The sequence below is a fragment of the Silene latifolia genome, chromosome 7 (assembly GCF_048544455.1).
Source record: "Silene latifolia isolate original U9 population chromosome 7, ASM4854445v1, whole genome shotgun sequence".
Classification (NCBI taxonomy): Eukaryota; Viridiplantae; Streptophyta; class Magnoliopsida; order Caryophyllales; family Caryophyllaceae; genus Silene; species Silene latifolia.
The window spans coordinates 80,975,463-81,119,641 of record NC_133532.1 but is presented as its reverse complement, the minus strand read 5'-3'; the positions used below and the strand labels follow the sequence as shown (position 1 = coordinate 81,119,641).

General features: G+C 38.4%; 1 non-coding gene across 1 annotated transcript; it reads left to right on the top strand.

Annotated features, from left to right (window-relative positions):
- Nucleotides 1–21,037: 21,037 nt before the first annotated feature.
- On the top strand, nt 21,038–21,144 carry LOC141593323 (small nucleolar RNA R71). Its single transcript, XR_012521415.1, has one exon. It is a non-coding gene; the product is annotated as a small nucleolar RNA R71 (small nucleolar RNA).
- Nucleotides 21,145–144,179: the final 123,035 nt, after the last annotated feature.

Here is a 144,179-nt window from a genome sequence, read left to right as displayed (position 1 = left end):
GGTCTGTGACTATTGGAAGAACAAGCTGAAGAATGATGATGGCCCGTTGATTAGGTGGGTTGTACCGTGGTGGCATCTCAAGTCTGTCACTGGAGTGTCTTCTTTGGATCCCACTAGGTCCGTGCGCATTCCGGGATTGGAGTTCATGGTATGCATCTTTCCGGAAAGATTGATGAGGCAAGTTGGGCTGAAGCAGACTATCCCGAGGCTTGATACCGTTCCGCAGACTGCTGTGGCGCTTACCACCGAGAGCCGAAGGGAGTGGGCTATCAAATGGGCCCAAAGGAACATGTGGTTCTTGAGCTTCTCCGCCAATGCTTTGTGGGTGTCGGATTCCTATCTGAGGTGGAGAAAGGCTGCGACTTCGGAAGAGCGCGAGAGACTGAGGAAACGCGAGCCTGTCGACTACAAGGTGCGCGAGGGAGAGAAAGAGAAGGAGAAGCATCTGACAGAAGGAGAAGAAGAAGCTGGATTTCAGGTCGTTCATCCTTCGAAGAAATCAAAGACTACTCCTGTTGCGGAAATGGTGGTTAGCAAGAATGGAAGAGTCAGGCCTCGAGAAAGACCGTTGGTGATTAGGTCTGAAGTGGTGCAAGAGCGCCCGGCTCGAGGTCGTGACAAGAAATATGACAAGAATGACAAGGGCAAGGGGAAGATGGAGGAATAGCCCGAGTCCTTATTTTATTATTTGATTATTATTATTATTGTTGTAATAAAAGGAGGGATTTTTAGAATCCTAGCCTATTCTATTTTTATTATGTATCGTACTATTATTATTAGAAAATGAAAGGAATAAAAAAGGTTGAATGGTTAAGAAACCGCTGTGATTTTCTTTTATTATTCTTGTCGAATTTCAAATGCAATGCAAATGTCCTTCTATTTACATTTTAGGTATAATGGGTTGAATCCTGTGAAGGATTGCCTACGTATTCACTTAAAAAAAAGCGAAATCAAACCCTTGCGCGTAGTTCGAGTAAATGTAAAAGAATAATTGTTCGAAGCAAGAGCTTGTAATGAACATAGAAGATAAGCATGAGCTTTTGCTTGTTCTCAAGGTGCGGATTTAGTTTATTTGATGATATGAGGATGACAATTTTGTCGGAATGCAAGAGCATAGTGACACTTAGCTTATTTTAGCTTGGCCAGGGGCCGTTTATTTAGTGCCACAAGAGCGACACATGGGTTTACGCGAGGCGCGTTTTTTGTCCTAATCTAGGCATAGTATCGTTTCAGTTGGACAAGGTTTGTGGGGTTCGAAAACTCATTCCCATCTAGGTCTGTGATTCTAACCGCACCCCCTGGAAGTATGGATTTGACTAGGTATGGTCCGGCCCAATTAGGTTTGAATTTTCCCCTTGGGTCGACGGGTAAAAGAGCTCTAACCGATTTGAGTACTAAGTCTCCTTCTTTGATGTTTCTTGGCCTAACTCTTTTGTTGAAAGCTCGTTTGATACGTGCTTGATATGTTTGGACATTATGTAAGGCGCGTAGCCTACGTTCATCCAGGAGGATGAGTTCTTCATATCTATCTCTCTTCCAATCGGCTTCAGGGATTTGGCTTTCGAGTAGAATACGCAAGGATGGTATTTCTAGCTCGACTGGTTGTACGACCTCCATGCCGTAGGTCAAATAGAAAGGAGTAGCCCGGTGGGCGTCCTAATCGATGTACGATATCCCCATAAAGCAAAGGGTATCTTGCTTGGCCAATCTCTATAGTTGTCAGTCATTTTCTTGAGAATTGTGACAACGTTCTTGTTTGCCGCCTCTACCGCGCCGTTAGTATGTGGTCTATAGGGCGAAGAGTGGTGATGCTTAATCTTGTATTTGGCTAGCAATTGCTCGGTTTCGGCTTGGAAGTGTGACCCGTTATCGCTGATGATCTCATGTGGGCAACCATATCGACAGATGATGTTGTTTTGTATGAATTTTGCCACATTTTTAGCCGTAAGAGCAGTGTAGGAAGCCGCTTCTACCCACTTGGTGAAGTAGTCAATTGCTACTAGAATGAAACAGTGACCTCCCGTTAAATTTGGGGTTATCTTCCGATTATGTCAATTCCCCATGCAGAGAATGGCCAAGGAGATGTCATTGTGTATAGCAACGAAGGAGGGACGTGTTGTACATTCCCGAAGATTTGGCAGTTCTGGCAATGTCTCACGTATTTGATGCAATCGGATTCCATGGTAGTCCAATAATACCCTAAGCGTGTGATTTTCTTTGCCATCATGGGCCCGCTCATGTGAGCACCGCATTCTCCGTCGTGGACTTCTTCCATCACCTTTCGTGCCTGTGAATGATCAAGGCAACGTAGGACTACACCGAGAGGTGTTCTTTTGTATAATTCTCCTTGCATCAGGATGTATTGGGAAGCTAATAGGCGTATAGCACGTTGTCCCCTTTTGTCCATATCCGGTGGATAGGTACCATTGAGCTTGAAATTCAGGATTGCTTGGAACCAGGGTTCCTGTGCGATTTCTTCTTCATCGGTGATTTGATGGACATAAGCCGGTTCTGATCGTCGTTCAATACACAAAGGCATTTCTACCATGTGGTCTGGCATATTTATCAAAGATGCAAGTTTCGCAAGAGCGTCTGCAAATTGATTTTCCTCTCGAGGTAGGTGTAGGTAGGTTACGTGGTCAAAGAATTGAGCCACTTGGTCTATCCTAGCTTGATAGGGTGCGAGGCTTTCGCTTCGGATTTTCCAGGATCCTGTAACTTGATTGATGATCAGTGATGAATCCCCATGTACTCGGAGGTTTTTGATGCCTAAGCTTACTGCCGCTTGCAGTCCAATGAGGCAAGCTTCATACTCTGCAGCGTTGTTTGTCACCTCGAAGTCGAGTTTGATAGCGATTGGTGTATGCTCACCTTCAGGAGAAATGAGCAACACTCCTATTCCGAATCCTCTTAAATTTGATGCTCCATCAAAGTATAGGTCCCAAGAGTCTACGTCTGTTTGAAGTATATCCTCGTCGGGAAATGACCAAGTGTCTATGGTTTGTGCGTCGTTGATAGGATTTTCTGCGAAGAATCGGCGACGGCAGCGCGACCTTTTATGACTTTTAGTGGCACATATTTGAGGTCGAATTCGAGAGCATCGAGTCCACCTTGCAAGACGTCCGTTGAGGACGGGTTTCTCAAGAGGTATTTGATGGATCCATTTTGGAATATATCTTGACGGAGTAGCTAAGCATGTAGTGACGTAGCTTCTTCGTTGCCCACACAAGAGCGAGGCATGTCTTTTCGAGTTGCGAGTATTTGCACTCATATTCAAAGAATTTCTTACTTAGGTAGTAAATAGCTCTTTCTTCACTTCCTACAGTTTGAGCCAAAGATAGCACCCATGGCGTTTCGATTCGTGAGATATAAACCAAGAGGTTGATCTCGTTGTGGCGGCATGAGCACCGGTGGTTTAGCCAATATCTCCTTGATTCGGTCAAACGCCTTTTGACAGTCATCATCCCACATGGTGTGGTCTGTTTTCTTGAGTTTCTTGAAGATAGGCTCGCAAATCATGGTAAGTTTCGATAGGAATCGACTTATATATTGTACCTTTCCCAGGAATCCTCTGACTTCTTTTTCTGTTTGAGGTTGTGGCATTTCGATCAGAGCTTTGATTTTTTAGGGATCTATTTCTATACTGCGTTGGCTGACGACATATCCCAGGAGTTTTCCGGATGTTACCCCGAATGTGCATTTCTGAGGATTGAGTCTCATGTTGTACTTTCGTAGCCTCGCGAAGAACTTGCGAAGGTTTGCAATGTGTCCCTCTCTTTCCTTGGATTTGACGATCATGTCATCTACATATACCTCAACTTCTTTGTGCATCTTGTCATGTAGGAGTGTAGTTGCGGTGCGTTGGTATGTAGCTCCGGCGTTGGTCAATCCGAATGGCATTACTGTATAGCAATATGTTCCCCATTGGGTGACGAATGCGGTCTTGTGCATATCTTCTATGGCCATCTTGATTTGGTTATAACCCGCATATCCATCCATGAAGGATAGAAATGCGTGGTCGCGATTGTCCACCAATATGTCAATGTGAGGTAGAGGGAAGTCGTCTTTTGGACTCGCTTTGTTTAAGTCCCTGAAGTCAACACAAACACGGATTCTCCCATCCTTTTTGGGCACAGGTACTATGTTGGCTACCCAGTCAGAGTACTCGGAAACTTTAATGAACCCGGCTTTGAATTGCTTATCAACTTCTTCTTTAATCTTTAGAGCCCATTCCGTTCTCATTCGTCAAGCTTCATTTCACGGGTTTGAAACCCGGCTTAATCGGAATCCTATGTTCGGCGATATCCCCTGTCGATCCTCGGCATGTCTTTGTAGGACCAAGCGAAAACGTCTTTGAATTCATTTAGGAGGTCTATGAAATCGGCCCTTTCGGTAGAGCTCAAGGTAGTCCCTATCCTAAGTTCTTTGGGTTCGAATTCGGTTCCTACGTTGATGGGTTCGGTATCCTCTATTACTGGTCCCCCTTCCCCTTCCTGTAATATTTCTTTGGCTACGTAGGGAGGTATTTCGGTCAAGTCTGGGTCTTGGTCATCCTCAGTATCATCGTAAACAGAATTGCACTCGAAAGAACACAGAGAGTAAGCAGAACCTGATTTATTCATATTAAGATTTGAGTAAAGTTGAAACAAAGAAGCCAACTGATCCATGGTTAGTGGCGGCAAAGGAACAGTAATTGGGGCATTCCCCGAACTACCGTGACTACTCGAGGCTAAGCTAGGAGAAACGAAGGGAGTGGGGATGACAACAGGAGTAGACTCTCTAATGACTTCTCTAGACTCCGACTCCGACTCCGACTCAAACTCGTCGTCTTCTGGTTCTCCTTTGAACATCTCTCCTTCTCCAGTAGTGAGCTTGAAGAGGATTCCTTGGTTGTTGGTCCATTTGATAGATTTTCTCCATCCTTTCTGCTGCTTTGTGTCGATTTCTGTGATCAACGCGGTGGGGTTGAAGCGATCGTCCTGAAGTATCATAGTAATGATCTCATCTCGCGCGCCCTAATGAATCGGTCTTCTCCAAATAATAGGCTAACAACTTGTTCGTCAAAGCAAGGTGCTTGGCGGGTTTTGACGGTAGGAACCGTTTCGGGAGGAATGACGTAGCAATCGTGAAAGATCTCGATTCCGGCTAACTTCCTCTCAAGATAATGCCAAGGTTCGGGAAATCCATGGAAGAGTTCTGAACTTCCTTCTTGAACGAAGTATCCATTTAGAGTGGGGAGATATGGTCTCATTTGGACTCCCACGTGCTTGCGATTTTGGACTTGAGCGAGCATTTCGAGAACTTCTTCAGTTGTGGGTTTGTATCCTAGTCCAAGTGGTATCCTTGTCGAGTTGCCTTTCTTGTATGGTGCGAAGGTGTTCTTCCGAATTGGGTTTAAAGGCATTCCAGGGAAGTATCCCTGGGATTTGAGTATGTGGTTGACCACCAAGTTGGAGTAGGGATTATAGTATAAGGGTGCCAATTCACTTTCTATGACATTCACACTTTGGAAGCCCCCAAGTTCGTATATGGGATCCGCAAGGACTTGATTGTTTGATTGCTTCTCGATTATTGCCTTGATGGGTGACGAAGTGATCGTCACAACTTTGCCATTTAGTGGGATCTTGATCTTTTGATGAAGGGTGGATGTTACCGCTTTGGAAGCGTGAATCCAAGGCCTTCCCAAAAGTATATTGAATGAAGCTTCGATATCCACTATTTGGAAGTTAACTTTTCGTTCGATTGGTCCCGTGGCTATGGTTAGGCTAGGAAGTCCAACTACTTTTCGTCGTGTACCGTCATATGCACGTACACCTTGATTGGTGGGAGTCCAATCCGACTCCTTCATGCCTAGTTTGTATGCCGTTTTGAGGGGTATGACGTTGACTGCGGAGCCATCATCTACCAAAGTCATTGGCACGTTCTTATTTAGACAAATGACATTGATGTATAGAGCAAGGTTGTGACTAGCGCCAAAAGGTGGCAAGTCTTCATCTGAGAAAGTAATAGGATTACTTAGCCTCGGTGATTCTTGGAAGACCAAGTTGACTACATCTTCGGGAGTAGAGTTATGCGCTACATTTAATTTGGCCAAAGCTTGCAGTAAAGCTTGGCGATGCGGAAATGAGCTTGCCACTAGTTGCCAGACTGAAAGATCAGCCTTGGTTTTCTGTAATTGCTTGAGAAAATGATCGGTGGGGTCGTCTTCGTTGTCATTTGGTGTGACGACATTGGTTGGACCATTTTGAGTAGTGCTTTGATATGGGCGACCCGAACGAGTTAGGTGATCCACATCTTGGTCTTCACCATTTTGGACTATTTCCTTGACTAAGGAGTTTTCAATGAGGTATTCGTCTTCATCGTCATCGGCCCAAACCCCATTGATTGCAGCTAGTTCCTTCATTCTCATGATATCACTTTCTAGTTGTATGATTTGGTCGACTAGTTTATCAGCCACGGCGACTACTTCTTGCATAGTGGCATTTTGAGAGAAGATCAATGGTACGCGTTCTTTAGGCATTGCATTGGGGTTGCGTAAGGCCGTTACCATGTTTTCTAGTTCCCACACTTGTCTATCTACACTCCTTGCCCATGCGATGAAGTCGGAAATGGTAGGGGAGATGGTAGAGTAGAGCCTTTCTTTCTCAATTGCATGAATTTCGTTTTCGGTGGGAGAAATGAGATGTGAGCAATCTAAGGTAGATTCGTCACTTGTAATCACTAGAACTCCAAGAGGATTCTGAGTGTTGTTGGGCTTACCTCCTGGTGGAATTGGAAGTCGACCATCTTCGATCATATCTTGAAGCACGTGTTTCAACTTGTAGCATTTTTTTGTGTCGTGCCCTTTGCCCCTATGGTATTCAAAGAGGAGTTTTCATCCCGAATTTGGACTTCTTTTCAGGTTCGGGAGTAGGTCCAATGGGTTGGAGTTTACCTTGCTTCATTAGCCTTTTTAGAGCGTTGGAGTACGTATCCCCAAGGTTTGTGAACTTCCTTGGTGGGCTAGTTTTCTTGGATGGCTCGAGAAGGTTAACTTCGTCGGTCTTGCTAGTAGAGCCGTATGAACGACTCGTGGACCCTTGATATCCTCGACCTACCGTTTTGGACAAGAGTCCTTTACGGATGTCATCTTCAATTCGTGTCCCTAGTACAGTTAAGTCCTTGAAGGTCTTGATGTTTTGATATCTCAAATGGTTGGCATATATGGGTTTGAGATTATCCACGAACTTTTCCACGAGGGTGGCCTCATCCGGGCGTTCAACTAGTTGAGTACTAGTCTTCCTCCACCTACTTAGGAAGTCGGTGAATCCTTCTTTGTCATTTTGGGTAAGAACCTCTAGGGTACGCATGTTGATAAGGTTGAAGTCGTATCACCTTAATCAAAGTAAACCTAAACTACTACTAACAAAATAGCTAGCGGTAAGTCAGGGTCGAATCCACAGGGAGGCGGTGATTATCTAGTTTGTTTATATTTAATTCCGTCTTAAGGTAACCAATTTTGGGGGTTTGATTGTTTGTATGCTAATCAACTAATTGCAAGTAAATAAAAGATGAATAACAATAATATAAAAAGGTCTAGGGATCGGGTTCACTAGGTCGTCGTCAAAGGGTAGAATTTAATTCATTGATTGAGCAATGTATATTGTTGAAAGTCATATGATCGGTCGATTCAATATTTCTTTTAGATCTAATTTAACATGCGGTCGCTATCATTAAATTATCTCTATTCAATTATCGTGGCCTATACTAGTCTTAACCCGGTCGGTGATAATCCTAGTTTATACAAGACTAATTAATCAATTCTGATCAGTAATTAACTAATTGGAAGTAATACGATACTCAAACAACAATTAAGAGCAATTTAACAATCAATTCATAATAATCCCTTTTCTAACAACCTAGATCCCCTTTCACCCTAGATAAGAGATTTAGCTACGCATAATAGAAAGAAGAACAACAATAACATTAATAAGAAACATGATTGCAAGCATAAAAGATGAACAATGAAATAAATGACTAATAATAAAGGAAAGATTAAGAACAATACCGTAAATAGCTAGATCCGGAAGTAAGAACAATAAATAAACTAAACTAAGTATTTTAGAGAGTTTTCTAAGGTAGCTATATTAAACCTACTGAAAATAAAGCATAAAATAACCTAGGGTACGAGTTTTGGTATTTATAGCAATACATAACCGACTTAAGGAAAGTTGCGGGAATTATAAAACTGGAAGGTTCCTCGATCGAGTCAAGAGTGACTCGATCGAGGCACCAAAGTTCATGAACACCCAACTCTCGACATTGAGAAATTTAGTTGATTAGGTTGGTTCCTCGATCGAGTCGCGAGTGACTCGATCGATCATGAAGTTCCTCGATCGAGCCAAGGTTGACTCGATCGAGGCACCAATTTCCTGCTTCGCGCACTGAACTTCAAACGGCCGCCATTTCTTCGTTACTTGTCAGAAACAAGCGATTTTCGCGGCGTTGGAAAGCTAAGAGGAAATGCTTTCACCTCCAATTAGAATCACTTGAAAATCCATTGTAGAACTCGAGATATGGCTCTTCAAAGTAGGCACTTGTAATAAGAAGCTCTTTTCTTCGTGTTTTCTTCTTAACCTCTCTTCCTTCATTCTTATGGATTCTCGTGCCATGCTTCGTGTATCCCTTCATGCTCACGCCGCGATGCCCAATTCATTCCTTTGCTCCTCAAATGCATCATTCCTGCATTAAACATCAAAAGGCGGAAGTATCAACATTCTAACATAAAAGGCATGTAAATGATATAAACTAGCACGAAAACCGTATCAAAAGTAATTAAGGGGAGGCATAAATATGTATATAATTATGACTCATCAAACTCCCCCAAACCATCTTTTTGCTTGTCCTCAAGCAAAGCAACACACAATATAAAAGGCAATCATACAAATGGCAAATAAACAACTCAGAGCTAATGTTTAATGCACATACAAATCCCAAGCTATCCATATTTGTAACAAAGCAATGACTAAAGTGTACCAATAAAACAAATTCAAAGGTACGGGAAATAGAAAACATAGCTCAAGTCTCAAGTCACCATACTATAGACAAATGCCAAATACCTTTCGATCTTGCAAGACAAATTAGTTGGATTCTCGCGGATGTCACTCATGCACTCATAAGTATATAGGGTGAGTTATATGTGAAGATAGAAAGAAGTAGAAACACTCACTCAACTTATGAAACATGCATGCAATCTAATGTGATAGAGATTTCCCCAACTAATATGCAATCATCATATGTAGACAAAATTACATGTATCAAGGACAATAAGGGTGGCAAATGGGTTAAAGGGATAGAAATGGTTTGTGCCTAAGCACGTTATGTATATGTGGAGCTAAGACGGTAGTCGCAGCGCTAACCCAAACCAAAAACCAAATCTTTGATAATAAATGAACCCAACTTAGAGAAATGATCTCAACTTTACAACATATGAGAGCTAATAAATTACTCTCCAGTTATGCATTAGACTCTAACAACCATCCTTTTGATCCTTGACAAAACCAAATGAAGCAATCTCTTTTCTTCTTCTCTTTCAATTCTCTTTTTTTCGATTTTTCTGTCTTTTTTTCTTTTTTTTTTCTTTTTTTTTTTTCGCTTCATATTTTTCTTTTCCAACACAAGGATACAACACAATTGCTAAAAGTATTTTGCTATACCCACAGGACAACAATAAGTCCCAAGCCAACCATAATAGCAAAATAATTATGATAAACAAGCAACTGCGACTGTCCCGAAAAGGTAGGCAAATTCTGGATTGTAGCTCATAAGATGTAATTAATATTTGCTACAAGGGTTCAAACGGGGCTAACAAAAGGTAATGTAAGGATTATTTGAACGATAAGAATCGCCTATCCACATGTACTTAATCAAATGAAAGCAATAAAAGTATCAAGAAATCAATGTCACACTTATGCAGTTTGATATTACACATTCCACAAGGAGTAACCACACTCAAGCCTAATTGACAATGAGACCAGTTTATTGATGTTCCTGGCTTAGGAAGCTCTATAGACCTCAGAATTTAAGTAGTTTACCAACGTAATTGTGTCAAATCTAATCAATATAAGGCATGTCAATATGGTTAAGACTTGAATTATGAGCTTTGTTTTCATGGCTAACGAGTCAAAACAATGTACATGGACAACTATTTGGGATTCAAATGCAAAAACAATGCAATTTAACATCATTGTTATTCAATTCACCAAGACTCGACCTAAAACAAAGGAAAAACATGTTTTTGTATTTTATAAATTTTTTAATTTTTATGGATTTTTTATATAAATGCACACAACATAAATAAAAAGCACACAACATAAATAAAGACTCCTCCCCCAAACCTAAATGTCACAGTGTCCTCATTGTGACGCCTACAGCATAGCAATCACACAAAAATCCAGCAACCTAAAGGACACAACTAACAAAAAGAATGGGAAATAACTAGATAATACAATAAAAGAAGGTACAAGGGAAGAGAATACCGGGTAAGAGCTTATGATTCCCCCAAACCAGCTGCAAAACAGGGGTAAATAATCATCCTCGCAAATGCTATCATCGTCTGGCTATGAATAAACCCAAAACGTGGTGACTCGATCGAACCCCATGACACTCGATCGAGGCACCTGTTGCCGTCCTCTTACTTTCTTTATATATCAATTACCCGCAATTGGGAACAATCAAAACAGCTCAAAGCTCTTAAGAGTCGATCATAAATCTGCGCATGTGCTACACAAAAGCATAAGTAGCACCAAGATATAACAAGAGCATATAAAATCAATGTTAAAGACCGTCTCAGCATATCAAATATTTGATGACAATTATAGCAAAACCGCATCAAATTGTTAGTCCAACCAAAAGAGTATGAAGTATGAAAGCACAAAGTAGAGGTCATACGAGGTAATTTATCACTCACTACACCAGTAATCCTCATGAAATTATCGTCAACAATTACCTCTTGGTCAGGAGGTCTACCACTCTTAATATAAGAATCGGTGGCAAAAGAATATACTACCTTTACCAGGCTAGGAGTATTCATTGACTCATATGCCTTCTCATTCCCTTTGTTTATAAGCTCTATCCCATATACTTCAGCCTCTAAAGCATCCAACTCGGCTTTCCAAATGGGAGATTCACCTGCACATGTCTCAAAAGATATCAAAGCATCTAAAGGGTCCATAGTAGGGGGCCCTTGTGCAGAGTATTCATTAATATCATCTTCAACATCAGAAACATCAAAATATGCATTCTGCACAGGTGTAATAAAATGAACCTCACTAGACTCAAAATTAGAATCATATTCAACAACTGAAGGGGATGTATCCAAAGAAAGAGTCAACATATCGTCACATGAGTCCCATTTAACCTCAATATCTTTGAATCGTGCATCCTCACTCTCCTGATCCCAAGACTCATCATAAAAGGGGTAATCTAAGGGGTCTGTCAAGTCTTCCTCATGTGACTCACTGTCTGTAAAATAGTCATAGAGGGGTTCTTGATTGTCGTCAAAGAAGGGGTTATCAACTGAGCATATGGTCTCATCCTCTATGTTTCCCTCAATATCCTTTTCATTCTTTAAAACGGTGTCTATGGTCTCACTCACACCCTCATCCATGTATGGCTGAAATGAAAAAGTAGGTTTAATACATTCAATAGCAAGCCATTCAAAGAAAGAAAGGACATCTTCAATATTCTTACCACCAAAATCTCCCATACCTATGGAATCAATGTAGGCTTGGGTTTGTCTGTTCATACCTTTTATGATGGTAAGGCACATAGTAAGCCGTGGAATTTTAGCCTCGTAATTATGGGAACGAATCCAATCATTCCATCTAAGCATGTAATCATGGAAGTTCTCATCTTTATCCTGTAGAAACTCGATGGAAAACATTAGAACGGTCTCAAGGAACTGATGTTCCCTGAGACAAAAGACAAACTAAACAAAAACAAACAGAAAATTTGTTGCCTCCCCGGCAACGGCGCCAAATTTGATAAGGTTGAAGTCGTATCACCTTAATCAAAGTAAACCTAAACTACTACTAACAAAATAGCTAGCGGTAAGTCAGGGTCGAATCCACAGGGAGGCGGTGATTATCTAGTTTGTTTATATTTAATTCCGTCTTAAGGTAACCAATTTTGGGGGTTTGATTGTTTGTATGCTAATCAACTAATTGCAAGTAAATAAAAGATGAATAACAATAATATAAAAAGGTCTAGGGATCGGGTTCACTAGGTCGTCGTCAAAGGGTAGAATTTAATTCATTGATTGAGCAATGTATATTGTTGAAAGTCATATGATTGGTCGATTCAATATTTCTTTTAGATCTAATTTAACATGCGGTCGCTATCATTAAATTATCTCTATTCAATTATCGTGGCCTATACTAGTCTTAACCCGGTCGGTGATAATCCTAGTTTATACAAGACTAATTAATCAATTCTGATCAGTAATTAACTAATTGGAAGTAATACGATACTCAAACAACAATTAAGAGCAATTTAACAATCAATTCATAATAATCCCTTTTCTAACAACCTAGATCCCCTTTCACCCTAGATAAGAGATTTAGCTACGCATAATAGAAAGAAGAACAACAATAACATTAATAAGAAACATGATTGCAAGCATAAAAGATGAACAATGAAATAAATGACTAATAATAAAGGAAAGATTAAGAACAATATCGTAAATAGCTAGATCCGGAAGTAAGAACAATAAATAAACTAAACTAAGTATTTTAGAGAGTTTTCTAAGGTAGCTATATTAAACCTACTGAAAATAAAGCATAAAATAACCTAGGGTACGAGTTTTGGTATTTATAGCAATACATAACCGACTTAAGGAAAGTTGCGGGAATTATAAAACTGGAAGGTTCCTCGATCGAGTCGAGAGTGACTCGATCGAGGCACCAAAGTTCATGAACACCCAACTCTCGACATTGAGAAATTTAGTTGATTAGGTTGGTTCCTCGATCGAGTCGCGAGTGACTCGATCGAGCATGAAGTTCCTCGATCGAGCCAAGGTTGACTCGATCGAGGCACCAATTTCCTGCTTCGCGCACTGAACTTCAAACGGCCGCCATTTCTTCGTTACTTGTCAGAAACAAGCGATTTTCGCGGCGTTGGAAAGATAAGAGGAAAAGCTTTCACCTCCAATTAGAATCATTTGAAAATCCATTGTAGAACTCGAGATATGGCTCTTCAAAGTAGGCACTTGTAATAAGAAGCTCTTTTCTTCGTGTTTTCTTCTTAACCTCTCTTCCTTCATTCTTATGGATTCTCGTGCCATGCTTCGTGTATCCCTTCATGCTCACGCCGTGATGCCCATTTCATTCCTTTGCTCCTCAAATGCATCATTCCTGCATTAAACATCAAAAGGCGGAAGTATCAACATTCTAACATAAAAGGCATGTAAATGATATAAACTAGCACGAAAACCGTATCAAAAGTAATTAAGGGGAGGCATAAATATGTATATAATTATGACTCATCACATGTTGACTTGGATCTCGGCATTATCCGCGTATTGTTTTGAGAACTCGATTGCGGCGTCTTCCCAAGTAGCGACCTTTTTGTGATCTAAAGTGTAGAACCATTGCTTTGGGATGGTGTCAAGAGATGAAGGAAAGATCCTTAAGAACATCTCGGGTTTGATGCCTTTGATAGACATGTAGTCTTTGAAGGCGTGGATGTGGTTCAAAGGGTTCTCATGTCCTTTAAACTTAGGGATATCCGTCATGCTAAAGTTAGTGGGCAATTTGGAATTGACGGCTTCATACTTGCGATTGTTTTCCCTATAAATGTCATCCCCCTTAAGGTACATCAATTGCTCCTCTAGGTATTGGAGTCTCTTCTCAGCTGCGGTTGTCCCTAGGACAGGATTCTCATCTTTAGACTCGTCATCGGAAAATTGTAGTACTTCACCTTTAAGGGGGGGCAACCTTCCTTCTACATCAAAGATTCGGCCTTCGATAAGTTCAAGGCGGTCATAGGTTTGTTCTTGAGTGATTTGCATTTGGGTTATCGCGGCTAGGATTCGATCATTACTTTCTTGAATTTGCTGGAGGTTCGTTTCATCACTTGACCCGGGCATCTTGGAAACTGGATAAGAGATCGGCGACGAATCAAAACACGATCGACCATTCTATCACACTTGCTAAAAGAGGAAAAGTTTTGACTCGTGAAGTGGGTGTGTGCCACTTGTGTTGAGTGAGTTTTGAAGAAAGACAAGGTCTTTGAAAATGTGTGTCCTAGTCAACTGTAGTGTAGTTGTAGGAGTGGACTCGAAGTGAGGTTTTGAAATGGGCTTGTGGCCCGAATTTTGACGCGACAAACGGACAGAGTCTTGACCGGATTTTGCGCTAATTAAAGGCCTATTTTTTCGAAATTCTTGTTTGGAAAGGAGGATTTTGATTTTTTTGAAAATTCGTCATAGTTTTGTTTAAAAGTGGTGATCACGTAAGGTTTACATATTTATACAAGCATTATAACGGGATGCTGAGTGCATTTAAAAGGGTTTTGGTTTAAAGGGTGGGTTGCCATACCGAACCATCAAACCCGAAGTCTGTGGAGAGGCTCGTGCCAAACAAGAGTAAGGCCGATTCCTAGTCCATTTCCTCAAGTAGTGAAGGCCCTTGATACAAACAAGAGTAAGCATCATGGTATGGATGACGTCAATCGCTATCCATCCTTAGGCCCAAATAAGAATTAGGACCGTTTAGACGGGACGATTGGTCAAATGGGTTGGGTTGGGCCTAGGAAGGCCGAATAAACGATCTTAGGAAGACCGAGTTATGAAAACCGACAATTGTCTTGTACAAACTTATTCCCTAACCTTGTTCAAGTTTCACCCTTGCTACACGTAAGTGTATTTTCCCCAGCGGAGTCGCCAAACTGTGGACAGCGGGCCGCCCACGGGGGCGCTGGGTGAAGGTCGAAAAACAAGCGTTTGCATTTTGTAAGGAGTCGCCACCAATTTTTCTGGGAAATTGGAACCGTTCGAATACCTCATGTCATGTCAAGACATAAAGTAGTGACATGAACACTAAGCAATCGTTACCCTTAGCATTCTATGTCTAGAATGACTCTCGTGGATGCCAATGAACACGGGTGCTCACGGAGATCTGGAGTAAGGGGTGAGGGTACGTATTAGGAAGCTCTTTTGATCGAACACCTAATCCCGCCCGCCTCGATAGCGGCCTCTACTAATGATTAGGGAAGTTATTCGTACTCGATATATCGTCGGTTATATGCATGCAATGCAACATCCAAGTTTTAATCCTAACATGTGAAGATTAGACTAAGTCGGTGAAACATGTAATTTAATCATACAATGAATGTCGAAGTAGGATTTAGGCTTATTTACATGCGAAAACATACAAACAATAAAAGAGGAGCAATAATTATAAATTACAATAATGAAAATTACATTAATTACAACAGAATAGGCGATTTATGTCGAAAATACCTTTAAAACGGATAATTTGAGAAAAAGGATAAAAGAAAGAAAGAAATAAATCAGTGTGATAATACGAATAATATTTAAGTATACGTAGACTAAATAACTAAGTCAAGGCAAAAACGAAGTTGGGGGTGATTTAACTCGGCCGAGAACAAAGCAAGCTGCGTCCTTTGGAATAGGCGCAGCAGACACTGCGTCTGTTCCGGGGCTCAATTCTGGCTGTGAAGCCGTAATTGCAAGCCGTTAATGTTAATTGGTGATTTAATGATTGATTAAATTATTTACTCGGATGAAAGTGATTAATAGGTTATTTAACATATGAATGGGTCATAAAAACGGTAAAACATGAATAAGACGGAATAATTACATGAACGAATGATTTAAACTAATTAAACAAATTATTTAGGTTAAATACGATGGATGAACTAATGATGAATATATGACAAAAGACAGGTTAGAATGTATCAATTACGAATTCCAGAGATTCAATATGAATGAATCGAACCTCCAAAACCCGGGTTTGAATTGAATGACGAAAACCCGCAAATATGAGATTACTTGGGATTTAAGTCGGATTTATGGTAAATTAAGACATATTAACGATGATGAATTATATACATGTGATTATTAAACTATCATGTGAGAGAATTAAAGACAAACATATGAAAACAAATAAGAAAGACGGAATTTACAGAGGACGAAGAAGAAGAAAAGAAGCAGGAACTGCGGCAGCCTCACGAAGAGGCGCAGCAGGAACTACGCTCCTTCGAAGAGGCGCAGCAGTTGCTGCGTCTTTTCTCGACTGTCAGTCTTCTGAAAATCCGTAAAAAAAGGGGTTTTAAACAAAGGGTTTTAGAAATCGGTTATAATGAGGTACTTTCGACATAAACCTTACATGAGTGATACGATAAAGATAAAATACAATAAATAAATAAGGATTATACACCCTCAGACTTACATGTTTGACGAAACGAGAAGGACTAAGATATCGATTAGTGATGCTCGACGCGAATGCAAGGAAAGTGCCCTCGTAAGAGGAAAACGATTAAAACAAATTGATTAATTAAATTGATTATTGTGTAGTTGGTCAAATTGGTCGGTCATGCAACGGAGAGGCTGGTACCCGGAAGGATCCGAGCTTACGTGGTCGGAAGTCCAAGCACGTAGGCGCCAATTAGTAAGAACAAAGTCTAGAATGCAAAGGGAGAAGAGAAGGGCGGACACTCGCGTGAGAAATATGAGGAACGAGAGCTCCTATTTATACTAATCACGTGAAGGAATAGGGTTTCGGAGACTCTTTGGAAGTGAATCTCGGAAAGATATAAAAAAAGATACGTAAATCATGCAAAGAAGGGCCTGGGAAGAGGCGCAGCAGCCTCGCGTCCCTTGGAAGAGGCGCGGCGCTCTGCGTCTGCATTCCCGGGAGGTTTCCTCCTGCTGAAGAAAGATTTCCGTGTTTGAGTTATGGTAGGACGGAAAAAATTCGATTATCTTATGAATATTACGGGATATTATTTGCCAAAAGATAAAATTTATGAAATATGGAATAGAAATATCCGGAACATTCCAGAATATTCCGACTCGGGATTTAACTTGATTATCGAGAAAATGGAGACGGTTTTTGACCCGGACTCGAATGTACTCTAATTACTGCCAAAACGACCGTATCAGGACGTAGATGACAACTAAGAGGTTGACGTTAATATTTGAGCAAACACTTGACGATAATCTTACGAACTGTCACAAATCGTTCCGCGAATCAAACATGCGGCCCAATCATCACCGGGTGGTTTGCGGGAGGTGCAGAAACGAGGTGTCTACAGGTCATACTTTCCATAATTCTTAAAATAACGTGGTTCATCACTAAGACCCAAAATTTCACCCAATTCTCTAAAGGAAATGCGTCTACTAACATTAGCTAGACGAAACTCGAGATTCTCCCTATTCTCAACTTTGGTGACTTGCAAAGAACTCAAAAATTCCAAGGTAAGGGAGGGGTATGTCAACTCTTTTGATTCAAACAACTTCTCTAACCCCATGGCTTTGAAAAAGGCTCTAGTTTGCTCAAGGACACCCAACTTTCCCAAGGTGTCTTCACAAATAAATTTGGTGGATTGAATTGATTTCCTAGCAAACTTGGCAAAAGTATCTCTATGGGTTTTGGAAATAAAAGTTACCTCCGGATATTGCAAAAGTTGATCGATTTCCGGAGTAGAAGATGTTGTTGCTCCCATAGAAGGTTGTTGTTGTTGTTGCATTTCCAAGTTTGGTGTTGCTACCACCATAGCCAATGCTTTCTTTGCTTGAAGAGCCTTTTGCCTTTGTGAAAGTGCCTTTGGTGCCTTTGTTGCCTTTGTTGCTCCCTTAATCCTTGCCATTGATGAATTAACCAAGAAAAGAATGAAAAATCTTCAATTTGTAGTGTACCCAAATCGATTTAAAGGTGAAAGGTTTTGCCTTTATGAATTCAAAAATCGACTCAAAGGTTGAAGATTTTGTGCTTGGTTTTGATTTTTATTGAAGAAGGAGTGATTGATTTGTTGTTAGAAGGATGATTTGATTTGTTTTTGGTGAATGTAGTTGAGGGACTTTTTTTTTGTGATGGAGAGGATGAGGTTTTTGATGTTGTGGGTAGTGTTTATGAATGAATGAATGAATGAAGGAGGGTGGGAGGGATTTTATAAAGACCGAAAATTTTGAACTGCAGGGGCAATCCGTGCGGATTCTGCCCAATACGGGCGGATTCTGCACTTTCTGGGTTTGATAAAACTCGCCTAAAGACGGGCGGATTCAGAAGAAGACGCTCGGATTTTCTTGATACGGGACGGGCGGATTTGCCTGAAGACGGACGGATTTGAGTCCAGGAAATTTTTCTTGTTTTCCTTAGCAGAGAAGACGGGCGTCTTCTATCCAAGACGGACGGATTTTCAGAGACGGGCGGATTGCTGTTCAGGACGCCCGGATTCTCTTACAGTCAAAAATATTTCAAAATTGCATCTCATAGGGACGTGCGTCTTCAACCCAGTACGCTCGGATTGCTGGAAAACGGGCGGATTCTCTTGAATCCGCTCGGATTGTACCCTTTTGTACCCGAATTTAGTTCCATCCGTGTACAATGCATTTCCCTTACCATTCTTCTATTCTTTCTTTATGTCTCGTGTTCGTCATTGTGGGGGCACTACTAGGCATGGATAGCCAAGGCAATTGCCATCCCCACACTAAGCTAGAGCACTACACATCAATTGAAATTATTAGTCCCTCCCTCACTTCTCTCAAACATGACAATTATCTTGATGAAAGTAAATAAAAATCCAAAGATGACAAAAAATGCAATACAAGAATTGAAATGTAAGTTAGGGAGTTAGAAATATTTACAAGTGGTGGTTTAGGGAGGACTCCACCAAACTCTCATTCTTGATGAGATGTCAAGGGGGCATGTCCAAGGTGTTGTTGATGTTGCTCAACACCTTGAAAAAGTAATCGAAAGCTTGTTCATTATCATGGTAGAGGTCTTCAATAGACCTTGGCCCTTGTTATCGGTCTTGATCGATGGCATTACCAATGTAGGGATTAAAAATCCCTTCAAATTCGTTGTCCCAAAGACCACAAACTTCATTAAGTTGATCATTGAAAATCTCTTGATTAGATGGAGACAACTCTCCCAATTTCTTCTCTTGGCCAATGAGGCCATCCTCTTCTTCCTTGATTGATTTTGATGAGCTTTGCAAGCTCTCCTTGTCACAATTCACTTGCTCTTTGAATGGAGCATCTTCAATTTTCTTCTTCCATTGGAGTTCCGATTTCTTCCTCTTATCCTTTCGGCTATAATGATCAATCATGAAACATGGTTCATGCAAACGAGGAGCTCTCATAGTCTTGTCAAGATTAAAAGTTATGCTTTCATCTCCCACTTCTAGAGTGAGCTCACCATGTTTCACATCAATCACCGCACCCGCGGTGTGTAGGAAAGGTCTTCCTAGAATGATTGGAATGTTGGAATCTTCCTCCATATCGACAATGACAAAGTCCACCGGGATGAAAAACTTCCCAATTCGCACGGGGACATCTTCCCATATCCCTAATGGTGTCTTCGTCGATCTATCGGCCATTTGGAGTGTGATATTGGTGCATTTAAGCTCTCCCATCCCCAACCTTTTACTCACCGAGTACGGCATGACACTCACACTAGCCCCTAGATCACATAAGGCTTTGTTGATCGTTGTGTCGCCAATGGTACACGGTATTGAGAAGCTTCCCGGATCCTTTAATTTTGGAGGTGAACTACCTTGAAGTATTGCACTACTCACCTTAGTGAAGGCGATAGTCTCAAGTTTCCGGATCGACTTCTTCTTTGTGAGGATATCTTTCATGTATTTCGCATAAGCCGGCACGTGATTGATTAATTCCGTGAAAGGAATTGAGACTTTCAAATTCTTCACAATTTCCATGAACTTTCCAAGTTGGTCATCAAATTTAGGTTTGGCTTGACGACTTGGAAAAGGGAGTCTAATCACAATGGGCTCCTTCTCCTTGACCTTGTCTTCATTTTTCTTTGAACTTTCTACTTTTGATGATTCTCCATCTTTGGAGCTTTGCACAATTTCTTCCTTTTCACTAGCTTCCACAACTTCATCCTCAACTTGCTTCCTTGGTGCTTCATACCTTGTACCACTTCTCAAGTGAATGGCACTAACCGTTTCATGTCTAGGGGGATTACTTTGAGGTGGTAATTGCCCCTTTTGTCTTTGTGAGCTTGAAGATGCTAGTTGAGTCAATTATGTTTCCAACATCTTGGTGTGAGCTAGGATGTTGTTGATGGTGGTTTTCTTTGCTTGTCTATCTTTTTCCATTTGAGTGAAAAATTCTTGTTGATTCTTTTGCATTTGGAGGACCGCTTTTTGGACATCAAAACCTTGGTCATTTTGGTGATTGTATGGATTTTGATTTTGGTAACCTTGGTTTTGATTGAAAAAGGGTCTTTGATTTTGGTTTCTCATGGGTGGTGGAGTGTATGTTGTTTGAGGGTTTTGAACATTTTGGCTTTTGTATGAGAGATTTGGATGGAATTTGGTGTTTTCATTGTAATAGTTGGAATAAGGGGTACCACTCTTGTATGCTTGGAAATCATTCACTTGTTCATTTGTTCCCCTACATTCACCTTGGTCATGTCCCAAAGTTCCACAATTCTCACATATCCCACTTGGGATTGATGAGGATGCCGTCATGGCATTAACATGATGATTTGATGATTTTGAGTTTTCTTCAAGTCTAGCCATAGCTTGTTCAAACTTCAAGTTGATTGTGTCAATGTGAGCACTAAGTTGAGCACCCAATTGAGTAACGAAGTCCACTTCATGCTTTCCTCCTCTAGTAGCCTTGCGAGGTCTACTATATTGTGAGTTATGGACCGCCATTTCCTCAATATTGTTCCATGTTTGATTGTCATCAACTTCGGTGAACATTCCATTTGATCCCATATTGAGAATGTTCCTTGAATCCTCATATAAACCGTTCCAAAATTGTTGTACCAAAAACCATTCGCTAAGTCCATGGTGAGGACATGAGCGACAAATTCCCTTAAACCGCTCCCAAGCTTCATACAAAGATTCTTCATCCCTTTGCTTAAAACCCGTAATTTGATCTCTTAGCATGTTAGTCTTTTTCGGTGGGTAGAATTTTTTGTAGAAAGCTAGAGCCAACTCCGAGGGTGGCCTTGTCAAGGCCCTTTAACCATTGCTTCGCGGTGCCGATTAAAGAAAAAGGAAATAAGACCCATCTAATTTGGTCTTGAGTCACACCCGTTTGAGAGATTGCATCACAATAGTCGCAAAAGGTTTCCATATGAGAATGAGGGTCTTCACTAGGCATCCCCCCAAATTGGCTCCTTTCAACAAATTGAATGAAGGCGGACTTGGCAATAAAATTTCCGGTTAGATGTTGCGGTGTAGGAGTACCATTTGGTAGATTCTCCTCGGTGGGTACGGAGTGTGACGAGAATTTAGGCATTGTAGGTGGATTTTGTGGGGTATTGTGTAATGGGTTCTCCTCTCCTTCTATTGCGAAAGGATTGATGAACTCACTAGTGGGTTGAACAATCTCACTAATACCTCTCAAATTCCTCCTAGCAAGTCTCCTATTGTGCGTCAAGGTTCTTTCGATTTCACGGTCAAAAGGTAACAAATCACCTTGTGACCTTCTAGACATGCAAAATATCAAACAACTCAAAAACAATTAGAACAAACCTTGAGGAGTTTTACTTCCCCAAGGCGAAGAAAGACACAACTAATAACAATAAAAAGGAAATCTAAATCAAACAAACAGCGTCCCCGGCAACGGAGCCATTTTTGATCGGTCCGTTTCGTGTTCACAATTAAAGGTGTGGTCGTTGGGTCACGTCCGAATAAAAACACAATTTATAGCTTCACAAACAACTCTACAATTAGTAAAGAGGCAAGTAAAGGTCGGATCCCAAGGGACGGGTATTGAAATGAGATTTTTATTGCAACTAGTGGTGTCTAAGGGGTGTCACAAATTGGATTGATGTAGAAGGTCACTAAACTAAAATAGCAATGAAAATAAACAAGTAAGATGAATTAAAGGGGTGTAAACAATTGATTAAAAAGCACTAGGGTGTCATGGGATCATAGGGGAATCATGGGAATTGATCATACAAACTTGTTCTCAAATTATAAGCAAGCAATTATGTTTGTGATGGATTGAGTTGGGTTATATCTTACAATCTTAGGAAAGTTTGGGTCCCGGAGCCGAATCGATTAGATTGTACAACACCTACAAGTCGACTTAATCTTCCCTACTCAACAACATGCATGGTCTAATGAGACTCGAGTTGGGTTATGTCTTACAAGTCTCATTGAAAAGATAGAAGATGGTAGTAAATGCAAGGATTCATAGGCTTAGCATTTCATCAAATATAACATGTGCATGAGTTGAGATCAAAACAAGCAAGCAAATAAAACATGAAAGCATATTAATTTAAGCATGAATCATTCCCCATGTTAGTTTCCCCTAATCACCCATTAACCCTAGCTAAGAGACTACTCACTCATTATCATGTTGATCATGCTAGCAAGGTTGTCAATCATACCAACAATATGAAACATGATGAATAAATGAAAGTAATTAACAATAATTAAAAAGGGATTAAGAGAATTATACCTACTAATGATTCCAATAATAAAGCAAAGATAAAAGAAGTACTTGATGCTTGATTGAGAGGTTGTCAATCTCCCAATAATAACCCAAATAATCTTCAATTACCCAAAATAAAGGATGAACAAAAGAGAGATTAAGGAAATAAAACTTGTATTAGAACTTGATTAATTGTTGATTACAAAACTAAAGAGAGATTTGATTGATATTAACTACTCTAATTATTGATAAGAAGAACATGCTCCTCTAATTAGACTAATGGGGTATTTATAGTGGAAATTAGGGAGGATGCATTAGGGTTAACTAAGGGCTAAACTAGTAATTACACTTTTTAGATTGAGCAAGGAGGAGCCGGTATTTTTCGAAGGAAGGGCTTCTTTCTTTGTAGCTTGGAGAAGAGGAAATCGTGCCGTGCTGGAATCAGGGCGGAATAAGGTCGGGACGGGCGGATTCTGGCGATGGGGTCCGAGCGGATTCGAGAGAATCCGAGCGGATTGTGGAGGTGGAATCTGAGCGGATTACAGGAAAGCCGCACGGATTGTGCAGCTGGGGGACGGCCGGATTGGTGACAATCCGCACGGATTGTCACTCAGCAAGAAATCTTCTTCTTTTCTTCCCTTTTCTTCATAAATTCCTTGGGGATTTCCTTAGGGACTCAAGGATCCTTTCTCAACATTGCTCTTCTACTATAATATGTACAAAGGCCTTCTAATCTTGTCTCTCCTTGATGCTTGGTCATTGGATTCGATCAATTTAGTCTCGTTTTGCCATGAAAATGCAAGATTCTTACTCCTTTCCTACCAAGGGATCAAAATCTCAAAGAATATGCAAAACAAAGAACTAAAGATAAGAAATGACCCAAATATGCACTAAAAAGCATGGGAACAAGGCTAATTCGGGGGCTAAATATGCGCTAATTATGGTCACATCAACTACCATGGATTCCCTAATCGTAACATAAGGAAATTAGCTACTCATGTTTTTAATGCAGTCAACAATAATAACGATAAGCATACTAATAAGAGACATAATAAGGGAATAATAATAAAGCATAAACTAAAATAAGAGAACAATTAATGAGAGCTAACAAAGAATTAAGATTAAAGAGAAAGGAGCGATTACACAGTTCAAATCCGGAGAGAAAAGAGGCAGAGAAAAGTTCAGTAGCAATTAGAGTAAAGTAGAGTGTGTAAAACGTCATTAAGACCTAATAAACACTTCCTTATATAGGGGAGCAAAATTTTACAAAAATAAACCTAAATACGGATTAGTCGGCCCGTGTAGACTAGCAAACCACTCGATCGAGTCCTTTCAGACAACTCGATAGAGGACTTCTCCAGCAAAACTGTTCGATCGATCACTTGAGGCTCTCGATCGAACTCTTCCAATTCAGCACATTCGATCGACTTCCAGCATCTACCAAAACTCTCGACCGGACTCCAAAAGCTTTCTATCGAGTACTTCCCACTGAGATCAGCCTTCAACTCATCTTGGCAGCTTCCTAAGACCCTCCTTCACGCTTCCCGAGCTATGACTTATGTTCTAATATCTCCGCCTCCTTAAAATGCATGCAAAGTGGGACGACTAAGGGACGATTCCACTACCTTTAGGTCCATTCCTGCAATTAAGATAGAACAAACCAAAGTAGCCAATTTGGGGCATTTTGCAATATAAAGCGATACAAATGGCATAGAAATACGTGCAATAAGAGGCTAAAAAGTCTATATAAATTCCACGTATCACTTGCACCTCTATTCCCAAGGTCTCCAAGGCACTCTCCAACACACACCTAGTTGCATTCATACACCTTTGGGCATAGGCTAGAAATGTATTTTTGTGGGGTTCACTTTCAAACTCTGTTCCCGGATCTCGTGGAAGGGGAATGGCGGGTGGTGTCTCCGGTTTGGTTTGGGGTCGGCAGTTGTTCCTTCCATTGATGCTTCTTGTGTTCCTTGACATGCTACAAAGTAAAACCACGCAACAAGATATTTAAAAGAAAAGGTAAGAATCGAGGCCAACTATGGATATGAATGAAAATTTTCCCCAACTTCTTTATATGATAAGTGGCAAATTAGAAAGAATTTTAGTATGGTTCCCTTTGTACTTCAAGCAAACCAAAATTTCTCATGTTACAAATTTTCCGGAAATTGAAATTCTTGTGAAATCCTGCAATAATTAGACTCTAATTAAGGACAATGAAAGACAAAATGATCAAGTTATGACACCAGTAAATCAATTATGGAGCATGGAAACCGAAAATTTCATACCCTTTGCTCATGCTTTGGAAACATTTGGGTGGAAACTTGGAAACAATTTACCCATTTAAGGTGACATGTTACTCTACTAATCAAGGGTTTAAGTTTTGTAACACAAGTAGTTCCATATTCAAGCTTAAAATCGAATTTCACATGAGTAATACATGAATTGTCAAGAGTTTGGTCAAAATTTTAAGACGAAAGTTTTTCACTTAAACTATGTTGTAGCAATGCTCATGAAATTATCGCTTTATAATGTCATTAAACCATGTTTAAGGTGTAAAAAATCAAACCCTGGTCAAATACATGGTAAATTTCGAAAATTTGGGTAACATTTTGAGACGAAATTTCCGTTTTAAGACAATGCATAGTTTCATCAACAAAGAAAGTAGCCTTTTTGCACAACTAAACCAAGTTTTACGCATGAAAAATAAAAATTTGGGCATGAACACCCTATATTTCGAAATTTTAAGATGAAATTTTCACATATAACACAAGATCCAACATTGATAAAAAAAGGTTAGGCCTTTCTTGTCCAACTAAACCCATCAACAACATAAGAAAATCAAATTAATTTAGCAGATTCTGTAAATCTGGGAAAAATAGCAAATGGACTCCTAAAATCATGAAACTGTGTGACAATATACTTTGATATTAGGACTCAGTCAGGACAAATTTTTTAGAATTTTAGAAGCACTCTAAGTATTTTTAACAATTGATCAAAGACGAACTGTCTGGGTGACTGGTCAGAATGTTTTCTGTAATCTGAGGCTAAAGACTGAGATATAAATATCAACTTAGTTTCTAAGCAAGCACAATAAATCAAGCCAACAATTTTGACAACTTAGATTATATTAATTAAGCAATCACAGATCAATCCAATAAAGTTAACAAAAAAATAAGACAAACCAAGAAAGCACAAGTTTGTTTCAGTCTTACTACAGGTACTTAATCAACTCCTAAGCAAGCACAAGAAGTCACTAAGAGTTACTCACAACTACCGCAAGAATTACACAAGTTGAAAAGATTTGAAGTTGACAGAAACTTAGGTTTTTATATTTATGAAAAGCTGCCTAGAACAGATGGAGAAGGGGCCTTATATAAGCCTCTTCTGGTTGTTTTAATACAAATAAAACCCTAGAGATCTCATCAAAGGGACAAGGTTATTCCAAAGATACAGACAAGAGTCTTAAAATTATATTACAAACGGTCACAAACTAATTAATGCAAGCTGAAATAAAAAACAAAAGAGGTGTAGGCTTGATTGTGACAGGTTGCTCCTTGGTTATTGTTTATCTTTGGGTGGAAGTGTAAGGTCATTTGACTGTGGTCTAGGCCTCGACTGAGGCTCAAGGTTGTATCTGAAAGTGTTGAAACAAAGCAAATGGTCCTTGCTAGCAGTTCCTTCCTTGTTTAGCCTGAAATGGTAAGTTATTTTATGCAATCTATCACTAACAAACCGAGTAGGATTAACCTACCTTTTAGCAATCTTCATAAGCTTACTCAAATTTGACCCGATTCCGTCTCATAAAACCGTCTCATCCTATACAAACCACAATACTATCACAAATACATCATACACTATTATACACAATAAAACCCCTTATTATCACCCATTAATTACCCATAATACATACCCTAATTACTAATTATTTACACACCACAAAACCCCTAAAAGTTAGGGTTTAAATTGATTAAAGATGGGTAGATCTTAACTTAGAGAGTAAGAGGAAAGAAGGAAGAGGATGAACAACCCACCAAATCAAGCTTGAATCCCCATGAGAGTGTGTTTTTGAGGGTTTTAGAGAGAAGGGAGAGAGTTTAGAGTTAGGAGGACGGAGGAAATGATTTTGATAAGATAAGGTGTAATCCCAAAATTGGCGTTTATCGGGTGTTGCACAGTGGAACTTGGTCGAGTGCTCGCTCACTCGACCGAGTGTGACCCACTCGATCAAGTAAATACCCTACTCGGTCTACTACAATCCCACTAGGTCTACTGTACAGTTATCCGTGGCTTCCGAGTAGTTCCCCACCAACTCTGAGGTCTCGTCGCGCATCCCAAGGTAATTTTTCTATACACTATGCTTGGTATATAATGAGTAATATTTATACTCTCTGGTCAAGAAATTGTTATACGCTCCGATATTGGTTATCTAAATTCTTAATAGTTTTTGTCTTAAAAAAATTCTTAATTTTTGTTGCAAGTTTCGTTCTCATTAAATCTATGTTTCACATGAAGTCTCATCTTGATTTGTGATGATTTTCTTATGTCCTCATGTTATAAAACTTTAGTCACATGTTATTTTATGGACCAACGTCACCCGCATAGTGCGCATCCGCGCGTTGATGTTAAGGCCGCGATACTTCTTCTCACGGAACTTTTTAAACAAAGAACGTCTTGGGCCGTTACCGATTTGAAAGACTTATAAACCAGTGAAAGGTTGAGCAAGCGTGCTTTTAAGGATTCGCTTCAATTTTGTGGAAAATTGGAAACCGTTCGATTATTTCATGCCATGTCAAGAGATAAAGTATTGACATGAACACTAAGAAATTCGTTACCCATAGCATTCTATGTCTAGAATGACTTTCGCGATGCCAATAAACACGTGTACTCAAAGATATCTTGAGTAAGGGGGGAGAGTACGTACTAGGAAGTTCATTAATCGAACACCTAATCCCGTCCGCCTCGATAGCGGCCTTTACTAAAGACTGGGAATGTTTTTTTTTTATTATGTCGATTATATGCATGCTACACAACAAACAGTGTATTAAAGCTAACATGTGAAATTAGACAAAGTCGGGTGAACAAACAATTTAGAATTAAGGGTCAAAGTCAGAGTCTAGATTCAATACATGTGAAAAACAAACATTAATTAAACAAGGATACACATGAATAAAATAAGGGAAATTAATGTCATACAAATTCCAAGACAGGATTAGAAAGAAAATAAATTGAGTAAAATAAGAAAATAGGAAAATATGGTTAATAAAATAAATTAGACTATTGATAAGGCGATAACAGAGGATATTAGTTACTTAACAAGTGTAACACCCCGGCCCAAACCATGGGTCGAGAGCGGTCACTTACGGTAGCTCACCAGGCTGTGTACATGGCCCACAGATCAACACTGGTCCTTTCCAACGCATTTTGTCCTCACTCATGCGCATCCCGGAAATCTTCCCAGGAACTCACCCATCTTAAGACTACTCTCAGCCAAGCACGCATAACCGTGGAGTTCTTTCGCATGGATAACCAGAAAAGAAAGTGCACTTTGTTGATATCAGTAGTACTTCCAATGCTTTTAAGCACTACACATCTTTTAAGCCTATCAATGGACCTCATCAAGGAGGTACCCTACCCAAATAACATCTTCGGTTCAGTGGAGTATTAGACACCCCTGCTTGAAGAACGCAAAGTCTTCGTTGTGCCTAGCAGTATTTGACCGCAGCCGAGCCTAACCCAAAATCCTCCCCCGCTAGGTTGGTGACCCAGGTACTCCAGACCACAGGCTCACCAGACGGTCGCAGGGTTGCTCTTGTACCACTTATTTTTTGTTCTTTATTTATCATTCTTGTATGATTTAGTTACTTGGCCAAATTGAGTGCTTAATTACTTGTCAACCGACGTAGTCTAATTTCACATGCTAGGTTAAAAACGTGGATGTTGCATTTCCTACATATAATTGACAACATATTAAGTATAAATAACTTCCTTGATCATTAGTAGAGGCCGCTATCGAGGTGGGCGGGATTAGGTTTTCAAATAATCGAGCTTCCTAATACGTACCCTCACCCCTTACTCAAGATCTTTGTCATGAACACCCGTATTAATTGGCATCACGAGAGTCATTCTAGACATAGAATGCTAAGGGTAACGAATTTCTTATTGTTCATGTCACTACTTTGTATCTTAACATGACATGAAGTATTCGAACGGTTCCAATTTGTCATAAAAACTGGTGGCGACTCCACAATTACAGGCTTGTCAAACCTTTCACTGATTTCAATACCTATTAAACCAGTAACGGCCCATGATGTGCATTGGACTCACGTCGGAGTTCCATGGGAGAAGTGTCGCTGCCTCTAAACCAACACGCGGGTGGCTGTGTCCACAGAAACTTATAAGGGCATCCATTCCCAAGTTGGTGTGAAGTTGATTTTCGCTTTGAAGATGTTGAATATGATGAGGAAAGCTTACTTAACCTATTTATGTATGGTGAATTCTACCGCTACTTCATTGCCAAAGCTTGAAGAAGTGCACGTTGTTCGTGAGTTTGTCGATGTTTTTTCCGATGACTTTCTCGGAATACCTCTCGAGCGTGATGTAAAGTTCTCTATCGACCTTGTGCCCGGAACCAACCCAATCGCCACAGCTCCCTATCATATGGCGCCAACCGAGTTGAAGGAGTTGAGGAAGCAACTTGATGAGATGATTGAGAAGGGATTTATTCGAGCTAGTGCCTCACCTTGGGGTTCTCCCGTTCTCTTTGTGAAGAAGAAAGATGTATCCATGAGACTTTGTATTGACTACCGTGAGCTCAACCTTGTTACTATCAAGAACAAGTACCCTCTAGAAAGGATTGAAGATTTGTTTGATCAACACAAAGGTTCTTCTGCTTTTTCCAATACTTATTTGAGATCTGGTTATCATCAAATTCCCGTTCGTGAGTCTGATATTCCCAAGACCGCCTTTAGCACGAGATATGGACATTTCGAATTTAAGGTGATGCCCTTTGGTTTGACCAATGCTCCTGCTATCTTCATAGACCAAATGAACCGAACTTTTAGCGAGTTCTTGGAAAAGTGCGTTGTGGTGTTCATTAACGATATTCTCATCTTTTTGAAGTCCGAAGAAGAGGTTGTCTAAAGTGTCTTTCCTTAACCACGTAATATCTAAGGAAGGTATCATGGTGGATCCTTCAAAGATTGAACTCGTGATTGAGTGAAAGAGTCCTACCAATGATGGTGATATCCGTAGTTTCTTGGGTTTGGTGGGTTATTACCGTCACTTTGTGAAGTATTTCTCCACGCTTGCTAGTCAAATGACTTAACTTCTGAAGAAAGAGACCAAGTTTTTATGGACCGAAGTTTGTGAAGAAGCGTTCCCTCAGAATTAAAGAAAATGTTGACTACCGCTCCCGTTTTGACCTTTCCCGAAGATGGAGTTGATTTTAATATGTTTTGTGTTGCTTCTTAGATGGGTTTAGGTTGTGCACTCACTCAAAATAGGAGAGTTGTTGCCTATGCTTCGCGACAATCGAGAGTTCATGAGGTAAAGTATCCTACTCATGACCTTGAGTTAGCCAACGCGGTTCACGCATTAAAGATTGGAGACATTACCTCATTGGAGTTCATTATCATATCTACAATAATCTTAAGAGTTTAAAGTAAATATTCACCCAAAAAGAGTTGAATATGATATAGGAAATATCGGTATACTTCCCTTAAAATTAAGGATTATAACGAAATTATAATCTATGAAAACTAGTCATAAATGAATTGCATAAACAAAAGAATAGGGATTAAGAATCAACCTTCGGTCCTAGCAATTATGGCCTAAGAACAATATCAAAAAGATATTCGCCTAATCGTTGCACCCAAGATGTTCCGAGAAATGCCCCTCAAATTGCTAGAATGAGATCCCCAAAAATTTTACAATTAATTTTAGGGTTTTTGTTTTCTTGTGTGCTGAGTGAATTAGGTTAGAAAAATTAGGTTTAGAAAATGATCTCACCCCTCCTTTAAAACCGTGTAAAAGAGTAATATAAGGGGAGATAATTTCTTCCCTTTTTTTGTCAACCCAACCGAAAAAATAAGAGAAATTATCTCCTTATTTTCGGTTTTTCACCTACCAAAAATAAAAAGATTAAATCTTCTTATTTTGGTAGTTTTTACAAAATGTATATAAAGTGTATTATTTATAAATTGTCATTTATTTTATTCCGTATTAATAAGTCTACACACAGCAGCTTGCAGTCGATTTATTAATACCGGTCTGTAATAATTTATTATGACAATATCATATAATATATACTTTAACTATAAATATCGCATATTTATAATTAGCTAATTAAATATAACCGATTACGTTTAATTACGAATTAACATCTTAATTTGTTCAAGCTAACATTATATACATTAATTAAATATAATAGTTTATATTCAATTTACGAATTAACAACTTAATTCGTCTCAGCTAATATTATTTAATCGGTATTAAATAATCGTCTCATCATCACATTGACTAACTGTTTAGTCAAATTCATGGACTAACCTTTTAGTCATATTAGGCATCAATGTGATTACATTTCCATAATCACATCTCTCAAACACATCCTTTAGGTGTGACTTTTAGGGACCAGTTGATCACCGCCATCAGTATGATAATAACGTCAAACTTTCTAGCAAGCCAACCGTTATTAAGTAATCGTTAATCAACTGATAAAATACAAAGTATACCCTTGTTAACCTATAAGAGATTTATAAATGTTATCACACTAATTGTGGAGGACACAAGCTCCAACAATCTCCCACTTGTCCTCACAAGTGTATGTGCGATAACCGATTCTCATATCCTAAAATTTCTCCCACTCAATGTAAAACAATTTGCAAAATCCGTATTCACAAAGGTGGTATTTTACAAGTGATCAATATCAAGAGTGGTTTCCCCGACTAGAGAGTAACTTAACTGATAAACGAATCATCATTCGAGCATGGCCATGCATTTCAGTTACAACTCCTCGAGTGGCCCAGAGAAATAACTAAACCTGATAAAGGTTGGATATTTTCTTCAACTCGAATCCTGCAGATGTAAGAACAGTATGAAATGACCCGGAAAAAATCTGCTTAGCCTCCTGTTACGGCAGACCATGAGAAAGAAACCAAAGTCACCCAAAAACTGCCTTTATCTCAAGAGACAGTCGATAGTCAAAAGAATCGACTCTAGGAACACAATGGACGTCCAATCCACGACCTAGCACCGAATGTTTTTAAACATTTAGGACTCCATTACGTTGTCACAAAAATTGTCCTACGAGGTATCGTTATAACTCGTATCTGTGATCGATGAGCCAACTGTTTGACTTATGGCTCGTTGAACCCACCATCAATCAACTTCACAAAATAATAGCCAGAGTTATCAGCTCATGTAGGCGATTACGGACCAAAACAAATATAATGTACTTTGTGGCGTTCAATGTTGTCAGTACAATCCATATGAAATAAAACGATAATGTATCGAATCCGTAATCAACTACTACAACTCAGGAACACGTTTAATTCCCATGGAAATAATGGCCCTTCATGCTTATCATAATTCAACGGTTTAGTGAGAGGATCTGCGATGTTGTCATCCGAAGCTATCTTGTCAATCACTATCTCTTCTTGCTCCACGTAATCACGGATCAGATGAGCTTTTCGATGTACATGTCTAGACTTGTTGCTAGACTTAGGCTCCTTAGCCTGGAAGATGGCACCACTATCGTCACAATAGATGGTGATTGGGTCATTCGAACTAGGAACTATCGTAAGTCCTTGTAAGAATTGACGCATCCATATAGCTTCCTTTCTTTGCTTCCGAGCGGCGGCATAGTACTCAGATTCAGTGGTAGAATCTGCTACAACATTCTGTTTGGAACTTTTCCATCTGACCGCAGCACCATTAAGAGTGAAGACGAACCCGGACTGAGATTTTGAATCATCTCGATCCGTTTGGAAGCTAGCATCTGCGTAACCGATTGCGCATAGCTTAGTATCTCTTCCATAAGTCAATACCCTATCCTTAGTCCTCCTTAGGTACTTAAGGATGTTTTTAACAGCAATCCAGTGTGTTTCACCTGGATTCTTTTGGTACCGACTCGTCATAGTCAATGCATATGCCACGTCTGGACGTGTGCATATCATGGCATACATGATTGATCCTATTGCTGATGCATAAGGAACACGACTCATGCGCTCAATCCCTTCAGGCGTCGTGGGTGACTAAGACTTCCTCAACTTCATCCCAGACGTCATTGGAAGGTTCCCCTTCTTGGAGTTGGTCATGCTGAACCTTTCAAGAATCTTATCCAAATAAGACTCCTGACTTAATGATAACGTCCGTCGTGATCTATCTCGGTAGATAAGGATTCCCAATATGCGTTGTGCCTCACCTAGATATTTCATCTGGAAATGGTTCTTCAACCATCCTTTAACCGAAGATAAGAGAGGAATGTCATTCCCAATCAAGAGTATGTCATCAACATACAATATCAAGAAAACAATCTTGCTCCCACTCGAATTGATATATAAGCATGGTTCCTCGACCGATCGAGTGAAACCATACTCTTTTATCACCTGGTCGAAACGATGATTCCAACTCCGAGAAGCTTGCTTAAGTCCATAAATGGAACGCTTAAGCTTGCACACTTTCTAAGGATTTTCAGGATCTATGAAACCTTCGGGTTGCACCATGTACAACCCCTCCTCCAAATAACCGTTTAAGAAGGCGGTTTTCACATCCATTTGCCAAATTTCATAGTCATGAAAAGCGGCAATCGTTAAGATAATCCGAATGGAAAGCAGCATAACTACGGGTTCAAAAATTTCATCATAATGCAATCCGTGCAGTTGAGTGAAACCTTTTGCCACTAGTCGTGCCTTATAGGTGTCTGGTTGCCCGTCTACAGAACGCTTTATTTTGTAAAGCCATTTGCACTGTAGAGGTTTTACCTTATTTGGTTAATCAACTAGATCCCATACGTCATTCTCATACATGGAGTCCATCTCGGATTGCATGGCTTCAAGCCATAGCTTTGAGTCGGAATAGGTCATGGCACCTTCATAGGTAGCGGGTTCATTACTCTCTAGGAGCAAAACGTCACTCTCCTCGACCATACCAATGTATCTGTCCGGAGGATTAGAGACTCTACCCGACCTCCTAGGTTCTTGAGGAATATTAACCGTATCATCAGTTGGAGGAACAACTTCCTCCATCTGTTCCTCGGTTTTTGGTTCTTGAATCTCCGACAGCTCGAAGGTTCTATTACTTGTCTTGTTCTCGAGAAATTCTTTCTCTAAGAACGTCGCACTAGCCGCAACAAAAACTCGATGTTCGGTAGTCGAATAGAAGTAATGACCAAACATTCCTTTTGGATAACCAATAAAGTATGTCTTGACTGATCGCGGGCCGAGCTTATCCTCATGTCTCCACTTGACATAAGCCTCGCAGCCCCAAACCCGAATAAAGGACAAGTTGGGGACCGTTCCCCTCCACATTTCATATGGAGTCTTGTCGACAGCTTTAGTCGGACTTCGGTTAAGTATAAGAGCAGCTGACAAAAGAGCAAAACCTCATAATGAATCAGGTACTACCGTGTGACTCATCATGGATCTAACCATATCAAGCAATGTTCGATTTCTCCGTTCGGACACAGCATTTAATTAAGGTGTTCGAGGTGGAGTTAAATGTAAAACGATTCCACAGTCTTTAAGGTGTTGATCAAACTCATTTGAAAGATATTCACCACCCCGATCTGAACGGAGTGCTTTAACCTTTCTTCCCAGTTGGTTCTCAACCTTATTCTGTTATTCCTTGAATTTCTCAAAGGATTCACTTTTATGCTTCATTAAGTAGACATATCCGTATCTACTCAAATCATCCGTGAAAGTGATAAAAAATCTATAGCCATCTCTAGCGGTAATTGACATAAGTCCACATACGTCAGTATGTATGAGTCCTAATAGGTCACTCACGCGCATTCTAACACCTTTGAAGGAAAATCAAGTCATTTTGCCAATGAGACATGATTCACACGTGCCAAATGTAGAAAAATCGAATCCGGGAATAGTCCCATTCTCGACGAGTTTCTTTACACGTTTTTCATTTATGTGTCCCATTCGACAATGTCATAGATAAGTTTGATCTTTGTCACCAACCTTTAATTTCTTATTATTCATGTGTAATATATCCGTGGTTTGATCTAAGATGTAAATTCCATTCATGGAAAATGCTTTGCCATAAATCATTTCATTAAAAGAGAAAATACAGCTATTATCCTTTATTGAAAATGCAAAACCGTCTTTATCGAGTACGGAAACAGAAATAATGTTCTTAGATAAACTGGGTACATAGTAACAGTTATATAAATATAACTCAAAACCACTTGGGAGTTGGATTACGTATGTTCCCTTTGAGACTGCAGCAACTCTAGCTCCATTCCCGACTCGCAGGTCCACATCACCCTTTCCGAGAGGTGTGATGTTTTTTAGGCCCTGCAAATGATTACACAGATGAGAACCACAACCACTATAAAGTACCCAACTTCCGAAACTTGCATGGTTAATCTCAATCATATGAATATAAGATGACATACCAACAGGAGTGACGCGGCCTGCTTTTATGTCCTCACGGTACACGGGACCGTTCCTCCTCCAATGTCCAGTCTTGTGGCAATGGTGGCACTCAATGTCACCACCCTTGCTCTTTGCCTTGCCTTGTGAGCCATTAGTCTCACCAAGCCCACTCTTACCGTTTCCTGGCTTCTTAAACTTTGGCTTACCTACAGTTAGGTCGCCGGGAGCTTTGCCCTTACCCTTATTCTTGTCGGAAATCATGAGAACATCTTGCTTCATGCTCCCACTTAATTTCATATCCTTCTCGGTCTGTACGAGAAGTGAGTGTAGGTCATGAGGACTTTTCTTCATGTCATTCATGTAGTAATTTGCCCTGAAGAGGGCAAAACCATCATGAAGTGAATAAAGCAACGGTCAATGACTATGCTCTCACTGATTTTGCAATCAAGTGCCTCCAATTTCTCGACATTCTCAATCATGTTAAGAATGTATGGGCTAACCGGTTAGCCCTTCTGGAGTTTTGCATCAAAGAAGCGACAGGTATGCTCATAAGTAACGATTCTCGGTGCTTTTGAGAACTCGTTAGTGAGCGTGGTGAAAATCTTGTTTGCACCTTGGGCAATGAAGCGTCTTTGCAAATTGGTTTCCATTGCAAAGATGAGTACGTTCTTTATCGCACCCGCTTCCATGACGAAGTCACTATAAGCAAGTGACTCGTTAACTCCTGCATTGGGGACTGGGTTTACCGGTATTGGCTCAGTTAAGTACTTGAGCTTACCGTCAGCAATGGCAGCATTCCGCAATGATGCCTCCCAGTCCGCAAAGTTGGACCCGTCATTTTTCAGACGTGTGAACTGATTCATGTGGTCAATGAAAGCTTTCAGCAAGGACTCGAGTCTAAGTGTGGCACTTGGCATTGTGATTTCATTATTTCTAGCCATTTGTTGTAACAGTATTATCAATATAAACGAATTCTACACTGCGAAAAGAAGAATAAAATATAATAAGCATACTCATCGTTATGATTTAAGTCTAATGCAATACTGTTATAACGCGAAGACTCAAGCATTTATACAATTGACCTCCCTCAAGAATTATATAAATGATCCCAAGACTCAATTATCTGTAAATTGATAAGACAACCTTTTAGCTAATTCTACTTTTAGAATTCTTCGTCGATAAATTTTTGTAAATTCTATTATAGTCCATCATAATCACGAGAAACTCTTCGGATTATAATGTTGAGGTAAACTAAGTCAACACAAACTACTTATCCAACGTAGAAGGGGTCATATGGAGAGTAAGGTCCTATATGCCTACCGACGAAGAAGGGATTCATAGTTGTTTGCCCTTATAAAGACTAGTCTCAATTTTAGTTTTAGAGGAAGATCCCATCAACTTTATTTTAATTCATTTTAAGTGAACTAATATCTAGCATGCGAGAATGAATAAACTAAGGTGATGGATTAAAATGTGTGACATCTGTATGTCAATGAAAACTAACAAACAACCTATATGAGTCAATTTTCATGCATTTTAGTAGGTGGTTTGGTTTAGGTGGAAAATGATGCACTAACTATCATGTGAATGAAAAACAATAAGAAAGGTAAAACGTAAAACAAAATAAAGTCCTAGTGTGGCCTATCTACCAAAATGAATATAAATACAACTTTGGAATCCATCCTTGGACCCGAGAAGCTTGTCTTGATGTTCCATCTTGGTCCATGTAGCGGGAGTGAGCAATCCAATCTCCATCTTTAGTCTTCTCAAAAATTACAATTTAAAAATTACATAATAAACCTATTTACATTCTAATTTCAAAACCATAATATAATAGAAAACCAAACGGAGATACGAGATCTCAAATTACATTAAAAATTATGTTTGCATCATTACGAAAACATAATTTAACTAAGGCCACACTAGATATTACAAATTACAACCGATTGAAAAAAATACGTAAATAAAACCATTCAACGATTCATTCAACTAAAATAAAAATGTATCAACTATAAAATTAAACATTCAAAACATAATTCCTTAATTATGTAGGTTAATTTATCCAAACCACCTATTTAAATGATCAAATTATGTGACAATTCCTCAATTACTCACATTAATTTCAATCTTAATTCATATTGACCTATAATATGAATTATTCACCAATATTTTAAACCTCTTTAAAATAATATGGGTATCTCAAATGTGTGAACCTTTTCACAATAATTATTATTCATTATAGATAATAATAATAATTGGCCAAAACCTAACAAATTTTTTTATTTCGGCAATCCATAAAAATACAAAAAAAAACCCCACTTTTTTTTCCCTCTCGGTAATTCTTCAAAAATGAAAAAAAACAGAAAACCTTTTTTCTAGCTTACGGCAAACAACCCTAAAATAAAACAAAAACGTTTTTTTTTTCTCTTTACAGTGCCCTCGGCATTTAACAATGAACAAAAAAACATAAATTTTTTTTTTGGTGAACTGTGAAAATATATTAATAATAATCAAAATTGTTCCTTACAAAACACCATATGCAATCCTAGCAAAAAAACATCATTTATATGAACAATTTGTTTTAGTTGCTACTAGGTCATGATTGGCATAATCATCAACATTTAAATTAATGAAACACGATTCTTTAAACAACAATTTAATCTCATGTATGCCAAAAACTATATAGCAAAAACAAATTATCATCATAAACAAAGCAATTCCATTTACATATCAATTTAATTTTTATTAAATCAACACAACTACAAATTTATTATATTATCATTTTAACCTATTAAAACAACAATATTAATAAATCAAATGGAAATAAAAACATCAAAAACGCAAAAACATTTCGGCAAAAAAAAATTTTCAAGCAATTTTTTTTTCTTTCCTTAGTGAGCAACCTTTTTTGAACTATGTTTCTTCAAATTTGTTTAAATCATTTAGGAAAATCATAAAAAATATTTTCGTGGCCTTGGCTCGACCCATCAACCATTTATAGGAAATAGCCACATTATACTACTCACCTTAAAATTAAATTATAAGAAATTATAATCTATGAAAACTAGTCATAAATGAATTTTACGCCATGTAAACAAAATAGAATAGGATTAAGAATCAACCTTTCATATAAATATGATCTTAGCAATTATGGCCTAAGAACAATATCAAATTGATATTAGCTAATCGTTGTTCCAAGATGTCTAGAGAAATGCCCCTCAAATTACTAGAAGGAGATCCCCAAAAATTTTACAATTAATTTTAGGGTTTTTGTTTTCTTGTGTGATGAGTGAATTAGGTTTTTTAGGTTTAGAAAATGATCTAAAAAAACATCATTTTAAAACAATTTGTTTTAGAGTAATATATGGGGAGATAATCTTCAATATTTAAATTAATGAAACACGATTCTTTAAACAAAAAATAAGAGCCAAAAACTATCTCCTTAAAACAAATTATCATCATAAAAAAGAATTCCATTTAAATCTTTAATTTTATTAAATCAACACAACTAAAATTTATTATATTATCATTTATTTATTAAAACAAAATATTAATAAATCAAATGGAAATAAAAAAATCACTTTTTGAAAAAACGCAAAAACAATTAAGATTTTTTTTGAGAAATGCCCCTCAAAAATTACTTAGAAGGAGATCCCCAAAAATTTTACAATTAATTTTAGGGTTTTTTTGTTTTTTGATGATGTTTTTATGATGAATTAGGTTTAAAATTTAGGTTTAGAAAATGATCTCACCTCTCCTTAATACAAACCAATTAAACCCCAAACATCATAAAAACATCTTCCCTTTTTTTGTCAAAACCTCAAGTTGGTGAAAAAAATAAGAAAATTATCTCCTTATTTTGGATTTTTTTCAAAAAAAAAAAAATAAGAAGATTAAATCTTCTTAAAAAGTAAATTTTACAAAATGTATATAAATTTTATTATTTATAAATTGTAATTTATTTTATTCCGTATTAATAAGTCTACACACAACAGCTTGCAGTCGATTCATTAATACCGGTCTATAATAATTTAATATGACAATATCGTATAATATATACTTTAACTATAAATATCGCATATTTATAATTAGCTAATTAAATATAACCGATTACGTTTAATTACGAATTAACATCTTAATTCGTTCAAGCTAACATTATTTACATTAATTAAATATAAAAGTTTATATTCAATTTACGAATTAACAACTTAATTCGTCTCAGCTAATATTATTTAACCGGTATTAAATAATCGTCTCATCATCACATTGACTAACTGTTTAGTCAAATTCATGGACTAACCTTTTAGTCATATTAGGCATCAATGTGATTACATTTCCATAATCACATCTCTCAAACACATCATTTAGGTGTAACTTTTAGGGACCAGTTGATCACCACCATCAATATGATAATAACGTCAAACTTTCTAGCAAGCCAACCGTTATTAAGTAATCGTTAATCAACTGATAAAATACAAAGTATACCCTTGTGAACCTATAAGAGATTTATAAATGTTATCACACTAACTGTGGAGGACACAAGATCCAACATATGAGACAACAATGATGGTTGGAATTGGTAAATGATTATGATGTGCAATTGGTATATCATGAAGGAAAGCCAAATATAGTTGCCGATGCCCTTAGTAGAAAGTCGACTCATTCGTTGAGTGCTCTCTGTGTGCTCCACATGACCTTTATGCCGAGTTTCGTAGGTTGAGCATCTAATTTGTGGAAAGTGGATTCGATTATCTTGGTGCTATTGTTGCCGAGCCCATCCTCTACCGCGAGATTCGTAATAACCATGTGGATGATGCTACTTTCAGAGGTTTTAAAGCCAAGATTATTGAAGCTAAAGCTAAGGATTGTGAGATTAATGCTAATGGATACCTTCGCTATCTAGGCCGCAAGTTTTATCCCGACTCCGTTGACTTGAGAAAGAGAGTTCTTGATGAAGCTCATTTATCCGCTTATTCAGTTCACCCCGGAAGTGACAAGAAGTGAAACGATTTGAAACTCCAATTTTGGTGGCCTAACATTAATAATGACATTGTGACATATGTTGGAAGATGCCTCACTTGTCTACAAGTAAATATTAAGCATAAGAGACCCAGAGGTTTGCTACAACCGTTGGATGTTCCTTTGTGGAAGTGGGAATCCATCTCCATGGATTTTGTTATGGCACTACCTAAGACCGTTGGCGGAAAATATATCGTGTGGGTAATCGTGGATAGATTGACCAAATGTGCTAGGTTCATTCCTATTAAAGAGACATGGAATTTGGATCAACTTGCTAGTGCTTATGTGGAATAGATTGTTCGTTATCATGGTGTTCCAACAGAGATTGTTTCAGATCATGACCCTACATTTTGCTCGAGATTTTGAAAAGCTTTTACGATGCTTTAGGTAGTAACTTGTTGTTGAGTACCGCTTATCATGCCTCTAACGATGGACAAAACCGAAAGAACGATTCAAACTCTTGAAGATTTGTTGTGTGCTTGTGCCCTAGACTTTCATACTAGTTGGGAGAAAAGCTTACTTTTGGTGGAATTCTCCTACAAAAATATTTATCATACTTCTATCAATATGGCTCCCTATGAAGCATTATGTGGAAGAAAGTGTCGTAGCCTAATTTTTTGGGATCAAGCAAGTGATGCTCGTGATTTAGGACCCGACAAGCTAACCGAAACTATTGACTATGTAAAGCTCACTCAAGAGAGAATGAAATCCGCTCAAGATTGCCAAAAATCTTATGCCAATATTCATCGCGGCCCTTAGAATTTGAAGTTGGTGATAAGGTTTTCTTGAAAGTATCCCCTATGAAGGGAGTGAAAATATGTGGAGTTAAATGAAAGTTGAGTCCAAATTACATTGCACCTTATCAAGTGATAAAGAGAATTTGAAATGTGGCTTACAAATTGGATTTGCCCCCAGTTTGGGTATAAGATATTTTCCGTGTATCCCAACTTAGGTAGTACATTAGCGACCCTAGTCATGTATTGCAAAATGAGATTCTCGAGCTTGAGCCTAGTATATCTTTTGAAGAGAGACTGATTCGCATCTTGGACAAGAAGGATAAGAAGTTGATAAGTAAGGTAGTACCCTTAGTGAAAGTTTTGTGGGAGTGTGGCAATGTGGAAGAAGAAACTTAGGAACCGTAAGATTGTATGCATATCAAGTATCCGAGTTTGTTTCCTTGAGGTATCCTCCCTTGTTTCAAGTTTCGAGAACGAAACTTTTGAAAAAGAGGGATGATTTGAAAGGAGAAGATTTTGGGAAAATTATGTGTGTTGTTTTCCAACGTGAATTACAAACGTATATATACACAAAGCAAGAGCCTATGACCTAAGGAGAGCCAACGTTACGCGAGATACACGACTTCCCTAATTACATGATATTTACCGAAATACCAAAACACAAAATATGAACACAAACAGAATATGCTAAAATCATAATATTCGAATATATCATAATACCCCCCCCTCTCCTCAAGTTGGAGCATGAAGATTCGAAATGCCCAACTTGCGGAGAAAATCGTGAAATTAAAAGGCGTAGGACCCAAAGCTTTTGTAAGGAGATCAGCAAACTGAACTTTAGTCGAGACATAGCTGGGCTGAACAACGCCAGGAAGAACTTCATCCCGAACAAAATGACATTCCACTTCAATATATTTTGTGCGCCCGTCAAATACCGTATTACGAGCAAGATGAATCGCGGATTTATTATCACAAAAGAGTGGAACAGGAGCAGTTTGGGAAACTTCAAGCATAGACAATAACCCACGAAGCCATTTTACCTCATAGGTAGTGAACGCCGTTACTTTATATTCGGCCTCAGTGGAAGACCGAGAAACCGTATTCTGGTTTTTAGTTTTCCAAGAGATATGAGAAGAGCCTAGGAATAGGACATAAGCGGTAAAGGAGAGATGAATGAGAGGACAACTGGCGTAGTCGGAATCACAATGGGCGCGTAATTGAAGATTACAACTGGCCTGCCCTTGTGACGCAATAAATAAACCTAAACAGAGCAAGAAAAATCATCGACAATAGTAAAAAAAATAACGATAATCACATGACCTATTAGCTGAGTATGGCCCCCATAAATCAAAGTGAATCATATCAAAAATAGCATCGGAATTATTATTGCTCACATTAAAAGATTCACGAGTTTGTTTTGCTCGAAGGCACACATCACAAGTTTTGCTAGTAAAAGAACAATCCGACGTAGGAGAAACAAAAGGCAGTAAATTAGTTATTTTAGTAGAATGATGACCCATACGACGATGCCATAACTCCATATTATCATTTGTTTGAGTCGAGAAACCTTGAGCATTTGTCGCACGCACTCCCCGTAAATAGTATAGTCCCTCGCACTGCTCACCCGCACCAATCACCATCAACGAGGCACGATCATAAATGACACAAAGTCGGTGAGTAAAATGAATAGCAAGGGTGTTGTCTAATAAAAGACTAGAAACGAAAATGAGATTACAATTTAAATATGTCGCCACGTTTAGTAGCCATAGCTAATTCACCATTAGGCATACCAACAGGACGCGTTGCAATATCAACAATATTTGTAAAAGAAGCAAGATTACCCGACATGTGATGAGAAGCCCCTGTGTCAATAATCCGAGGGTGATTTAGGACATTACCGTTAAGACGATCACCACCAAGATCATGTGACTTGAGGGAGTTCTACATGAGTGTTAACTCATCCCAGTCGGTTGGTGTTAAGTTGTTGAAATCAAGACGATCACGAGCCTTAAGAGTAGCACCGCTGACAGCAACATTGGCACGAACTGAAAGAGTGTTACGACCTACTTGTGGAACAGATGGCGAGGCAGGAGCTATGGCACTCTCGATACTTGGTGGCCACAGAATCAATTCACGGGACCGATTACCCCACTATGGAGGGAACTGTCCTGACACTCTAAAACAATCCTTGACGACATGTCCACGACTTTTGCAAGAGAGGCAAACAGAATGAGGAACAGCTGGAACAATAGGGTCCTCGATTATAGCATCCCGTCGTGCCCCCCTGAATCATGAGCCCCTCCTTGAACACAAGCCAAAAACGCCATAGGGTCGGGTCGAGGTTCAGACCATTGAAAGAAGGAGTGAACTCCTACTTCATGAAAAATCAAACAGTAAATACGATTTAACGAGGGCAAAGGTTCCATACCTAGATTATGTAAGCGAACAGTAGCAAAACCTGAATCTAAACCCATCAAAAAAACCGGGCACGCAGGGCATCACGTCGATCGTCAAAAGTCTTGGCGAGATTGTACTTACAGCCCTTGCAAGTACAAGCCGGAAGAGGGTCACAATCAATCAGATTGTCCCAGAGTTTCTTAAGAAGACAAAAGTATGTCATCACATATTCATTAGGCTGCAGTTTGTAAGCAAAAATGTCATTTTCGAGTTGATAAATCCTTGCGCCGTTACCAACAGAGAACGCAACTTCATGTCGTCCCAAAGAGCTTTGGGCACATTACGATGAGAGATCTTTTTGCGGAGATCTTTTTCCACCATTTTCAGTATCCAAGAAACGACCATTACATTCACTGCAACCCACGAACCATGGTCCGTGGAAGTAGGAGCCGGCTGCTTGATGGTACCATCAATTAAACTGAGTTTTTTCTTTGCAATGAGCGATGTTTGAAAGGCACGAGACCATTCCTCGTAATTATCACCAACAAGATAAACCTGGGAAATAGAGGCACCAGGATTATCATTTTTGAAAAGAGTATAGGGAGTTAGAACTTGAGTCCTATCTTTTGCAGCGAAATCAGATCCAGGCATGGCTGCCGCGAGAGATTAAGCGAGGCAGATGAAAGAAAAATATAGAGTTTTCTTAACCTAAACCTGATACTATCAAAGGAGAAGATTGTGGGAAATTTATGGGTGTTGTATTCCAACGTGAATTACAAACATAAATATACACAAAGCAAGAGCCTACGACCTAAGGAAAGCCAATATTACACGAGATACAAGACTTCCCTAATTACATGATATTTACCAAAATACCGAAGCATAAAATATGAACACAAACGGAGTATGCTAATATCATAATATACGAATATATCGTAATATGATTGGAACACCCGCGCTTTTCATGTTATAGTTTTTAAATCATTTAATCGTTTTGTTTAAAACAATTATATTTTAAAATTTATTTTTTTATAAAAATATCGCTTAGATGTATAATAATAGTATTTATGACCACTTAGGCCATAAAAGTCGTGTAGCTAGTTTTAAGAAGAGTTTTAAGTCTATCCCGACTTAAATTGGGTAATTTGGGCCTAGGCTTGTTAATGGGCCTATTTACTTCTATATCCCCACTCAAAACTCTTCTTACACATACATCTTTTTTATCAAGAAAATCTAAAAATTTCCTCTCAAAAGAGAAACCTATGTATACCTACCATTTGTATACACTGAAACCTGCATATCTCCCTCATCTCTAAACCAAACTTCGTCATTTTCGCGCCATTGTCTTCCTTGTCTCGCCATCCTTCCTTCTACGTAAGAAAGCTGCAAGCTTTCTTTGCCTTTTAAATTTCCGTCTTTCTAGAGTTTGGTCATTTGACTAAATTCTTTGAATATTTTATGTTTAGGGACAAACTTTGACGACCCGGAGGCGGACACATACGCGATTGACGACTCTTTGGAGGATTGAAGTGCTAAGAGGTAACGGTGATAGGTTACTCTACATTATATCAAATTTGTGTGCTTAATTGTTGTAGTTTAGTCTCTTGGATGTTAAAGTTGGAATCTTTATATTTTTTACATGTTTCTTGCATGATAAAGTGATATGTGGTTTTGTCTTAAATTATATCGAGAAATTCTAGTATGTTGCTACATATGGGTTCATATGGATGAAACGGGTTGTTTACATATGTTAATTAGAGAATAAATTTTCTAAATTATGTCTACTAAACATGTTTAATTAATTCGTGAGATTATTGGTTGAAAATATTGGTATTGGAACAATTGGTAAAGTTGGGTATTTGGATGAGTTAATTGTTAAATTTCGTCTCAAACTATGCCATATTTTACATGTCTTAATTATGGTTGTAAGACACTAATTATGGAGTATTGAAAATGCTATTAATTGGGTAAGTTGGTAGTGATTGCTTTTAAATCTTGTTTTTAAGACTTTTTATTCATGTCTAAATCTTACTAATGGGACTTGTTGTAGCATATTAAGTCATGTTTAATCGCAAAAAAAGAAAGATTAAGTCAAACTCTTGTGTTAAAAGTAATTTCGGAAGGTACCAACGTTTTGGGATTCGACTTGTCCAGTAAAAAGCGTAGGGTGAAGCCATAAGCACAGGCTCCGTAATAGTATGATTTGAAGTCCAAGTTAAAAGTGCAGACTACGGCCGCTACCGCAGGCCCCGGTTTAGCCTACCCATGTTTCGTATAGTGGCCATACCTTCTTCGTTTATTGTTTATTTTAGACTTATGACCTACCGTTAGAACCGTAAGAGGATAAGCTAGCACCTCCAATTGGTTTCATGTCATTTGCATGTCTATAAATTAAGTATGATCGTTTGAAGTTGACGCTGGTTGTGGTCGAGTTCTAAGCTTATCATTTGGAATTGGGGTTCGGGTTCCTTATTGGTTATGCTTCACCACCTTTGTTCTAATACATATGTGTGACTCGGGTTTTGGATTGTTTATGTAATACCCGCCCTTTTAGAGACCCTTTGACCAGCTTTGACTGACCTTGGGAGCGAGAATAGTCTTAGAAGTGAGTGCCAAAACCATCTTGAGTTGCGTGTTAAGAGTGGTAATCGATAGAGTAGAGGCTACTCGATCGAGTAGCTACGTTACTCGATCGAGTAGGGGGCCACTCGATCGAGTATGTTGGGTACTCGATCGAGTACCGAGTTTTCAGCGAGGGTTTTATATCGCGTTTTGTTAAATCCGCATATCACTTCCGCCACTTTCCTCCTATCCTTTAGTCACCTCTTTCCCTTCCCTTCACCACAAAACCTCCATGAAAGCCTTTTTGAAGATCCTTGTGCCTTAAGAGAGCGTCGCTTGAGTCGGGTAGCGGTCTTTTGCTGAGTTTCTCCCTATAGGTATGTCATAATCATCATCCGTGTCCTTGTTCTTTATAGTTAGGGTTGCTTGTTGGTAATAGATAATTGTATTGTGGTTATAGGCATTGCTTGGTCGCTGGATATATTGTTTGTCGGCATGGATTGGTTGCGGTTGCTTAAAGGTAGGTTCGCCTACTCAGTTTCTATAGATGGTCTAGTGTGTCGGTCGTGTGGTTGTATTGTGATTGCTTAGTATCGTAATTGTATTGTGACGGCTGTGATTGTGATTGTGGTCGTTGTCTCTGGATCTCGAGATGCGTCTCGGCTGAGTGGGGTCACTTGCGGGAGTGGCTTCACGCCCTAGTTTCGCCCTCCGTGGAACCCGCCACGGGAGGGGATGTGCACATTAATGGACATGGTTGTCGCTCTATATGATGAGCGGGGATTTGGTGGGAACGGCTGCAATCCCCCACTGCCAGGGCGGGTCCAGTGGATAGTCAGTGACAGAGTTGGTTGGATTATGGTGATTGTGGTTGGGATTGATAGCATTGTGTTGTGTTGATAATTGTAGTTGCTGTTGTCGTATCTTATCTTAGTACTGACCTTGTGTGGTTGTTTGTTTGTTATGTGTCTGCCGTGATCCCTTATGGTGAGTAGTCGGTCTTAGCAGGTGTTGATGTTGTTGATAGCTGGAGTCCGGGCAGGGATGAGTCTTCACGAGATTTGATAGCAGTAGCGAGTAGTCTTTGAGTTGTATCTTTCACATCGTTTGTTGGTTTAAATCGTTGTAATTATAACATAATAGTTCTTTTATCGACATTTGATTATTACTATCCTCGGGTAACCGAGATGGTAACGCCCTTATATGCTAAGGAAGGCCTAGTTAAGGCTCCTCTGAATATGGGGGTGTTACAAAGTGGTATCAGAGCGACGATTTTGGAACCTGTAACAAATAAAAATAATGAACGTAGTGAGTCTAATAAAATGAACCTGGTGTATGTGTAATGGGAGCCCCAGCTAATGCTAGGTTTTGGGTGAGTAGGCGCCCTCATTTCAAAATCTTGGCCCCATGATACTTAAGCCAGTCACATGGTACTGGAACGTGGAGTCCGTGTGTATATGTGTGACGTGTATGCTAATTGTGTCGGAGCTACTTGTAGTTGAGCATTGGTTAGAGTTAATAAGGATATGATAGTAGTATTTGGGCCGTGTTTAGTGAAGTTTTGGCATGATTAGTGAGCTTGTGTGATGATTTTGAGACACGTGACAAAAGTCTATTCGATAGAAATGCGTGGAATTGTGAAAGGGTGTGCTATAATAGAAGGATGAACATGTTGGTGTTTGCTGTAAGTTGATGGTGACAGTAGTCATGTACGAGTTTATAAACCCTGCCGTGAGTACGATGATGATGGTTATAGAATTGTTGAGTTATAATTTGAATCATAGCATATGGTAATGAATATATGCTTTGTTAGTTAGTTGAAACTTTTCCGCTGCGTGACAATCGATTTGTGTAAAATGAATTACTTATAATTATATTGGAGAACATGGATAGATTGATTTGTTATGAAGGATATACAATTATATGTTATAAGAAATAATGGATTAGTGTTAATTATATGTTTCATGTTATTGTGAACGCGAGTTTGGTAGCGATATGTTAAGACAAGTTTAAGTGTTATATCATGACGTACTTATGTTTATGAGGGACTCAGTAGCAGTTAAACCGAGTGGGTAATTGTGTAGCGTAATGTTACATTCACCTTATTTGTCGAGACGATGCTTAATGCTTGAGTAATAATAGTAATGCGGGAATGAGCGTGATAATTTGTGCCGAATTCCGAACTTAGTTTGGAATCGACACGTGGTGTTGTTTTGTAGGTATTTTCGATTTACTTCGTATCTTTGACCGAGTACTTAACAAAACTTGACCGAGTGCGAGTGTTTACTAGACCAAGAAGGCCTCACTCGATCTAGTTAGGAAGCTATGACGTCGGGATGTGGAAAGATTTCCTGCAGATACTCGACGAAATGGCTCCTACTCGATCGTGTAGGGTGGTACTCGATCGAGTACCCTAGACACTCGATCGAGTAGGTTACTGTACAGAGAATCCTACGGGTTTCTTAAAACCCTTCTTCTTTCTATTCCTTCTCATTCTTCCTCTATATTTCGAAAACCTAAGCCTATTTCCTCTCAAACCCTCAAAAATCTCTCATATCTAGTGTTTGTAGTGGTTAATTTGGGGTTATTTTTCTCTGTTTAATTTTGTTCCTTTACTTTACTACTTGATCAAGGTATGCTTTTCTTCCTAATTTACATGGTTTATTGATTTGAATGTGTTAGAGTAGTAACACAATCTGAAATTTTCGATTCTTGTGATCAATTGTTGCTATTATTTGTTGAAACATGATTCACATGTCTTCTTTCTTGATTGTTGATGATTAATTGCTGTAATATAGACTAGAAACTTGCAATTTGGGGGCCGAAATTTCTAGGGTTACAAAAATCAAAATCGATTTTTGGGTATTTTACACGGATTAGATGATGAAATTGAGTACTATACCTTGTTTATATCACATTGGAGAATGAATTTTGATGATTTTCATCTTAGAAACTTACCTTAAAAATCCGTCTGAAAAGTGCCTCAAATGGAAATTCGTGATTTATATGTGGAATTTGGTGTTGTATATGAATGATTAAGTAAAGTTTGAACTTCAATATGATAATAGTAATGCTAAATGATGAAGAACATGTCAAAATAATTATAGCTGTAGAGACCGTCTGACAAGTTGAATTGAATTATTTGTCTCTAATAGTGAAGATGATGATAATATGTCCTAAATTACTTCTCCATGGACTTGTACAATTGCCTCACATATTATTGGAAGTGTTATGGAGTAGCGTTGGAATCATGCTAGGTGGTTGGAAATTGCTAAGTACATGTGTTCACCATGCTAAATTTTCACAACTATGGCTTATGAGTAGTTATAAATTAAGTTCATGTATCAAATTGAGGAAACTGTTGGTGAATGTGTGTACCTAGCTGAGCATTCAAGTTTAAAGACACGAATTATGTGCTTCACATGTCGAATTTGTGGGTGAAATTTGTGTGCCTAGCTGAATGTGTAAAGTCCGAATTACGTGAAGTAAATGTTTACATGTTTATACAAGTTTGTTTGAACATATGCCGAAATAGATGCCGAGACTGAACATAGGAACTCGTCAAAGTAAACGGGGGAGGGGTAATCCGACTGAGGTTAGGAAGGGAGTGGACCTGTGGTACCCGCAGTTCCAGAGTACCCTTCTGTTGTTTTTGTTGATTTCAAACAGCGAGAGCGTTTTGTAGTTTTACAAAAATGCAAGATGTGACCAACGAGGTGTATAGATACGGCATTGTTGGAGGAATTGGAGATAGAGACGGATGTCCGTCACATATTTGAGACCTTGGGCCATATGGGTTTGTATAGGCTGAGGAAACACTCTTATCCTTTTCTCACACTGGAGTTTATGAGCTCCTTTATCTATGACTCCGTTGGCCAGACCGTTGAGTTTCGGTTGATGAATACTAGTTTCTTCCTTTCTATGGATCAATTTGCTTCTCACCTTGGGTTGGCCAAGCCTCCCAAGGACTCCATCACAGATATCCTTGCTGAGTGCGGTGTGTGCCGTCTAATGCCTTGTCTGACCGGGAAACCAGCTTCCACCTCAAGTAACATACTGATTAGTGACGTTCAGCATGTCACATTAAGGATCTTTCTTCGTTCTCTTTCGAACCTCCTTTATGATCGACCGGATATCAGTAAGCTGAACAATCATGAAGTTTTGCTTTTGATGTCTTATCTCAACCCGGAGCGGGCCAGGAAAGTGGTCTTTAATGCTCCTTCGATGTTTGTGCTGCCCTTGCCTTGATGGCAACTGCCTCTTCCCGGTACTTGAGTTGTGGCGCTATCGCCACTCGGTTAGCTGAAAAGCTAACCTCTTTCGAGGCTTCTTCGGAGTACGTGCCTCTAGCTACCCCAGTGCCCACTATGGATCGTGACTACTATCTCGACCTGAAATGGTTGAGGACTTTGGCTGACGGTAGCCTAGCTTGGAGGGTGTGGGGCGTGAGTTGGATGAAGATTCCAGGTCCTGAGCACCTCCCACCCACGGAGCCCTTAGAGCCGGTGGTAGTGACTGTGGACTCCGAGGATGAGGAGGAGGAGGAGGAGGATGTTGATAGACCCCGCCAGCTGCAGACATACCTCATCGACGACACGATTCTTGAGGTGATGCCGGAACCGAAGATGGGTGAGAATGCGTCAGTTGTGGTAGTGGAGAGACCTAGGTTGGGGAGAGGACCCCGTCGAGTGAGGGAGAGGACTTCGGAGACTAGGCCACGGCCGGTGGCACCACAGCAACAGCCTTTTCCGTGCTACCCTTACCTCGACACCCCGGAGACGCGATCCAGCTACTTGGCGGAGAGAGTGTCATCTACCTTGACACTCCGGAACATGCACGAGATGGCGTATGCTCATAGGATAGGGACCATAGTACCGCATCCGGTTTGGTAGAGTGGAGTGGGGGACTACACAGGGGTTTTCCATTCCTACGGGGTGGATCAGTCGACGTGGGGGACACCTCAGTCCTTTGCCTACGGTGGCTTGACTCCATGGTACGTGAGCCCAGGAGCAGGAGCAGGAGTGGATGCGGGGATTGGGTCATCAGGAGCGGGTACTTCTGGCGGTGGTGGTGATGACGAGGTGATGGTTGAGCAGCAGCAGCAGTGGCAGGAGGAGTGATACTCCTTATTCTTATCTTTGTTGATGGTAGTTGATGTTGGTAGCATTGTTAGACGTTAGCAGTTGTTTTATTGAGACATGGTTTATGAACTTGTATTGTTGGCCATAAGGCCGGATTTGATACTTTGACCTTATTGCAGGATGATGGGAGTCGGGGAGTCATCGTCGGGGAGTCATCCCGACTCGATTTATATGACGTTTATGTACATGTATGTTGGTTTATGACGAGCTTCATAGGCACTTTGGCCTGTAGGTACTCGACAGAGTACCCCGTACTCTATCGAGTAGCTGCAGGCATGAATGAAGTAAAGCATTCTGATCTGTGGGCTACTCGATCGAGTAGCCAGGACACTCGATCGAGTAGCATGGGACTCGATCGAGTACCGCTACATACTCGATCGAGTAGCACTGTTACAGGAGGTTTTCGAATATTAAAAATGTTCAATTGTTTTATAATTGCAAGTTTGATGTTTAATGTAGTTATTGGTGCGTAGTAACACCTATGAATCGTTAATTTCATATGTGGGAAGTCAAGTTTCAGTTTTATATGCATATTTGTAACGATTAGTGAAGTGGCGACGGTTTCTTGTTGTTTTAAGTTTACATATGCCATATTACGATTCATTCATTGAAGTTACATTTCTTCATACGTTTGTGCATGCGATATTAATGTACTTTATCGACGGCAGCGAGTTATCCCGATGTATGTATACAATTTATAATTTAACGAGTATATCCTTAACGAGTAATGTCCATAATAAATAATATGCTTTTAATTCATGTCATGAACCAAGTAATAAGTAATATGCGTTGTAATCTTTTTGGTGAACTTCGAGGACGAAGTTCCTTTTAGAGGGGAAGAGTAATGTCGCAAAATAAAAAGGCTGAATTTGAAGCATATGGTTATACGTTTACAATGTTTTGATATGTTATGTTGTTACTCGTTACAATGTTTTGTTGTCGTTATAGTACGTTGATCACATTGCTTACATGATGTGTAAGTGGTTACTTTAGTTCATTTTGGTTCATTGAAATGAATAGGATAATATGTTTTAAAGGACCGTCATAAAGAGCTGGTTGTGGTGCGATGTGTCGTAATAGAACAAATTAGTGAGTAACACGTGGTGTTAGTTGTGCAGCATGAAGTTGATACGAGATACGTTTCGGGTTGATAGTTGTTATCACATGATGAGTGATGGTCGGATGTGTTGGCTCGTATGGCAAGGTCGATGTTTGATGTATAGTAGTTCGTAAGAATTGATGCATACATATAGAATGACAATTGACAGTGATAATGTTTGCATGATAGTTGTAAGAATCGATAGGTATAGAGCGTAGACGTTGATGATGATGACATGGGGGAGGGGGGGACGGTATTGCCAGGGAGTAGTGGTTTGAGTAGGAAGTTTGGTGATGTCGTGTTTCCGTGTCTTGTGCGTGAGATAGGTGAGTTGAACTTCGGGGACGAAGTTCGTTTAAGGGTGGAAGACTGTAATACCCGCCCTTTTAGATACCCTTTGACCAACTTTGACTGACCTTGGGAGCGAGAATAGTCTTAGAAGTGAGTGCCAAAACCATCTTGAGTTGCGTGTTAAGAGTGGTACTCGATAGAGTAGAGGCTACTCGATCGAGTAGCTAGGTTACTCGATCGAGTATGGGGCCACTCGATCGAGTATGTTGGGTACTCGATCGAGTATCGAGTTTTCAGCGAGGGTTTTATATCGCGTTTTGTTAAATCCGCATATCACTTCCGCCACTTTCCTCCTATCCTTCAGTCGCCTCTTTCCCTTTCCTTCACCACAAAACCTCCATGAAAGCCTTTTTGAAGATCCTTGTGCCTTAGGAGAGCGTCGCTTGAGTCGGGTAGCGGTCTTTTGCTGAGTTTTTCCCTATAGGTATGTCATAATCATCATCCGTGTCCTTGTTCTTTATAGTTAGGGTTGCTTGTTGGTAATAGATAATTGTATTGTGGTTATAGGCGTTGCTTGGTCGCTTGATATGTTGTTTGTCGGCATGGATTGGTTGCGGTTGCTTAAAGGTAGGTTCGCCTACTCAGTTTCTGTAGATGGTCTAGTGTGTCGGTCGTATGGTTGTATTGTGATTGCTTAGTATCGTAATTGTATTGTGACGGCTGTGATTGTGATTGTGGTTGTTGTCTCTGGCTCTCGAGATGCGTCTCGGCTGAGTGGGGTCACTTGCGGGAGTGGCTTCACGCCCTAGTTTCGCCCTCCGTGGAACCCGCCACGGGAGGGGATGTGCACATTAATGGACAGGGTTGTCGCTCGATATGATGAGCGGGGATTTGGTGGGAACGGCTGCGGTCCCCCACTGGCAGGGCGGGTCCAGTGGACAGTCAGTGACAGAGTTGGTTGGATTATGGTGATTGTGGTTGGGATTGATAGCATTGTGTTGTGTTGATAATTGTAGTTGTTGTTGTCGTATCTTATCTCAGTACTGACCTTGTGTGGTTATTTGTTTGTTATGTGTCTGCCGTGATCCCTTATGGTGAGCAGTCGGTCTTAGCAGGTGTTGATGTTGTTGATAGCTGGAGTCCGGGCCGGGATGAGTGTTCATGAGATTTGATAGCAGTAGCGAGTAGTCTTTGAGTTGTATCTTTCACATCGTTTGTTGGTTTAAATCGTTGTAATTATAACATAATAGTTTTTTTATCGACATTTGATTATTACTATCCTCGGGTAACCGAGATGGTAACGCCCTTATATGTTAAGGAAGGCCTAGTTAAGGCTCCTCTGAATATGGGGGTGTTACAGTTTACGTTTGCCTCGTGTTTCGTATAGTGTAAATCATTTGTTACCATTTATTTATACTTTATTCTAGTAACATGTAAATGTGAAATTAAATGTTTATTCATGTTACTAAAATATGAAATGATGTAATATATTTCATACACGAGTTATGACTTGCTCATTTCCATTTATTTATCGAATTTCAAGTATGATTTGTCTATGTTGAACAAATACTTATGTTGAGTCGTATTCTTGTGGAAATGTCACTATGTTATACCCTCTTGCTTAACTAGTTTACGCCTCTCTTGTTGGTCATTCTGCCGAGAGTTTTTCATCTTGCTCTTTTGACTCCTCTTTCGTTGGTCGTTCTGCCGAGAATTAGTTGTCCCATTCTATTTCTGCCACTCTCGTTAGTCGTTCTGCCGATAGTTAGGTAATCGACTTCTGTTATGTCGATCGAGTCTTGGATGCAAAATCGTTATCGCATGTCGAATCGGCAAACGTTCATCCCGAGAGTCTAGCCACGTTTAGACTAGGACGTACATATTATCGTCTCCTACCGGGAGGAAATAAGTCTAAGAGTAGTAAAGTTCTTGCATTGTCTTGGATACTTGCATATGTCATTTGTCACTAGAATGCGTGCTCGTGGTAATTAAATCGTGTTTATATTCTTCTATTTGTCTCTCATGCTAGTGTATGCGTATGATATTTTAACTTATCATTCTCTCATATTCTCTCTTATCAAGTTAACATGTATAATCTATATTTGCCCTTACTTCTCTATTTATATTTTTTACGTATTATATTTAATGTGCGCTGTTTTAATTACGTTCTCTATTATGTTCGTTTTGATATAATATGGCTAGGAGAACCTTGAGTTACTCCTCACTGACTGTAGCATTCATGTTTCATGAATGACAGATATTAGTTGGTGCTACTTAGGGAGAAGAAATGTGTGAGCTAGCGATTACCAATGATAATTTGACTTTTACCTTCCGTTTTGTTTAGACTCACTTTTGTGACATGTGTTTGCGGGATTTATTTCCCCCTTTTAGCTAGACTTGGTTTGTAATAACCTAAGTTTACCTTTCGTTTCTTACTTGTCTACTTATGTTAGTGAACCCATGTGCTTAAACATAAATGTTTTTTAAAAACTCATATTTTACGTTGCTTTTAACTTGTTTATTATTACATATTATCGCGAGGTTCACAAGTCAGGTAGAATTTTCTAATCGGGAACTTAAAGAAATTTTAGCAAAAGTTGTGTCTAAATCACGGAAATATTAGAGTATGAAATTAGATGATACCTTATGGGCTTATAGGATTAGGTTTAAGACACCGATAGGTGAATCACCAAATCGTTTGGTCTGTGGCAAGTCTTGTCATTTGCATGTAAAGTTAGAGCATAAGGCATGGTGGGAAATTCGTGAATTAAATTTTGACCCTAATTGTATGGTGAGAAATGTCTATTACAACTAGATGAGCTTGAGGAGTTTAGGCAAATGCCTATAACAGTGGCCGTATTTACAAAGAGAAGACAAAAAGATGGCACGACAAGAGGATAATACCACGCGAGTTTGAAATTAGGGAGAAAGTGTTGCTGTTCAATGCCTGACTCCGTCTATCCCTTGGTAGGGTAAAGTCCAGGTGTTGTTGCCCTTACACGGTAACTTCTGTTTCCAAGTTTGGGTCAGTTCAGCTAGAAAACTCCGCGGAAGAAAGGTTCTAGGTGAATGGTAACCAGGTGAAGCACTACTATGGAACTGATGATTTTCTTGGAGAGGTCCACGTATTGTACTTCGACCCTATTTCTTAGTAAGAAGATTGAGGTAACAAGGTCGAGCGGGACATTATAAACCAGCACTGACCGGGAGACTGTTGGAGTGTCCCCGACAATAATGCGATCACAATTGTCGATCATGATGATCACATGTTTAAATCTCATATTTAGGAATACATGAGGGAAAGTAATACTTTACAGTCAACTGGTCCACACATATCGGTAATGATTGGCTGATTAGAGTTTGACATTACTGACGTGCGACGGTGGTGATCAGTTGATACCCTGAGGTCATACCTATAGGGTAATACTCTTACTTGATCATTTAATTAATCGTATGCCGATACGAGTTAATTAAATTGCTTAAAATTGACGGATGATTTTGTGAGTAAAATTAACGTGTCTCATTGTAATTCGATTAAATAAGATACGGTCTAAGTAATCGAATTGTTTTATTACTTAGATTGAATTATAGTTTACGAAACAACTGAAACAGGTTGAATAATTTATTATAAATACAAATTATTGTAATTTATAATTCTATAAACCATTTTGGTACAAGTAATTAAGAATTACTAGTTAATTTTGTATGTGACATATTTTATTAATATGTTGATTTTTAATATGTTAAAAACACATTATATCGTGACATGTCATGTAACATGTGACATATGACAAAATTGACAAATGACAAAATAAATCTGACCTTCCATTTTATATGTGTGCCGAAAAATGGAGGGAGGATTAGAGTTTATATTGTGTTGTTTATTTTAAATGGAGACACAATGATTAAACTCTACCTATAGCCATGCAACCCTATAGATTTTGATAAGAGCAACTTTTGCATGCATTGGCCTCAAGAACTAGGAGAGATTCTCCAACCTTTGGAAAGCTCAAGAACTAGTAAGAAGGTGAACTTACTAGTACCCAGATTCCGAAATCATCAATGTAAGAATTGATTTTCTCCTTATACTTGTATTTGTTTTCCATGCATAAGATCCGATTTAATTTTATGACTAAATTAAACTATCATACTATGAATATGTAAACTTTTGAGATTAATGAATCCTTACAAGTGGTATCAAAGCACAAGGTTGTTGCATGCAAAATCGGGTTTGTTTTTCCGAGTTAATTAGTTAACAAATAAAACTTGTTATTTAGGATTTATGATGATAAATCACGAAATAATTTTGCATGTTCAAAGTTTCTGGTCCTAAAATGTTGTTGGGATATTTGGGTTGATTTATGGATTTTATTGTTAATTATTTATATTATTGGCATTAAAATGTGATTTTTATGAGAAAAATGTCATTTTTGGACGAAAAATATCTAAACTTCGAATTTTTCAGTGATTTGTGGATATGTTTTCACATATATTATCTACTGGTTGCATGTTAAATTTCATGAGAAACTAAGTTATTTTGCATAAAATATGAATTTTATGAGTTTAAATCGAATTTAAAGGGTTTATTTGGTTAATATGAGTTATATTTCGAATCTGGTCATGAAAATTTTATATGTTGTCACATGCATTTTTACTCAGTGTATGTAAAAATCTTAGATGGTTTGAACTTCTTTTGCATGAACTTAAATTAGCCTATAATGCTAAACCATATTTCATGACTAAAGAAAAACGTCATATATTGCATTTTATCCCACATTTCATATCTAAACGTGAAAAGTTGATTAAAATTAATTTTATCATATTTTAATGGTCATATTTGATAAAACCGATAAACCGCAACGATCTTTTTCTCGAAAAAATTTCGAAATTTTTAACCTAAGTTTTGAACGTTATGAGTGTCATGGTATTTTTCCAGAATGTTCATCAGTTTGAATTTCAAATTTTGAAATTATTTGAAATTATTATAATTTAATTTGGAGTTTATAATATAAAAATGTATTTTTTGGGTCCATTATGAACAATATTAAGAAATCAAGTTGAATTATTGTCAAAATGTTAGTGAAGACTAAGTTTTGAGTCCTAAGATAGTTAGGGTAATTAACTTGAATATAAATATGAATTTATGTAACATATTGTGATTTTAATAAGTTAAATCACGCAAATCCATAAAAACCGATGTAATATACGATATTGGCTCTTAAAAGGCGATCTAGCATAAAATTAAGCATGTTCATACATATTTTAATGCTGCATTTTATTTATGATTGTCATATTTTTTATTTATATAATTTTTGAATTATGTAATTTTACATAGTATGTCCTTAGTTTTTAATTGGTATTACCCGAAATGCATGGGAATATCGATTCGGTTGTAATTATTGTGATCTCGTATCACCGTTTTGTAATTTAATAGATTTAATTTTTTCTTATAAATGTATAATAGGAAATTATGTAATTTTTAATTATTACTTGTAATTTCGGAGATCCTTGAAGACGGTGCCTTTTGGAAAGGCGTTCCAACAAGACGGTGTTGCCTTAGAATGCGTGCCAAGTGAAGTTCAAGGGACCAATGGAGTTGGTTTCCGAATTTGTAATAGTTAGTTAAATTTTCTTTTTAGGAAGGCCATACTAGGATTTTATATTTATGCTTTGCATTTTATTTATATGTTTGCATGCATCGCTAAAACGCCACAACTAAACATGCATTTTATTTTATCGAGTCATCGACCGTGTCAATTATAATTATCGTAGTTCACCACTTTAGTTCACTTAAAACGTGATAGATAATAAATTGACATGACCTCTCACTAAATTAATAATTGAGATTTAGCCTTACCAAATAGTAGAAACCATGAATCCCAATTTCATAAGAGAGTTAATTCGGCTTCACCGTAATAAAAACCTTGTTACGTTGGGTAAGTGGGTAGTAAAATGTTATTACTTCGAAATTTGGATTGAGCTCAACGGAAGTATTCGTGACCGTAGTCGCATGTGTTCCGGGCTAAAGATAAATAATAGAGTAATTTTATCGACCGAGAGTCCTAGCGGTAGAATCGATTAAAGAGTTAATCCACCGAGTTATATTGATAAGGGATGAATCGGCTCACCGTGCCCGAGTTAATATGAACTTGGATCTTGGAATCATTTATCATAGTTGTGTAGAGGTCACTAGATAAATGCAATAAAACTTGTTTAAATTTAAATTATTTACAAGTATTATTATTAAAACCATAAATATTTTATTCCTTCTATTTTGTTTTGTAGACCGCTTTTATTTCTCAACAACAAATGGCCGCACCAAACACCAACGCAAACACTCTCACTAATGTTTCATGGCTCCAATACTTTATGGATTGATGTAAACTTGAAAAGAATGGGTCAATTTCTCCGATTGGGATGCCCAACTCAAATTAGCCGCTCAAGGTGACGACAAGCTTCGTTACCTCATTGAGGCCTCTCCACCCAAACCAAATGCCAGATCAAGTGCCGCCGCTAGGGAAGCATATGAAGTTTACCACAAAGAGTCCGCCGCAATCAAAAATGTATTGATATTTGCTATGGAGGCGGATCTCCAAAGGAGAGCCTTTAAGATGGGCACCGCCTATGAAATCTACTCTAAGCTTGTGACAATGTTTTCACAAACACCGAGGATCGTCCAATATGAGGCGGCCTCGGTATTCTTTGATCTCGACTTCAAAGAGGGCCAAAAGGTTAGCCCTCATGTGCTAAAATTGTTGGAGCATGTCGAGACATTGAAGATTCAAAAGGTTGAAATTCCCAAAGAACTCATCATTGATAGAATTCTTCACTCCTTAAGCAAAGTCAAAGCATATGTGCAATTCCGGGTGAATTTGAACATGCAAGACAAGGACGTGTCCCTTGAAGAGTTGCACAAGCTACTTGTGCAAGCCGAAAGGGACATGGGGCTAAATGCTAGCTCCCCTAAGGATGTGCTCAATATAAGCAATAAGAGAAAGGGAACCTTCAAGAAAAGTGGCAAAAAGGGCAAGAGGCAAGCTCCCATGAAAACCAAGGCTAGAACTTTTGAAGCTAGCACTTCCAAACCCAAGAAGGGTCCCCTTGACAAGTGCCATTATTGTAATGGCATTGGACATTGGAAGAGGAATTGTTCCAAATAACTTGGTGACATCTAATCTGGAAAGATCACTCCAGTAGGTAAATGACTATCCCTTCTTTTATGTTTCTAATTCACTTTGGTATGTTGATACAAGTTGTGATAAAGTATCCCCTTTTTATTGTAATTAGGGCCACCTCCAAGCAACAACAAGGGCAAGGAAAAGCAAGCTTAAAAGATCGTGAGGGAGCTAGGAGTAGCCACCCATGAAGCTTGGCTTTATTTGTTGTCTTTATTATCATGTTGTATTTTGAATTTCTAGAACTATTTTAATTTCCTTGTTTGACATGGAAATTTATTTTAATCCTTTGAACAATGGTTGTAATTTTGGATTAATAGTGACTTGGTTTACAACCCAAGTCACTACGTTTATCGTATTTTTAATTGTTCTAAAATTCATCTTTATATGCTTGACATAGAAACATATGAATATCTACTTAAAATTGATCCAATAGACGATTATAATGATAGATTCATTATATGTCCATAAACTTAGAGTTTGTGTATGATCGATTATAAAGTGATATTGAGTTAATGAACTCACTTAAGGTAAACCTAATAACCTACATACACCCATTAAATCTTTAAAATCAAATGAGTCTATTAATCTATGTGATATCTCTCCTTCTTCACCGAAACATCTTTTGTGTCACAAAAGTTATCTTTTGAATATTTAGTGTATATATTCTAAAGATAGAGTGGGAGTAATATTAAGACACAAAGAATGATTTGTATGATTTGTATACCTTGAGTAGATGAGATCTATATAAGAGAAAATAATTTGTATACATTACTAATTATGTATAGATGGATCCATGTGAAGAAACCAAAAGAAGATGTTCTTAGGGTAACTACGTGAGGAGACCAAAAGAAGATGTTCTTAAGGAAACTACGTGAGGAGACCAAAAGAAAGTACTTAATGGAACATGACTAATGAAAAGACTTAACATAAAGACTCTTGTTTGATTATGATCAAACTAAACAATAAGATTCAACGTTAACGTTTACTTTAGAGCCTAATGAAACAAAATGCATCCTTGAATATAAATGAGATTTATGATTAAGAGTTGCATAGAAAGACATATCGATGTCGATAATAGCTAAGTTAATTGTTAACCATGCTAGAGTCATTGCTAAACTTCATAAAAATGGACAAGTTATACCTCTTTCCGAAATGAGTATTTTTGAAAGGGATGTATGAACTCCATGTTGTATTTTACTTTTAGTAATGAGATTGCTTCGCTTGAATAATTTAGAGATTAAAATCTCTTTCCATTGTTAGAGATCGAAACCTCTTTCCAAATAGGTATTTTGAAAGGATATGTTGATAACGTATGTGGTTTTATCATAACAACCGAACAAAGCAAAAATGATTTCAATTCATGAAATGTTTCGATTGAGTGGTCAAAAACGAAACATGTGGAATTGAGTGGGAGTTTGAAATTGTCATGTGTAGACATGAGATTTAGTGGGATTAATCATGCTCCATGAATTTTACAACTTATTATTCATTGAGAATGACGAGCATATACTATCTTTTATAAAGAAAACACTTAAGTTTTCATTTGTGGATGAATATGGACTAAAATGAATCCAATTAATACATGGGATGTTGGATTGAAATTAAAATGCGCACATCAAATCAATAAGATACGTAGGTTATTCATATTGATGAAGATGGAATTACCATGAGATGCTCATGGTCATTCATTGAACCTAAGAACTGATGACTACATGATTGAGATCACTAATGTTTCCGCCATTAGAATAATCATATGCTTAGAGCATGATGAGCCATATAAGAATCGTCATGAATTCTCGAGGAGAACTAATGAGCTATTCTAGAGTTTGGAAGAACACTCAGTTGTGTGATAAGAAGTTACACATGCTAGAGTTTCCAAACACATAAGGATTTATGAAGATCCTAAGCCAATTACGCTAAGAGAGAAATAAGAATTTTGAAGGATACTTAGTTGTGGTAAGAAGTTACACAAAACTAGTATTTTCTAAAATGCAAGGATTTGTGAGAAGTCCTAGACCAATCATCTTGACAATTGTTGCAGGATCCTACAAAACATATACCTAGTGCATTGTGAGTTAGTGGAATACTTGACTAGTGCAAGTTGTACCATCCACCATAATCCAAATTGTTGGTTATGTGATAACAACAAAAGGGTTTCTTACAAGATTAAAGAACCAAAATCTAGTTTGAAGACTAGACATGTGCTTGGTAGAGTTCATGCTATGAGAGATGACATGAAAATAAGGGAAATTGCAATTCGAAAGTTTGAGGGCGTGGACACATGCTGTGTTGAACTTTTATTACATCAACAAGTGTTAACACACTTGTAAGACATATGGTAGTAATATGGTATTGACTACTCAAATGAAATGTCTACATTTATCGTTTGAGTTATCATTAACTCATCATGTACTTTGTTACATCCAAACGGGTTGTAGAGACAATATTGAACCCCGTTAAACTGAACCCAGATTAACATGGTATTTGCCTATAGTCACTTGTATGAGGTGACGTCTCGAAGTGACTAGATTGTGATGCGATTGATGGCAAGTTAAAGTGCCATAGAGTCATATGAGATGACTAGTCGATCACATATGCAGACTGTTATGAACACTTTGTCGGGCCTAATGACCGCTTATAGAGTTCTGGCAAATTTTTATAGCCTGGTTGTGGCAAGAGCTACTATAGTATTCTAATGATTCGATTCTTTTGACTAAAGACTATTCACCCTAGGTGGCACAATTTCAGAGTAACTTTGATTTATGATCCTACAACCTTCGTAAATGGGGTTAAAGGGATTATTTTGGGTTATGATGAGCTTTGTCTAGTCGAAGAGAATAGTGCGATAGGAATTGTCCACCCCTTTTTCAGGGTTAAAACAATATCTCAGGGCCACTCGAGGAGTAATGAACTGGAAATGCGTGGCCACGCACGGATGACATCTATGGTAGATAATTCCGGTCAATCAGTTTATTCTCCAGATCGAGGAAACCACTCTCGATATGATCACTTTCAAGTACGACCCGAAAGACACCTTGCATTGAGTAGGAGATAGTAATAGGACAAGAGAATTGGTGTCGCGAACTTTGCGAGGACAAGTGGGAGATTGTTGGAGTGTCCCCGACAATAATGCGATCACAATTGTCGATCATGATAATCACATTTTTAAATCTCATATTTAAGAATACATGAGGGAAAGTAATACTTTACAGTCAACTGGTCCACACATATCAGTAATGATTGGCTGACTAGAGTTTGACATTAATGTCGTGCGACGGTGGTGATCAGTTGATACCCTGAGGTCATACCTATAGGGTAATACTCTTAATTGATCATTTAATTAATCGTATGCCGATAGGAGTTAATTAAATTGCTTAAAATTGACGGATGATTTTGTGAGTAAAATTAACGTGTCTCATTGTAATTCGATTAAATAAGATACGGTCTAAGTAATCGAATTGTTTTATTACTTAGATTGAATTATAGTTTACGAAACAACTGAAACAGGTTGAATAATTTATTATAAATACAAATTATTGTAATTTATAATTCTATAAACCATTTTGGTACAAGTAATTAATAATTACTAGTTAATTTTGTATGTGACATATTTTATTAATATGTTGATTTTTAATATGTTAAAAACACATTATATCGTGACATGTCATGTAACATGTGACATATGACAAAATTGACAAATGACAAAATAAATCTGACCTTCCATTTTATATGTGTGCCGAAAAATGGAGAGAGGATTAGAGTTTATATCGTGTTGTTTATTTTAAATGGAGACACAATGATTAAACTCTACCTATAGCCATGCAACCCTATAGCTTTTGATAAGAGCAACTTTTGCATGCATTGGCCTCAATTACTCCCCCCCCCCCTACCCGGTTTTGTGCATAAGAATAAGCCACGGATTTTTCATCTTATATTATTCACCACTTTACTAATTTTCTAAAGTTAGAAAAATAACCATTCTCTACAACTTTTGTGAAATAAACTTAGAGATAGAAACGCTCATAAAATCCTCTCTTTTAACCGAAAAAAAAAAGGAGAGAACAAAAATCCAATTTTTGTGTCAAGTTTATGTTAGATTTTAATTAATACTAGATCATATTAATTAAAATTATTAAGGGTGTTACTTTGGGTATAATTCCTTAGGAGAGATTCTCCACTTGAATCTTGTTCTTCCACCTTTGGAAAGCTCAAGAACTAGTAAGAAGGTTAAATTACTACTGCCCATATTCCGAAATCATCAATGTAAGAATTGATTTTATCCTTATACTTGTATTTGTTTTGCATGCATAAGATCCGATTTAATTTTATGACTAAATTAAACTATCATACTATGAATATGTAAACTTTTGAGATTAATGAATCCTTTTAGAGACAACCCGGATTTGATATATTTTGTAGTTTAGCCAAAGAGATTTTAGTTTATTTATTTACTGCATTAATTTATTCGGGTTTGAATTAGGAGTTATTTCTGTTTTCTAATGAAACTTTTAAGATGTGTGTTTTGTTATTTGTTGGTAGATGTGTGTGCAATTCTCAGATGCATTGGAAAAGAAGTCGATCGACTGGAATTATAGTCGATCGACTAAAGTTGAATTTTTAAGGACTAAAAGAAGTTGATCGACTAGAACTTTAGTCGATTGACTAAAAGGAAAAAGAGTAGATTTAGAATTAGTCGATCGTCTGATCAGACTCGTCGATCGGTTAATTTTTCGTCTCATCTGAATTAATTATAGTTCAACAATGGAAGGAAGTAAGAGAAAGAGAGTTGTTGGGCAGTCTTCACTCCGGTAGCGCACAGACCCCACGACGGGTCAGACGGAGGATCAGCTAGTGGTTCCGTCTTAGAAAACCAAGAATCCGCTTTAGCAACACGCGATAATTTGGATAGTTTACCTGACTATCCCAAGGTAACATTCTCGTCTGATGATCAGCGAACCCGTTTTTAAGACCGGATGCTTTTCACCTTAAACCGACTCGGTTTTTGGACCATGACAGTTTTACCACTTTGGGATTCCTAGGCCCTGTTGTTGACTTATTAAACGGTACTGGGATGGCGGGATTAGTCAATATATGTGAACATACTTGCCGTATCCCGACTATAGAATTCTTTATTAGTTTTTACGTCTTTGGGGGTAACGATGATACTAACCCACTTGGACCATCTATCCGGTTTTGACTCTTTAACCAAGAATTTAACTGGACTTTGGCTATATTTAGCGCTCATCATAGTCTCACTAGTGACGAGAGCATTGAGGCCCCTAGGAAGTTAGGCACCTTATTTGGGGGGTAATTTCTGATAACTTTGACGGTAAAAAAAAGGGGTCAAGATGTCCACCTTCCACCCTTTCGTTATTGGCTCCGTTTGGACGCAAACACAATTTTCTGCCGAAAGGAGTCCAAAAATGTGAACATACTTGAGTTGGATGTTTTTGTTTTTTTGGGTGGGGGTGGGGGTGGGGGTGGGGGTGGGGGTACTTCAATATTGATAGAGGTACCCCGTATGTACTTAACATTCCCTACTAGACTGCTCAGCATTTCCATAACATTGGGAATAGAGCCTTTGACAACCACTATAGCTGGTGGTTTAGTTACTTATATCGCTCGCCAGCTCTTCCCATATTTTCCCAGAGGCCTGCTGCCCATTCGCCATGATTCTCCTAATAGCTCGGATGACTTATGTTTAATGGATATACCTTATATGATTGATGTGTATTGGCTGATGTCGGACTTTACGTGGAAGATCTCCACGACCCTCTCTCTGACTTTACCGTCTCTTACTCATCCACCGCTTGTACCTCTTCTAATCACCCCATACGGGGTGCCTCGACCACCTCCACCCTCTTAACTTTTAGAGTATACGATGCCGAAGGATTTTACAGCTGGGTTGAGGCAGGTCTTATGCACTACTAGGGAGGAAGGTCAATCTTCTAGGGCCCCTCACTCTTCCCACGTGCTGCACCCACTGACACTAGACCCACTACTTGGACGGATACTGAGACTAGACCTCAACCGATTTATCCGGCTCACTTTGTTTTACCTCCTCTCTTTGTACTCCCTACCTATGTTCTTTAATGAGTGATAAGCGACCTGTGAGAGTCCGATATTGTAATACCATGGTCTTCTGAGTCTAATTTACTCGGCCGAGTATGGCTAAATCGGCCGAGTAGGGTATCGTGTGTCTTCTGGTCAGGTTACTATCCAGGAACACTCGGTCGAGTAGTGAGATACTCGGCCGATTAGGGCGTACTCGGCCGAGTACCCGAGGTACTTGACCGAGTAATCGGTCTGATAGGATTTATTTCCGCGGTTTGATTAAGGATGATTAAAGGTTATATAAATCGTGTTTTACAGTTTACTTTCATTTTTTCCAAAATCTAATTACATTCTACGCTTCTCTAATCATTCTTAATCACTCTCAAGGCAATTGATCATTCGTGAGTCTTTCGTTAATCTTTTTCGCGTCAGTTCGTCGGTAAGTCACTAGTTTCACATCTTTTGTTTAGAGTTGTTTTTAGGGTTTTGCCCTAATGTTGTATTTGGGGAAAAAGGGTTGTTTGCCATGTTTATGATTAGATTCTTGTGATGATTATTAGGTGAAGGATTCATAGAGGAACGTTTCTAGCTTCCGTTGTATACTCGTGATTTGGATCAGTGATAAGGTAGGGTTTCCCTACTCAGTTGCTTGTTTAATTGATTTAAGATGGATTGTTTGTTGTATTGGCATTATTAGTATCGTTGTTGGAATTGTTGGTTGTGGATTGGTTGTTGTTTGTCTATGTTTGCGAGGTGCGTCCTCGGTTGAGTAGAGTCATTTTCGGAAATGGCTTCACGCCCTTGATTTTCCCCTTGTTGTTCCCGTCACAAAGGGGGATGTGCATATTAATGGACATGGGTTGTTGGTCGTTGCGATGAGAAGGGCTTAGGTGGTCATGGCCGCAGTCCCCCACTAGCGGTAAGGATTACCTGTAGCGACGGGTAATCTGGCAGGGCTACACACTTATGTGTGTAGCCGGATATGAGATATGATTCGAGTTGGAGAATGGTTGTTCAGTTGTTTTCCTGGGTTTTTTCTTTGTGATTAGCATATCTTGATTATTCAGTGCACTGGCCCCGTTGTGTTTTATAAAACTGTGGTGTTCCATTCGGGGATGGTGAGCAGATTGTGACAGATGATGATTACGTTTAGCTGCGGGGACTAGGATGGGATGTCATCACTTTGAGTCTAGCTTCCGCTGTCGTGAGTTTAGATACTTTGTTTTGGATGTATGGAGATTTATATACTTTTACTTTTTTTTTTTCATTTGAGACGATGTATTCACTAAACTTTATACTTTAATAATTGTTGTTGGATGGTTACTTTTGATATACTTACCTCAGGCAACTGAGATGGTAGCATCTTCATATTCTAGGGTGGTTCTTGGTAAGGCACCTTGATATGTGGTCTGTTACAGATATATTTAAGTCTTGCAAGGTCAATGATTCAGTAACTTTATCATTGATTTTACTCGGTTTCTTTTGCTTTCATACTTTGGTTTTAGCTTCTTTGCATTAAATGGGTTTAGGCATGTAATGCGTCGTTAGCTCTGAGCTTATCTACCGTTTCATTAGTTTGTTTATTGTCTCTAGTCTTTGCTTGCTTAGGAACAAGAAAAGGTTTAGTTTGGGGAGGTTTGATGCGTGCTCTTTCTATACATTTATTCTACCATTATGCACGCATTTCTATGCTATTTTGAGTAGTGTAAGCTACTATTCTTCTTTATTTCTGCTACTTTGGGTTGTATTTTGTTCCATACAGGTTAATGGCCCACGCGAGTGAAAACGAGCCAGATCTCGTCCCCGGAGTTCCATTTTTGATACTAGTAGAGTTGAGCTTCGTATGTGACTTATATTTGCACACATTTGGTTCCCGAACTAGCCTCATTCCTACGATTTCTTGCATGCGTTAGGGTCGTTTCTTATCTTTAGCTTCCTACTTTGGATATTATTTGAGGTTTTAGGTCTTTGGCAGGAGAGAAATGTTAACCTTGCATATATGGGGCAAAATGGAGCTAAATGGATCTCATCTAACGACTAAGCAACAAAGAGGAGACCAATACTAAAGGCCAGGCCTAGGTCAATAAAATAAGTATTTGGGCAATGTTGAAGGACCCTCAAGGCTCCACAACTATCCCCACGGAAACGGGCATCCCAAGCACGACCCCAGCATCCTGAAGAGAAAGACGGGCGTCCCAAGACTCAGCCCAAGAGTCCCACAAGCAGGACGGGCGTATTTTTTTACAGCATAGGCGTCCAATAGGGGCAGGCCGAGCGTCTCCTTAAGGGCCTTGCAAGGCTTTAAACTTTATCTTAGCGATTTAATCATCATTTGAGCCCTTAGTTACCCTAATACTTATAATTAGTATAAATACCCCATTGTATTAGGAGATTAATCATCAAGCTTTAATAGAGTTTTAGTAGAGTTTATTACCAAGCTTTAATCAAGTTTTATTACACAATTCAATCTTAATCACATCTTAATCTTTCCTTAATTATTCAAGTGTTCTTAGATTTAGTTGGGTAATTTGAAGACTATTTTGGGTTTATTGAAGAATTGACAACTCTTCATCATTCATCAAGTTTTCTTCTATTATTCTTTGCTTATTATTATTTGGATCATCCTATGTTGGTACAATTCCTTTTACACTTTGCTTAATTATTGTTTATTACTTTACTCCATCATGTTTAGCCTTGTTAATGTGATTGACACCCTTATTAGCATGTTTTCCATGATCATGAGTCAGTAGTCTCCTAGCTAGGATTAATGAGGGACTAGGGGAATTAATCATGGGCTAGATCTTTACTTAATAAGTTCATATGATTGGTTGCTTGTTATAGTTTTAACTTTACACATGTTATGCTTGATGAAATGCTTGATTGACAACCTAGAATGAATCTCTTATCCATTCAACAAGACTTGTAAGACATAAACTAACTCAAGGCTTGTTAGACCATGCATATAGTTGAATAGGAAGAAATTAAGTCGACTTATAGGTGTTCTAAAGTCTTGGCCGACTCGGCTCCGAGACCCAACTCTTCCTAGGAATTTTAAGACATAAACTAGCTCGATTCCACTACAACAATAACTTTCTTGCATCTATGAAACTTGTTTATGTGATCTCACCATGATTCCATTTAGAATCCGTAACACCCTAGTGCTTTAACCAATTGTTTACTACCCCATTTGCTTGTTTTGATTTACTTTCATTTGTTTACATTTCCTTTGTTAAGTAGTCTAGATTGCAAACCTCAAACTCAACCCAAATTCTGAAACCCTAAGACATAACTTTCTTCAATCAATAACGTAATCCAATACCCGTCCCTTGGGATCCGACCTCTACTTACCACTCTATTAAGAGTAGTTTGTTGAGATTATAAATTGTGTTTGATAGGGAGAATAGACGACGTTCCAAACCCTCATCAAAATGGCACCGCTGCCGAGGACGGTGTTCAATTGAGTTGTTATTTGTTGTTTTTAGTTGTGTCTTTCTTAACCTTGGGGATGTAAAACTCCGCAAGGTATTTTTAATTGTTTTCTAGTTGTTTGATTTTTGCATGTCTAGGAGATCACAAGGCTAACCTTTGCCTATTGATCCCGAGATTGAACGAAATTTGACAAATATTCGATGAATTGTTAGAGGTACTTCGACAATTGTGGGTATTGGAGAACTTGTGGACATTGGTATTGTCCAATTGGATAGTGTTGAGTTTACCAACCCTTTTTCAAGACAAAGAGAGGAAAACCCAATCCCAAACCAACCACAAAATCAACCTACAATGCATAAATTTTCATCTCATTCCGTACCAACCGAGGAGAACCTAGCTAATGGTACTCCAGCACCACACCACTTAACCGGTAATTTCATGTGGGAAATATCGGTATACTTCATCAAGAATTCGGATTATAACGAAATTATAATTATGAAATTACGAGTCGTAAACGAAATTACATAAACAAAAGGAGTAGAGATTAGAATCAACCTTTGGTCCTAGCAATATGGCCTAAGAACAATATCGAGATCAATACTCTCCTAATCGTTGCACCCAAAATACTTTGAGAAGTGCCTCTCTTCTTTGCTAGAATAGATCCCTAATTTCTAATGATTTTTAAGGTTTATTTTGTGATGTGAGAATTAGGTAAAAAAGGAATGAGAAAAATGATCTCCCTTTTTTCTCTTAAAACCGTCCAAGGGAGATAAAAATGGGGAAGATATTTTTCTTCCTTTTTTTCTCCTTTTTCGGTTTCACCAACCACAAAAATAAGGAGAAAAATCTTCTTATTTTTGGTTGTTCTCAAATTGTATATAATGTGTATCATATTAATTGTCAATTATGTCGACATGTATTAATAAGTCCACACACAACAGCTTGTAGTCGATTTATTAATACCGGTCTGTCAACATTTTATTATGACAATTTCGCATAATATATACATTAACTATAAATATAACATATTTATAATTTGCTAATTAAATATAAGTGGTTACGTTTAATTACGAATTAATATCTTAATTCGTTTAAGCTAACATTATATACAATAATTAAATATAACAGTTTATATTCAATTTACGAATTAACAATTAATTCGTCTCAGCTAATATTATTTAATTGTATTAAATAATCGTCTCATCATCACATTGACTAACTGTTTAGTCAAATACATGGACTAACCTTTTAGTCATATAAGGCATCAATGTGATTACATTTTCATATAATCACATCTCTCAAACACATTCTTTAGGTGTGACTTTTAGGGACCAGTTGATAACCGCCATCTGTATGATAATAACTTCTAGCAAGCCAACCGTTATTAATAAACGTTAATCAACTGATAAAATACTAAGTATACCCTTGTGAACCTATAAGAGATTTATATATGTTATCACACTAACTGTGGAGGACACAAGCTCCAACAAACTCCCACTTGTCCTCACAAGTGTATGTGCGATAACCGATTCTCATATCCTAAAATTTCTCCCACTCAATGTAAAACAATTTGCAAAATCCGTATTCACAAAGGTCGTATTTTACAAGTGATCAATATCAAGAGTGGTTTTCCTGACTAGAGATTAACTTAACTGATAAACGAATCATCATTCGAGCATGGCCATGCATTTCAGTTACAACTCCTCGAGTGGCCCTGAGAAATAACTAAACCTGATAAAGGTTAGATATTTTCTTCAACTCGAATCCTGCAGATATAAGCACAGTATGAAATGACCCAGTGAAAATCTGCTTAGCCTCCTGTTACGGTCGACCATGAGAAAGAAACCAAAGTCACCCAAAAACTGCCTTAATCTCAAGAGACAGTCGATAGTCAAAAGAATCGACTCTAGGAACACAATGGACGTCCAATCCATGACCTGGCACCGAATATTTTTAAACATTTAGGACTCCATTACGTTGTCACAATGTCCTACGAGGTATCGTTATAACTCGCATCTGTGATCGATCAGCCAACCGTTTGACTTATGGCTCGTTGAACCCACCATCAATCAACTTCACAATATAATAGCCAGAGTTATCAGCTCATGTAGGCGATTACGGTCCAAAATAAATATAATGTAATTCAGTTCACTTTGTGGCTTTCAAAGATGTCGTACAATCCACATGAAAAACAAAATATGAAATAAAACGATGAAGTTATAAATAGCATATGAAAAGAAAACGTATCGAATTCATAAGCAACTAGTACAACTCAGGAACACGCTTAATTCCAATGGAAATAACGTGCCCTTGATGCTTATCATATTTCAATGGTTTAGTGGGAGGGTCCGCAATGTTGTCATCCGAAGCAATCTTGTCAATCACTATCTCCTCTTGCTCCACATAATCACGGATCAGGTGAGCCTTTCGATGTACATGTCTAGATTTGTTGCTAGACTTAGGCTCCTTGGCCTGGAAGATGGCACCTCTATTGTCACAATAGATTGTGATTGGGTCATTCGAACTAGGAACTATGGTTAGTCCTTGTAAGAATTGACGCATCCATATAGCTTTCTTTCGTCAAGCGGCATAGTCTCGGATTCAGTAGTAGAATCTGCTACAACTTCTGTTTGGAACTCTTCCGGTGACACAGCACCATTAAGAGTAAAGACGAATCCAGATTGAGATTTCGAATCATCTCGATCCGTATGGAAGCTAGCATCTGCGTAACCGATTCCATAAAGCTTAGTATCTCCTCCATAAGTCAATACCCAATCCTTAGTCCTCCGTAGGTACTTAAGGATGTTTTTAACAGCCATCCAATGCGTTTCACCTGGATTGCCTTGGTACCGACTCGTCATACTCAATGCATATGCCACGTCTGGACGTGTGCATATCATGGCATACATGATTGATCCTATGGCTGATGCATAAGGAACACGACTCATGCGTTCAACCCCTCCAGGTGTCGTGGGTGACTGAGACTTGCTCAAATGCATCCCAGACGTCATTGGAAGGTTTCCCTTCTTGGAGTTGGTCATGCTGAACCTTTCAAGAATCTTATCTAAATAAGACTCCTGACTCAGTGATAACATCCGTCGTGATCTATCTCGATAGATGCGGATTCCCAATATGTGTTGTGCCTCACCCAGATCTTTCATCTGGAAATGGTTCTTCAACCATCCTTTTACCGAAGATAAGAGAGGAATGTCATTCCCAATCAAGAGTATGTCATCGACATATAATATCAAGAAAACAATCTTGCTCCCACTCGACTTGACATATAAGCATGGTTCCTCGATCGATCGAGTGAAACCATACTCTTTTATCACCTGGTCGAAACGATGATTCCAACTCCGAGAAGCTTGCTTAAGTCCATAAATGGAACGCTTAAGCTTGCACACTTTCTTAGGATTTTCAGGATCTTTGAAACCTTCTGGTTGTACCAAGTACAATTCCTCCTCCAAATAACCGTTTAAGAAGGCGGTTTTCACAACCATTTGCCAAATTTCATAGTCATGAAAAGCGGCAATCGCTAAGATTATCCGAATGGAACGCAGCATAACTACGGGTGCAAAACTTTCATCATAATGCAATCCGTGCACTTGAGTGAAACCTTTTGCCACTAGTCGTGCTTTATAGGTATCTGGTTGCCCGTCTACATAATGCTTTATCTTGTAAAGCCATTTACACTGAAGAGGTTTTACCTTGTTAGGTAAATCAACAAGATCCCATACGTCATTATTATACATGGAGTCCATCTCGGATTGCATGGCTTCAAGCCATAGCTTAGAGTCGGAACAGGTCATGGCACCTTTATAGGTAGCGGGTTCATTACTCTCTAGGAGCAAAACGTCATTGTCCTCGACCATACCAATGTATCTGTCTGGAGGATTAGAGACTCTACCCGACCTCCTAGGTTCCTGAGGAATATTAACCGTATCATCAGTTGAAGGAACAACTTCCTCCATTTGTTCCTTGGTTGTTAGTTCTTGAACCTCCGACAGCTCGAAGGTTCTATTACTTGACTTGTTCTCGAGAAATTCTTTCTCTAAGAACTTTGCACTAGCCGCAACAAAAATCGATGTTCGGTAGGCGAGTAGAAGTAATGACCAAACATTCCTTTTGGATAACCAATAAAGTATGTCTTAACCGATCGCGGGCCGAGCTTATCCTCGTGTCTCCATCTGACATAAGCCTCGCAGCCCCAAACCCGAATAAAGGACAAGTTAGGGACCGTTCCCTTCCACATTTCATATTGAGTCTTGTCGACAGCTTTAGAAGGACTTCGGTTAAGTATAAGAGCAGCTGACAAAAGAGCAAAACCCCATAATGAATCAGGTACTACCGTGTGACTCATCATGGATCGAACCATATCAAGTAGTGTTCGATTTCTCCGTTCGGACACACCATTTAATTGAGGTGTTCTAGGTGGAGTTAACTGCAAAACTATTCCACGGTCTTTAAGGTGTTGATCAAACTCATTTGAAAGATATTCGCCACCCCGATCTGAACGGAGTGCTTTAACCTGTCTTCCCAGTTGGTTCTCAACCTTATTCTGGTATTCCTTGAATTTTTCAAAAGACTCACTTTTATGCTTCATTAAGTAGACATATCCATATCTACTCAAATCATCCGTGAAAATGATAAAATATCTATAGCCGTCTCTTGCGGTGATTGACATAGGTCCACATACATCAGTATGTATGAGTCCTAATAGGTCACTAGCGCGCATTCCAACACCTTTGAAGGAAATTCGAGTCATTTTGCCGATAAGACATGATTCACACGTGCCAAATGTAGAGAAATCAAATGTGGGAATAGTCCCATTCTCAATGAGTTTCTTTACACGTTTTTCATTTATGTGTCCCATTCGACAATGCCATAGATAAGTTTGATATTTGTCACCAACCTTTAATTTCTTATTATTCACATGTAATATATCTGTGGTTTGATCTAAGATATAAATTCCATTCATGGAAACTGCTTTGCCATAAACCATTTCATTAAAAGAGAAAATACCGCTATTGTCCTTTATTGAAAATGAAAAACCGTCTTTATCAATACGGAAAAGAAATAATATTCTTAGATAAACTGGGTACATAGTAACAGTTATATAAATATAACTCAAAACCACTCGGGAGTTGGATTACGTATGTTCCCATTGAGACTGCAGCAACTCGTGCTCCATTCCCAACTCGCAGGTCCACATCACCCTTTGCGAGGGTTTGATGTTTTTAGGCCCCCGCAAATGATTACCTGAGATGAGAACCACAACAAGATTATCAAGTACCCAAGTTCGAAACTTGCATGGTTAATCTCAATCATATGAATATAAGATGACATACCAACAGAAGTGACGCGGCCTACTTTTATGTCCTCACGGTATACGGGACAGTTCCTCCTCCAATGCCCAGTCTTGTGACAATGGTGGCACTCAACGTTACCGTCCTTGCTCTTTGCCTTTCCTTGTGAGCCACTAGTCTCACCAGGCCCACTCCTACCGTTTCCTGACTTTTTAAACTTTGGCTTTCCTACAGTTAGGTCGCCTTGAGCTTTGCCCTTACCCTTGTTCTTGTTGGAAATCATGAGAACATCTTGCTTCATGCTCCCACTCAATTTCATATCCTTCTCGGACTGTACGAGAAGTGAGTGTAGCTCATGAGGACTTTTCTTCATGTCATTCATGTAGTAATTTGCCCTGAAAAGGGCAAAACCATTATGAAATGAATGAAGCATACGGTCAATGACTATGCTCTAACTGATCTTGCAATCAGGTGCCTCCAGTTTCTCGACATTCTTAATTATGTTAAGAATGTGTGGGCTAACCGGTTTGCCCTTATGGAGTTTCGCATTAAAGAAGCGACAGGTATGCTCATAAGTAACGATTCTCGGTGCTTTTGAGAATTCATTAGTGAGCGTGGTGAAAATCTTGTTTGCACCATGGGCAATGAAGCGTCTTTGCAAATTAGTTTCCATTGCAAAAATGAGTACGTTCTTTATCGCACCCGCTTCCATGACGAAGTCACTATAAGCAAGTGACTCGTTAGCTCTTGCATTGGGGCCTGGGTTTGGCGGTATTGGTTCAGTTAAGTACTTGAGCTTACCATCAATGGGCATTCCGTAAAGATGCCTCCCGAGTCCATAAAGTTGGACCCGTCATTCTTGATCGGGTGGGTGATTCATGTGGTCCATGAAAGTTTTGAGCCAGGACTCGCGTGCAAGTGTGGCACTTGGCATAGGGATATCATTATTTCGAGCCATTTGTTGTAATGTATTATCAATATGAAACGAATTCTACAACTTTGCGAAAAGAAGAATAAAAACATAATAAGCATACTCATCGTTATGATTTAAGTCTAATGCAAAATGTTATAGCGAAGACTCAAGCATTTATACAATTGACCTCCTCAAGAATTATATAAATGATCCCAAGACTCAATTATCTGTAAATTGATAAGCCAACCTCTTGGCTAATTTCTCCGTTAGAATTCTTGGTTGATAAATTTATGTAAATTCTATCTTTAGTCCATCATAATCACGAGAAACTCTTCGGATTATAATGTTGAGGTAAAATAAGTCAACACAAACTACTTACCCAACGTAGAAGGGGTCACATGGAGAGTAAGGTCCTATATGCCTACCGACGAAGAAGGGATTCATAGTTGTTTGCCCTTATAAAGACTAGTCTCAATTTTAGTTTTAGAGGAAGATCCCATCAACTTTATTTTAATTCATTTTAAGTGAACTAATATCTAGCATGCGAGAATGAATAAACTAAGATGATGGCTTAAAATTGTGTGGCATCTTTATGTCCATGATAACTAACATTCAATCTATATGAGTCAATTTTCATGCATATTAGTAGGTGGTTTGGTTTAGGCGGAATATGATGCACTAACTATCAAGTGAAGAAAAGCAACAAGAATGGAAAAACGTAAAACAAAAAATAAAGTCCTAGTGTGGCCTATCTACCAAAATGAACATAAATACAACTTTGGAATCCTTCCTAGGACCCGAGAAGCTTGTCTTGATGTTCCATCTTGGTCAATGTAGCGGGAGTGAGCAATCCAATCTCCATCTTTAGTCTTCTCAAAATTACAATAAATAAATTACAAAATAAACTTATTTACATTCTAATTTCAAAAACATAATACTAAAGAAAATCAAAGGAGATTCGAGATCTCAAAATTACATCAAAATTATGTTTCCATCATTACGAAAACATAATTAACTACGGCCACACTAGGTAATACAAATTACAACCGATTGCAAAAATACGTAAATTAAACCATTCAACAATTAATACAACTTAAATAAAATGCATCAACTATAAATTAATCATTCAAGACATAATTCCTTAATTATGTAGAGTAATTTATCCAAACCACCTATTTTATAATTATCAAAATTATGTGACAATTCCTCAATTACTCACAATAATTCCAATCTTAATTCACATTAGCTAGTGATATGAATTAATCCAACATTATGTTAAACCTCTTTAAAATAATTGGGTATCTATAATTTGTGAACTTTTTCACAACAAACAATTATACATTATAAATTTAATGTATAACAATTATCGGCCAAAAAAACAATTTTTTTTTTAACATTGTTCTCGGCATTTCAAAAAAACAAAAAAAAACAGATTTTTTTTTCTCTTTTAATGCTCACGGCATTGCAACCCTAAAAACAAAAAATTCTTTTATGGCTTACGGCCTATTGCCCAAAAATAAATTAAAAAAAAAAACAATTTTTTTTTTCTTTTCGAAAATTGACCCGTTTTATAAACAAATTTGTTTAATGTTGCAAATATAACAAGATTGGCATAATCATCAACTTTTAATTTTAATATAGATTCAAACTAGATGATTCAATTTAACCTCTTAAAAGGAATATCAAAATTATGATTAAATCGATTATCCGAATATTTGATTCATCACAATTGATTTGAACATTATTAAATTTAATGAATCATGATTCTAAACAACAATTTAAAACCATGTATGCCAAAAACTGTATAGCAAAATAAATGAACAAGATCAATCAAAAACGATTTCCATTTATATTTTAATTTAATTCTTACTAAATCAAAACATATACAAATTTATCATATTATCATCTTAACAAATTAAAACAACAATATCAATAAATCAAATGGAAACAAAACATCAAAAAAGAACAAAAAGGTCTCGGCAGAATTTTTTTTTTTTTTTTAAAACGGCCGAACCCTTCTTTTTTTCTTTTCTCAAATTTTTGTTTAAATTCATTTATGAAAATCATATAAAATAATTTCGTGGCCTAAACTCTGATACCACTTGTGGGAAATATCGGTATACTTCATCAAGAATTCGGATTATAACGAAATTATAATTATGAAATTACGAGTAATAAACGAAATTACATAAACAAAAGGAGTAGAGATTAGAATCAACCTTTGGTCCTAGCAATATGGTCTAAGAACAATATCGAGATCGATATTCTCCTAATCGTTGCACCTAAAATGCTTTGAGAAGTGCCTCTCTTCTTTGCTAGAATAAATCCCTAATTTCTAATGATTTTTAAGGTTTATTTTGTGATGTGAGAATTAGGTCAAAAAGGAATGAGAAAAATGATCTCCCTTTTTTCTCTTAAAACCGTCCAAGGGAGATAAAAATGGGGAAGATATTTTTCTTCCTTTTTTTCTCCTTTTTCGGTTTCACCAACAACAAAAATAAGGAGAAAAATCTTCTTATTTTTGGTTGTTCTCAAATTGTATATAATGTGTATCATATTAATTATCAATTATGTCGACATGTATTAATAAGTCCACACACAACAGTTCGTAGTCGATTTATTAATACCGGTCTGTCAACATTTTATTATGACAATTTCGCATAATATATACATTAACTATAAATATAACATATTTATAATTTGCTAATTAAATATAACTGGTTATGTTTAATTACGAATTAACATCTTAATTCGTTTAAGCTAACATTATATACAATAATTAAATATAACAGTTTATATTCAATTTACGAATTAACAATTAATTCGTCTCAGCTAATATTATTTAATTGTATTAAATAATCGTCTCATCATCACATTGACTAACTGTTTAGTCAAATACATGGACTAACCTTTTAGTCATATAAGGCATCAATGTGATTACATTTTCATATAATCACATCTCTCAAACACATCCTTTAGGTGTGATTTTAGGGACCAGTTGATCACCACCATTTGTATGATAATAACGTCAAACTTCTAGCAAGCCAACCGTTATTAATAAACGTTAATCAACTGATAAATTACTAAGTATACCCTTGTGAACCTATAAGAGATTTATATATGTTATCGCACTAACTGTGGAGGACACAAGCTCCAACATTTCATTGCCAAATCCGCATTCATACAATTAGTTGATAGAAGTTAATTTGGAGGGATGCCTAGTGAGAATCCTCATATACACATGGAGACTTTTGTGACTATTGTGATGCCATTTCCCAAACGGGGGTAACTCAAGACCAAATTCGATAGGTATTGTTTCCTTTTTCCTTGATCGGAACTGCAAAACAATGGTTAAAGAGCCTAGACAAGGCCACTCTTGGAATTGATTCATGGAAGAAGTTAGCACATGCCTTTTACAAGAAGTTCTACCCTCCGGAGAAGACCAACGTGTTAAGATCCCAAATAACCGCGTTCAAACAAAGAGATGAAGAGTCTTTATATGAGGCATGAGAAAGATTCCAGGATATATGTCGCTCTTGTCCGGCCTCATCATGGACTAGGTGAATGATTTCTAGTCCAACAATTTTGGATTGGGTTGTTTGAAGATGCAAGAAATGTGCTCAACATGGGTTCTAATGGAAGGTTAACCGAGGTTGATGACAACAAAATTTGGGGAAAGATAGAGGAGATGGCGGTTCATAACTCTCAATATAGTAGGCCAAGAAAAGCTACTAGGAGAGGGAGAGATTAAGTTGATTCCATCACACAATTGAGTGCTGATTTGGGTGCCCAACTAAGCTCCCATATTGACACAATGAACTTGAAATTTGAGAAGGCCATAGCCAATATGAATGAGGCCTCTCAATCATCCAAGAAACATGTCAATGCCATGGTGGCAACTTATTCTATCCCAAATGGAGTGTGTGAGAGTTGTGGAACGTTGGGACATGATCAACAAGAGTGTAGGGGCACAAGTGAGCAAGTGAACAATATCCAAGCATACAAGTATGGCACCCCTTACTCCAACTATTACAATGAAAGCACCAAATTCCACCCAAACTTCTCATACAAAAGCCAAAATATTCAAAATCCTCAACCAACATACACCCCGCCTCCGATGAGAAATCCTACTCAAAGACCATACTTCAATCAAAACAAAGGATTCCAAAACCAACCTTCTTACAATCAATCAAATGACTAAGCCTTTGATGTTCAAAAAGCGGTCCTCCAAATGCAAAAGAGCCAACAAGATTTCATTGCTCAAATGCAAAGAGATAGCCAAGCCAAAGACACTATCATCAACAATATCCTTGCTCATACGAAGATGTTGGAAACACAATTGTCCCAGTTAGCCTGTTCAAGTTCCCAAAGACAAAAAGGACAATTACCTCCTTAAGCTATTCCTCCTACAAGACATGAGACCATCAATGACATTCACTTGAGGAGTGGTACAAGATACGAGGGACCTAAGGTGCCAATTGAAGAGGATGTTGTTGAGGAAAATGTCAAGACAAGAGATGTGATGGAACCATTAAGAAGAAATCCTAAGGTAGTGGAACCAACTACCATTGAATCATTGAAGAATAAAAGTGATGAGAAGGCCAAGTCACCAAGCCAAGCCCAAGCTTGATGAGCAACTTGGAAAGTTCATGGAGATTGTGAAGAACCTAGAGGTTTCCATCCCATTCACGGAGTTGATCAACCATGTTCCGGCCTATGCAAAATATATGAAAGATATCCTTATCAAGAAGAAGTTGGAAACCATCGCCTTCACAAAGACAAGTAGTGCCATACTTTAAGGGAATTCCCCACCTAAGCTCAAAGATCCCAGAAGCTTCTCCATTCCATGTACTATTAGTGATACCACAATCAACAAGGCACTATGTGATCTAGGTGCAAGTGTGAGTGTCATGACATACTCGGTGTGTGAAAGGCTAGGAGTGGAAGAACTCAAGTGCACTAACATGACTCTATAAATGGCGGACCGAGCAACAAAGAAACAACTCGGGGTATGGGAATATGTGCCGGTGAGGATGGGAAAGTTTTCCATACCGGTGGAATTTGTTATTGTTTATATGGAGGAGGATTCCAAAATTCCAATCATTCTAGGAAGACCATTCCTACACACCACCGGAGCAGTGATCGATGTAAAGCACGGGATGCTCACAATTGAAGTGGGTGATGAAATAATCACCTTTAATCTTGATAAAACTATGAGAGCTCCCAACTTGTTTGAACCATGATTAATGGTTTATCATTATAGCCGGGAAGGTGACAAGAAGAAAATGAAATCCCAATTGAAGGGTCAAGTGAAAGATGGAAATCCTAGCCAGGAAGGCAAAGGAACATCCGCCAATTAGAAGAAAGATATTGATGATGTTGAAGTGGCTCTATTTGGAGAGCATGGAATTTTTCACAACAATAATGAGATCTTGTAAAAATCACCCCTCGTGACAAGAATTGATGAAGGCCTCTTTGGCCAAGACAACAAAGAATAAGAGTTGCTCTTGCCAACTCATGATCCTCCCAATAAGGGGAAAGAAGCAGGGGAAGTATGTTGTCTATGGGATGACGAATTTGAAGGATTTTTTAACCCTTATATTAGGAATGCTATGACCCTAGACCAAGGCTTTGAAAATCCTTGTCACCACATTCTTGACTCGGACTACTTCAAGGAAGACAACAATGTGCCAAGGTCTATGCAAGACCTTTATCATGACAATGAACAAGCCTTCGGACTACTTCTAAAGGCATTGAGCAATATCAACAATGCCCTTGTTGCACCCCCTTGATACCTCTCAAAGGAAGGAGAGTTTGGTGGAGTCCTCCCTAAACCACCATTTGTAAATATTCAAATCTCTTAACTTGTATTTCATTTAAATTGTATGTTCTCAATTTTTGCATTGTATTTTACATGCTTTGTTTGTAGAACTTGTATAACATGAGAGAAAGTGAGGGAGGGATTTTAATATGTTTCGAATGCGTGGTGTTTGATGATCAAGTATGGGGAAGCAATTGCCTAGGCTAGCCAAGCCTTTGTAGTGCAACCTCATGACAATGGAATAGGAAATGAAGAAGCGAATATTGTGGGAAAGGGATCCCCATGGGCAGACCTGAGCTCGTGGGGGCTGAAGCAAGGAAGAAAAGAAAAAAAATTGAGCTGCAGCAGAATCCGCCCGAGCTGGCATCAGGACGGGCGTCCCATTGCTCAATCCCCTCGAGCCGAGCTCAGGTCGGGCGTCCCCAGAGCTTAAACAAATTTCCAGAATCAAAATTCGCCCGTCCCCATTTGAGGTCGAGTGTCCCTACCTGCTATAACACCAAAACACGGGATTTTCTTACTTCATTCTTCATTTCTATTCTTCTTCAAACACAAACACAACAAATTCACTCGCTACAACCATCAACCCCATCATCCAAAAACCCAAATTTCTCAACCAAATTCATCCAAATCAATTGCAAACTTGCTCATAATCAAAACAAATCACTCCTTTGTCAACAAAAAGACCTTCAAACATCAAAATCTTCACAAAATCAACCAAAATTTCTAGGGTTAGGGTGAAATCCGAAAACCCCCAAATTTATTAGAAATTTGATTGAAGTTGGAAGATAAGAGGAACATTCAAGCATAATCAAGGTTTGTTGACACAAATTTAAAGGAGAAATCAACAATGGCAAGGACAAAGGGCAATACCAAAGCACCCATTCCCCAAACACTCTCCAAAAGACAAAAGGTTCTAGAATCTAAAGCTTTAGTGGTGGTTGAGCAACCAAGTGTGCAAGTAAGGGAAGTCGTTGAGGCCGTATTGTTGGAGCTTGTGTCCTCCACAAATTAGTGTGATAACATTTGTAAATCTCTTACAGGTTCACAAGGGTATACTTCGTATATTTAATCAGTTGATTAACGTTTACCTAATAACGGTTGGCTTGCTAGAAAGTTTGACGTTATTATCATACAGATGGCGGTGATCAACTGGTCCCTAAAGGTCACACCTATAGGATGTGTTTGAGAAATGTGGTTATAGAAATATAATCATATTGATGCCCAATATTATGTAACACCCCACGGTAATTGAAGAGGTCGAGTGATAGGCTTAAATGACTAGTTCTTAAAGGGATTGGAAGTACTACTCATATCAACAAAGTGCACTTTCTTTTATAGTCATCCATGTGAAAGAACTCCAAAGTTAAGCGTGCTTGGCTAGGAGTAGTCTTAGGATGGGTGACCTCCTGGGAAGGTTTCCGGGATGCGCATGAGTGAAGACAAAATGCGCTATAAAGGACCCGTGTTGATCTGTGGACCATGTACACAACCTAGTAAGCTATCACAAGTAATTGCTCCCGACCCGGTTTGGGCCGGGGTGTTACATATGACTAAATAGTTAGTGAATGTGTTGATGAGATAATTATTTAATGAAAATTAAATAATATTAGTTAAGACAAATTAACTGTCAATTCGTAAATTAAATATAATAAGTTATATTTAATTAAATGTATATAATGTTAGCTTGGACGAATTAATCTGTTAATTCATAATTAAATATAATCAGTTATATTTAATATCAACAAGATGAATGTGTCATAGTGGTAATAGTGAGGGTACACAAACCAAGAGGTCTTGGGTTCAATTATTCTTTGCTTTTTATTATTTCGATCATCCTAAGTTGGTTTAATTCTTGTTACTCTTTGCTTAATTATTGTTTATTACTTTACTCCTTCATCATGTTTTGTAACAGCTGTGGACAAGGCCCTCGGGAACTGCGTCCGCGGGATCCACACTAGGCATAATCGACTCGAGGTTCTTTCGAATCGAATTAAGACATATTAGAGTCGCCACCAAGTTTTTTGGGAACTTGGAACCGTTCAAGTCAACTTTACACCTTTCATCGAAAAGCATAAAGCCAATCGACTACGAGTGATTAAAGATAAAAACTTGTACCCTATATCACTCGATTTGAATGACTCTCGTAATCCAATGGTATTTAGACGGATCCACAAACCATAGATCTTGAGTAAGGGGTGAGGGTACGTGTTGGGAAGCCCATAAGGACACCCAACCCCGCCCGTCAATAACGGCCTCTACTAAGTCAAGTATGGATTTCAAACAAGGTCATAGCTACTACGATATATGAAATGCAAACATCGTTTTAACCCTAACATGTGAAGTTTCTATGTCGATTTAGATGCAACTAAACTAACTTTGTCAAAGTTGTAATTTAGCATGTGGGTTGATTGATCTAAGCAACATATGAACGAAAGCAAACAAGGCTTAGGGGGAATGGGGGAGCCGTTGGGATCTACCTATTACAAACCAGGCATTTCATGCCGAAACAACAATAAATTAAAGATACAACTCGATCTAAATACAATTGCTACATACAAAACTGTACACGATACATTACACGGCCATTCGGCCTAGAAAACCGTGCACAAGAGGGGTGGCCCACGGCTTACATGACTCACGGCCTTGGGTCACTCCTCGTGATGTGTGCTTTCACTTAATCTCATCGAATTAGACATAGGGCAACGCACCAAAGCATGCATTAGCATAAATCGGGCCATGTTGCTTTAAACAACATGCGATTTACTACGCTCTCACTTGCATTGGGGCACAACCGTCTAACTAAACAAAACTAAGGTTTTTAGAAATCGTTTGACTCGATAATGGAGAACTAATTACAAACAAGTTACAAAACACGACTCGATAAACACAAATTAATTACAAGATACAAACAATGAGACTAAGATAAAAAAAACGAGAAAAGGGATACAAAAGACACGGCCAAACACGAGCTCATACACGGCTATCCTAGTTCCTAGGTTAGATTCATTAGGTTAGATTGATTTGCAAAGCGATGCGGAAAAGGAAACAAGTTAGAAAACGAGTTAGAAACAACGTCGATCGATTGAAAGGATGTCACGCAAAGGTGTATTCTACACGGCCTAAAAGGGGTCAAATTAGGTCAAGTTTGCTAATTAAAATAACTCATCGAGTGTTAATAAGAAAGTTCTAATCACGCACTCTTATACTAGCGAGAAATTAGGTGAAAGAGAGAGATGCATTCAATTTAAGTTACAGAATCGTCGATTGATTTTAAAATCTATGTCGAAGCACCCTAACATGTCTAATTAGGTTATTTAAATGATCGAATGTCGCCTAAATAAGTCATATGTTAACAATCAGAGGTCATACTAACATGTGATGGGTCCTAAGATGGGTCGAATTGGCCGAAACAAACAAAGGGTCAAAAACGAGGAGCGAAGTTAGAAGTTCGTTTTATTTATGTCCTACCTTGAACACGAGGATATGTAAATGAGACGGGGGTGTACGACCGACTGATGTAGCGGTTTCTTTCCCATCTCAAGTCAACGCGGGTTTTCATGGTGGTACTTTAACTCATACTCGGACTAAGCTAGTTTCATAGTTAATTAGACAATCGATAAACAAAAACGATAAACGAATAAAAACAAACTATAAAAAACAAACATAAAAAAACGAAATAAAAGGGAGAAAGAGGAGGATTTGATGCACCCTCAACCTACATGTATCGTTGACACCGTCTTGGGTCGTAATCGATGGTAAATTTTATCTCGAGAGGCCGTCTTCGACGAAGAAACAAAGCAAACAACACGTTTTTACCGAATCTGGACAGCAACTTTCAAACAGCGATTTCTCTCTCGTTTCACAATGAAAATTCGATTTAAAAGATGTTTTGAAAACTATAAAGAGAGGAGAACAGAGATCTTAAAGAAACCCCTGCTCTTTTTGAGTTATTGGCACGAAAAACGAGCACAAACAGAACTGGACAGACAGGAACAAACCGCGAAAACAGAGTGTATAACACTCTGTTTTTCGAGGGATTTCGTGTACTCTCAAGGGCAATTTGGCTCGTAAATCTTTGTCTAATGTGTAGATGGATGTTATATGGTTAATTAGGAATAAGAAACTCGAGTTTTGATGGAGGTTTGAAGGAGGAACGAATTGTTTTTCGAAGAGGACACACAAACAGTTTCAGTTTGGATGTCGGTTTTGTGCAGGGTTTTTGAGAGGCAATTAGGGTTTGTTTCTGAGGTTTAAAGCTTGTGAGTGAAGGTAGTATGTATGGAGAACTTAGAGGAATGAATGTATGGTGAAGGGGTGGTATTTATAAGGAGTTAAAATAGGGTAAAAGGGAGGAGAGGCAGACGGGCTCGGCTGAGCATAGCTGCTGTCCAGCAGCTTTTGGGGGGTTTTCTAGGGTTCGTATGGGGGGTTTTCTTGGTGGTTAAGGTAAGGTAATATGGGTAGGATATTAGGGTATGGGTTAGGGTTAATGGGCACGGGTTTTGGTGGTATTTGGAGCGGGTTTTGGGCTCGGGATTTGAGCTGCGAAACAGGGGGGCTGCTTTGTGTATGCGGGCTGTTTGAGGGGTGTTTGGGATGGGATTTGGGCCGTGGTTAAGGGGGTTCGAACTGGGTTGGATGGGTAGAGTCTTAGGTTGGTTAATGTACTCGATATTCGTGCTAACTCGTAAAGAAAACAGGCCCAAAAACCGAGCTATAATCGAGCTTCAAAACACATGTTTAAAACGAGTTTTCTTCGCTTTTAAAATCGATTTTTCAAATCGATTAACACATTAAAATAAATGATTTTTCAAATCAAATATACTCATAAAATGATTTTTCAAATCAAATATTTATTTTATTGAAAATAAAATAAACTTGAGTAAATAAATTCAAAATAAAGTTTTAATTTAAATATCATTTAAATTAATAAAATGAATTCACTTAAAAAAACATTAATTTAAATATCATTTAAATTAATAAAATACTTCATCGACGACGCCCATTCTACATCGTAAAACGAGCCCAAATAATGACAATGACAACTGAAGAATACATGTGTCCTATCATCATCGGGTGTTTGTCGGGTTCTCTATAAATTCCAATATCGACGGATACGGGTATCTACAGAGCCCCCACTTTGACTGAGGCTTGGACAAGGCGAAAGTCAAAGTATACCCCAGGTCCCTCTCGACCTGAGGATTCTTCGGGTCGTTTATAGTCCATTAGACTTGCGTATATAAGTTCGCCAGCCATAAGAAGAGATCATACCTGAAACTTCGTTGGGGATTGACTCTTGCTTCTGTTGTGTCAAATTATCGTCATTGGTCGTCGACCCACAAATTGCATATATGGTGGATTGAGCCTTATCCTTAGGCGCCTACGTATCCGTTTCTGACGAAATCAAACCCGCGTCGTAGTTCGGCCACTGCTGACACATGCCCAAAGTTTATCATCTGCTGGCATTTGTCCAAAATTCATCATCTATTGACATTTGCCCAAAATTTATCATCTGCTGGCGCTTGTCCGAATGGGACGGGACTTTCCGAGGAGGTTGCCGCCGCTGTCATCATTTGCTTTCAGCTACGGAATTCTTCCCCTTCATACTCTTGTATTGAATTGAATTCTTGGTGGATATCATCCTTTACATCTTGATAATGGTCTCTGAAGCCAACGGCTTTAGAGCCCCCAGTTTGCAATGGCTCTAAAGTCGAAGACTTTAGAGCCCCCAGTTGAAGCATATCCTGCTATATTTGAAACACAAAAAAATGTACTAGCAATAATCGTCACATAAGCACATTTGGATCATCGATCTTAAAATTGGATTATTTGAAAGATTGGGTCATCGACCCGAAAATTGAATTTGAAAATTTTGAATAATTGGGCCATCGACCCGAAGTTTAAATTTGACATCATTTAGTATGTTGGGCCATCGACCCGAGGTTTGAAGCTGAAGTATTGGAATGTTGGGTCGTCGACCTGAAATTGAATTTGAAAGACTGGGTCATCGACCCGAAATTTGAACCTGTTGAAGATTTTGAATAATTGGGCCATCGCCCCAAATTTTGAATTTGACATCACTTATGATGTTGGGCCATCGACCCGAAATTTGAATTTGAAACGAATCATTTGGGTGTTGGATCGTCGACCCATAATTTGATTTTGAACTTTGAGATTTGAACCTTGACTTGGATCATCTATCCATAATGCGCAAAAAGTTTTTGAAATTTTGAAATTTTGAAATATTTGGCATTTTGAAATCGAACCTTGATGGGTGAGCATGAAATACGACTCATACACTCTGTATGACTCGTAAACCACGTGGGCGTAGCCCGCTACCGTAAAACAAAAAAGGAAAATAAAACCGTAAGTGCGCACGGGTTTTAATTCAATTATTGATTTGTTGGTGGTTAGAAATGTAAATTGGCCGTTCCGGCGCCAAAGATGGCAAATGGGAATCACAAGGTCGTCGACTTGGGATGTAGATATCGTATGTCATGGGCGTGCTCCCGAGGGCACATGGGAATCAAGATCACTTGGCATTGACAAGGTGGATTAAACTCATGGAGCAACAACGTTGGCTTCGCCTAGACACTAAACACAGACTGATTTTATGAGAACACTTAGACATCACACATGACTTTTGTTGGGAACATTCTATCACTCTTCTCCTCGCCTCCTTTCTTTTCAGCGAGTTTTCATCATTTCTTGCCACCGCCTTCTTTCTTTTCAGCGGGCATTTTTCATATTTTCTCTTCCCAACACAAACCCACATCTACGTGACTCAGCATCTTTGCATAAACCATTAGATAAAGCTCATTCTGAGACTTGATACTATTCATCCGAACCTATATCCTTATCCTAGCCTACATCGAGTGCTAAGACCGACTCAAACAAAGGTGGCTTCATTTGGACTTGGTTAGGACCCGTAAGAAACCGACAAGATGACAACTTGGTTGATGAGCGGATTGAATCCCTTATTCTGAAGGACTGCCTATGTATTCGCGTGGAGCGAAATCAAATCCGACGTATTTCGATCAAGGTGCATTAAATTTGGCATTTTGATTGTGTGTACACACTCGAAGGTTTCACCTAAGGTATCATGTAGTATCCCATTCTAGCCTGTAAGGTACCGTTAAATCCCGTGTCCAGGGTTGGTACAAAAGGCTGTGGTTCTTTGGGATGTGGAGCTTGGTAAAAAATAGGTTCGTAAGGTAAACCATCATTCTGAAGGTTTGCTTTGTGGTGCTAAGGCCAACGGGTTATGGCTTACATCGTGGTTGGAAAAGGTGTCTCGGTTTTGATGAAATCCGAGTGCAAATGGGTTGGAAAACAATGTGGGTTCAAATTTCCATGTCTGGACCCTAAAGGTTGGGTGTAACAACACAAGCGGAATAATTCTCAAAATTCCCGACTATCCCTTTGTAACTGTCTCAGGAAGGACTTAGAGGGTAAAGAGGTTACTACTTAAGCTTTTGGGCTTCGCCCATTGAACCTCAACTATGGGTACTTGACTTGAATTTTGGCTTCCGTAACTTCGACATTCAACCAAAAAGCATTCCGCAATAACTTCAACATCTTTTCTTTTTTATTTTTCTTTCATCCTTTTTTCATTTTTTCATTTTTCTCATTTTTTTCATTTTTCCAATTTTTCTCTTTTTCTCATTTTTTTCATTCTTTTTCACCTTTTTTTTTCTTTTTTGAAAATGATCTTCTATTCATTCTCTTAGTCATAAATGGATACACCTTGAAAACTGGGCTTCGCCAACTAATTTGGGTAAGAACTAACAATTCCTTGTTAGAACGGGTTGATATCTTCTCTCTTCGAGATGGGATGATTTTGTGGGGATGGGCTTGCCTTCCATCATCGATAGGGGAAACAAGGAGCTAGTTCGGGTTCGTCATAGAATCATCTAAAAGCTTATCATAAGCACTGGTTCTGATGGAGGTTTTCTACCGCCAGACATAGAATAGGTAAAGGAATCAAACACGGAATCCTATTGTACCTTACGTTTTGAAACGGGACATATTTCTACCCCAGGGATGCCTTTGAGCGTGTTGTGCATTTTATCATGCTTTCAGAATGATTGAGGATTGAAAACAAGACATATTGGGAAACGAACTGCAACTTTTATTGGAATGACACATGCTTAACGGACTCGAAGGGATGATTCCTAGGACACACCCTAGGTCATCGTGGAACAAACGACTCAACTTCAATAAAAGAAAATCCTAGACTCGACTCAACTAAGATAAGAAAACAAATCCCGACTCATAATTTTCAAATCTGGTCTTGAGCTTTCTCTTGTTCAGCTGTCAGCTTAGATGCTCGGCCTTTGTCCTTGATCCCAATGATGGTCTGCCTCCATCCCAAGGTAGTCCTCTGAGGATCTACGCCAGTGATGAAGGTTGGTGAATCGAATGGTCTTTTATTAACTTCGTTAATAAGAGGAGCACATTCTAGAGCAAGACTCCTGACTTGAATTTCATTCTTTGGGTTCGGCAAGAATTCAGAGCAATCTACAAATAGATTCCCGATAAACACTCCTTTCCAGTGACATGGGCGGATAAGATGGGAATAGTCGACACTGTCTTCGACAAAAACAAAGTTAGTGTGATCGCCAAATGGATTGGTGATGTTATTGGGTTTAACAGTTGGGATCGGGAGTGTTCCATTCTCGATCATGTCTTGAATTTCGTGCTTCAATCGATAGCACCTTTCAGTATCATGGCCTTTCCCTTGATGAAAGGCTGTGAGGCATTTGGTTTATACCATTTACCTTGTTGATCAGCGGGAGGGTCCGGAGTTGGACCAATAGGCTTCAGCTTTCCTTGGGCTATGAGCCTTTGGAGAGCGTATGTATAAGTGCATCCAATATCGGTGAATGCCCTAGGTGTTTGGCGCTGCGACTTCTTCAATTGCCCTTCTAAGAGATTGATGGCTTCATCAATATGGGTCGTTGCTGGGGCTTTTGTCTTGGATGTCGAGGCCCCTTGGTATCCTTTTGGCTTTTCAGCCTCTGCCCTTATGACATCATCTTCTACCTTTATCCCGATTCTTATCAATTCTTTGAAAGAACCAAAATTCTGGTATTTCAGAGCATTACGGTAAACAGGTCGTAGATTCTTTACGAACTTATCTACCATTTCAACTTCATCAGGCTTCTTGGCTAGTTTCACGCTTTCAGCGCGCCATCTTGCGAGGAATTCAGTAAAGCCCTCTTTCTCCTTCTGCGTCATTACCTCCAAAGTCCTTATGTTGGTTTGGATCTCGACATTGTCAGCATAGTGCTTACAGAACTCCACCGTGATATCTTCGAAAGTAGGGAAGTTCTTAAGGTCAAGATTATAGAACCACGCCTTCGGGTGTTCACCCAGAGATTGGGCAAAAATTTCAGAGAGCGTGTCAGCAGGTACTCCCTTTAGTGCTAAGTACCCTTTATAGGCCTTAACATGGTGGACTGGATCTTCGGTGCCCTTGAACTTTGGGATGTCAGTGAGTACCATGTTCGTGGGCAACTTATCCTGAACTAGGGCATAGGCCCTAGCATTCTCATAGTGAATATTCTTCCCCTGGGAGAGTTTCAAACGGTCTTCGATGAACTTGAACCGTTTCTCCAGATCAGTCAGAGGTGGGGTAGATGGAGGGGAATCTTAACTCAGCTTAGATTCGATTGCATCCATTCGGGTCATCATGAGGTTCACGGCCTCAGTGAGCTTGTTGACAGCATCTTCCATTGCTTGAAGTCGGGTTTTTGGCGGCCTTTCTACAAGAAAACCCCGTACTGAGTCAATATTTAAAGTAAGAGCCCCTGCACACTTAAGGACACGACCCCAACTTGACTCAACCAAAGACTCAACTTGAGACCAACTAACCACAAGGTTCGACTCACGGTTGGATTTAGACCTTGATTCATTTTAGACTCGACAAAACGACATGACCTAAACTGTCATAGCATGATTCTAAACTAGACTCGGTGTGACTAAACCCGTGATTGGACTAACATAGTCCTTAGGTTCGAGTGAAACGTCCTAAAGGGCCTAGCTTGGATGTTTCTGTGGACTATCCTAGACCAAATGGTCGACCAACATGACTCAAAGCCCAAGAGGTGAGCTTGGGTGACCCAACAGGGTCATGTTCTAGACTCTTAGAACGAAACACACCCGGCCTAACACGGCCATGACCCGGACACGACTCGACGCATTTCATACTTGGTTGAGGTTCGAGAGGCATTTTGGATTGATTTTGAAAAACGAATGATCGATTTGAAAAATGAGATTTGAAATGGGCAGCATGCCGGCTATAAAAGCTTGTTTTGGCCGAAATTTCTAGTCCTATTTGGGCAGCATTCCGCGTTTTTAAAACCATGCTATTTTGAAAGTAAGTTGTTCAAAAGTTCGGTTTTGAAAAGGACATGGGAAATTTCGAAAAGACTCGGGAAAGCAATTTGCACATTGTCATTCTCATGTTACAAGGATGTATGCTCCTAGACATTTCTAAGTCTCGGCAAGTCTTCTACAAGAAGGTCTATGCCCTCCATCCTTTTGCGGTCTTATAGAGCAAGGTGTCTTAAGGTAGAGTACCTAGAAGATCGTCCCCACCATCAAGAACCACGCGAGGTGAAGTGGAAGCGAGCAATGTGCAGCTTCCTAGCATAGTGGGACGTCGCCCCCACGCATCACGAAGAAACGCATTTGGGACGGCCGGCAAGGCAAGTCCTTAAGGGTTTATGCATGAATCGTAGCACTATGAGTAATGTTTTACTTTCCAACACTTTCTTTTCAAGTTTCACCTCGGAGGAAAAGACCCTAGAAACAAAGTGTAACTAGTCCTCTTTTCCCAGTGAGTCGCCAAAGCGTGGACAAGGCCCTCGGGAAGCTGCGTCCGTGGGATCCACACTAGGCATAATCGACTCGAGGTTCTTTTAAATCGAATTAAGACATATTAGAGTCGCCACCAAGTTTTTTGGGAACTTGGAACCGTTCAAGTCAACTTTACACCTTTCATCGAAAAGCATAAAGCCAATCGACTACGAGTGATTAAAGATAAAGACTTATACCCTATATCACTCGATTTGAATGACTCTCGTAATCCAATGGTATTTAGACGGATCCACAAACCATAGATCTTGAGTAAGGGGTGAGGGTACGTGTTGGGAAGACCATAAGGACACCCAACCCCGCCCGTCAATAACGGCCTCTACTAAGTCAAGTATGGATTTCAAACAAGGTCATAGCTACTACGATATATGAAATGCAAACATCGTTTTAACCCTAACATGTGAAGTTTCTATGTCGATTTAGATGCAACTAAACTAACTTTGTCAAAGTTGTAATTTAGCATGTGGGTTGATTGATCTAAGCAACATATGAACGAAAGCAAACAAGGCTTAGGGGGAATGGGGGAGCCGTTGGGATCTACCTATTACAAACCAGGCATTTCATGCCGACACAACAATAAATTAAAGATACAACTCGATCTAAATACAATTGCTATATACAAAACCGTACACGATACATTACACGGCCATTCGGCCTAGGAAACCGTGCACAAGAGGGGTGGCCCACGGCTTACATGACTCACGGCCTTGGGTCACTCCTCGTGATGTGTGCTTTCACTTAATCTCATCGAATTAGACATAGGGCTACACACCAAAGCATGCATTAGCATAAACCGGGCCATGTTGCTTTAAACAACATGCGATTTACTACGCTCTCACTTGCATTGGGGCACAACCGTCTAACTAAACAAAACTAAGGTTTTTAGAAATTGTTTGACTTGATAAAGGAGAACTAATTACAAACAAGTTACAAAACGCGACTCGATAAACACAAATTAATTACAAGATACAAACAATGAGACTAAGATAAAAAAACGAGAAAAGGGATACAAAAGACACGGCCAAACACGACCTCATACACGGCTATCCTAGTTCCTAGGTTAGATTCATTAGGTTAGATGGATTTGCAAAGCGATGCGGAAAAGGAAACAAGTTAGAAAAGGAGTTAGAAACAACGTCGATCGATTGAAAGGATGTCGCGCAAAGGTGTATTCTACACGGCCTAAAAGGGGTCAAATTAGGTCAAGTTTGCTAATTAAATTAACTCATCGAGTGTTAATAAGAAGGTGCTAATCACGCACTCTTATACTAGCGAGAAATTAGGTGAAAGAGAGAGATGCATTCAATTTAAGTTACAGAATCGTCGATTGATTTTAAAAGCTATGTCGAAGCACCCTAACATGTCTAATTAGGTTATTTAAATGATCGAATGTCGCCTAAATAAGTCATATGTTAACAATCAGAGGTCATACTAACATGTGATGGGTCCTAAGATGGGTCGAATTGGCCGAAACAAACAAAGGATCAAAAGCGAGGAGCGAAGTTAGAAGTTCGTTTTATTTATGTCCTACCTTGAACACGAGGATATGTAAATGAGACGGGGGTGTACGACCGACTGATGTAGCGGTTTCTTTCCCATCTCAAGTCAACGCGGGTGTTCATGGTGGTACTTTAACTCATACTCGGACTAAGCTAGTTTCATAGTTAATTAGACAATCGATAAACAAAAACGATAAACGAATAAAAACAAACTATAAAAAACAAACATAAAAAAACGAAATAAAAGGGAGAAAGAGGAGGATTTGATGCACCCTCAACCTACATGTATCGTTGACACCGTCTTGGGTCGTAATCGATGGTAGATTTTATCTCGAGAGGCCGTCGTCGACGAAGAAACAAAGCAAACAACACGTTTTTACCGAATCTGGACAGCAACTTTCAAACAGCGATTTCTCTCTCGTTTCACAATGAAAATTCGATTTAAAAGATGTTTTGAAAACTAGAAAGAGAGGAGAACAGAGCTCTTAAAGAAAACCCTGCTCTTTTTGAGTTATTGGGCACGAAAAACGAGCACAAACAGAACTGGACAGACAGGAACAAACCGCGAAAACAGAGTGTATAACACTCTGTTTTTCGAGGTATTTCGTGTACTCTCAAGGGCAATTTGGCTCGTAAATCTTTTTCTAATGTGTAGATGTATATTATATGGTTAATTAGGAACAAGAAACTCGAGTTTTGATGGAGGTTTGAAGGAGGAACGAATTGTTTTTCGAAGAGGACACACAAACAGTTTCAGTTTGGATGTCGGTTTTGTGGAGGGATTTTGAGAGGCAATTAGGGTTTGTTTCTGAGGTTTAAAGCTTGTGAGTGAAGGTAGTATGTATGGAGAACTTAGAGGAATGAATGTATGGTGAAGGGGTGGTATTTATAAGGAGTTAAAATAGGGTAAAAGGGAGGAGAGGCAGACGGGCTCGGCTGAGCATAGCTGCTGTCCAGCAGCTTTTGGGGGGTTTTCTAGGGTTCGTATGGGGGGTTTTCTTGGTGGTTAAGGTAAGGTAATATGGGTAGGATATTAGGGTATGGGTTAGGGTTAATGGGCACGGGTTTTGGTGGTATTTGGAGCGGGTTTTGGGCTCGGGATTTGAGCTGCGAAACAGGGGGCTGCTTTGTGTATGCGGGCTGTTTGGGGGGTGTTTGGGATGGGATTCGGGCCGTGGTTAAGGGGGTTCGAACTGGGTTGGATGGGTAGAGTCTTAGGTTGGTTAGTGTACTCTATATTCGTGCCAACTCGTAAAGAAAACGGGCCCAAAAACCGAGCTATAATCGAGCTTCAAAACACATGTTTAAAACGAGTTTTCTTCGCTTTTAAAATCAATTTTTCAAATCGATTAACACATTAAAATAAATGATTTTTCAAATCAAATATACTCATAAAATGATTTTTCAAATCAAATATTTATTTTATTTTCAATAAAATAAACTTGAGAAAATAAATTCAAAATAAAGTTTTAATTTAAATATCATTTAAATTAATAAAATGAATTCACTTAAAAAAACATTAATTTAAATATCATTTAAATTAATAAAATACTTCATCGACGACGCCCATTCTACATCGTAAAACGAGCCCAAATAATGACAATGACAACTGAAGAATACATGTGTCCTATCATCATCGGGTGTTTGTCGGGTTCTCTATAAATTCCAATATCGACGGATACGGGTATCTACAACACCCCGTAAATTTGAAGACCTTTATTATATTTTAAGAGTAATATTTTAATCTATTTTAATTTAATATTAATTTATTTGAAATAAAATTTATTTGATAAAATATAACTTTATTTTATTTTGAAGAAATGTAAACATTTTTGATTGTTTAGAAATGTTTAAAAGTGATTTAAACTATATTTAAACCTTTTCCTTTGTTAAAATAGATTTCGGATAAAAGTCGTAAAATTGGGATTTTCCCATTTCTTACGGTCGTTGGGTAAACGAGTTTGGATTTTGGGCATATGAGTACTTAATCTTTTAGTAAAATCGTGTTTAAGAACTTTACTTTTCTCGGAAATCGCGTTCGACGAATATTTCTAATTTTTTAAACGAACCAAAACGTAAACAAATGACCCATCTCCCCATGTCTTTGGCTGGCCACCTACCCTCCATTTGTCCCCTCTTCCAATTTTCATTTCCTCCATAACTCAAGCTATCTCCTCCTTCTCTCAAACACCAAAAACCCACTAAAAATCCTCCTTACAATCCCTAAATCCACCATAAATCCTTCATTTCTCCACCAATTTGCATAAAAATTATATATTTGGAATCCTCTTTTCATCCTTCATCTACTAGTAAGCTTTATTTTCATTTCCCCCAATTTTTGTTTAAGACACTTTTTTTTAGGGTTTCGAATTTAAGCTTAATAATTGTGTTTTTGTTGTTCTTATAGATGAAGAATTTGAAGATGAGTTAGGTGACTCATATGTTGTTGAAGATGAAGAGTAATTTTGGGTTTTAGAAGCTTTCTCAAGTTATTACTTGTCTCTTTGCTAGCTTAAGGTAACTATTCCGAGTTACTCGACGAATTAGTGTCACATTAGTAGTTGTATTTGTTGTTTGTTGTTGTTTGAGACGATCTTGCTGATAAATGAATGAATGGAGTAAGATGAGTATGCTTATGTTTAATTTATGTTACCCATTTGTATATTATTATTTGGAACAAATTTGGATGAGGAATTATGTGTTGTGACAAGTCCGTGTTTTGCATTTGGAACGCGTCGATGCATCGAGACGGTTTCCAATGTTTCCAAAAATATGACACATTGAACGGCGTCAAAAAAATTGGTGGTTTATCCACTTGAATCACTCAATTCGGAGTCCGTATGAGTAAATGGCGTCGTTTTATCGATAAAATTTATAGAAAAGTTTACCCTTGTGTGAGACGGTTATTTATGCTATTTTATTATGCGAGAATTTTGTGGAATTAGTTATTTTGTAAGTTGGAATATATTTTCTTATGTTGATAGTCTTTCACATGATAGAAATTGCAATAGTGCATGAAAATGATATTGTAATGAATTTTTTGATTTGGGCCAAAGTAGGCCAAGACTCTGAGCTGGGACAGATTGACCGAACGAGTTTGGTCAAACTAGGTTTAAACCGGTCAGCCTCGATTTGACCGATGACCCGTCGCGGGACTCGGGTCGAGGGTTTGTCTTTGAGGTGATATTGGTTGTCATTGGATGTTTTATGTTGATTCCTTGATATTTGTAATTATCATTTCACATGTTGGTTGTTGGATGCTTTGGATGCCTTATGCTTGAGTCTTGTTGCCTCTTTGCCATTTTAGCTTGTTCTCATGGATTATGGTACTAGTGGCTAGCTGGAATTTGGATTATTATTGATATCGGAGATATTGTTGGATTGTCAGCTAAATATGCTCTTGCGAAGCCTTTCATATGCTAGGGTGTGTATGATCATTTGTGTGTGCAAGTTTGGACTCTTTGCCTCTTTTTTTTGGTTAATTGGGTGTCCTACTTGTCTTGTGTGGTGTGGGCTAAAGTATTCAAGCTGGGACTAGGTCCTAGGTGAGTATTTCGGCCTTCATCATAGATAGGCCATTATAGTCTTTGACGAGTGTATTTTTGCGGCTTAATAGCCTTTGTGTCTTAGCTTGGTGGGTTTATATCCAAGTTAGGGCATGACCTCCCGACGTACTCGTAGAAGTATGTGGTCAGCTTAAGTACTAGCCAACCCTTTGGTGGACTCCTTAGGGGTACTCATGTGTGTGATCATGGGTCTTAGATGCGGTATTTTTCGCATGTCGCTAGGTCTGCGCAGGTTTTGGACTAGGGTGTTTACCTTACCTCGTGGTATAGACTCGAGTTACAGAGTGACTATTGACCGTCCTAAGAACTTATGCCTGTCTCTAGATATATTGTCCTTTCTTGTTTGATGATTCTATGAATCATAGAAGGTGAGATGCAAGCCGACTATGGTTGATAGAGTTTGGATTCCTGGATGTTATGTGATTCACATGATAGTGCAATATGAGTCGGTCTAGTATTTACATGCTAGGACTATGTGTTGTTATATTGTTGTTCACATGATAAGCATGATTGTCTAGCATCTATATGCTAAGGCTATGTGTTATTCATATTCATATTCTTATGTTTACATGTTATATTAATCATGACATTTCGTGGCTGGGAGAACTCGGAGTTACTCCCCACTGACTGTGGCTTTCGTATTTGTATAAAATGCGATTGACAGGTAGGTGATGCATATATGGGGTACATGGACGAGCTAGCGAGCAAAGTAACCTTGGGACCTAGATTGGCTTTATTTTATTGTGACCCTTAAACACTTTTTATGTCATATACTTTTTAGGGACATATGTCTCCCTTTTTCATACTTGGGTTGTATAACTTTATTTCCCGACTTTAGCGATGTTTTATTTATGAGGTTTATTTTGGACCTTGCATGTTTGACACCTTCCCATTTGGATATTTTTATAACAGGTTCAGGTTTTAAAAATTACAGGTTTTTACCCAAATGAACCTATTACAAACATATCCATGCAGTTTTTATCTAGAATTATGTGTTCACTTTTCCGTAATAAATGAGGGTGTCACAGTTGGTATCAGAGCATATTTGCTCCCGACGCACGTTTGTGCACCCCAATATAAATAACTTGACCTTCAAATAATAAACTTGAGAGATGGGTAGGATGGGTAGACTTAGGACCTTATGTTGTAGTCTCTTTGTGTTTGCTCTTTTTTAGGTTCTAACATGTTTGTTGATTGCCATGTAATATTTGTTGTACCTTGTATCAATAACCGTAAACCTACCAACGTGAAGATCAAGATTTGGTGCCTATTGCCGAGGACTGAAGATTTGTTTACCTTTGAAGAATGCTTCTACTTCCTCGAAGATGTTTCTCATTCTTTGTGTACCTTGTCTTATTCTTTATCTCTTGGTGCTTATTCTCCTTCTAAACTCTCTTTTCTCTTTCCTTGAAAGTTACTCTTGTACCCTCCTAACTTGTCTTTTGTTCCTTGCTTATCTTCCCTTAACGCCTTTTTATAGTACTCTTTCTTTTGAGGAATGTTGGCCTTGGTTGGAGAATTTGACTTTTGAGGAGATTGTTTGTGGTTAACCCATAACCCTGGTTTTGAGGGGTTGTGATGTTAGAAAGACCTAGGTAGTGTGATGAGACATACTTAATGATTCTTAGACCTATATCCTTGATAAAGTGAGTATTCTTGATTGGTGGATTTTGTGTTGTCAAGTGTGAGTTGCGTTTGTTACTAAGGCTATAGAACTTGACTTTGTTGTTTAGGTTTGGGATTTGAGAGCCTTGAGAAGTGTAGTGAGATATGTCTTGGGATACTAGTGCTTGGTACTTGACTTTAAATGGATGGAATTGAATGGTGGAATATTTAAGGAACCCTTTCTGGGAATTTATAGCTTGGTATTCGGATCTTTGATTGAGGATTTTACTATTTTGAGAAACCCATGGTTGACGCTAGTTGGATATGAGTATAGCTTTGTTGGAACTTTGACCTTGATCTTGTGGAAGTTGTTTGTGGATGTTTGAGGATTTGGAGTGGTGAAATCACACTTATAGTGGAGTACCCTGTTTCAGGGAATAGATTAGGATGAAGTAACATGAGCGTTTTGAGAAAATCCTTGGGAGTGATGTGGTTATAAGTTTGTTGCTAAGAAGTTTTCGGAACCGCTTAGGTTGATATTGTTGTGTGAGATTTGAGTACCTGGTGTTCCTTGTTGTCTAATTTCCTTTCTTCTTTGACCATAAGCGTTACCGCTCATACCTCCTTTCCTCGCTTCATCTTGCTCATGATCTTGAATTAGCCGCCGTGGTACATGCCTTGAAGACATGGAGGCATTACCTTATTGGAGTTCATTGCCGCATTTATACCGATCATAAGAGTTTGAGGTGTATCTTTACCCAGAAAGAATTGAATATGAGGCAAAGAAGATGGCTAGAGTTAGTGAATGATTATGATGCCGAGGTTATTAATCATGAAGGAAAAGCAAATGTGGTGGCCGATGCTTTGAGTAGGAAGACTAGTCACTCTTTGAGCACTATCCGTGTGTTACCTGATGAACTTACCACGGAATTTCAAAAGTTAGGGATAAGCCTTGTTGGGAAGGGCTTTGACTATCTTAGTGCCTTGAGTGCAGAACCCGACTTTTACCGTCAGATCCGTACTTGCCTACCTGAGGATGCTACTTTCTGGTCCATTCAAGCAAAAATCCAACTTGGGCAAGCTAAGGATTGTGTGGTGGATAGTGATGGATACCTTCGTTACCAAGGTAGGATGTATGTTCCGAGAGTAGCCGAGTTGAGGAAGAAGATCCTTGATGAAGCTCACCTTTCTCCTTACTCTATTCATCCTGGTGGTGACAAGAAGTATAAAGACTTGAGATTACAGTTTTGGTGGCCTAGGATGAAGATTGATGTCCTAGAGTATGTTAGCAAGTGTCTTACCTGTCAGAAAGTGAAGATTGAGCATCAGAAACCCGGGAGTTTGCTACAACCTTTGGATGTTCCCCTTTGGAAATGGGAATCCATCTCCATGGACTTTGTGATGGCTCTACTTAAGACTGCTAGCGGAAAAGATGTGGTTTGAGTGGTTGTGGATCGATTGACCAAGTGTGCTAGATTTATACCTATCAAGGAGACATGGAACTTAGTTGTCCTAGCTGAGGTCTACGTGAAGGAGATAGTACGCTACCATGGAGTGCCTAAGGATAAAGTTTCAGATCGTGACCCGAGATTCTGTTCCCGTTACTGGACTGCTTTGCAAGAAGCCATGGGTAGTAAGCTACTGATGAGTACCGCGTTTCATGCCGCTCTGATGGATGGACAGACCGAGAGGACTATCCGGACTTTAGAGGACCTCCTCCGTGCTTGTGCTTTAGACTTCCACACTTCTTGGGAGAAGTGCTTACCTCTTGTTGAATTCTCCTACAACAATAGCTATCATACTTCTATCAAGATGTCACCTTATGAAGCTTTGTACGGTAGGAAGTGCCGTAGTCCTGTTTGTTGGGATCAAGTCCAAGATGCTCATGTGTTGGGACCCGATTTGGTGGACCGAGACCATCAATCGGTTGAGATCATTCGAGAGCGTATGAAAACCGCTCAAGACCGACAGAAATCTTATGCCGATGTCCGTCGTCGACCACTTACCTTTGAGGTTGATGATCGAGTGTTCCTTAAGGTATCACCTATGAAAGGGGTGAAACGGTTTGGTGTGAAAGGAAAGTTAAGTCCCAAATACATTGGACCTTTCCGTGTGCTTGAGAAGATTGGCCCCGTTGCTTACCGTTTGGAGTTGCCCCGAATTTGAGCAAGGTTCATAATGTCTTCCATGTATCTCAGTTGAGGAAGTACATTAGTGATCCGAGCCATGTTATTCAAGAAGAAATCCCAGATTTGGAACCCAACTTGGCTTTGGAAGAAAGGCCGATCCGAATCCTCGAAAGAGCAAACAAGCAACTTAGAAACAAAGTTGTGCCCCTAGTTCGTATCATTTGGCGTTGTGGAAATGTCGAAGAAGAAACATGGGAGCCTGAATCCTCTATTTTAGCTAAATATCCCGAATTTTTCTCGTGAGGTAATCCTCTTTCCTTTATCTAATTCTTTTGAGTTTTAGCTATCCTTTCGAGTGTTCCTCTCCTTCTCTTAAATACCCTCCGCGTTAGTAGTCCTTGCTTAGTTGTTTAAAAGTCGTAGTTAGAGTTTGGTCATAGCTAGTGGAGTTATTATCCTTTTTATAGAGTTTCGAACTAAAGATTTTTGAAAATGTTTTACTGTTTTCCACTGGTTTTTAACGTCAATGAGTGGTAAAGCTCGTTATTGGAGACGTCCGATAATTGGTTTTCTCATTTGTTGGTGTAAAAATAAATATTTTTATGTCTTTGATTTGGAATGTTGATGTTCTTGAACGGCTGATGAGGATTTTCCGTTCCATTGAAAAGACACTTATACTTCATACGTCCATATTTTGAAGATTTTGTTTACTTGATTTTAAGGAGATAGATCTACATATATACAATGTTCCTTCTTCTAAGTTTCGGGGACGAAACTTCTTAAAAGGAGGGATGATTGTAACACCCCGTAAATTTGAAGACCTTTATTATATTTTAAGAGTAATATTTTAATCTATTTTAATTTAATATTAATTTATTTGAAATAAAATTTATTTGATAAAATATAACTTTATTTTATTTTGAAGAAATGTAATCATTTTTGATAGTTTAGAAATGTTTAAAAGTGATTTAAACTATATTTAAACCTTTTCCTTTGTTAAAATAGATTTCGGATAAAAGTCGTAAAATTGGGATTTTCCCATTTCTTACGGTCGTTGGGTAAACGAGTTTGGATATTGGGCATATGAGTACATAATCTTTTAGTAAAATCGTGTTTAAGAACTTTACTTTTCTCGGAAATCGCGTTTGACGAATATTTCTAATTTCGTAAAACGAACCAAAACGTAAACAAATGACCCATCTCCCATGCCTTTGGCTGGCCACCTACCCTCCATTTGTCCCCTCTTCCAATTTTCATTTCCTCCATAACTCAATCTATCTCCTCCTTCTCTCAAACACCAAAAACCCACTAAAAATCCTCCTTACAATCCCTAAATCCACCATAAATCCTTCATTTCTCCACCAATTTGCATAAAAATTATATATTTGGAATCCTCTTTTCATCCTTCATCTACTAGTAAGCTTTATTTTCATTTCCCCCAATTTTTGTTTAAGACACTTTTTTTTAGGGTTTCGAATTTAAGCTTAATAATTGTGTTTTTGTTGTTCTTATAGGTGAAGAATTTGAAGATGAGTTAGGTGACTCATATGTTGTTGAAGATGAAGAGTAATTTTGGGTTTTAGAAGCTTTATCAAGTTATTACTTGTCTCTTTGCTAGCTTAAGGTAACTATTCCGAGTTACTCGACGAATTAGTATCACATTAGTAGTTGTATTTGTTGTTTGTTGTTGTTTGTTGTTGTTTGTTGTTGTTTGAGACGATCTTGTTGATAAATGAAAGAATGGAGTAAGATGGGTATGCTTATGTTTAATTTATGTTACCCATTTGTATATTATTATTTGGAACAAATTTGGATGAGGAATTATGTGTTGTGACAAGTCCGTGTTTGGGCTGGAACGCGTCAGTACCAGACTGAGACGGTTTCCAATGTTTCCAAAAATATGACAGATTGAACGGCGTCAAAAAAATAGGTGGTTTAGCCACTTGAATCACTCAATTCGGAGTCCGTATGAGTAAATGGCATCGTTTTATCGATAAAATTTATAGAAAAGTTTACCCTTGTGTGAGACGGTTATTTCTGCTATTTTATTATGCGAGAATTTTGTGGAATTAGTTATTTTGTAAGTTGGAATATATTTTCTTATTTTGATAGTCTTTCACATGATAGAAATTGGAATAGTGCATGAAAATGATATTGTAATGAATTTTTTGATTTGGGCCAAAGTAGGCCAAGATTCTGAGCTGGGCCAGATTGACCGAACGAGTTTGGTCAAACTAGGTTTAAACCGGTCAGCCTCGATTTGACCGATGACCCGTCGCGGGACTCGGGTCGAGGGTTTGTCTTTGAGGTGATATTGGTTGTCATTGGATGTTTTATGTTGATTCCTTGATATTTGTAATTATCATTTCACATGTTGGTTGTTGGATGCTTTGGATGCCTTATGCTTGAGTCTTGTTGCCTCTTTGCCATTTTAGCTTGTTCTCATGGATTATGGTACTAGTGGCTAGCTGGAATTTGGATTATTATTGATATCGGAGATATTGTTGGATTGTCAGCTAAATATGCTCTTGCAAAGCCTTTCATATGCTAGGGTGTGTATGATCATTTGTGTGTGCAAGTTTGGACTCTTTGCCCCTTTTTTTGGTTAATTGGGTGTCCTACTTGTCTTGTGTGGTGTGGGCTAAAGTATTCAAGTTGGGACTAGGTCCTAGGTGAGTATTTCGGCCTTCATCATAGATAGGCCATTATAGTCTTTGACGAGTGTATGTTTGCGGCTTAATAGCCTTTGTGTCTTAGCTTGGTGGGTTTATATCCAAGTTAGGGCATGACCTCCTGACGTACTCGTAGAAGTATGTGGTCAGCTTAAGTACTAGCCTACCCTTTGGTGGACTCCTTAGGGGTACTCATGTGTGTGATCATGGGTCTTGGATGCCGTATTTTCCGCATGTCGCTAGGTCTGCGCATGTTTAGGACTAGAGTGTTTACCTTACCTCGTGGTATAGACTCGAGTTACAGAGTGACTATTGACCGTCCTAAGAACTTATGCCTGTCTCTAGATATATTGTCCTTTCTTGTTTGATGATTCTATGAATCATAGAAGGTGAGATGCAAGCCGGCTATGGTTGATAGAGTTTGGATTCCTGGATGTTATGTGATTCACATGATAGTGCAGTATGAGTCGGTCTAGTATTCACATGCTAGGACTATGTGTTGTTATATTGTTGTTAACATGATAAGCATGATTGTCTAGCATCTATATGCTAAGGCTATGTGTTATTCATATTCATATTCTTATGTTTACATGTTATATTAATCATGACATTTCGTGGCTGGGAGAACTCGAAGTTACTCCCCACTGACTGTGGCTTTCGTATTTGTATAAAATGCGATTGTGTGTAGGTGATGCATATATGGGGTACATGGACGAGCTAGCGAGCAAAGTAACCTTGGGACCTAGATTGGCTTTATTTTATTGTGACCCTTAAACACTTTTTATGTCATATACTTTTTAGGGACATATGTCTCCCTTTTTCATACTTGGGTTGTATAACTTTATTTTGCGACTTTAGCGATGTTTTATTTATGAGGTTTATTTTGGACCTTGCATGTTTGACACCTTCCCATTTGGATATTTTTATAACAGGTTCAGGTTTTAAAAATTAAAGTTTTTTACCCAAATGAACCTATTACAATCATATCCATGCAGTTTTTATCTAGAATTATGTGTTTACTTTTCCGCAATAAATGAGGGTGTCACATGTTTAGCCTTATGAATATGATTGACACAATTATTAGCATGTTTTCCATGATCATGATTGAGTAGTCTCCTAGCTAGGGTTAATGGGGAATTAGGGGAATTAATCATGGGGTAAATATTTACTTAATAAGTTCATCTGATTGCTTGCTTGTCGTAGTTTCAACTTATGCTTGATGAATTGCTTGATTGACAACCTAGCAAGTATCTCTTATCCATTCAACAAGACTTGTAAGACATAAACTAACTCAAGGCTTGTTAGACCATGCATAGAGTTGAATAAGAAGAAAATAAGTCGACTTGTAGGTGTTGTAAAGTCTTGACCGACTCGGCTCAGAGACCCAAATATTCCTAGGGATTGTAAGATATAACCTAACTCGATTCCACTACAACAATAACTTGCTTGCATCTATGAAACTTGTTTATGTGATCTCACCATGATTCCCTTAATAACCCATCACACCCTAGTGCTTTAATCAATTGTTTACAACCCCATTTGCTTGTTTTGCTTTACTTTCATTTCTTTACATTCCCATTGTTATGTAGTCTAGATTGAAAACCTCAAACTCAACCCAAATTGTGACACCCTAAGACATAACTTTCTACAATCGATAACTTAATCCAATACCCGTCCCTTCGGATCCGACCTCTACTTACCACTCTACTAAGAGTAGTTTGATGAGATTATAAATAGTGTTTGATAGGGAGAATAGACGACATTCCAAACCCTTATCAGCTCGGCAACCATCGACTTGAGATGCATGAAAATGAAAAGGAACAAGCTGTGTGAAGGATTCATTTATGTTGTACGGCTGATTAGTCGATCAAATTCTTTCACTAATTGATGCATTGTTTTTTAGTCAATCGACAACTTCGTTAGTCGATTGACAGGTTTTAGTATTGATTTCGGCCCACTAGTTGCTTGTTTAATAATCTACTCCATTTTTTATATAAGGAGTAGGGTGTAAACACATTAGGTCATCTTGGATATTAGAAAACTTTCTTTTACGCTACTTTGGCTGCTACCTTTTAGATCTAAGAACTTTGTAATCTATCCCTTCATTTGCTTCGGTAATTCAATTAAGCTTCGTTCTTCTTTATTTACCTTTCTTATTTCTCTTACTTTCTAATCTTTCTTGTTTATTTTTATTTAAGTTTAATTGCTATTGTCATACATTCGTTATGTCTAATTCAATTTGTAAGGATTCATTAATCTCATTTGTCTACAAATTCATAGTATGATAGTTTAATTTAGTCATAAAATTAAATCGGATCTTATGCATGCAAAAAAATACAAGTATAAGGAGAAAATCAATTCTTACATTGATGATTTCGGAATATGGGCACTAGTAAGTTCAGCTTCTTACTAGTTCTTGAGCTTTCCAAAGGTGGAAGAACAAGATTCAAGTGGAGAATCTCTCCTAAGGAATTATACCCAAAGTAACACCCTTAATAATACTAATTAATATGATCTAGTATTAATTAAAATCTTACTCAAACTTGACAAAAAAATTGGATTTTTGTTCTCTTCTTTTTCGGTTAAGAGGAGAGGATTTTATGAGTGTTTCTTTCTCTAAAATATTTCACAAATTGTAGAGAGTTTTTAATTTTTCTTACACTAGAAAATTATGTAGTGAATGGTTGAATAATAAGAGAAAAACTCTTGGCTTTTCTTATGCAAAAACTGGGCAGAGGGAAAGGTAGAGGGCCAATGCATGAGCTTCACATTCTACCCAAGACAAATTAGGTATGCATGGCTATGAGTAGAGTATAATCATTGTGTTTCCATTTAAAATAAACAACGCAATATAAACCCTTGTCCTCCCTACTTATTTCGGTACATACATAAAATGGAAGGTCCATTTTATTTTGTCATTTGTCAATTTTGTCATATGTCACATGTTACATGACATGTCACAATATAATGTATTTTTAACATATTAAAAATCAACATATTAATAAAATATGTCACATACAAAATTAACTAGTAATTCTCAATTACTTGTACCAAAATGGTTTATCGAATTATAAATTACAACAACTTGTATTTATAATAAATTATTCAATCTGTTTTAATTGTTTCGTAAACAATAATTCAATCTAAGTAATAAAACAATTCGATTACTTAGACCGTGTCTTATTTAATCAAATTAAAATGAGACACGTTAATTTAACTCACAAAATCATCCATCAATTTTAAGCAATTTAATTAACTCGTATCTGCATACGATTAATTAAATGATAAATTAAGAGTATTACCCTATAGGTATGACCTTAGGGTATCAACTGATCACCATCGTCGTACGACAGTAATGTCAAACTCTAGTTAGCCAATCATTACCGATATGTGTGGACCAGTTGACTGTAAAATATTACTTTCCCTCATGCATTCTTAAATATGAGATTTAAACATGTGATCATCATGATCGATAATTGTGATCGCATTATTGTTGGGGACACTCCAATAATCTCCCACTTGTCCTCGACAAGTGTGCGACACCAATTCTCTTGTCCTATTAATATCTCCCACTCAATGCAAGGTGTCTTTCGGGTCGTACTTGCAAGTGATCATATCGAGAGTGGTTTCCTCGATCTGGAGAATAACTGATAGACCGGAATTATCTACCATAGATACCTTCCGAGCGTGGCCATGCATTTCCAGTTCATTACTCCTCGAGTGGCCCTGAGATATTGTTTTAACCCTGACAAAGGGGTGGACAATTCCTATCGCACTATTCCCTTCGACTAGCCACAGCTCATCATAAACCAAAATAAGCCCTTTAACCCCATTTACGAAGGTCGTAGGATCATAAATCAAAGTTACTCTTAAATTATGCTACCTTGGGCGAACAGTCTTTAGTCAAAAGAATCGACTCATTAGAATACTATAGTAGCTCTTGCCACGATCAGGCTATATAAATTTGCCAGAACTCTCTAAGCGGTCATTAGGCCCGACAAAGTGTTCCTAACAGTCTGCCTATGTGATCGACTAGTCATCTCATATGACTCTATGGCACTTGAACTTGCCATCAATCGCATCACACTCTAGTCACTTCGAGACGTCACCTCATACAAGTGACTATGGGCAAATACCATGTTAATCCGGGTTCACTTTAACGGGGTTCAATATTGTTTGTACAACCCGTTTGGATGTAATAAAGTACAAGATGAGTTAATGATAACTCAAATGATAAATGTAAACATTTCATTTGAGTAGTCAATACCATATTACTACCATATGTCTTACAAGTGTGTTAACACTTGTTGATGCAATAAAAGTTCAACACACCATGTATCCACGTGCTCAAACTTTAGAATTGCGATTTCCCTTATTTTCATGTCATCTCTCATAGCATGAACTCTACCAAGCACATGTCTAGTCTTCAAACTAGACTTTGGTTCATTAATCTTGTAAGAAACCCTTTTGTTGTTATCACATAACCAACAATTTGGATTATGGTGGATGGTACAACTTACACAAGTCAATTGTTCCACCAACTCACAATGCACTAGGTATATGTTTTGTAGGATCCTACAACAATTGTCAAGATGATTGGTCTAGGACTTCTCACAAATCCTTGCATTTTTGAAAATACTAGTTTTTTGTAACTTCTTACCACAACCAAGTATCATTCCAAATTCTTATTTCTCTCTTATCGTAATTGGTTTAGGATCTTCACAAATCCTTATGTGTTTGGAAACTCCATCATGTGTAACTTCTAAGTCTTCTTCCAAACTCTATAATAGCTCATTAGTTCTCCTCGAGAATTCATGACGATTCTTATATGGCTTACCAATGACTCATCATGCTCTAAGTATATGATTTATTTAGGACATGTGCATGATTATTCTAATGGCGGAAATATTAGTGATCTCAATCATGTAGTCAACAGTTCTCAGGTTTAATGAATGACCATGACCATCTCATGGTAATTCCATCTTCATCAATATGAATAACCTACGTATCTGTTGTTTTGATGTGTGCATCTTAATGTTAATCCAACATCCCATGTTTTAATTGGATTCATCTTAGTCCATATTCATCCAGAATTGAAAACTTAAGTGTTTTCTTTATCAAAGATAGTATATGCTCGTCATTCTCAACGAGTAATAACTTGTAAAAATTCATGGAGGCTGATTACTCCCACTAAATCTCTTGTCTACACATGACAATTTCAAACTCCCACTCAATTCCACATGTTTCATTTTTGACCACTCAATCGAAACATTTCATGAATTGAAATCATTTTTTCTTTGCTAGGTTGTTATGATAAAACCACATATATTATCAACATATCATTTCAAAATACTTATTTAGAAAGAGGTTTCGATCTCTAACAATGGAAAGAGATTTTAATCTCTAACTTATTCAAGTGAACCAATGTCATTACTAAAAGTAAAATACAACATGGAGTTCATACGTCCCTTTCAAAATACTCATTTCAGAAAGAGGTAGAACTTGTCCATTTTTATGAAGTTTAGCAATGACTCTAGCATGGTTAACCATTAACTTAGCTATTATCGACATCGATATGTCTTTCTATGCAAGTCTTAATCATAAATCTCATTTATATTCAAGGATGCATTTCGTTTCATTAGGCTCTTAAGTAAACGTTAACGTTGAATCTTATTGTTTAGTTTGATCATAATCAAACAATAATCTTTATGTTAAGTCTTTTCATTAGTCATGTTCCATTAAGTACTTTCTTTTGGTCTTCTCACGTAGTTACCCTAAGAACATCTTCTTTTGGTTTCTTCACATGGATCCATCTATACATAATTAGTAATGTATACTGATGCCCGTCGTTGTGCACCAAAGATAAATTTATAATTCCTAACTATAACTATAGATAGCGGTAGCAGGGTCGAACCACAAAGAGGCAGATGTAATTATTAGTTGTTTAATTTCAGTCTAAGGTAACGATTATGTGGGGGTTGTTTTTAATTGGTCTATAACTAATGAGCAATAAACTAAAGAAATGTATAAAATCAAATTTAAAAGGAGTACTAAGATGATCGGTTCACTGTAGTTTCGGCAGCAGCATACTAAGTAGGTCTGAAATAAACACATGAGGCGGGAAAACAAGAGGTCCTCTCGGTCCACTCTCAACAAGTAGCGTCTTTCGATCTCGCTACGGGTCCCTAATATCACTAGTACTGACTCTCGTCGAAAAGTGACTAATAATCTAAACTTTACCTATCTTTCGATCTTAGCATAGCATAGTCATTTTAATTGGTAGTCTAACAACTTTCCCTATCTTTCGATTTAATGGGTCGGTCATTTACTAAGCATTCAACTAGTCGCGTGCACTCGATTTGTCAAATATAGAATCAACTAAAACGAAACAAAACCTCACGTGGCCAGTCGATCGACCAGGGTGTGCGGTCGATCGACCAGGGTGTGCGGTCGATCGACCGTGGCGCGACTCAGGTCGTACTATTCTACTGCCGCCTAATCTACAGTTCCCCTACATCCTAGCACGAGGTAATTAGCTACTCATGATATTGGTAAAAACAACAACGAGATTAACGAAATAGACTACTGAATTCATGCTTAAATTAACGGAACAAAAGATTAGCATAAAACGATAATTATGGCTTCGGGAAACTAATCTATCAATTCTAGCTACGAACGAAATAAAGCAATAAAACTGAAATAATGAACAAAGGAATACCAGTAGAAGAATTGCAGGAACAAAAGCACGAACGAAAGAAATCGTATTGAATGATTCAACTCGGAAACCAAACCCTAATTAATGATAAATTAAAACTGGATGCAAGCTCAATAAAAATTGAATACCTAAAGTCTAATGTCAGGTTACGTTATATAGGAATCTAACGTAACAACTTATTCCTAAACCTACAATACATTGGGCTTTCTTATTCTCGATCTTTTAATTCACGTCTGAAATAGCGGCTTGGTCGATCAACCACACAAGGTAGTCGATCGACTGAGGTATGCTGAACAGGAGTTCTTGTAAGTCGGGCTCTGGTCGATCGACCATTGGATCCAGTCGATAGACTAGAGTAGCTGATAATCCGCTTTTAATTCTTCATAAAGTTGTCTTTCGAGCTTCGAAACGCGCACCAAGTTCATCTCTCGAGTCTCTACTTCATGTCAAATGCAATGCAAGGTACTCAGGGACGGATTTAGCTCAATATCTACTCATTTCCGCATAAATCTGCAATATTACATAAAAATACGAAAGTAGATGAAATGGGGCAAATAGTAGCATAAACTACACAAATGAGCTCTGAAATGCGTGTAAAATGGGGTGTAAAACATCATATTTAGGACACGCATCAAACTTCCCCAAACCAAACCCTTGCTTGTCCCCAAGCAAGAACTAGACTCGATCCTAAAATCTAATAGAGCGAGTTCAATCTCAGAGCGAAATGCAACATGTAAAGCCTAAACCAATTTAATGCTACAAATCAACAATCAATTAGCAATATGAATCATGCAAACGAGTTATGAAGTCGTCAAAAACTGCTGAACTGTCAACGATAGAGACCTATCAATATGGACTCTCACGGGTCGCTCAAATCACTCAATAAATACAGGTGAGTATATGTAAAAGATAGAAAGAATTTACTTTGTAGTGACTCTCACCTAACTACGGCCTATAAGAACATGCCTGCAATATAATATGAAAATGATCTCTACAACCGTACAATACGCATTCCAACAAAAAAAATGATCATGACACATGCAGAGGTAAATAAGGGATATGTGAGGTAATGGGCAGGAAGAGGCAAAACATTTATGGGAACGTGGAGGAACAGGTGATCAAGCTAGTACCCTAACAAAACCATATGACAATATCCAACTTCTTGCTCAAAATCTTCGATGAAACCAGTGCTATTAGCAAGCACAAAACTCACAATCTCCGTAGTAATCAATCAACTAACTCCCCATAAGATACAAATGCAGCATGGGAGCAAAAATCGCCATATAATAAAGACTTTGAATTATGCGAATTGTTTTTTTTCCTTCTCGGGCATCAGTCGATCGACCAGGATGGTCAGTCGATCGACCACGTCTACAGTACAGTACTCTCTTTTTTTCTTTCTTTTTCGAATCATTTTTTTTCTTTTCTCTTCTTTTTTCCTTTCCAATTTTTTTCTTTCTTCTTTTCCCTTCCTTTCTTCATCTTCCCAACAACATCTCAAAATGAGCAAATGCCACCAAAACCATAGTAACAATCCCAAAACTAGACTACTAGCTTGACAAGGGCAGGCTAAATGTAGGATGTAGTAACGGGACAAAAAGGCTATTTCTGGCAGTGTGGAGCTTATGGGCAAAATGAATAAAGGGGAACCTCTACCACATGTGTCAACTAACCACAAACCGAATGCATACAGGTATTAAGCAGATCAAATTCATATTTATGCATATTTATGTAACATGTCTCATAAGGAGAACTACTCACAATCCTAAATAAACTGGTCATGGATGTCACCAGTTATAGGCTCTAAATCTCAGAAAATGATGTAGTTTGCCAAAAATCAAAGTCAAGTTTCAAGTCCATCAAATAAATTAACGAAAACTCGTAGACTATGCATATTTGATTCTACTAATAACATGTCAATTAGCAAGGCTTAGGCATAAACAGAAGCAAATGCAATGTCATCATTGAAATACTATCGTTCCGACTCGACCTATATGCTAAAATAAACGTGAAATTTTTGAAATTTTCGATTTTTTTTTTTTTTTAATTTTCTATATATATAAAGGAAAATAAACAACAATGCAAGACAAAATGTAAACGTGAATGCAAGCAAATGAAATGCAACGCAAAACCCTTCCCCAAACCAAATCGCACAATGTCCCCATTGTGCAAAATCATATAATGAAATAACAGGAAAACGGGAATTTGCGTAAATTAACTACATAAGGCATGAAGTAAGAACTCGGAAACTCACAAGACTTTAAGCACAGCAAAAAGAAACCTCCCCAAAGCAGCGTGGGCTAGGAGGTTTCAGTAGCTAGCAGTGCTACCAATAAGTACCTGAAAAGACAACAAATACCACGCATAAAACCAAGAAAGCAAAGTGGACGCGGTAATTATGTGCAAAAAATAAAAACGGAAGAAAACAGAAATATGGCGGAAAATAAAGAGGAGAGAAAACTCCCTCAAGTCCGCAAAACGACCAAACACAGCAGGGGAAAGGTCGAAAACAGTACAAAGAAGCCGGCGGGCAACGGTCGATCGACCACCTCACCCGATCGATCGATCGACTGAATATCGAATGAAGCTCCTGGAATCGTGCGCCCAATCGATCGACTATACAGACCAGTCGATCGACTGGAATAGCTGCTGCAACCTTCTGATTTCTTCGAATTAGCTCACTAACTTGAGCTAATATGGTCTATATACCTGTAAAAGCATATAATAACGCGCCCAAAATTTCGCAAAACCCAAAGTAACCGACTAAAGTGTTTAAAATCCTAAGCAAACGTATTAAAATGCGAAGTCTTGCGCACACGAAAACAATAAAAAGTCTTAAAAAGCAATAAAATGAAAGTTTGAAAAAGCATGTGATCAACTAATAGTTGATCAAGAACGGCCACGGAATGGCCTACTTGGTCGGCTTTTGGCTACAAGAGGTAGCCTCAACAATGCCCATCTCCTCTGCTGCACTCTTCTCAACTCCAACATCTGCAGGACTCAATGGATCAGCAGGTCAGACATCTTCCCACTCAATGACCTCCTCTAGCTCATCAAAGTCCAAGTCAGACTCCCTTACTTTGACTGGCTCATCTTCAAGCTCCTCATCAGTGCCATAGCTAAGACATCCTAAGCCGCATCTTGAGACGATTGGCTCCTGCACAGCTGGAGTAACATGCGGCTCTTCCTTCCCCAAACCAGCTCCTGCAATGTCATAAATAGACGAATCTTCCTCCAATTTGCTCCCAATCTGGGGCGGAGGGGTTACAATAGGAATAGGTGTAGAGACAGGCATATCAGGAAGTACAAAATAGGATTTCTTTTCAGAAACCGTATTACAAGTTATCGGCCACATGGGGTCTTTCTTCTTAGCAGTCTGGGCAAAGACAATAGAGTGTTTTCCTACTTTAAAGGTCAAAGTCCCTGAACCAACATCTATAACTGCACCAGCAGTGTGCGGAAATGGTCTACCCAATATAATAGGAATGTGAGCATCCTTGGGCATATCTAGTATAACGAAGTCAACAGGGAAGAAAAACTTTCCTATTTTCACAGGAATGTCCTCTAAAACTCCTATTGGCTGGACCGCAGATCGGTCAGCCATCTGTACTGTCATGTTGGTAACTATAAACCTAGTCAATTTGAGCTTCCTAGCAAGACTCAAGGGCATTACACTAATACTGGCTTCTAGGTCACACAAGGCCTTTTCAATAGAAAAGGTGCCAATACTACATGGAACTGAAAAACTACCCGGGTCTTCTAGCTTATGGGGTGCAGTGTGGGTCAAATAAGAGCATGACTCCTCAGTGAGTGCAACAGTGTGCACAGTTTCAAGTGACTTCTTTTTAGATAAGAGTTACTTCATGAATTTCATATAAGCAGGCACTTGATTGACTAACTCAAAAAAAGGAACTTGTACGTTTAAGCTACGAATAACATTTTCAAACTTATTAAACGATACATGTTCCTTCGTCGGCACCAATCTCTCTGGATAAGGAGCTGTAAGAAGTAACTTAGCCCTCTCCTCTAAATCTCTCATGCCGGCATTGGTGGACTTAGGCTGAAAGTCCACAACCTTCTCCTTGTTGTAGCTTGACTCTTCTTCAGACCGTCTCAAATATGAACCATTAATCGATAAAGGGTCGTACTTCGGAACCGGAACGGATTCATCAGCATTCGGGTCTTGCCTCAATATTTTCGGGGCAGTAGTACCCCGAAATAAGTAGTCCCTCAAGTTAACGGGCATCGGAGGACAAAAAGAATCACCTTCAGCAGCTTGGTCAGTCGATCGACCATGTTGCTCAGTCGATCGACTGAGTTCTACAGTTCCAGAAGCTGTCTCTTTGCGCGGACTGGTCGATCGACTGGGTATGTCAGTCGATCGACTGACATACCTGCTGATCGTCTTTTTCTTGTTATTATTCGTTACAGCTTTCTTCTTGCTCGGTTCCGCATCATCTTTTTCAGAGACATCCTCGATCATAGCAGGCCCATCAAGGGTAGACTCACTCCTCAAAGTAATGACATTAAGGGTCTCCTTTTGATCCGTCTGAGTCGATAAATGTCCCGGAGCTTGAGTTGTATTCTTGCTAGCCAATTGGGCAATTTGGCTCTCCAACATCTTCATCCCGGCCTCTCTAGCTTGAGACTCCTTCAGCAACAAAGTCTTCAACTCATTGAAATTAGAACTTTGGGATTATTGCTGCTGCTGTGGGACATACGGAGGCTTTTGGAACTGTTGTTGCTTATGAAGGGGCACAAAATTCTGCTGTTGCTGCTGCTGTGGAGGTTGAGTTGGATTTAGGACATTTTGGCTACTCCACCTCAAGTTTGGATGGAACTTCGGCTCATAGTAAGTGTTTATCTGCCTATAATGTTGAAAGGCAGTACAAGACTCAAAGGGACTAGGACAATTATCTGAAACATGTCCCTCGGGCTCCAAGATCTTTTACGAGGACGAAAGGACCGTCTGAAACAGCATTTACATGATAGATCCCTCCTTTCGAAGCCCCTCCCAACTCGTACTTATCAAACCTCGCCGTAAGAGCCTCTAATGCAGCTACAGAAGGAGATTCAGCAGCTCTCCTTTGATTTCCCTTGGAATTTCCATACTCAGCTTTATGGGTGGCCAAGTCATCAATGATCTTCCACCCCTTAGTTTCCCCCATATTCTCCTGGAATCTGCCACTAGCTGCCGCATCTAGGATAGCTCTCTAATCATCATAGAGCCCATTATAAAACTGATTGCATAGGCTCCATTTCTCAAACCCATGATGCGGAATGGTTCGCACCAGCTTCTTGAAACGGACCCACGCCTCATGAAAGTTCTCGTCATGACCCTGTTTAAAGCTTGTGATCTGAGCTCTAATAGCATTCGTCTTTGAGGCAGAGAAATATTTCTTGTAGAATGCCAAGGCCAAAGAATTCAAGTCGGTGATCCATTAGCAGCTCGATCCAGGTCTCTATACCACTCCCTTGCAGCATCACAGAGTGAGAATATAAACATAGTCTCCTTTACCTGGTCCTGGGTCACACCGGTCGGCGGGGGTATAGAGCAGCAATAATCAATAAATATCTCCATATGATTGGCTGCATCTTCATTTGCAACTCCCCCGAATTGGTTTCTCTCAACCAAGTTGATATAAGAAGGCTTCGGTTCGAATTTTCTATCAGCTCTCGGTAATTCGAACCCCTTATATAGATTTGCAAAATTGTCGGCTCGAGTGACTTGCTATAGTCGCTTCTTCACCATTTCTAGAAAACGGAGATGTGACGGTCTTAGTGATGAAGTGGAAATGGGAGATGAAGGTGGATCTTCCTCAAACAACTCGTTCTCGTAGTAACTAGACAGAGTACTCAGCTCTTCCTCTGTCGGCAATATCCTAGATGATCGTCTCAACTCGCGCAAAGTCTTCTCAATCTCAGGATTGAACGGTAGTAATTCACCACCCTATGACCTGCGCATAAGAGGAAACTACAAAAACAATATGAGAATAGCTTAAGGAACGAATGTCCCTTAAACTAAGAAACAGACTAAAATAAAACAAATAAAAATTAGAACACTTGCCTCCCCGGCAACGGCGCCAAAATTTGATGCCCGTCGTTGTGCACCAAAGATAAATTTATAATTCCTAACAACAACTATAGATAGCGGTAGCAGGGTCGAACCACAGAGAGGCAGATGTAATTATTAGTTGTTTAATTTCAGTCTAAGGTAACGATTATGTGGGGGTTGTTTTTAATTGGTCTATAACTAATGAGCAATAAACTAAAGAAATGTATAAAATCAAATTTAAAAGGAGTACTAAGATGATCGGTTCACTGTAGTTTCGGCAGCAGCATACTAAGTAGGTCTGAAATAAACACATGAGGCGGGAAAACAAGAGGTCCTCTCGGTCCACTCTCAACAAGTAGCGTCTTTTGATCTCGCTACGGGTCCCTAATATCACTAGTACTGAATCTCGTCCTGAAAAGTGACTAATAATCTAAACTTTACCTATCTTTCGATCTTAGCATAGCTTAGTCATTTTAATTGGTAGTCTAACAACTTTCCCTATCTTTCGATCTAATGGGTCGGTCATTTACTAAGCATTCAACTAGTCGCGTGCACTCGATCCGTCAAATATAGAATTTAAATCAATTAAAACGAAGCAAAACCTCAAGTGGCCAGTCGATCGACCAGGGTGTGAGGTCGATCGACCGTGGCGCGACTCAGGTCGTACTATTCTACTGCCGCCTAATCTACAGTTCCCCTACATCCTAGCACGAGGTATTTAGCTACTCATGATATTGGTAAAAATAACAACGAGATTAACGAAATAGACTACTGAATTCATGCTTAAATTAACGGAACAAAAGATTAGCATAAAACGATAATTATGGCTTCGGGAAACTAATCTATCAATTCTAGCTACGAACGAAATAAAGCAATGAAACTGAAATAATGAACAAAGGAATACCAGTAGAAGAATTGCAGGAAGAAAAGCACGAACGAAAGAAATTGTATTGAATGATTCAACTCGGAAACCAAACCCTAATTAATGATAAATTAAAACTGGATGCAAACTCAATAAAAATTGAATACCTAAAGCTTAATGTCAGGTTACGTTATATAGGAATCTAACGTAACAACTTATTCCTAAACCTACAATACATTGGGCTTTCTTATTCTCGATCTTCTAATTCACGTCTGAAATAGCGGCTTGGTCGATCAACCACACAAGGTAGTCGATCGACTGAGGTATGCTGAACAGGAGTTCTTGTAAGTCGGGCTCTGGTCGATCGACCATTGGGTCCAGTCGATCGACTAGAGTAGCTGATAATCCGCTTTTAATTCTTCATAAAGTTGTCTTTCGAGCTTCGAAACGCGCACCAAGTTCATCTCTCGAGTCTCTACTTCATGTCAAATGCAATGCAAGGTACTCAGGGACAGATTTAGCTCAATATCTACTCATTCCCGCATAAATCTTCAATATTACATAAAAATACAAAAGTAGACGAAATGGGGCAAATAGTAGCATAAACTACACAAATGAGCTCTGAAATGCGTGTAAAATGGGGTGTAAAACATCATATTTAGGACACGCATCATATACAAATTATTTTCTATTATATAGATCTCATCTACTCAAGGTATACAAATCATACAAATCATTCTTTGTGTCTTAATATTACTCCCACTCTATCTTTAGAATATATACACTAAATATTCAAAAGATAGCTTTTGTGACACAAATGATGTTTCGGTGAAGAAGGAGAGATATCACATAGATTAATAGACTCATTTGATTTTTAATATTTAATGGGTGTATGTAGGTTATTAGGTTTCCCTTAAGTGAGTTCATTAACTCAATATCACTTTATAATCGATCATACACAAACTCTAAGCTTATGGACATATAATGAATCTATCATTATAATCGTCTATTGGATCAATTTTAAGTAGATATTTATATGTTTCTATGTCAAGCATGTAAAGATGAATTTTAGAACAATTAAAAATACGATAAACATAGTGACTTGGGTTGCAAACCAAGTCATTATTAATCCAAAATTACAAGCATTGTTCAAAGGATTAAAACAAATTTCCATGTCAAACAAGGAAATTAAAATAGTTCTATAAATTCAAAATACAACATTATAATAAAGACAATAAATAAAGCCAAGCTTCATGGGTGGCTACTCCTAGCTCCCTCGCGGTCTCTTAAGCTTGCTTTTCCTTGCCCTTGTTGTTGCTTGAAGGAGGCCCTAATTACAATAAAAAGGGGATAATTTATAACAACTTATATCAAAATACCAAAGTTGAATTAGAAACATAAAAGAAGGGATAGTAATTTACCTACTGGAGTGATCTTTCCAGATTTGATGTCACCAAGATATTTCAAACAATTCCTCTTCCAATGTCCAATGCCATTACAATAATGGCACTTGTCAAGGGGACCCTTCTTGGGTTTGGAAGTGCTAGCTTCAAAAGTTCTAGCCTTGGTTTTCATGGGAGCTTGCCTCTTGCCCTTTTTGCCACTTTTCTTGAAGGTTCCCTTGCTCTTATTGCTTATATTGAGCACATCCTTAGGGGAGCTAGCATTTAGCCCCATGTCCCTTTTGGCTTGCACAAGTAGCTTGTGCAACTCTTCAAGGGACACATCCTTGTCTTGCATGTTGAAATTCACCCGGAATTGCACATATGCTTTAACTTTGCTTAAGGAGTGAACAATTCTATCAATGATAAGTTCTTTGGGAATTTCAACTTTTTGAATCTTCAATGTCTCGACGTGTTCCAACAATTTGAGCACATGAGGGCTAACCTTTTAGCCCTCTTTGAAGTTGAGATCAAAGAATGCCGAGGCCGCCTCATATTGGACGATCCTCGGTGTTTGTAAAAATATTGTCACAAGCTTAGAGTAGATTTCATAGGCGATGCCCATCTTAAAGGCTCTCCTTTGGAGATCCGCCTCCATAGCAAATATCAATACATTTTTGATTGCGGCGGACTCTTTGTGGTAAGCTTCATATGCTTCCCTAGTGGCGGCACTTGACCTAGCATTAGGTTCGGGTGGAGAGGCCTCAATGAGGTAAAAAAGCTTGTCGTCACCTTGAGCGGCTAATTTGAGTTGGGCATCCCAATCGGAGAAATTTGACCCATTCTTTTCAAGTTTACATCGATCCATAAAGGATCGGAGCCATTAAACATTAGTAAGAGTGTTTGCATTAGTGTTTGGTGCGGCCATTTGTTATTGAGAAATAAAAGCGGTCTACAAAACAAAATAGAAAGAATAAAACATTTATCGTATTAATAATAATACTCGTAAATAATTTAAATTTAAACAAGTTTTATTGCATTTATCTAGTGACCTCTACCCAACTATGATAAATGATTCCAAGATCCAAGTTCATATAAACTCTGGCACGGTTAGCCGATTCATCCCTTATCAATATAACTCGGTGGATTAACTCTTTAATCGATTCTACCTCTAGAACTCTCGGTCGATAAAATTACTCTAATATTTATCTTTATCCCGGAACACATGCGACTACGGTCACGAATACTTCTGTTGAGCTCAATCCAAATTTCGAAGTAATAACATTTTACTACCCACTTACCCAACGTAACAAGGTTTTTATTACGGTGAAGCCGAATTAACTCCCTTATGAAATTGGGATTCATGGTTACTACTATTTGGTAAGGCTAAATCTCAATTATTAATTTTGCGAGTGGTCATGTCAATGTATTATCTATCACGTTTTAAGGGAAATAAAGCGGTGAACTACGATAATTATAATTGACACGATCGATGACTAGATAAAATAAAATGCATGTTTAGTTTTGGCGATTTAGCAATGCGTGCAAACATATAAATAAAATTCAAAGTATAAATATAAAATCCTAGTATGGCCTTCCTAAAAAGAAAATTTAATTAACTATTACAAATTCGGAAACCAACTCCATTGGTCTCTTGAACTTCACTTGGCACGGATTCCAAGGCAACACCGTCTTGTCGGAACGCCTTTCTAAATGGCACCGTCTTCAAGAATCTCCGGAATTACAAGTAATAATTAAAAATTACATAATTTCCTATTATACATTTGTAATAAAAATTAAATCTATTAAATTACAAAACGGTGATACGAGATCACAATAATTACAACCGAATCGATATTCCCATGCATTTCGGGTAATACCAATTAAAAACTAAGGCCATACTATGTAAAATTACATAATTCAAAAATTATATAAATAAAAAAATGACAATCATAAATAAAATGCAGCATGAAAATATGTATGACTCATGCTTAATTTTATGCTAAATCGCCTTATAAGAGCCAATATCGTATATTACATCGGGTTTTATGGATTTGCGTGATTTAACTTATTAAAATCACAATATGTTACATAAATTCATATTTATGTTCAAGTTAATTACCCTAACCATATTAGGACTCAAAATTTAGTCTTCACTAACATTTTGACCATAATTCAACTTGATTTCTTAATATTGTTCATAATGGACCTATAAAATACATTTTTATATTATAAACTCCAAATTAAATTATAATAATTTCAAATAATTTCAAATAATTTCAAAATTTTAAATTCAAACTCATGAACATTCTAGAAAAATACCATGACTCTGATAATATTCAAAACTTAGGTTAAAAATTTCGAAAATTTTTCGAGAAAAACATCGTTGCGGTTTATCGGTTTTATCAAATATGACCATTAAAATATGAGAAAATTAATTTTAATCAACTTTTCATTTTTAGATCTGAAAAGTGGGATAAAATGCAATATATGACGTTTTTCTTTAGTTATGAAATATGTTTTAGCATTATAGGCTAATTTAAGTCACTATTTATTGAATTTTTACTCAAAAATTCATAAATCAAGCAAAAAAGTTCCATCCGTCTAAGATTTTTACACACACTGAGTAAAAATGCATGTGACAACATATAAAATTTTCATGACCAGATTCGAAATATAACTCATATTAACCTAATAAACCCTTTAAATTCGATTTAAACTCATAAAATTCATAATTTATGCAAAATAACTTAGTTTTCCACGAAATTTAATATACAACCAGTAGATAAAATATGTGAAAACATACCCAAAAATCACTGAAAAATTCGAAGTTTAGCTATTTTTCGTCCGAAAATGACATTTTTCTAATAAAAATCACATTTTAATGCCAATAATATAAATAATGAACAATAAAATCCATAAATCAACCCAAATATAACAAAAACATTTTAGGACCAGAAAATTTTAACTTGCAAAATTATTTCGTGATTTATCTTCATAAATCTTAAATAACAAGTTTTAATTGTTAACTAATTAACTCGGAAAAACAAACCCGATTTTACATGCAACAACCTTGTGCTCTGATACCACTTGTAAGGATTCATTAATCTCATTTTTTTACATATTCATAGTATGATAGTTTAATTTAGTCATAAAATTAAATCGGATCTTATGCATGCAAAACAAATACAAGTATAAGGAGAAAATCAATTCTTACATTGATGATTTCGGAATATGGGCACTAGTAAGTTCACCTTCTTACTAGTTCTTGAGCTTTCCAAAGGTGGAAGAACAAGATTCAAGTGGAGAATCTCTCCTAAGGAATTATACCCAAAGTAACATCCTTAATAATAATAATAATTAATATGATCTAGTATTAATTAAAATCTTACTTAAACTTGACACAAAAATTGGATTTTTGTTCTCTTCTTTTTCGGTTAAGAGGAGAGGATTTTATGAGTGTTTCTTTCTCTAAAATATTTCACAAATTGTAGAGATTTTTTAATTTTTCTTACACTAGAAAATTATGTAGTGAATGGTTGAATAATAAGAGAAAAACTATTGGCTTTTCTTATGCAAAAACTGGGTGGAGGGAAGGGTAGAGGGCCAATGCATGAGCTTCACATTCTACCCAAGACAAACTAGGTATGCATGGCTATGAGTAGAGTATAATCATTGTGTTTCCATTTAAAATAAACAACACAATATAAACCCTTGTCCTCCCTCCATATTTCGGTACATACATAAAATGGAAGGTCCATTTTATTTTGTCATTTGTCAATTTTGTCATATGTCACATGTTACATGACACGTCATAATATAATGTATTTTTAACATATTAAAAATCAACATATTAATAAAATATGTCACATACAAAATTAACTAGTAATTCTCAATTACTTGTACCAAAATGGTTTATCGAATTATAAATTACAACAACTTGTATTTATAATAAATTATTCAATCTGTTTTAATTGTTTCGTAAAAAATAATTCAATCTAAGTAATAAAACAATTCGATTACTTAGACCGTGTCTTATTTAATCGAACTACAATGAGACACGTTAATTTAACTCACAAAATCATCCGTCAATTTTAAGCAAATTAATTAACTCGTATCTGCATACGATTAATTAAATGATCAATTAAGAGTATTACCCTATAGGTATAACCTCAGGGTATCAACTGATCACCACCGTCGTACGACAGTAATGTCAAACTCTAGTCAGCCAATCATCACCGATATGTGTGGACCAGTTGACTGTAAAATATTACTTTCCCTCATGCATTCTTAAATATGAGATTTAAACATGTGATCATCATGATCGACAATTGTGATCACATTATTGTCGGGGACACTCCAACACAATTATCACATTGATTATTGATATTTGCATTACAATGAATATGCGTATCTAATGTCCTATGCTAGGATTTAGGGGATCTATGGTTGTAGGACAGTTTTTATTAGGTTGTTAGATTTGGCATAAATATGACTATGTGTTGTTAATTGTAGTAGTTAAAAGCGATCAGTTGATTAATGCTCATATTTAATTAATTTATTTGGTAAACTCCGACCTAGATCGAAAGATTGGAGAGAGTTAGACCTGCTACAAACAATGGGATACCCTAATAAGAGCGATAGCATATAAGGAGCAATGTAGGGTGAATAGCCAACCGAAAGGACCTTTTCACTACCCTTCAGACCATTTTATGTTGATCTTCGACATCTACCTTGATCGTTGTAAAACCATGCTGAACCGAGTATCCTAGCTATCTCTCCTCTTATATTTAGACTCATTTCTTTTATTCTTAAGTTCTCTACCCTTCACTACTTTAGTATAGCAATAAAAAAATAACCCCCCCCCCCCCAAGGTTTGTTACTTAGACAGTTATAGAATTAGCAAATAGAACACAATTTTCTCCCAGTGGATACGATCCCGACTTCCTCTACTACATTAGTTTAGGCTTGTTGGTTTATCTTTGATTAGGTGTGCAATTTAGCTTGTTACCTATGATTTTAGGACTTCCCTTGGGTTTGGGATCTTCAGGAATGGGACCTTCTATGGGAGGAAGTGTAGTTTTTACCTCAAAGATGTGGTCTTCAATTGTTTGCAGGCGACATCCTGACTAGTTTGGAGACGAGAATTGGAGCCAAGATTTCAGCATTCCCATTACCAAAAACTTTATGTTGGCGTTGACAATTGATACTTTCATTACTTCCGACATTTTCGACCATCTTGGACTGAGAAGAAACCGACGGTGTATCAATACTCACTCGACAACGGCGCACACTTATCCAAAGAACAAAACACGAAGACTAACACTCAAGGATGACTTGACGTGGATCTGACCTTTGAACATGTGTGGGTGTTCGAGAGTGGTGTGCGCAGTGTGTAGAAAATACAGTATTTTGAAATTGGTTTTAAAATGTGATGCATAGCCAATCAGTGTGTGTGTGTGTGTGTGTGTGTGTGTGTGTGTGTGTGTGTGTGTGTGTGTGTGTGTGTGTGTGTGTGTGTGTGTGTGTGTGTGTGTGTGTGTGTGTCTGTGTGTCTGTGTGTCTGTGTATCTGTCATTGTAGGTGTATGACTTGAGGTGATGAGACTTAGGAGTTCAAAATGACGGCATAACGCCTAAGAACTTGAGTTGAGGACGAGAAATGTAACGGAAATGGATCGCGAAATCCAACAGAGATTTGAGTTGGTCTAATTTGATTAGGGTAATTTAAAGCCTAAATATTTTACATTTTACATTTTGAAAAACCAAAGTTATGTGCAAGAAACTTTTTCGAAAATCTGAAAGAGGACAAGAAAAGAGGATTTTGAAAATTTTCTGTAACACCCCCTTCTTGCTCGGCTAAGGCAATGGGAGGATGTTACCATCTCGGTCTCATGAGGCGATGAAATGAAAGTTGCAATTTTGAAATAACTTAAATAAGTAACAAGTTTAATGATTAATAAATGTCAACAAATGAATAAACGAATACAACTCATGACCACTATACTTTTCTAGCCAACTATACTCGACTCGGATGTCATCAAGCTTGTCCCATCTCCCACATGCTACCAATGATAACTTGTACATAAATTGCTCCCCATATGATCGGAAATATCATATGGATCAACACAGACCACCCCGGAAATAGGTGACAATTACTTAGACACACAACATGTAACCTTTAATAATTTAATATAAGACACAACATGATAAATAAGTATGCAACATGCCAATTAGATGAATGAGACACGATTACACAATCACAATAGCAATACCGGGACACGCCTAAACGTACCCACAACCACCGGTGCCACGGACACGCCCACGACACCACACCTCACCATAAAGGTACCGAGATAGACCCAGACGTAACGGGTTCGGAAGCCAACCGGATCCCCTACCAGACGTCATGTCTCACCCACACGAGTCCCTCCGATCTCAAGCCATTAATGTGCACATCCCTTTTGGAGTGGGAAGATCCACGAGGCTACTCAAGCGTAAGACGGTCTCCCAACCATCTTACGTCTCCGCAACAACAAATATCACCACCAACAATTATCAACCATCATAAATATTGTTAGAAGCACCACAATATGTCAATATGCTCGTCTCATAATGATTATGCAAAACTCTGACCAATATACCTTTTTCTTATACATCATGAATACTAACTAACCATATGATGCAATACAATCCTAACAACATAAAAGACTCCCCAAATTCCTCAACACTACCATGTGATCCAAATCCGACTTAATTTATGCAAATGGTGTAAAAGACATATAAATATACGCACACATTATTAAAACCAAGTAGAATTAACCTACCTTTTCGCATTCTTCATGACCTACTAGAATTCCATACGACTCCGTCTCGTAAGACCGTTTTATCCCTAAACCAACCATATATACCATCACCAATACATCCTACACTAATATACAATACAAATCCCTTTTTATTACCCACTAATTAGCCATATTACTTATACTAATTACTAACTAATTAACCCAAATGAAAACCCTCAAATGTTAAGAATTAAACAAGGGTGAGTGAAAATCGACTTATAAATGTGGATGGTGAAGATCAAAGCGAGGGATTCCTTAAAGCAAGCTTGGATCCATGGAAGAGGATGTTTATGAGGTTTTTTAGAGAGAAGGGAGATGATTTGGAGTGATAAAGGATAAGATGAAATGAATAAAGATGAGGTTTGAGATTCTCTTATCCCGATTTCTGATTCAGCGTCACTCGACCGAGTGCGAGTCCACTCGAACGAGTGCCACTCACTCGGTCGAGTGCCTCCCACTTGGGCGAGTGTTATACCACTCAGCCGAGTGACACTCACTCGGTCGGGTAAACGACTTACTCGGTCTATAACTGCCACACTAGGTCTAGTCCAGGTCTCACTTGGTCTAGTGTATCATCATACTTTCACTCTCGAGTACATCCTATATCATCCGATGGTCCTTTTACGCAAACTAAGGTATAAAAGTGGGTCCAAAAGGTACGGGTATTACAATCTTCCCCCCATAAAATGAATTTCGTCCACGAAGTTTGCCTCACTCTCTCTTTTCCTTAATATCACAGGTTTATTTCTCGGTCTTGTTGCCACTCTCAGTCTCCTCTTTTCCAAAAGTCTTACCGTTTTCCCCTTTTACATACACCCGTTTACCATTGTCGTTCTCATGCCTTTGGTTTCGCTCTTTAGTTCCTTAATTATTACATTCACATTCCCTAAAAGGGAACTTCGTCCCGAAGTTCACCACTCATTAACCATGACCCTTTTTCCGTGTTTTATAGTACTTTCTCATTATATCACCATTTCGTGTGTATGACTTTCAACCTACGGTTTCCTACATGGTCAAAGTACAAGTCAATCTTTAAGCTTACATTCTGCTTTCATAGAATACCCCGACTCGTGTTACTATTCGTACATATTGTTCATTATTATATTCAAGTAATAGTATGTATGTATCATGTAAAACCCACCGTATAGTCATCTATATGTTCATTCTTTCTAGGTTTCATACCATCATTCTTGTTTATAACCATGAAAACCTCAATTATGCAAGCAAATCATTACGTACCACACGTCATATGGCAACGTTTTCTACTATCATGACACTACATATGGTTTATGTTACCAAATATAATCACAAAATTAGTGCATAATATCCAAGTTCATAATTTTACCTTTGTTATCTACTTAATCGTGACGTACTACTATATGTTAATCAATCATTATGAAGGATGCCACACCAAGTCAATATCAACATACTAGGCACATATTCAAGCGTAAACAATTCATGAAAACCAATTATGTAGTGTTTCTGTGGTCATCCAATCATTAGGAGGGCATTAAGGTCTCAAAAATTGAGGTACCTATAAAATAATTGGTCGAAAATAGACAAAACCGCATGCAAACATTACACTCGATCGAGTGAAATGGCCACTCGGTCGAGTGGTCTGGCAATCGGTCGAGTGAAGCAGGCACTCGATCTAGTGTCCACTAGGCAGATATTTTTTGAGAGTTTCTTACTCCCTAACTTGTCCACTTTCCTACATAAGTGCCAAATAAGTTCCGATGGCGATTACCACACCATCTAACACCCTAAAATAAGCAAGTTCTATACCTTATGGCCATAATTACAACACCCAAAGTAAATAGCTCAAGTGTCAAACAGACACAATTGTTATACAAGTTTACTCAAAGAAACCAAGACTAAGAAGAGGACTTCCTCCTCTTACCAAACCTCTTCAACCATCGGACTAAGGATTTGTCAATCTTTAGTGGCAACTCGTCTCTTCGGGGGATAAGCTCATCACTCCTTGTCTTGCACAAGGTGTCCATTGTCGCGTCTTCCACTATTGCATTAACATATAGGCTATGGTACTCTATAAGTTCCGGTGCCTAACTCCACGCTCCTCCTCTACTCCCGCTCCCAAAGAAAACCCCACCCCCACCCTCTTGGGTGACACCACCCATCTCCTCTTGGTAGGTACTACCCATGTTCTCTTTGTAGTCACCTCCCACATTCTCTTGGTAGGATATTCACCACCCACATTCTCTTGGTAGCCACCACCCTCATTTTCTTGGTAGCCACCACCCTCATCACCTTGATAAGCATCACCAAAGAAGCTCCCGGGGGTATACTGATGTCTTGCCCAAGGACAAAGTAAGTGTATTTCACCGTGAGGGATCCTAGTACTGGAATATGAGGGATGGATACCATAAGCTTTAAAGACTCCTGAGGTGTTACCATCCCCAGACAAGAAGCTAGGGCGCTAAGTGGGTCTTATACCTTGGTTGTAGGTGAACTCATGCATGTCCAGTAGTGGAGCTATGGGAGGCTAGCGGAGGCCCCCCTCCCCCTCCGCCGGATGAAATTTTCGACGTTTTTAGTTAAATTTACGAATTTTTTTCGAATGTACCTTATGAAATTAGCCGTTGCCCCCCCTCCCCCCCCCCCCCTCCCCCAAGTTCAAATCTTAGCTCGGCCACTGTGCATGCCCCTTAGAACTAAGAAGTTGTTAACCCTCTCAATAACGTCCACCATGTGGTATTGGTGATCATAAGTTGGTGGGGGTTTGGTATATCCCTCGGTGTAAGATGGCATGCGCATGGAATGCCTTGGTGGATCACGGAGTGGTGGAGACTCGTGCATATAGGAAGATAGCGGGCATAAGTAGAGTGCCTAGGGCAGTCAAAGGGCGGCGAAGGTATGGGCACATAGGAGGATGATGGAGCGTGCGGAGAAGTCCTAGGAGGGTCGGGAAGTAGGGGCGGAGGCGAATCCCATCCTACCCCTTCACCATCAAGGGTAAAAGTAAGCCCACTCGGGATGAGATATGTCCGGGCCGGAGGGCAAGATGGGGTCTTTTCGGGCAAATGGGTGGTCTCGGGTAATCTCCCGGGCGTGGTAAGTTTCATGAACAAGTCCACATTTACATTCCACAAATAGTCGACCTTGTCTTTCCTATCTGTGAGCCAAAATATACTCTTCATATAGGTAATGTCAATGTAGGGCACTTTAGTACTCATCGGTCTATCAATCTCCCTTGGGTTATAGCCTAATAGGTTTTTGGCTAACCTAGTCCCCAAAGCACAACCATCAAAGAAGCATTTTTCGGACTTAGTCATCCTCTCAAAAGCTAAAATCACCATGGTCACGGGGCTAAAGTAAAATCGCCACTTATAGAAAGGGTTGAGGTAAGAGCTCAAAAGTAGTACCTCAGTGAAGTTTAGCTTACTAGGGTCTCTCCTTCCATAGAGGATATGGGTCAAGGTGCGGAGAAAGATTTAGGACGGGGTGTTCAACATCATTGATTTTCATAGCACTGACATCAGTGTGTTGGTTTCCCGTGTAAAGATTAATGTATTTTGTGGCTTTCATCTCCTTATCTATTTTATCGATGGTAAAGTCGGTGCTCTTTCCCACACCTTAACGTTTTGCAAAGGTGTCACTCAGTAGGTTGAAGGAAGTATTTTCAAGGCGGAAACTCACGGAGTGATATCTCTTGTTGTAGACAAAAGAACTCCAAAATTCTAGTGTGAGGTTTCGGTAACTTATCTCTGCTAAATTATATAAACCCTCCATTCCAAGGACCCAAAAGATATCGTGCACCTCCTCTTTTATTCCTAAGGAAACCAAGGCATCTTTCGACACACATCTAGTGGTGTTCATCCATTGTTGGGTGTAGGCTAGGAAAGCGTTCTTATGGGGTTCACTTTTAAAGGCTATGTCCGTGTATTGATAGGCTATCGCACACCTAAAAAGGATAAATACCCTGGACACAAATGAATTTAGTAATAAGGGTCAAACACAAGAAGACGGGAGTTGCTAAACAAGTTGTCATGGAGTGAATTCTATCAAGGTCGGTTATCGTATGATTGTTCGGTTGGGTTTTTAAAACAATGATAAAGCAATGAAAGAAATCAATAATAAAGAAAGAGCCTACGGAAGTCGGGTCACACATGCAAATTATGTAAATGTTCGTGTCAAACTAAGAAATTGATAATACGATAATTGGTTAGGCTTAAAGACAATCACCTCACGGTCTTATTGTCAACCATAGAACGGGTTCTAGCGAGCTCTCGCTATCATGCAAATTATTTAAATATTCATGTCAAACTAGGAAATTGATAATACGATAATGGTTTAGGCTTCAAAACAACAACCTCTCGGCCTTATTATCAACCATAGAATGGGTTCTAGCGAGCTCTCGCTATGGCTAGATCGGTCTACTAAAACATGCTAAGTCTAATTCTAAGATATTGGCCAACAATCAAAGATTAACAATTCAATACAAGCATGTGATAGAAACTGTTATACGATTACAATAGCGTCTTAATTCAACAATTGCAAAAACTATTTATGCATGGCTTCCCTATTCCCTAGACAAATGAACTACTCTTGCATAATGAAAACTAAACCAATGATATATGAAATGATAAATATGAACATACTAACTAGTAATGGAAATGACAAATGAATAACAAAAGTATATTAGAAATGAGATTACCTTGACAATGGAAACATAACTTGGGAAGGAAGAACAAGATAACAAATGGAAGGCTAGAATTATAACTTGTATATAACTTGAAATGCTTAAATAAAATTGTTTATAACATAAAGGAAATGCTTACAGAAATCCTAAACTAAACTAAACAAAGAACTGAAATAAAGTGTATGAAAAACATGTAAAGGTGGTGTAAGAGTTGTGTAAGAGGTCTCGGATCAACACCCTTTATATAGGAATAAGGGGTGTAAAGTAAACGACCTAAAAGGGGGCAACCTCGATCAGGGACAACCCACCACGATCGGGGACGTGTGTTTCGTCAATTTCGTCTTAATTCCGTCTTAACTTCTTGCTTTATGGTGATGCGGAATCCGATGCATGCATGTTTATGAGTCCGTCTAAAGCATCCTAGGGATCATTTAGCATCCAATGCATTCTCTTAGCTTTGTCTTTTAATTGGACTAATTTCTTTACTATGCACACCAACCAAAGTTGGTTTCTTCATGCTCGGGATTTTTAATTGCTTCCCGAAATGCTCCTATACTTCCCGGAATATCCTTTCATGGTCAAGACTTGCTCTCATTAGCCTGGTGAACTTGGGTGAATGCTAATTTAACGGGAAAAAGCTACCAAAGGCTTCATTTCCTACAAAATTCAATGAATACAAGCAAAAACACCTAGAATACGGAATTAGCTCACAAATACACTCATTTAAGCGCAATAATCAAATAAAACCGAGCTAAAATAGGGAGTTAAAGTATATATAAAATGGACCTATCAAAATCCCCCAAGCTAAACCCTTGCTTGTCCTCAAGCAAGCACACAATATAATGTATGGTAAGGACAAGGGTACGAGCAACAATCATCTCATCCAAATGCAATTCCCGTCAAGTAATTTTAAAGCACAATGAATCAAATCCCGAAACAACATGAGCATAGGGAAAATGTAACAACATGGATGAGATTTACATGGCGGCGTAGTACAAAGGACTTCACATGGACATTTCAACACTTGCATGATCTTATTGAAAACGGACTCCTCACGAGATTCACTCACACTCATATTATGAATAAGGCAAATATATGTGAATGTGACACTCTCCTATCTACGACTCAAGAGAATGCGCTCGTAATCCAGTATAGTACACATTCCAATTTAACAAGATAATGTTAATCATGATCAAATATTCACAAGAAAAGAAGCCAAGAACAAAGAAGAAGGTTGGAGGAAAAAGGTAAGAAGGTGGGCAAATGTTTTTGGTCATGTGGAGCTAATGTCGAGCTAGCAACTAACCAAAAAGTGCAATGATGATCATTCCAAACCTTACCCCTTCCCAAACGACAAGAACTAGAGCCAAAAGCATCATATTGGCTCATTAAACATTACAACACAAGAGACTACTTCCCAAAACAATATATCTCAAACATGGAAGCAACTCATATTTCTTTCTTCTTCTTTTTCGTCATTGTTTCTCATTTTTTTCACAAACTTCTTTCTTCCTTTCTTTTTCATTTCATTCTTTTCATCTTGTTCTATCTTTTTCAACTCTTTTTCTTTTTCTTCACCACCATTCACCAAATTACAGGAATCAGCAGCCCCGTAACAATAATGCTCACAATAGTGACAAATAACCATATCCCAAATAAGAGAGTACCCCCAACACAAGTAGCAAGTCACTAGCTCAACAAAGGTAGGCAATTTTATATGTGGCTAGGAAATGGGCAATTTTTGGGCAATGTATGTAATCATACAAGTGAATGGCTTGTAAATGCAATCATGATAGCAAAACTCATACAAAATGGAACAAAACTCATACTTGTGCATATAGATGTAACGCACACCAAGAGGAGAAACTACACACACCTAGATGAGACTGGGTAAAGATGCACCGGCCATTGGAGGCTCTACCTTACCATATATATGTAGCTTACTAATGTCAAGATCAAGTCTACTTTGCCCAAAATTCATCCAACACCTACTATTTCAAGACATCCTCAAGCAAGCAAAACCCGTCAATAAGCATGAATCATTAGCTTAAAAAGCTACAATGGGAAATGCAAGGAAAAATGACAATATGCATAAGACATAGGGTGGACACAACATCAAACTCTTTATGAAATTTTTCAATTTTTTTTTTGGACTTTTTGAATATATGAAAGCAATAAAGCGACAAGACACACTAAATCCCTCCCCCAAGCTAGAACAACACATTGTCCTCAATGTGTAAAACGGGTTTAAGTGCAAAAAATAACATAGAATGACAAATAAAACAAACAAGGGGAGATGGGAATGACACGTGCGGAAATAAAGAAAGTAAAGAAAGCATACAACCGCGTAGAAGCTCCCCCAAGCTAGCTTGAAAACGGGGCAAAGTCCAATCCAAGTAGCAAAGTACCTGCGAAAGACAAGCTACTACATACGAAAGCAAGCTAATTGTCTTATTGTCTAAACTATTACATCCAAACCAAATGAAAATGCAATTGCCCAAAAACAGTAAATTGTCTTAAAAACATAAATAAACACGTGTTGCCTCCCGAGAAGCGCAAATTTAAAGTCTTGCTAGACTTGTTTTTCTTCAAGTGACACAACCATTTTTATCTTTAAAAAACAAGTCAAGACCCTTAGAAGTCTATCATATACCTGTATATGAGTAATACAAAATCAAATGTAAGTAATTGATAAGATATAAGCATGAGAGATCAAGGGTAAGGAATAGGGTATCTTATCAAAGCGCATATGAGAGACTTCAAAAAGAATCACCGTACTACTCCACTCGTCAGCAAGAGATGGATCATCGTACTTAAGACCATAAAGTAAACCGTTAGTGCACAAATTATCATTATAATAGGTTTCAAATTAGTGGTATGAAAACTCAATGTGGTAGAACTCATCAAAAATGGGTGGTGCATCCCACTTAACCTCTATGTTAGTGTCAATAAGTCCTTCATCAACCTCAAAAGGGTCAACTACATCCACAACGAAAGGATTCTCAATGGTTGCAAATGACTTGGGCAAAACCTCTTCATTTTCATACAAACGGGCCCAACATCATCTATGGTGAGTGTCTCATCTACTACAAGGTCATTTTCTTTAACATCAGTCTCTAAATTTTCAATTGAAAAGAGACTAGGGGGACTTTTAAAAGAAAAAGTCGGACTATCATCATCGTCATCCAATAATTCAAAATCATTAGGTGGAAAAGACTCACATTGGGAGGGTAGAAAGGCATAAGGAGAGGTAATAAGCTCACATTGTCTCGCTTCCTTTTAAGAAAGTTGTTCCAAACGAGCCTGTAACACTTTGAGCTCCTCTTGGATGCGCCATATATTGAATTGGCGCGCTAACTCCCGACATTCGGAAGCCATGAAATTTAAGAAATTCCGAAGTTCCGCCCAACCATGTAGTAGACCCTCCCATTACTCAAGTTTAGAGCCAATTCACGAGTCTCAAAATCCATGCCATCAAGCGCGAGATGACCCAATAATCTCCATCAAGGATGTCTCCAGGGGAGAAGAGACCATTGCGAAAGTAGTAGAACCAGTCAAAATAGTCATGAAAAGGCTCATCTTTGAGTTGTGGAAATCGGAATCCATCATTCATTATGAAAGTCCAAGCTTTATTACCTACAAAATAGGCACTAAAACTACATACAAACCGTGAGAACGGTCCCAAGGAATAAGTGTTCACCGGGACAAATAAAACAAGATAAAATTCAACAACTAATTAGCAAACATAACCAAGCTCCCCGGCAACGGCACCAAAATTTGATAGGCTATCGCACGCCCAATAAAGATAAATACCTTAGACACAAATGAATATAGTAATAGGGGTCGAACACAAAGAGACGGGATTTGCTAAACAATGGAGTGAATTCTATCAAGGTCGGTTATCTTATAATTGTTCAGTTGGGTTTGTAAAACAATAATAAAGCAATGAAAGAAATCAATAATAAAGAAATATCCTATGTAAGTCGGGTCACACATACAAATTATGTAAATGTTCATGTCAAACTAGGAAATTGAAAATACGATAATTGTTTAGGCTTAAAGACAACCACATCTTGGCCTTATTGTCAACCACAGAACGGCCTCTAGCGAGCTCTCTCTATCATTCAAATTTTGTAAATGTTCATGTCAAACTAGGAAATTGATAATACGATAACTGTTTAGGCTTAAAGACAATAACCTTTTAGCCTTATTGTCAACCATAGAATGGGTACTAGCGAGCTCTTGCTATGGCTAGATCGGTCTACTAAAACATGCTTAGTCTAAATTAATTTCGTGCCTCTCGACTTATAAAAGTGAAATAAATAATTTAATCTAAGATAGTGGCCAACAATCAAAGACTAACATTTGAATACAAGCATGTGATAGAAACTATTATACGATTACTATAACATCTTAATTCAACAATTGCAAAAACTATTTATGCATGGCTTCCCTATTCCCTAGACAAATGAAATACTCTTGCATAATTAAAACTAAACCAGTGATATATGAAAGGATAAACATGACCATACTAACTAGTAATGGAAATGACAAATGAATAATAAAAGTATATTAGAAATGAGATTACCTTGAGAATGGAAATACAACTTGGGAATGAAGAACAAGATAACAAATGGAAGGCTTGAATTATAACTTGTATATAACTTGAAATGCTTAAATAAAATTGTTTATAACATAAAGGAAGCGCTTAAGTAAATACTAAACTAAACTAAACTAAGAACTGAAATAAAGGGTATGAAAAACATATAAAAGTGGTGTAAGAGTAGTGTAAGAGGTTTCAAATCAACACCCTTTATATAGGAATAAGGGGTGTAACTTAATCGACCTAAAAAGGGTAACCCCAATCGGGGACACCCCACCCCGATCGGGGACGTGCATTTCTTCAATTTCGTTTTAACTTCTTGCTTTATGGTGACGCGGAATCCGATGCCTGAATGTCTATGAGTCCGTCTATGGCAGCCTAGGTTTCATTTAGCATCCAGATGCATGCTCTTATCTTGGGCTTTTACTCGGGCTCATTTCTTTACTTTGCACACCAACCAAAGTTGGTTTCTTCATACTCGAGATTTCCAATTTCTTCCCGAAATGCCCCTATACTTCCCGGAACATCCTTGCATGGTCAAGACTTGCTCTCATTAGCCTCTTGAACTTGGGTAAATACTAATTTGACGGGAAAAAGCTACCAAAGGCTTCATTTCCTACAAAATGCAATGAATACGAGCAAAAACACCTAGAACACGAAATTAGCTCACAAATACACTAATAGAAGTGCAATAATCAAATAAAACCGAGCTAAAATAGGGAGTTAAAGTATATATAAAATGGACCTATTAGGTATTGATATGGCTGTCGCAACCCTATCAAAAATAAAACCAACCGGTCTCTATTAAATGTAGTAGAGGCAGTCGGGTATCGAATCCACAGGGAGATGGGAAAATGTATGCTAAACTAATTCTGTCTGAGTAACTGTTTCTTGGGGGTTTGATTGTTTATTCTAAATTACGGAGATTTAAAGGAAAGAGAACGAAAGAGGAATAATAAATAAGCTTTAAAGAGATCAGCAAAAAGAGAGAAATAGCTAGGACAGTCGGTTCAACATGGTTTCCTAAGAGTCCAGTCTAGGGACATAGGTCAATATAAACTCGGTCTGCAAGGTAGTGAAAAGGTCCTCTCGGTCCGCTATTCGCCCTAACACATTACTAACTTAGCTTTCACCCTCATTAGAATGCTCTAATGTTCATTGCAAGCCTTACCCCTTCCAATCTCTCGATCTAGGTCAAGGTGTACCGAATCAAATAGCTAAATGCGTCGACTCAAGCAACTAATCGCTATTAAATTCAATGATTAACAACACAGACCTAATTTGCACCAAGCCGTAATCACCTATTCATAATTCCCCAAATTACCATGGCTCCCCTATGTCCTAGCATAGAAGATTAGCTATGCATACTTATTAAAGAATCACTAACAACAAATAAAACAAATATATAGGACATGGTGATAAATTACTAGGCAAAACAAGGGGAAGAATGAAAGAGAAAAGAGATGAATAGAACAAGAATGATAAAATACAATAATGATTAATTAAATTGAAGATTAGAAATACCAATACAAGAGAGTTCCAAGCAATCCAGAATTTTAGGTTTTTAGATTAACGTTCTAAGAGAGGAGATGAGAGGGAGAGAGAGAGAGAGAGAGAGAGAGAGAGAGAGAGAGAGAGAGAGAGAGAGAGAGAGAGAGAGAGAGAGAGAGAGAGAGAGAGAGAGAGAAAGAGAGAGAGAGAGAGAGAGAGAGAGCTGTCTGCCGTCCTTTCTCTTATTTATTCCAAGATATAAAATAGAATATCCGAAATTCAACTAAAAGATTGCGTAATAAGTTAAACCTCATGATCGAGTAGAACTAAACTACTCGATCGAAGACAATAAGCAACAAACCTCTCGATCGAGAGTAACAAAAGTACTCGATCGAGGAACTCAGTAAACACCCATCTCGATCGAGTAAAGAAAGGACTCGATCGAGATCTTTTAGCATCCAAAGTACTCGATCGACTGGTTTTGACAACCAATCTTGGTCGATCGAGTATAGCAGCAATATATCAGCGTAGATCAACTCCGAACATCTTCCGAGGCCACTTCACGCACCCTTAGGCAACAATTTCCGGGCTCCGATTCTTCTTTCTTCAAAATGCACGCACATGGGGCAAGTTTAGGCTCGATTATGCTCCTTCCGGCTCATTCCTGCAAATAATACAAGATAGACCAAAGTAGACTATTCGGGGGACATTTGTAGCTATATGCTAGATAAATAACACAGAAATGCGTGTAAATATAGGGTAAAAACCTTATATAAAATACACGCATCAAACCTCCCCAAACCAAACCTTTGTTTGTCCCCAAGCAGGCTATAAATGCAACTAAGGACAATTAGTGGAACGGGACTAACTTACCAGCTACAAATTGTCCACCGAAGCTAATTTAATGCAACAACTACCAAAGTGGCGAATGTCATTTGAAAACGAGTTAAATCAATGTTTTAAACTATTGAACCATCGACCTATCAAGACTCATGCATATCGGACTCTCACGGGTCGCTCGTCGCACAAATTAAGCACAAGGTGAATATAATTGTATAAGATAGAAGGAAAAAAAGATGCTCACCTAACTCAACCTATAAGAACATGCATGTATCTAACATGAAACCTATTTCTACCGACCGTACATATGCATTTCAACCAATCAAGTCCGAGACACACGCCGAGGACTTACATGTAGTGAGGTGAGGTAATTGGGTAAGAAGGGGCAAAATAAAATTGGATAAGTGGAGGTAAAGCCAAGCTAGTACAACCATAACCAAATAGTAAACTCATTCCGCTTCACTACTCAATACAAAACGTAAAATCTTGCCATTGTGGCAAAACATCACTCACACCAACAAAAGACTCCCCATAAGAAATAATGATAAGCATGGGAGTCATAATCTGCAACATTTCACATGATTCTTTTTTTTCTTCTTTTCTTTCTTTTGCCTTCTTTCAATTTTCTGTTTTTCTTTCTTCATTTCTTTTTCATTTCATTTTTTTCGTCTTTTCTAATTCGTACTACCAACTTCAAATCTTTCAAAGCAAGCCAAAATGACATGGATAACAGCATACCGCAAAAACCACTGAACTAGATTGACATGGTAGGCTAAGTTTGGATATAGTTAAGGGGTCAAAAGGCAAATTTGGCTAATGTGAAGTTAATGGGCAGTAATGAAAGAAGGGTTGTAAGTTACCTCTCCACGTGTGTCACCACCGCAAACCGAATGCATACAGGTACTGAGAAAATGGCGTCATGCACGTGCAAATTGATGTTACATATCTTATAGAGAGTATTACTCACATCCTAAATGAAACCGGTCATGAATGTCACCCATTTATTAAGCTCTAAATCTTAGAATGTATGTGTAGCTTGCCAAAATTAAAGTCAAGTCTGTTTGTTCAGATAAGTTTAAACCAGAAAACTCATAGATTATGCACATTACCATGCCAAACAAAATGTTAAGAATGTGCAAGGCAAGGGTAAAAGACTCAATATAGCATAAAAGTTCCATCGTTCTGACTCAACCTAAGTGCAAAAGTAAACGTGAAATTTTTTGAATTTTATAAGAATTTTTAGAATTAAAACAACAGTGCATGCATAAATTAATAAACGTGTAAACTGAAATGCAATAAAAACAACATGCAGACACAGATATGGATGCATACCTCCCCAAACCAAACCGTACAATACCCTCATTATACCAAAAATAGGGAAAGGAGATGCAAACTGAAGAGAAAAAAGAGGGGTGTAGCCGCGGAAAACTTACAAGATATCGGGAATTAACAACCTCCCTGAACCTGCCAGCAACATGGGAGGCCGTAAACAGCCTCGAAATAACCTCTCAGGACACGGGTTCAAACAGCAGCACTCGATCGAGGAATAGGGCATTCGATCGAGTGGGTTGGTCTTCCGGTAATACTCGATCGAGGAAATAAGGCACTCGATCGAGGTGTCCTCTTTTGTAGGTACTCGATCGAGGGAAGTAGGTGTTCGATCAAGCGGAATAGGCGGCAAAAGTTCTCGATGGAGAACAGAAAGTACTCGATCGAACCGTTCAGGTATTGTTCCTGCAAAAAAACGCAATAAACAACCTACGGAACTAACAAAATAAGTTCAAGTTCAGCCTATTGTTTAGAAAACTAGCAACTAAAGCACACAAAATTAACTAAAAGTTTTAACAGAAGTACAATAAATTACAGGCCAGATTGCCTCCCGGATAGCACAGTTTTAAGAGATCCCGCACGACCTTTTGTCTTCAATTGTCCGTCTCATAAGGATTGTCGAAGTAGAAAACTTAGACCTTTCCAACTAAGTCATTTTCTCCATAATAATGCTTCACATATTGGCCATTCACATTAAATATTTTGCCCTCGGAATTCTCTAATTCAACAGACCCAAATTTGGTGACAACAGTCACTGTATAGAGGCCACTCCACCTGGACTTCAGCTTACCAGGAAATAAGCGCAGTCGAGCATTAAACGGCAACACCTTCTGCCCGACATGGAATTCTCGCGGTATGATCCTCCTATCGTGCCATCTCTTCATTTTCTCTTTGTATATGCGTGAGCTATTGTAGGCATTTAGCCTAAACTCTTCCAGCTAATCTAGCTGCAATAAACGGTTCTGACCACACAACTTAGGATCATAATTTTATTCACAAATGGCCCACCAAGACTTACACTCTAATTCAACAGGTAAATGACAAGACTTCCCATAAACCAACCGATATGGTGATGCACCAATCGGTGTTTTAAAGGCAGTCCGATATGCCCATAATGTGTCATCCAATTTAAAACTTCAATCCTTCCGTGATTTAGAAACTACCTTAGCCAAAATCTCTTTTAGTTCCCTATTAGAGACCTCAACCTGCCCACTAATTTGGGGATGGTACCCCAAACCTCTGCGATGTTGGACACCGACTTTAGACAGTATAGCTGTCAGTTTTCTTTTTTTAAAATGCATTCCTCCATCACTAATGACGACCCTAGGAACACCAAATCGAGGAAAAATAATCTTTTTAAACATTTTAATCACGGTCTTGGCATCACAGATAGGTGAAGCAATATCTTTCACCCATTTCGACACATAGTCTACAGCTACAAATATATACCTGTTACCTTGACTAGGCGGGAATGGTCCTTGGAAAACAATGCCCCAGACATCAAAAACCTCGACCTCTAGAATGCCGTTTTGTGGCATCTCGTGTCTCTTAGAGATATTCCCAGAATGCTGGCAAGCATCACAAGCTGAGACAAACACTTTAGCATCGGCAAATAAAGTAGGCCAGTAAAAACCGGATTGAAGTACCTTAGCAACGGTTCGCGATAGGCCGTGGTGACCACCATAAGAGGACAAATAACAGCCTTCTAGGATTGCTTTTGTCTCCCATGGCGGAATACACTGTCTGTAGAGACCGTCTATACACTCCTTAAATAAATAAGGATCATCCCAGAAGTATTGCTTTGCATTGTAAATAAATCGCTTCCTCTGCTGATAAGACAGGTCGGGTGGCAGCTCGCCACTGACAATGTAGTTAGCTAAATCTACATACCATGGATCATTGTTAGTATTAGTAAATACGGCAAATAAAGAATCATCAGGAAAAGAGTCATCACTAGGTAAAGGATCCTCTCCCTCCTGTTGTGATAATCGCGACAGGTGATCAGCTGCCACATTCTCTGCGCCCGTCTTATCTTTGATTTGCAGATCAAATTCCTGGAGAAGGATTATCCAGCTCAATAGTCATGGCTTAGCTTCCTTCTTAGCAAGAAGCTGTCTCAGCGCTGCATGGTCCGTAAAGACAGTAACTTCCGAACCTACCAAGTAAGAGCGAAATTTCTCAAGCGCATAAACCACAGCTAATAGCTCCTTCTCAGTAGTCGTGTCCTTCACTTGAGCCTCATCCAGAGTTCAGCTTGCATAGTAGATCGCGCTCAAAGCCTTGTCTTTCCGCTGGCCTAACACCGCTCCTAGTGCATAATCACTAGCATCACACATAATCTCAAATGGCAGCTCCCAGTTAGGAGGCTGGATAATCGGTGCTGAAATCTAGGCCTGCTTCAACCTGTTAAAAGAAGAAAGACACTCATCAATAAAAACAAATGGGGCATCCTTAATCAACAGCTGTGTAAGTGGTTTAGTAATTTTCGAAAAGTCCTTAATAAACCGGCGATAAAAGCCGGAATGACCAAGGAAACTCCTCACTCCTTTAACATTAGCAGGAGGAGGTAATTGCTGAATCACTTGCACCTTTGCCTTATCCATCTCGATGCCCCTATCAGAAACTAAGTGCCCTAAGACAACTCCCTCATTGACCATAAAGTGGCACTTTTTTCAGTTAAGCACAAGATTAACCTTAATGCAGCGCTTCAACACTTTATCAAGGTTAGACAGACAATTATCAAAATCACTCTCATAGACGCTGAAATCGTCCATAAAGACCTCTATAATAGACTCTATATACTCAGAAAAGATCCCCATCATGCACCTTTGAAAGGTGACAGGGGCGTTACACAAACCAAAAGGTATTCTACGATTAGCAAAAACACATTAAGGACAAGTAAAAGTAGTCTTTTCCTGATCATCCGGATGAATAGGGATCTGAAAGAACCCTGAATATCCATCTAAAAAAAAGAAAAACTTATGAGAGACTAACTTTTCTACCATCTGATCAATGAAAGGAAGGGGGAAATGATCTTTCTTTGTAGGGGCATTTAGCTGTCTGTAGTCTATGCACATCCGCCAACCAGTTACTACTCTAGTAGGTATCAATTATTTTTTGTCATTCTTAACCACAGTAATTCCTCCTTTCTTTGGAACCACCTGAAATGGACTCACCCATTTAGAATGACCAACAGAGTAGATAATACCTGCATCAAGTAGCTTCATTACCTCGGCCATCACAACATCCCGCATTTTCTGATTCAGCCTGCGCTGACCCTCTCTGCAAGGCTTGTGATCTTCCTCTAGCTCAATTATGTGCATACAAATGTCAGGACTGATGCCCTGAATATCAGCCAATGAATAACCCATTGCTTTCCTGTTTTTCTTTAGAATAGCTAACAAAGTGGTCAGCGGCTTATCATCCAATTTGGCACTAACAACGACTGGATACTACTCTGTATCATCTAAAAATGCATATTTAAGATGAGAAGGAAGAGGTTTACGCTCAGGTACCTTTACCTCCATAGCGCAAAGAGTATTTACCAATTGTTCTACCCTCTCTCCTTCAGTGTCGGTGAGTTCACGCTCATCTATCGCAGCTTCTAGCAGATACAACACAGCGTCATTGTTTTCTGGGTTATCTGCACACTCATCTAACACCATCAAAGCATCTAGTGGATCATAATCAAGGAATATGACCAGAAGTCATAGACAGACTCATCAATGATATCAACTGAATAACAAGTATCCTCTATCATTGGTCTAGCAAGTGTACCAGGCAAACTGAAAGTGATAGCACCATCCCCTACTGCAAGAGTCAAACGTCCTTGTTTGACATCAATAATAGCCCTAGCTGTACACAGGAATGGTCTTCCTAATATAATCGGGGTCCGAGTATCCTCAGCTATGTCTAAGACAATGAAATCTACTAGTATAAAGAACTTGCCTACTTTGACAGGCACGTCTTCTAGGATACCTAGGGGTCGTCTAACCGATCTATCAGCCATCTGGAGGGTGATATTAGTCATTTTAAGGGGACCTATATTAAGCTTCTTGCAGACAGAGTAGCGCATGACACTGACACTGGCTCCTAAATCACATAGAGCCTTATCTATCACTTCATTGCCTATGATACAGGTAATAGAGAAACTAACCGGGTCTTTTATTTTAGGTGGAGCTTTGTTAGGAATTAAATTAGTAGACTCTTCCATAATGCAACAGTCTCAAACTCACTTAGCTCTCTCTTACGCGTCAAAATGTCTTTTATAAATTTTGCATAAGAAGGTACCTGGGTAATTAGTTCGGTAAAAGGAACGGTCACCTGAAGATTCTTGACCACGTCCACAAACTTACCATATTGTCGCTCAACCTTAGCATCTTTCAGACGTCTCGGATAAGGAATTCGGGTAATAATAAGTGGGTCTGCGACTTTCTCTTTACCTTTGTCTAAACGTGGCATCTCCGTAGCAGAAGAAGATGACCCAGCAGTGTGTTTAGACTTGAAAACAGTGTCTCCGCTAGTGCAAAAGCTCGAACGAGCAATGTTTTCACTCGATCGAGAGCTTTTCCCTTGTGATTGACTCGATCGAGGAACAACACCCTCTTGATCGAGGTCTTCTATTTCGGCCTCTCTCGGTCGAGATGTTCCTATTCCTCGATCGAGCAATTCCCATTACTGATCGATCGAGGACTTTGAATGACAGAATTACCCGATCGAGTACCCAACTCAATCGAACGAGGACTTTGACGCAGCGTCTTCGTCAATTTGCTCTTCCAAAACAGTTTCCAGACTTTCATCAATAAGTATATCAGCATTTTCTGGCATTATCTGTCCGTCATAGGTAAGACCCCTTCGGAGATTAATAGCATTATTCAGATCGCAAAGAAGTAACTGGCTTGCTTGGTTCATTTTCTCAGATGTAAGTTGTGCGACTTGATCCTGCAACTTCTTCATAGACCCTCATTTTCTTCCGCATTTTTCTGAACTTGAAGTGCTAAAGTTAGCATCAAGGATTTCAGCTCATCTATTTCTATATTCGCGGAAGAAGATCCATCTTGTTGCGGTGTTGAATCAATAGGACTAGGATTACTTGATATGGCTACCTCTTCATAAAATTGAGAGAATGGAATTCCTTGCTTGTATTGTTGATAAACACGGACTCTCTTTACTTCTGCCATACAAGTGATAGGATCGTGTCATTCCGCACCACATCTACCACAAACCACTTCTTGCTCAATCATAGCATGGAGTTGCTCATGTTCACCTGAAGTTTGTAAAATCTCCGAATTGTCAACCCTTTCATTAGGACTTTCCACCTCAGCTACTAGAGATTCGCAAGCTCTTTCGTTCACTCGTCTACCTCCTCTGGGATTCCCATACTCTGCTACATGAATGGCCATATCTTCAATAAGACGCCATCCCTTGTCATCTTCAACATTTTTCTGAAATCTCCCTTCTGCTGCATTATCCAATACGGCTCTTTGATCAGTATACAGCCCATTGTAAAATTAGGTGCATAAGAACCATCGTTGGAAACCATGATGAGGTAGAGAGCGAACTAACTTCTTGAACCTAGTCCAAGCTTCATTCAAATCTTCAGTGGCCAATTGCGTAAAAGTAGTGATTTGGCCTCTCAGCGCGTTGGTGCGCTGTGGTGGAAAATACCTTCTGAAGAAGGCTAAGGGTAGGGAATTCCAGTCAGTAACACCAGCAGCTTCCCAATCCAAGTCTGTCAACCATTGCAGAGCATCACCAGTCATAGAAAAAGGAAAAAGAACTCCCTTGACCCTATCCTATGTCACCCCAGCAGCTAAGGGAATGGTGGAGCAATACTCAGTAAACAA